This window comes from Falco rusticolus, chromosome 2, assembly GCF_015220075.1.
Source record: "Falco rusticolus isolate bFalRus1 chromosome 2, bFalRus1.pri, whole genome shotgun sequence".
NCBI lineage: Eukaryota > Metazoa > Chordata > Aves > Falconiformes > Falconidae > Falco > Falco rusticolus.
Genome location: NC_051188.1, coordinates 11,986,044 through 12,128,092, shown reverse-complemented (window position 1 = coordinate 12,128,092; position 142,049 = coordinate 11,986,044). Strand labels below are relative to the sequence as shown.

General features: G+C 44.0%; 6 protein-coding genes across 9 annotated transcripts; 2 read left to right on the top strand and 4 right to left on the bottom strand.

The window, feature by feature from the left end:
- Positions 1–38,455: 38,455 nt before the first annotated feature.
- Positions 38,456–42,910, bottom strand: FUT4 (fucosyltransferase 4). Its single transcript, XM_037377979.1, has one exon. The coding sequence runs from the start codon at positions 42,893–42,895 to the stop codon at positions 41,810–41,812; it is 1,086 nt and encodes a 361-aa protein (XP_037233876.1). The 5' UTR covers positions 42,896–42,910; the 3' UTR covers positions 38,456–41,809.
- Positions 42,911–52,191: 9,281 nt separating this feature from the next.
- Positions 52,192–58,376, bottom strand: C2H11orf97 (chromosome 2 C11orf97 homolog). The gene is made up of 4 exons (XM_037378452.1): positions 58,172–58,376; positions 57,376–57,480; positions 54,572–54,697; positions 52,192–52,668 (listed from the first exon to the last, which is right to left on the bottom strand). Exons 1-4 carry the CDS (start codon positions 58,221–58,223, stop codon positions 52,661–52,663), a joined length of 291 nt encoding a protein of 96 aa, XP_037234349.1. The 5' UTR covers positions 58,224–58,376; the 3' UTR covers positions 52,192–52,660.
- Positions 58,377–59,775: 1,399 nt separating this feature from the next.
- On the bottom strand, positions 59,776–63,731 carry ANKRD49 (ankyrin repeat domain 49). Of its 2 annotated transcripts, none has more exons than XM_037376568.1 (3): positions 63,709–63,731; positions 62,489–62,759; positions 59,776–61,714 (listed from the first exon to the last, which is right to left on the bottom strand). In XM_037376568.1, the coding sequence occupies exons 2-3, from the start codon at positions 62,744–62,746 to the stop codon at positions 61,256–61,258; spliced, it is 717 nt and encodes a 238-aa protein (XP_037232465.1). In that variant the 5' UTR covers positions 62,747–62,759; positions 63,709–63,731; the 3' UTR covers positions 59,776–61,255. The 2 variants fall into 2 exon arrangements, with proteins under 2 accessions (XP_037232465.1, XP_037232464.1); XM_037376567.1 differs by lacking the exon at positions 63,709–63,731 and adding an exon at positions 63,306–63,415.
- On the top strand, positions 63,513–87,400 carry MRE11 (MRE11 homolog, double strand break repair nuclease). Of its 3 annotated transcripts, none has more exons than XM_037376563.1 (20): positions 63,513–63,602; positions 64,016–64,106; positions 64,594–64,726; positions 66,991–67,151; positions 67,815–67,902; positions 68,820–68,961; positions 70,647–70,761; positions 71,828–72,013; positions 72,438–72,609; positions 73,511–73,591; positions 74,135–74,261; positions 76,109–76,212; positions 78,706–78,879; positions 80,034–80,096; positions 81,052–81,268; positions 82,168–82,251; positions 83,228–83,283; positions 83,757–83,824; positions 84,710–84,788; positions 85,906–87,400. In XM_037376563.1, exons 2-20 carry the CDS (start codon positions 64,087–64,089, stop codon positions 85,954–85,956), a joined length of 2,121 nt encoding a protein of 706 aa, XP_037232460.1. In that variant the 5' UTR covers positions 63,513–63,602; positions 64,016–64,086; the 3' UTR covers positions 85,957–87,400. The 3 variants fall into 3 exon arrangements, with proteins under 3 accessions (XP_037232460.1, XP_037232462.1, XP_037232461.1); XM_037376565.1 differs by having other exon boundaries at positions 63,537–63,602; positions 64,012–64,106; XM_037376564.1 differs by lacking the exon at positions 63,513–63,602 and adding an exon at positions 63,840–63,920.
- Positions 87,401–87,472: 72 nt separating this feature from the next.
- GPR83 (G protein-coupled receptor 83) lies at positions 87,473–94,101 on the top strand. The gene is made up of 4 exons (XM_037376566.1): positions 87,473–89,244; positions 90,000–90,125; positions 91,118–91,251; positions 92,061–94,101. Exons 1-4 carry the CDS (start codon positions 88,858–88,860, stop codon positions 92,683–92,685), a joined length of 1,272 nt encoding a protein of 423 aa, XP_037232463.1. The 5' UTR covers positions 87,473–88,857; the 3' UTR covers positions 92,686–94,101.
- A 17,807-nt stretch (positions 94,102–111,908) lies between these two features.
- Positions 111,909–139,867, bottom strand: PANX1 (pannexin 1). Its single transcript, XM_037378200.1, has 5 exons — positions 139,476–139,867; positions 129,336–129,475; positions 118,024–118,247; positions 116,320–116,990; positions 111,909–114,234 (listed from the first exon to the last, which is right to left on the bottom strand). The coding sequence occupies exons 1-5, from the start codon at positions 139,654–139,656 to the stop codon at positions 114,149–114,151; spliced, it is 1,302 nt and encodes a 433-aa protein (XP_037234097.1). The 5' UTR covers positions 139,657–139,867; the 3' UTR covers positions 111,909–114,148.
- Positions 139,868–142,049: the final 2,182 nt, after the last annotated feature.

The following is a 142,049-nucleotide window of genomic DNA, read 5'->3' as shown; positions in this document are numbered from 1 at the left end:
TTTCTTTCACCATGTGCTTGTGCGCTGTGTGCAGATGTGCAGATATATTTAAATATTTGTTTTTACAGGCTCTGTTTTGTTCCTGAAGGAGTGGTCCCAGGCAGCCCAGGCTCCAAAGCCATGTTTCCAGCCAGCCCTTACAAAGGCATTCAGTCTTCCCTGAACCCTAAGCAGGGAAAGAGCAGCTATTAGCTGTTAGACCTTCTCCTGCTACTACCAGCGATGCTTTTTACAGCCAGCAGCCCTGACACAGGCACACTAACAACAGGTTCGGACCACAGGCATGTTTAGGAGTTTTTCAGCAGCTGAAGGATTTCTGGGAAGACTTTGCAGTGCCTGCCAATGCCCCCCATGCCCCTGAGGACCTTCAGGCAGCTCTGTCAAGGGAAGGGCTTCCCTGTGGCCAGTTCCAGCTTGGACAGAGAATCCCATGCCATATCCCAAATGAACCCTGCTATTCACCGTAGAGAAAGTTGCATCTTGCTTAGCTCTCCCAAGGCCCCCGTGGACCCCTGGGGCATCAGAAAGGAGCTCCTGTGCAGGCAGCACTGCTTGTGCCTGCTGAACCTGCGCTGCAGGACGTGGAAGAGTATTTTGTGCACATAAGCGTGAAATTACTTTGATGCAGAGGCTGCAACAGGGGCAATGAATGGCCACAGTGTCACACGCATCGAGTGCCTCTGTTGTTAGCTCCATGTTCACCTTCCCTGTCTCCTGACTCATAGCTCAGATACCTATATGAGTTGTGTGGCAACCCTCTTGTTTATATTCTAAGAAAGTCTTTCTTCTCTGAGATGCCTTCAATTCTGATTTTGAATGTTACGAAATATCCAAATGCAGACTTCTTCCATGTATGATTTCAGAATATATTACCTGTTGCAATACCTATTTAATATAGTTTCTTGGCCATTAAGGTTATTACAACACTTCACTCTGAAATTGTATTGGCAGCAACGCAGAACTGCTGTGAGAAGCTGTGGAATCAGATTTATATGAATTACTTTAAGAGAAACTCTGCAGTTGTATTTTTCTCTTCCAGGAGGGACATGTATTATGCATTACCTTTAAAATCTAAGACTACAGTGGTGAAATTGGTCTATATGCAATGTCTTCTATTTTTAATGAACTGTGATCCTCCTAAAGCAATAAAAAAGTTAATATGGATTGCAATGCACCCTTTGCAACCTAACTAACAACCCTGTCAGCAAGTTCCATATTGGAATTTTGAGATATATATATATATATCTGTAATTTTAAAAATATGAGAATTTTTGTAAATTTATTAAAGCAAGGCAAGTTTTATTAGAAGAAGAAATGCTAAAAATAGTCATGCAGTTCTTCATTCGGTCCGGGTATATGGCCTGGTTTTGAACTGAATATTTTCTCAAAAGACTGAGTGATGGCAGATACCCTCTGAACAACCATACCCCCCTCAGCCTGGCTCTCTTTGCTGGGCCATATGCAGATGCTAAACATTTGCTCAGCATGATGTGAATCTTCCCTTGCCATTCAGAGTGCATGCAAGGAACTAAGGGGTGCATTTCTTCCAGACCACAGCTGTGACACTTTGGGTCTTGAAACAACAGAGAAGACAAAAGCACACAACCCCAGGTACTTAAATAAGTTATATTTCCTAAATGTAAGTGAATTTAAGCTTAGCTATATCTCACCTAAGGATGCACTCGTAGCAGCTAAGTCCTAGGATCCTGACCTGGCGCCAGGATCCCTATGCAGTCACTGCACAAGCTGAGCGCCACTGAAGGGGGATCAGTCCTTATAAGATCTGGTTTCCTTCCTGGAGCTGCATGGTCTTCTTCACTGTCTAACGGTGGAGCCTACAGCAACAACGCATCTCATATAGGTGTCTATCTGAGCTATGTGTCGGGAGATGGGGAGGCAAACGTGCAGCTAACAGCAGAGAGAGTCATTCTGCGTGTGTGACACCATGACTCTTCGCTGTGAATGCAGCCTCTGCATCTAAGCAATGTGTTAGGCATGAAAGGAGAAAGACATCCACTGATATAAAACTCGGCAGTGTCTCCTTACATCCAGTTTCCTTATAGAATTAAGAAACATTAAAACTTAAAGGTTTTGTGTATATATTTTCTGGGCAAAAAAACCCAAAACTCTCAGAGCAGGTAAGAGCTGAACCTGCTTGGGCTCCTAGAGTGTGAAAAGGAAAAGAAGAAATCTTCTGTATCTGTCCCTGTGCTGAATCCTGTGGTGACGTTTAGCAGCTGGGGAACCTCAGCAACCATGGCCATCCCTGGCTGATTTTACTATCAGGATAAAGAACGGAATGGGTGTATAAGGCATGTGAGATTATCCACTGTTACATGTGACATTTAAGACATCCTCATTGTTTAAGATGATGCCATACTCTCAGTTTATTAGAAATCACTTCTCCATGCTCAGCAGCAATGACGGGAGTTGTTTGTGGACTGAGAAGAAAATGTCTTCACATTTCTCAGCCATCATGGATGGCAGTGACATATAAAGCGGGTGGCCTGGGAGGCCTGATTCCTGGTTAGGGCTCTATTCCCCGGCTCCCACAACTTCCACATGAGTCATTTCTCATGACTCTGCTTATCCATCTGTGCTTCCTAATACTCATTCACACCTCAGCTGGCAGCACCCTGGCGACCGTTAGCTGACAATTATTGTGACAATAGCCAACACTAGATGGATGAAAATGTAAAGGCACTTTCCTAAATAAAAAAACTCCTGAAAAGATGGTGCCCAGCATTGCAGAGACCAGTATTAGTGTGAGGAATTACACTCAGTGTACCGCTGGTCCTCAGCACACGCTCTTAAAATCAAAACATTAGCATACTATTGCTCATCCTTCTCATAAAAATGCTGGGCAGTCAATTAGTTAATAATTAAACGTATTTAAACCTCTAGATGAAAACTGCTCTATAAAGTGGAGTACATCATGAGCGCTGGTTAAATATGCAAAGGACAAAGTGTGTACATTTTCTACTGTGAGCTCAGGTTAAGTTTGCATTATTTGAAATATAGGTTAAGCCTGTGACTGTCCATCAGTTGCCACACAGTAATGTTCATATGTGGCTTTCATCAAAACTGTTTCACATTTGGTGAATTACAGAGAGATGAGCAACGAAATGCTGCATTTTAGCCAGTCATTGTCTGTGATATCTGTCACTGACAGTGATAGAAAGTGAAGCACAGAAAGCTAGACCATCCATGCAACCAAGTCATGGGAACTAAGTGTTATTTAAGGCATTTCTTCATGGTGTATTTACAACGTTAGAGTAAGACTAAGTATTTTGCTGAATCTCTATCCAAGTGTCTAAATAGAGCATCAGAGACAAAGGTGAGGTTTTGTGCCAGGCTCCTGAGCACAGTTTTGTGTGCCTTCCCTTGTTTGCACCGGTCCAGGGGATGAGGTCAACACCAGCTGCTCAGGTTCAGCCATTTGACCACCTCAGCTTGCATCATGTGGGACAAGGAACTCACCCAAATGCATTCCTCTTTAAGGTAGATCACATGTGTCAAATAAATATATTTGATTTAAAGATGGCTCATAGTGGAGGACTGATCATGACCCATGGCAGTTTTTTTCCAAAAATAAAATATCTTATTAAAATGATTTATTAATGATTAATGATGACCTCTCTCCTGAATCCCTCTATCTTTGACTTCAGCTACTGAATTTTCCTGTGACTTTATCTGATACACTGGAAAGTGCATAATCAAATTTGTTCCTCAAATAAACAGCTACAGGGATCAAAGCTGACTTTCAATCTTCACTTCATTAAGCTAAGTAGATGAGCTTATTAAGAGTCTCACAACAAGGCAGTTTTCCCAATACTTCATTAAATCTGTGACTCAACCCCTAAACTGCCCCAGTGTGAAATGTTTACCAAAAGCATCACTGCTCAAGAATTACCACAACACTGCCAAGTGAGGAGGTACAGTAACTCATCTACTCCTATTTGATATTTTCCTGCCCACCTGCATTTCCCCTGGTAGCATTAGGTTTTTCCATAGTATGAGAGGAAAAATCAGTCTGGACAGGACCTCAGGAGGCCCAAGATCCAAGATCAGCCAAAACTTCTCAGAGCTTCACTCAATTGGGTCTTGAAAGCCTCCAAGGAGGGAGGCTGCAGAGCCTTGCTGGGTGCGTGGGTGGGTGTCCTCATGGGGAAGAAGCTTCTCCTTATGCCCATCCAAACCTCTTTCTTACATTTTAACTGGTACCCATTGCCTCTCATCCTCCTGCCCTGCACCACTGTGCAGAGCCTGGCTCCAATTTCCCTGTGCACTCCCCACAGGTACTGGGGCTGCCTGTGTGTCCCTCACAAAGGCACGTGCTTTTGGGCAGGAGCAAAGCCCCATGCCGTATAACCAGGTTCACCATATGAGTCACTACCTTTTGCTCCTCAGTGAGAATCTGGCCACTGCCGGAGGCATTTTGGGCTGCTCAGCATCTGTAGGCTGTCCTTCCTCTTCTTTTACCCATTTCCTGAAGCTTGGGTCAGCTGTGAGTTTTACCAGTAAGGATTTTGCTGTTTTCCAGTTCAGTGATGATCTGATTTGTCTGAGGCAGTTCAAGTAGAAATTAAACCTCAGACTCCCCTAATAAGGAAGGCAGACACGGTGATAATAGTGGCAGTGTTAGCAAAGCCTTACCTCATGATGCTGGAATTAGGGTGGGCCACCAACCTCATTATCCAGCCTTCTGCATCGATGGGGTCTTTACCAGCATCAATCATCAGCAGTGATGTGAACTGTGAAATAACATATTTAAATTTGGAGTGATTTAGTGATAACCTGGTTTTGAGCAGCTCCTAATGCATTATTACATTTTATACACTAGGTTTTTTATAATGCCTGATGCTACTTCCTGCACCTTGCACAATCCCTGTGCGCTGTTAGAGGCGCTGAAGAAAACAATTGGATTTATGGCTATAACTGAGGTGGGCATGTGGCCTGTACTGGAGTTGGTCCCTGACACCCCCATGCACAGAAGTCAAACCAGGCGGGCAGATTTCAAGAATGAGGCCAATAATGAATAATGGGTCACTTCAAATCAAATGGTGCGACCCAATTATACCAGTGTTTAGACTTCTACAGTGCTGAAAAACCTTTTTTTAATAACTAAGATGGGGAGAAAAACAGTAAAGATATCCAGATTTACCGTTGGTATGTCAATAACATAGAGACAAACTTTTCCTATTGCTAATACACTGATAAAATGTGCAATATTGTCTAAATAACTGTCTAATTGTCTAACAGCATCTGCTTATTTTTGAAGAGCAAGAAACATTTTAATGTATGGCAAATCCATCCTCAAATGACCAATTAGAAAAGGAGATATAATTAATTTCTGATCTGTTGATGAATGGAAAAAGCTAATCAGTTTTATAGGATTCTTCCATGTCAGCTGCTTCACGTGACCTGGCTGAAACATCCTACACACAGCCCCTTCTGGCTTCAGGCTCTGCAATGCCAAAGCGCCAGCAGGACACACGGTGACCCCAGGGGCCAGGCACCTTGCACTGGTTCTGGTGCTGCACCCAGGGTCAAGTCTACCTGTGAAAACCTCCTACATCACTTGGTAGATCACCATGCCTCTGGGACCTACGTGAAGAGTAGGCTAAAATATTTCCAGCACCCAATTTGCAGAGAAAGAGGTTATCTCTGGCTTGTCTTTCTGCTTGCGCAGGAGGACAGTGTCCCTGGCCAGGTAGTCCTGGTGGTAACACTCCCTGCTGTCTGCTCTGGGCCCTGGCACGTGCCTTTTCCTACCCTTTATGCTGATAGTCTCAGATGCCTCCAGTTTTTTTATTCAAGCAATGTTATAGTTGTATCTGCATATAAACTTCACAGCACCCACATTCCTTCCCAGGAGACATGGAGGCGGTGGTGCAGTGCTCCACTTCCATACATCTCCTCAGGCTGGAGGTTTTTCCATTATTTTTAAACACATACAGAGGTTTTTTTTTTCCCATGAGACAGGAAGAATTTATGAAGTCTGACTGACCTGGTTGTCCTGCAAACTTCTTTTTCATGCAAGATGACAGCTGGAAAATGAGATCCATATAATGGGGCTGAAGGTATCTACCTAAATGGACCATGATGAATAAACTGGTGACTCCACTTTATTCCACTTTATTTTAGCTCCAAGCAAAATCCTGCCAGGAACAAATGAGCTAAAGCACTGGAGGGTGAGACCCCTGTGATGGTCACGCTTCCAGGCAGGTAAGCAAATGCTGCATGCTTACTGTAGCCCTGTTCTGGGGAGGGGGAAATAAAGCAAATAAACTTCATTAGAAGAAGTGTAGCAGGACATGAATTTTTGAAATTTGTTACCAATAATCCAAGAATACCTCTATTCTGCATCAGTAATGAGATGAGATGCAAAGAGCTGTCTTCAGTTAATGGCTGGACTCGATGATCTTAAAGGTCTTTTCCAACCTAAACGACTCAATGATTCAATGTTTGCATGGTGTTCCTGTAGCTGCCACCCCTGCACCTACTGTGCTTCCACCTCACTCCCTCCACAATTTCCTCAAGTCTATCCTAAAAAATAATGACAGACCCTTGCACAAATATGCCTTATACAGCTTTCAATCAACTACTCCAAATACCAGTCGCAGCCATGCCATGGGAGCTAAGCCTCCAGTACAGGTTGCAGGGCAGAATGCAGCCCCCTCTCCCTTGCACTACCAGTATCCAAACTAAGTGCTTTAAGGTTTCGGATCTCTGAGCTGTAAACACTCACTTCCTTCTCCATCTCCTCTCCCTAAGGGCCAGAAGTCGGGCTGCATCTTCTTCAAATATAGTACCAACGGGTGCCTGAGTAAATAAAAGGCAGTAACCCTAGCTGCGCACCAGAATTTACGTGCTGCCGCCTTGCCTGTGCGAATGCCACCCGGCGCTCAGGCACTTGTAATCAGAACAAAAACACATGCAGTGAACACATCCAGCTGTGCACTGACTGTGCATATATCAGTTTGCTGCTCGTCTTCCAAGACGAGATGAGGACCAGTCACCAGTATGATATCACATCTATCCAACTTAAAGCTCATAAACCTTCCAGGTTTGGGGGGTGGGGTGTGTGTGTTAGTTGTTTGGGGTTTTTTAACCTGATTTTTAGGGGTAACTAGTCTTTAAAAGGAATTAATTCCTTCCACAATGAGTCTATAAAGGATGCTGCAATAATACTTGCATGCTGCAGTGTGCTCAGCAGCAGCTTCTTGAGGTGGCAGCAGTAACTTTGGCCACTCTGACCCTGGAAATTGAGGCTTTGCAGACATACACACCTTGTTCAAACATGGACCTGTTGGAGCAGGTTCAGAGGAGGGCCATGAAGATGATCAGGGGGCTGGAGCCACCTTTCCCATGAAGCCAGGCTGAGGGAGCTGGGGTTGTTCAGCCTGGAGAGGAGAAGGCTCCAGGGACACCTTATAGCAGCTGCCAGTACCTAAAGGGGGCCTACAGGAAAGGTGGGGAGGGGCTTCTTACAAGGGCATGTAGTGATAGGATGGGGAGTAATGTTTTAAGCAAGAGGGTAGATTTAGATTAGATATTACAAAGAAATTCTATACTGTGAGGGTGGTGAGACACTGGAACAGGTTGCCCAGAGAAGCTGTGGATGCCCTGGAAGTGTTCAAGGCCAGGCTGGATGGGGCTCTGAGCAACCTGATCTAGTTGAAGGTGTTCTTGCCCACAGCAGGGAGGTTGGCCTACATGATCTCTAAGGTCCCTTCCAACGCAAAAATTCTATGATTTGGTGGTCAAAACCAGCTAACAACCCCAAGTAAGCCCACCTCTAGCAGGAGCTGAACCTAGGAAACATGCTCAGTAACGAGCACCAGCAAAGCAGAGATACCAGCACAGCAGTTGTGGGTGCAGGACCTGCACAAGCTCCTGGCCAATGCTTGGTCTGTGCATGCGTCCCTGCAGCTGGGACAGCACCAAGATCTGCACCCAGCCCTGCCGTCTCGGCTCTCCTCTGATCATGGCTGTTACTTTTGAAGGAAACCTAGGTGTCATACAGCTGGGTGAAATCCACAGGGCAGTTCACAGAGCTGCTTGCAGTCACCTTGCAAAAGGAAGAAGGTGGCCACACAGCCAGTGCTGAGCTGCCCACCGGCATCATTGCCAAGGAGCACCCGATCTCCACACCCACCTCCCACCCAGTGAGAGCTAATGGCATGTTCAGAGAAGAGTGGGCAAGTGAATCACAGAGGAAAGACTCACATTACAGTTCCAGCTCAAAAGGCCAAGCTGCCAAACATGGTAATTCAATGTGTTTCAAGATAACACCAGTTATCTTCTTGCTGGGGGATACATGCAGATGGCCAGTGCAGTGTTCCCAGAGGACAGGGAGCTCATAGCTGGAACAAAATCAGCTCTCCAGCCTGTGTGCTCCCATCCTGATGAAGACATGGAAGCAGTGCCAGTGGCTGGCAGAGGCTGGCTTGGAGATGCAGCCAGGCCCACTACACTCCAGCAGCTCTCTACAGCTGAGCATTTCATTGGAGACCATCCCCAGTGCACATAAAGCCATGAACCCTGGGTTGAGAAGCTCAGAAGCAGAATGTCAGATTTTGTTTTCCTTTCTGGTTTAATTTCTTTTTCCCTTTTATTTGTTTTCCTATTTCTAAACATGCCAAAAAAGAGATAAGATGAACAGGACCATTTGGGTCTTACTCCTGCACAAGGCAGGTCTGGCCAAGCTCTGAGTGCCAGGGAATCAGGGCGTGAAGACACTGTCACCTGCAGATGCTGTCACCCTTGCTGTGTTTTTCAAAATGTGCACACAGGCCAGAGACCTCCCTGGCAGGCAACAGGGCTCAGATCACCCAGTTTTGAGCAGGGAAGAGCATTTAGCCATGCGGATGGGAGCTGTGCTGTGCAGCTTGCTCTCAGAGGCAAGGGGAACCCTGACCCTTTTTATCTAATAGCCCTGTTGCAGCCCAGCTGGCAGCCTGGAAGCCCAGGAGGAGAGGATGAGACCCAAAATAATCACAAAACCAAGCATTACTTATTTCATTATCAGAAGACATGGCAGACTGAGGATGTTGTCACTGCTTTACTGCCTAGTGATGCCACTCATTCACCCTCACGCATTTCCAAAACTAGCACAGCCTTTTCAAACCTCAGGGGAACTGCACAGCCAAGTCACCACGTTGCAGAGTGCGTGATGCACCATACCCCAGGGGTGACCAACTCATTCTCTACTCATAGGTGAGATGGTCTGCACCTTAAAATCTGTATTTAACTTTATCTTAAAATTTGTAATTCACCCCTGTTCTGCACAGGGAGTTTGAGAGCAGCACACAACACAGGACCAAAACTGCAAGTCAGGTCACCATAACCAAACCTGCTGTTGCCCATCCATTTAACAATGCTGCACTTGTGCATCGTGCAGCCAGACACCTGGAGTCACAGGGAATGCTGATTTGAGTGACAGTGTTTCACAGTTTACAGCTCAGACCAGCGAAGGACATGCACAGACAGTTGCTCTGGCTTGGCAGGCAGGCAGACAGTTATTAAGCTGCAGCACCTACCTCTGACTCGATGACATCTCTAGCCCAGCAGTAACTGCCCCAAGCAGCTTAAAACCTATCACAGCTCTGGGCTTGTGAAGTCAAATAGCTTAGCCATCCTGGGGAAGACACGTGAAAAGGAAGGAGTGCCCCACACCAGCTACCTGAGGCTGCTACTCATCTGTTATGAAAATGCAGTTTAATAGCTGTGGTAGGGAGGAAGCATCTTTGGAGAGAAGATCTAAAGGAAGACAAGACTGGTCCCTTTTTTTACTGATGTTGGCTGGGACTGCTGCTCAGTCAGTGGGAAGCACGCCAAAAGCAAACACAACACTGGAGAAAGAAGCAGGTTGAGGGAAGAAGCTACCTTCATTTGTCATTCAGAAATGTTGTGGTCTTTGTTTTTATTTTAAAACCATGTGGAAGGTCTTTACATGCTGCTGCATGAAATAGGCACACGAATGCAAGAACATTGAACCATTCTGTGATTCTGTGATCCTATAATAACCCTGACTCCATGACTGGAGTAAGAAGCAAGGAGCTGATGAGTACCCAGATTTGACAGAAATCATAGAATTACAGAATGGTTTGGGTTGGAAGGGTCCTTTAAAGGTCATCTAGTTCTACCCGCCCTGCCATGGTCACGGACACCAGATGTCGTGTTTATTAAGAGCTCAGGAACAATTTTCCTAAAGCCATGTAAGTAATGAATATTAAATGACAGAAGGAAAGCCCCTTCTTCCAAAGGAAAGCTCAAATACATGAGCAATATCCGGAAAAAAGAGCCATTTTGCATAGCAGGGTGGGAGTATGCCCTAGAGCAGGGTTGGGAAGCACGAACAGGGAGGGCTTTGGCAGTGCAGGGGGTGCTCTGATGGCACCAGCACAGTGGCTTCCCACCTCATTCGGGTCCACCACCTGCAGCTTGGGAACACAAGATTTCCTCAGATATAAACTTGATAGCCCGTGGTAGCTCACTGTGGCATCTGGGCGAGTATAGCTCTGGTATCTGTTACAAGGAATTTAGGTTCAAGCCTTTCTTTCGCATTATTAAGGCACACAGCTGACTCTTCCACATCAACAGCTTACAATGAGATTCCCCAATATGGATCAATCATTTCACATTAGAAAGTGCTGCACTCTTTAGGCACAATGCTGAGAGTGGAACACCTGCATGGAAAGGTCACCTGCTGCAGCCAAGGCAGTTCTTTCTATTCAGAAGAAGGTACAATGCAGATGCAAACTGTATAACGTTAAATAGCAATCCCCTATGGCCATTCAAAGACCATCTTTTTTCTTTATAACTGAGACAAAGGCATAGCTAGCCTTTCTCCAGTAGCAGGCTTTTCTCCCTGGGCTTTGAAAGCTCAGATAAAAGCCACAAAGAACAATTGACAGACAGGCCCAGACTGTGGAGATGCACAGAAATATGCAATTTATGGTGAAAGTTAGGTTTGTGAACTTACTCTTGCTCTTCTGTTAAGATTTCTCAGTTGGAAGATCTTGTCCACTCAAAGAAATTTGGCACACAAGCTGCAGGGCCAGATCTCCAATATAAACAAGCGTCTGATTCTGCAGAAGCATTTTATTTGATATAAAAGACAAGGCACACTAACAAAATTGAAAAGCAGCTATCAAATAAGCAAACTTCAGTTTTCAGAGAATCTGGTTTTATGCCACACTGTTACACGAGAAAAACAACCCAATACTAGCTGATTAGGTTGGGTGGCGTTTGCCAACACAATGTGACCCCTCCGAAGACAAGACATTCTTAGGATATTGTCTATTTTATCACCTAGTCCCTTGAGAGTGCAGAACAAGCAAGAGGTAACAAGAACCGTAGTGCTATAACACCATCTAGGGGACTCAGTCACATCCCAGCTCATGAGAGAGTCACGTGCAGCTGCAGCCCAGCGCTAGGTGAGAAGGACACGGCTGTTAAATAAAATAGCACTCTTCCAGCCCCAAACATCCACTTTCCCTGCCTTTTCCATATGACTGATGTCCCACACAGCTCTTAAACCCTCCTGTTTTTACCTGCACTACATCTTGCTCACCCTTTTTTTCAGTATTCATCTAATTTTACCATCTATTGTGCTATTCTAGTCTTCATTTTCCCTGCCTGTTGCCACTAATAAGTACCAATTATATATAAATCTAAGTATGTGCTATACAAAACCAAATACTTTAAGAGGGATTAGGCTAGTTAAACACAATTGAAACAAAAATTATTTTAAAAAGCCAGTAAACCCATGAATGCATAACAATTTCCTATATCAAGAAAAAGTAAAATCAAACCTGACTTTCAAAAATGAACATTCAGCTTCTGTTCACATCAAGATTAGCACTGAGGAGCACAGTGCATCTCCTTCTTTCTGTTCATCCCAGACTTTACTGTGTGCATTTGCAGCCAAAGTCCTCAGTTCATGTGATGCATGGGCACTCTGGGTCTCACAATGCCTGAAAAAGGTAGAATCATAGAATGGTTTGGGTTGGAAGGGACTTTTAAAGATGATCTAGTCCAAGCCCCCTACCATAAGCAAGGACATCTTCCACTAGACCAGGTTGCTCAAAGCCCCATCCAACCTGGCCTTGAACACTTCCAGCAATGGGGCATCCACAGCTTCTCCAGGCAACCTGTTCCAATGGCTCAACACCTTCATCACAAAAAATTCTTCCTTACATCCAGTCTAAATCAACCCTTTCCCTTTTTAATACTGCTGCCTTTTCTCCTGTGACTACAGGCCTTGGTAAAAAGTCTCTCTTCCATCTTTCTCATAAGTGCTGTTTAAACATTGAAAAGCTCGCCGGAGCCTTCTCTTCTCCAGGCTGAACAATCCCAACTCTCTCAGCCTTTCTTCCTAGGAGAGGTGCTCCAGCCTCTGACCATTTTCATGGACTCCTGTGGACAACTCCAACAGGTCCATGTCTTTCCTGTGCTGAGGACCCCGGAGCTGGACACAGTACTGCAGGTGGGGTCTCACCAGAGCAGAGGGGCAGAATAACCTCCCTCAACCTTCTGGCCACACTGCTTTTGATGCAGCCCAGGATATGGTTGGTTTTCTGGGCTGTGAGTGCACATCGTTGGTTTATGTCCAGCTTTTCATCCACCAGCACCCCCAAGTCCTTCTTCTCAGGGCTGCTCTCCATCCCTTCATCCCCCAGCCTGTATTGATACCGGGGGTTGCCCCAACCCAGGTGCCAGACTTCGCACTTGGCCTTGTTGAACCTCGTGAGTTTCATGTTTAAAAGTGTAATGGTTTGTATATAGACTACAGGTAACAGCTCATTTTCCTGCAAGGAGAGTTTAACAGTATCTTCTACTTTCTCAGTTCCTAAGATAGGAGCCTATACCTCACTAGCATAAACAATGACAACACCATGCTCATTGATATTGAAGAAGCTCTGTGGAAGAAGAAAATGTGACTGCCAAATCCTGACCGAATAAGACCATCAACCTGATGTGCACCAAGCCCTTACTGGAAAAGCATCAGGGAATCCTAAATCCTACACAGAGGCACATGCAGAGAGTCACACAGCAACCCTGTGGCCTGAAATATGGTATCATGCATATATAAATTAATGTGTGTTATTAGCATTTGAATGTTACCAGCAAAAAAAAGACACTTGAAACACATCATACAGGAAGCCATTTCAATTTAAACAACTATTTTGCATTCATGTAGAAATTTGCATTATTAGGCTACACAGCATCACTCTGGTCACGGACGGTCAGGCAGGGACTGGGGTTTCCTGCCCTACACCCGTGCCCTTGCACAACAATTTCTTAGGGGTCTGCAGGCTGAAGGCCATCCATTTTATAGATGTTATACTTGGAAGGAACCACCCTTTAGACCTCACGAATAACAAAAAGCATTCGTTTCATGCTCTGACTCCAATGCGTTTGCTTAGACTAAAGCACTTGCACCCTTGGGAGGGTTTTTGTCGTGTTATCTATATCCTGCTTCTTTTTCCAACATTTTTCATATGTTTGTAGGAACATGATCTTTTAGCATGGGGGAGGATAAGCCAGAGGAGATCCAAGTGCACACAGAATTGCCTGCTTTATGTCTGTCACAGCTTATGGAAGCAGGCGTGCTAGTTTTGGAAACTCAGTATGTGTAACCGTCCAAGTATATCTACAACTGGGGAGTGCCACCTTCTCTTTTACCATGAACACAAAGCCGGAGGAGCACCAGCACTGGTGCCTCATGAAGTTTTAGATAAAAATTACTCCTGCCTGTTAGAAAGAGGTGCAATATGATATTGCCATGTACCAGATGGGGATTCCCCCATTTCATTATCAACTACAATTTCTGAATGCTTGGCAGGCAGTTCTATAGGTGTTGGCAGGCAACTGCCAACAAGCAAGCTGAAGGTAGCAAAAAAGAAAAAAAATGTTTTTCTGTATTTAACACAGCTGCATTGGAGAGGATGCTGTACTACCTCAGAAAAAGATCTGGCAGTTGGCAACAGTTGCTTAATGATTCCTGTATTTAACTCCATAGACGATGACTCATTTCCAGGCACTCGGAGGGCTGTGAGCTGTCTTCTCTGTCAGCATGTGGCTGGTCCATGCTTTCCCTGTGTTTACAAACTTGTTAATGTGACAGAAGCAAAAGTTCAATTTGCTATCTCCTCAGCAAAGTTCATTATACAGACAAACAATTCATGTATGGCTTTATTCCTGGTGAAATAAGCAAATCTATCTTATTAGCCAGCTATATTTTATGCCCATGTGAGGAGTATCAGAGAACAGACAGGATTCTGATCTGTTTTATTAGTGTAAGTTAGAGGAAATTTTACTGAAAGGAAAGGATTATTTCCATACTACAATGACATGGGAAACATATTAATCTCCTTTTTCATGATAAACTGAGGGAAATCTTTTTTTCTGTTCTCTCAAAAATGTGATTAGAAACAAATTTCTGCAGCAAGAATAAATACATGTCTGTTCTTAAACTTATCCACAAGCATAAAAATGGGAAAAGTGACCTTAACTAATGTATGCTACCTGCACTTACCACACTGAGATCAATGGTTTAAAAATCAGTTATGATATATATTTAAATATTTGTCCATATTAGGACTAATGTCCTTTGAATCAAATGAAGCACAAATTTAGATTGTTCGTAGAATACGATATGTGGTAGTAACTACATATAGATAGCATACTTAGATACCTGTAACTATGTTCATTAGTAGAGGGTGAAATATAGTGATTAAAGAGTGTATTGGCACACTGAAACAGTTGGTGCTCAGTTTTTTTCCAAACATTGGGTCCAGTTACTTCTTACATCTAACAGAAATAAAAATCTTCATTATCATATCATCATAGAATCACGGAATAGTTTGGGTTGGAAGGGACCTTTGAAGGTCACCTAGTCCAACCCCCTGCAATGAGCAGGGGCATCTTCAACTAGATCAGGTTGCTCAAAGCCCCGTCCAGCCTGACCTTGAATGTTTCCAGGGATGGGGCATCTACCACCTCTCTGGGTAACCTGTGCCAGTATTTCACTACCTTCATGATAAAAATTACTTACTTTTATCTAGTCTGAAGATACACAGCCATGATCATTAAACATGTAAAAGGCAGAAGAAAATCTCTTTCCATATCCACAGGAAAAGGGGAAAACATCAATTGGCAGCAGGAGAAATTCAAGGCTTGTTTCAATTGTCAAGCGCTGTTTGAGATGCCCTGGAGTGTCAAATCTCTAATGGACAGATCAGCAGTAGCTGTCCATCAGATAGGGTGTCCCTAGAGCCCCCCATTGTGATATGGGATGTCACTAGTGTGGGAAGCTGATCCAAGCACTTCTGTGGGCCTCGGCTGCATTTAAGATGTGCTGAGACAATCCTGCCTGGTTCCCCTTGCTGAGCCAAATCTCCCATAAGGTCCTGTGTGAGACCAACAGCCACCCACAGCTGCCTGGGATGCTCCATGCAGTTTCCAGAAGTAAGGTGGGTTGAACGGAGTGCCTGCGTATGTCAGTGAAATCACTATAAGGTGGACAAGCATATGTCAAAACCAAGAAGGTCCTTCCAACATGACTCATAATACACATCTCAGCAGTAAAAATAAATAAATAAAAGAATAGCCATGCATTGTCTAATATGTTTCCATGTGTGTCAATCATTACAAATTTTGGTCATGCTTATAATACATTCAACATCGTTATCTCCAGAAACCAACATATAAGCAAAATTCAGATTTCCTGTTCTTACCCACAAAACAGCTGCACTACCAGTTTTCCCCTACATTTCTTTCCCTTCTGTTAGAGATACTACTGATGGGAACAAGAATTTCTATCAAGAATCTGGAATATCTAAACCACCATAACAAAATGCTGGGGTTTAGTATGGTGGGGGGCATTCAGTTTCCAGATAAAACTCATCAATAAAGCTGATTTGCAGCAAGAAAAAATGAGCAAAGTCTTTTGAAACTCGGAAGTTTCTTTAAAAATATCAAATCCCTGGATAACAAAAGCAAGAGGAGAAAAAAAGGAAACACAGAAATGGGCTTGTGCTAGAGAATTGCCATCAGGTCTGTGGGAGGAGAATTTCTCTCCAGTCTGCTAAATTAATTTCTTCAAAACATTCCCACAAATCACACAGCAGAAGAAGACCTACCAAAAGACATTGAAAATGGGAAAACCACTGGTCAGAATGATGGCAACACATGAAACACAAGGGATAGCTCATCTCAGGAAATGAGATGGGGCAGTTAAACAAAATTATCCTACAGAGAAATTACATCTAAGGATGTAAAAGCGATTAATTTGGAACTAAATTGAAAATTTCCTCTATTAAGTCACACAGTGCAAAACTTTTGCACAGTTTAGAGCAAAACAAAAATTACAAGTCAGTATCATTGATGAGTGGTTTTTATTCCACTTACTGAGCTACTCTGGCCATGCCCTGAGGGTGTGCGAGAAAGCAAAGCATCTCAGAAACCTCAGCAGGCCCACATGCAAACAGGAGGAGCAGTGGGCTGCTGGAAATGAGGAGCACGACCAGTGACTCTACACCAGAAACCCACCGATGCTGAGGGGAAAGAAGCCCTGCCTGGGGAGCAGGGGCTGGTTACCACTGAGAGTACAACACTCCACCACAGCTCAGAAGTCTTCTTCTGCTGTGGAGATTAGGCCACCCAAGTAAAGTGCCTGCAAGCCAACTGAAGACAGCCATGCACTGTAAAAATATCAATATGGTACAGAGGCACCGTTTTAAGGCATGTGGTAGAGCTCTGATTTATTATAGTCCTGTAGGGTTTATATTTTATATCCTGAGGTATGTTCAAGTGTGTAAAAACACAAGGTAGGCAGTCCTGAAAGTAAAGCTTATGGGCCTTATAACACAAACAGGACAAAAGTTAATTCCATTAAGCACATCCAAAATTTGCCTATTAGTTATGAAACACAGCCAGCTCTGGAGAGGAGAAAACCAGCTGGGAAAAACTGTCACATCATAAAATTTTGGCAGGACAGGAGGTGGTCCATAGGGGCATTTTGGCCAATAGCATCATGACACACTCAGGTTCAGAAAGCATAATTTTTAAGGCACTCACAAAGCAGATAAGCCGTAATTTTCTTGCAAAACATGTATGCAAAATTGCATGCCTATTTATCTACCTCAGCAGGGTTAAAGGTTTCTAGATTTTGTGGCAGAAAAAGGGCAGCACCACCAGATGCTTCAGCTTTTCCATGAAATTCCTCAAAGTTTTAAAGCCAAACAAGTAGCAGGCCCCTTGAATCCAATTTTAAGTCTATCATTATGTGGTATTGATACAACTGCAGAATCCTGAACAAACCTTAACTGTGGAGGCTTATGTCCACTTTCCCTGCAATTCCACTACAGAAGTCAGTTTTAAATGAAAAATCTTGTTTTAAGATATCATTGGTAGTAATATCTTAGCTCTTATTAATTTGTGATGAGAGTCTTCTCTGGTGAAATATAAGAAGTTAGAAGAAGCCTGTAGTGAAAACAAAAAAAATAATTTTCCACTATCAACATGTACCGCCTTATGGAAACTATGAAGATAGCAAAAGTAAGAGAAGAAATAGAAAAAATTAACTCTAAAACTACAAGTAAATATGGGAAATTGACACTGACCTAACCTTCAGGAGTCTTCTGAAGGGCTGTGGAAACAAGACTCACAATAAAAGACAACGGCACTGAAAGCAAAATCAGAGAGCTCTGCAAATCTCTGTCACAGGAGGCAGGTGCCTGTAAAATGCTTATTGTCACATTGTTAAAATAAAACAGTGAAATGGGGCTGAAGTGTTCCCTGCAGAACTCAAATTCCATCTGATACACATTGCAACCAGCAGCACATCGCTAGAGCAGGTCGAGGGAGGAACAAGGAAGAACATTGTTAGCTTGAGGGTGACAGAGCCCTGGCACAGGCTGCCCAGAGATGCTGTGGGGTCTCCTTCTCTGGAGACATTCAGAACCTGCCTGGACGTGATCCTGTGCAGCCTGCTCTGGGTGACCCTGCTTTAGCAGGGGTTGGACAGGATGATCTCCAGAAGCCCCTTCCAACCCTGACCGTTCTGTCATTCTGAGATTCTGTTACACTGCACTGATTTTTCATAGCTCCAAACATAACAGGCCTGCTACAACATAACAGCATCTTCTGAGTAAAAGTACTACTTTCCATTTCGACTTCATCCTACAGTGAATCTCTCACATAGCAGTGGATTATATCAGCCAAAACCCCTCACGAAGCGTAATGCCATAATCCCCTGAGTAGGGATTAGGGCAGGCACGGGGGGGCATCCCATCCAAATCCGTAACACTGAAAAGGCAGGAACAGAAAACAGCCAGATGTGCTTCCTTACAAGATCTCATTTCACCCTACAGTGATTTTTAGCAATATCTTCCTGCAGAGATCTAACCCAAAACATCCTTCAGATAACTGCTGACAGTAGCAATGGGCCCTGCATTTTCCTCCCGCACAATACCAGTATGAAAAAAAATCACAGTATTTCTAAAAATTACCAAACACTTTGAGCAGATTTAAAACCTATTACAAGAGACAAACAAACAGATGTCCATCATGCTGAGAGGAGAGCAAGCTGGAGGAAGGCATGAAAGAAAGCCAGAGGAAAAGTTCTAAATACATTAGAACACATTAGAAACAAGCGGAGGGCCAAGGATAATCTCCAGCCTTTATTGGATGTGGCAGGGAACATTGCCACAAAGGATGAGGAGAAGGCGGAGGTAACTAACGCCTTCTTTGCCTCAGTCTTTAATGGTAAGACCAGTTACCCTCAGAGTGCTCAGCCCCCTGAGCTGGAAGGCAGGGATGAGGAGCAGAATGATGTCCCCACAGTCCAGGAGGAAACCGTCAGTGACCTGCTGCTCCACATAAACAGGCACAAGTCTATGGGGCCGGATGGGATCCACCTGAGGGTACTGAGGGAGCTGGCGGAGGAGCTCACCAAGCCACTCACCATCATCTATCAACAGTCCTGGCTAACTGGGGAGGCGCCAGAAGACTGGAGGTCAGCCAATGTGACGCCCATCTACAGGAAGGAGGAACTGGGAAACTACAGGCCTGTCAGCCTGACCTCAGTGCTGGGGAAGGTTATGGAGCAGATGACCCTGAACACCATCACACGGCACATGCAGGACAACCGGGGGATCAGGCCCAGACAGCGTGGGTTTAGGAAAGGCAGGTCCTGCTTGACGAACCTGACCTCCTTCTACAACAAGATGACCTGCTTAGCTGATGAGGGAAAGGCTGTGGATGTTGTCTACCTGCACCTTCATAAAGCCTTTGACACCATCTCCCACATCATTCTCCTGGAGAAACTGGCTGCTCATGGCTTGGATGGGTGTGCTTTATGCTGGGCTAAAAGGTGGCTGGATGGCTGAGCCCGGAGTGGTGGTGAAGGGAGATACATCCAGATGGTGGCCGGTCACAAGTGGTGTTCCCAGGGCTCAGTACTGGGGCCAGTGCTCTTTCATGTCTTTATTGATGATGTGGACGAGGGGATCAAGTGCACCCTCAGTAACTTTGTAGATGACACCAAGCTGAGAGGGGAGTGTTGATCTGCTGGGGGGCAGGAAGGCTCTGCAGAGCGATCTGGACAGGCTGGACCCATGGGTTGAGGCTAGGTGTATGAAGTTCAACATGGCTCCACGCCAGGTCCTGCACTTGGGTCACAACAACCCTATACAGTGCTACAGGCCTGGGGAAGAGTAGCTGGAAAGCTGCCTGGTGGGAAAGGACCTGGGAGTGCTGGTCGACAGCCGGCTGGGCATGAGCCCCCAGTGTGCCCAGCTGGCCCAGAAGGCCAGCAGCGCCCTGGCTTGTATCAGAAACAGAGTGGCCAGCAGGACAAGGGCAGTGATCGTCCCCCTGTACTGGGCACTGGTGAGGCCGCACCTCGAATGCTGGGTTCAGTTCTGGGCCCCTCACTGCAAGAGGGACACTGAGGTGCTGGAGAGTGTCCAGAGACGGGCAACGGGGCTGGGGAAGGGGCTGGAGCACAAGTCTGATGGGGAGCGGCTGCAGGAACTGGGGGTGCTCAGCCTGGAGAGGAGGAGGCTGAGGGGAGGTTGTAGGCAGGTGGGTGTTGGTCTGTTCTCCCAAGTAACAAGTGACAGGACAAGAGGAAACAGTCTCAAGTTGTGGCAGGGGAGGTTTAGACTGGATATTAGGAAAAACGTCTTCACTGAAAGGGTTGTCAAGCACTGGAACAGGCTGCCCAGGGAAGTGGTAGAATCATGATCCCTGGAGGTATTTTAAAAATGCGTAGATGTGGTGCTTAGCAACGTGATGGGTGGTTTAGTGATGGACTTGGCAGTCCTGGGTTAACAGTTGGACTCGATGATCTTAAAGGTCTTTTCCAACCTAAATGATTCTATGATTCTAAGGGAACAGGAACAGCAGTGAGAGAGGGAGCGCAACGCTGTGCGTGCCAGCAGCAGTGGAAAGTAACTTTATGTCTTAAGCATGGCCTTCAGACCTCCTCTAAAGACCTCTTTCTCATCCCCTCTTCCCTGTGCTGGTGTCAAAGAAGGGGACAAGTGGCAGCAAGCATCTACTTTTAAGGAGCAAAGGGGTTGCTGATGGGCTAACAGCATCGGAGTGTCTGATGAATTTGGGAAGTGCTTGGTGTTTGCCAGGGAGAGGAGGATGAGCCACAGGGGACCACCTTGGTCCTGTGCATCCAAATAATCCCAATACCTTGTTCCTAATTCTGAGCAATGCTAGAAGACAGCCAAAATGACACACAGCTGTGCTTTTTAAAAAATTGTACTTAATTTTTTATTTAAAAAATACGAATAATATTTACTACATAAAATAGAAAGCCTTCTCTACTATTTTTTCAGCTAGATGTCACCCTGGTTTGACTTACTTATTCCTTGAATCAAAAAATTGCAAAAGCTTGACAGAGGCTTGTCTTGTCAGGAAGTGAAGCCAAGGAGTTCAAACATACAAAGAAAATTGGGTTGTCAAAAACCAGACAATTCAAAATACTTTTGGCAGAGGGAAACTCCTACACATGTTCTGAACACTCTCAAAGATAATGACTACCTAAGATCAGAGATGAGTACTTTGCACAAGCTTGCTTTTGTGTTTCCAAGTGCTGATTTAAAGCTTCAGCCTTATGAGCCACTCAGAGCAAAACTGGCCAGGTCCCCCCTTCCAGTGCTCAGCCACTGTCCAAATCACACCCCAGAAATGCAGGGAAATGCAATTAAAAAAGGCATCATTCTACCTATTTTATGATCTCTGACATCTGATACTGTCTCTCTGGTATTTATGTCTCAGTCCTGAACCTTACAGTGAGCCTTCCATCCCCCCTTTGGCATTGTGAACCTGATCTCTCCTGTGTGGAAAAAGTGCACAGAGAAAATGGAAATATGGAGAAAAGCCTAAAATTATTCATTCTTGATGGGTCTAGTGGGATCAACAAAGTTCAGATGCAGGTAGTATTGCAGTCTTCTGGTTTCCCTGGTTTTGCAAAACCCTCAATGTTTGTTATAGTTAATTGGTTTTCATTTGGCCAGCAGAGTACACAGCATCAGAATGTAAAATTAATCTTACTAAACTTGTCCCAATTAGCTTAATGACTAGTATGGCATTATAATCTATCAATTATTTTTTTCACAAATGTAAAAGATAAATTATTTTACAAAATATTGCAAAATAATTTACAATTTTTTTACAAAAGAATAAACAATAAGAAATTATTTTATAAAACAAAGATAAATTATTTTGCAAAAAGAATCCAGTCTTTTATTCTTGTACACATTGAAATTAATTTATTTACAGCATTCTGTGCCTAACGCTCATAAATACCAATACCTTTGGTCAGAAAATGTTATGTTACGCCAATCCTGTAATATGTTTTAATGACAGAATCATTATCTCTGCAATGATCATGTCAGAAAAAAAGCAGAGAACAAGACAGAGAACAAAAGAGATGGTTCCTGCCCTGCTGAGCTTATAATGCTGTTTACCACTAATGTGTTTAATCAGAGCAGGGTGGCTGATTGCATGCTCATATTTTGGAGTCAGGTTTGATGCTCCCCTGTGGTCAGCCCTGGTGGAAGCTACTCCCACAGCTGCAAAGCCCGAGCAGCTGAGTTCAGCACGTCTACGGCAATCTAGCGAGATCCTGTTTATCTGTCCGTGAAACAGCAAGTAACAGCCGGCCGTATCTGTGCTGTATGGTGCGTGCCCTTCTGCCAGCACTATCCCAGCATGTTTCACTTCATGTTTCCCCCATGCGAGCTCCTTCAGGATGCAGCCTTGCTGCAGGCTCGCCTGCCTCATGCACCCTCTGACCAGGTCCATCATGTCACAGAGGGATGCCGATGCTGCAAACACCTACTTCTGCAGTGGTCCCCAACTGCAAAGGGAGCCCAGAGGGATGGAAACAAGCCCTCCGAGCAACTTCAGCTCACTTTGGCACAGATGTCTAAAACAGGTCAGAAGAAGACAGTTTAAGAAATGCTGTCCCTTCTGCTGGTTGTAGGAAGGCTTGCCACTGGCAAGATGATGGGCAGGGAGAGCCCCAGTACCTCCGCACCACCCACTGCACACAAGAGCTGCCAGAGCACCTGACTCAGGAAACCATGACTCTGGAAATCTTTGGGTGGGTTACTTTACCACCTACAATTTTTTAATACTCTCCAGATCATATTTTATTATATAAAATAGATTAATTTCATGTCTAGTTTTGGCATAACAGATCTGATGCCTTCTGGTTTACCAACAGCTTTTTCTAACCAAGCCTAACTGTGAAACTAGATTAAGGAAGAGTAATAAAACAAAAATGGTTACAAAAGACACCTACATCTGAGATGGTCATTTTAGGCTCCTTTTATAGTCACTGGGCAGAAACAGGCCATGATTCATCTCATCCTAAAAATAACTGGCTAGAGAGGCACAGATGAATTATGCTAAAGGATGAGAAATATTCATTCTTCATATACATTTTTCTGCAACATAGACAAAACACGGGCTTTGTTGTGTATTTAGTACAGTAATGTCTTTCAAGAGCTACAAGAAAAGCAAGTCTCCCCCAAATTAATCCAGCTTTTTTTTTTTTTCAGTTAGAGGCATGTAGAGTGCACCTTTTCATAATGTCAGTGTCTAATACAAGAAAGTGAATTAGGATTTTCATTTTTTTGTATTAACACTGTCCTAATTCATGCTATTCTTGCTTTATCTGTCTGGACCTGGCTTCTACTGTAGCAGCAAGAAACAGGGGAGCAGGGCTGGCTCTACTGTCACCTTCTGCTAATATATGTGAGCATTGATTCCATCCTCCCATCCAAACTCTCACACTCTAGCTATAGATACAAGACACTAAAGAATGTGCAAGAACACCAAAGCTCAGCTTTACCTTGCTCCTCACTGAAAGCTTTAATACCCCAAAGCCAAGACAGTATAAAAGCAGTGACATGAAAGAGGCCACAAAACTGATGTTCGATACACAATACTTCACCTAAACCAGCAAGCTCAAAGAGGGGAAATCAATAAAGACAAGGAAAGAGGCTAAACCCTTTTCCCCTGCCTATCCTCAGCTATGTACAGACACTGATTACTGCTTGCAGGATGCCAAGCTGTGGCACTTCCCTTCTGCACTTGCAAATGCCTGCTGAACCTAATGCCCTCACCCAATCCCACCCACCTCTTGTACCCAAGACACCACAGGCTTCATTACGAGCAGCAATTTTTGCACACTGCTACCTGCAACCTGATGGCTCTCCCTCCACGGGGTCCTATAAATACACCTGTAGGCACACAAGATACACAAGAACGTGTAGCATCCTCGTACTGCACAAAACCCCAGGTCCCGTATTCCATACTAAGAGCGTGCAGGTTAGGGGACTAAGTTTGAGCTGTTTTCTGCTGAATCCGAAATGCCTGAAATCTGAGATCTCTGATCTTGGTAGTTACGGCAGGGGACATGCTCCCACAGCCACTCTGGCAGGTGCTAGTGGAGTAGGTTTTACAATCTGACATTGGAAGTCAGTTCCTCACCTCCTGAAAACAAAATGACTCAAATCTGCTAACAGCTACAGCCTGCTGCCGTGCTCATCTCTATTGTTGGACTTTTGAGGACTGAATAAGCTGAGCTCAGTAATGAAAGTCTGTTGTTAATATGACTTTTTTTCTTATTTGAGGTTTCAGAAAGTCTGGATGGCTTCTTGTTTGACACATGCAATCCTTATGTTGTTAACAGAGGTGAGACACAGGCAGCCCTTTGTTCTTTCTTTTTATAACTCTTAGTGCACAGGTAACACAAAGGGCTTCAAAATACAACATATCAGTTTGTCCTGGTTTCGGCTGGGATGGAGTTAATTTTATTCCTAGTAGCTGGTGCGGTGCTGTGGTTTGGATTTAGGATTAGAATAATGTTGATAACACACTGATGTTTCAGTTATTGCTGAGCAGTGCTTACACTAAGTCAAGGACTTTTCAGCTGCTCATGCTGCCCTGCCAGCATGAGCAGGCTTGGGTGCATTAGAAGCTGTGAGGGGACACAGCTGGGACAGCTGACCCCGAATGACCAAAGGGATATTCCATACCATATGGCATCATGCTGAACAATAAATCTGGGGGGAGTTAGGCGGGGGAGCGGTGGCTGATCACTGCTCAGGAATTGGCTGGGCATCGGTCAGCAGGTGGTAATTGCATTGTACAGCACTTGTTTTGTATATTCTTTTATCATTATCATTATTTTCCCTTCCTTCTCTCTCCTATTAAACTGTCTTTACCTCAGCCCACGAGTTTTACCTTTCTTCTGATTCCCTCCCCCATGCCACTGGTGGGGAGCGAGTGAACGGCTGTGTAGTGTTTAGCCACCTGCCGGGTTAAAGCATGACACAGCTATACTGTTAGAGAGCTAATAAGCAAGTAAAGTGCATTTATCGATACCCACAGAGGAAATGAGCCACGTTGTTTGGCTTTTAATAGGAACCATTCAGTTTTCAAGAGCAGGGACCCTCCGGCCATCCTTACTGGTGTGACAGTCAGAAGAAAAGCAATTCTGCTGCTGGTCCACAAACACGAAAAGTGTTTTCTAAACAAAGCAAGTCAGTACTTCTATCTACCCATGGACATACATCCTATTTAGAGTAAAACACTTAACGCAGTTAACTGCACATATGGTTGTCTCCATTTAGGAGCTTAGCACTTTAATTACATCAAAAATAGTGGAGGCTAGATGAAGATTTGGCAAAAGAAACCCAGCTGTCAAATCTTCTGATCTCAGTCTCTTTGGGCATGTTCTAAGGAGAACAGGTTATCAGTGAACAGTGATCTGGTTATTTGTTCCTTGTCTGACCCAAGGAAGGGCAGTGGAACAAAGGATTCAGTATTCAGGTGGGTCCTGGCCTTGGGTGAGAGCCACCTGGCAATGCCTCGGCACGGCGAGGGCTGAGAAGCCTACCTCATTTCTGGAAAGGAACCAGAAGCAAAAGTGACAACTATATCCATGTACCCACCTGACGGGACTCAGCTGCCACTTGTAATATAAGCACATAACAAAACAGAAGTATTACGACAGCCTGACCTGCTCCAGCAGAAAGAGGAGTGTTCGGCAGGCCTAGGCCTTTTTCCAGCCATGCCTTTTTCTATTCAGGCTTTGCCACAGTTATCTGTCCTTATCTTACATTAGAACTAGATCACAGTAACAAATGGTAACACATAGACAGGCTGGAAGACTGCTCTCAAATAAGGCCAACAGTATGAAAAACAAGCCAACTGAGATCTAGGATGGTCTCCAAACTTTTCCCAAGGTGACCCCATGGGTCCGAATTTCACTTCTGTAATTGAATTTCACCTGTACCTTTGACCCTTATGTTCTAGGAGACACTGACCAAGTCATGGATAAAATCCAAGATGTTGATTTTAACTCCAAACATTCATAATGGTCTTTGGGACCTGGTATGGGCTATCAAAGAGCCTGTGATTCTTCTTGTTTGATGCTGTCTTACTTAAAATTGGCAGCAGCTTTTGAGGTAGAAGGCCACCCTTCCTATAAAAGAAGAGCATTGTCAGCAGTGAATTTCATTAGCTAGTACATGTATTACTCTTCAGGGCACTTTTATCTCAAAGCTGGGCTGAGAATTATGGAAAGTTGTTCTTTACTTTCTAGGTCACATTTTTTCTGTTCACTTTAGCTCATTACTCTTGAAGTTTCACTCTGGATACCCATGCATGGGAGAAAAAATTAAATCTCTATTAAACTTTGAAGACAATAGGGAATCCCATCTTCAGAGATTAAGAAAATCACTTCATTTTACCCCATATATGTAGTAGCCTGGCCAAGGATGGGTGACAATGGCTGCCACTGGCACCAAGCAGCTCTCTGCATCACTGTTTGCTCCAAGAGGCAATGGCCTGCTGTTCTGATCCAGCACCTCCTCTTCCCCGTGGCCTCTGAGATCACACGCGCTTTGCTGTGTGCAGACAAACACATTCCCCATTGCCAGAGTGTGTCCTCAGGGTGCAAACGAAACATAGCAGATGATGGGTAGAGCATCAGGTCATTGAAAATCTTGATGTGGGCCTTGAAAATCAGAACACATGACCAACTGACACCTCTTCTTTATACAGGGTGTATCTAAGTGGTGAAGAATAGAAACCTGTCTTCTACTCCAGGGCTATGGGCTTCTCTGGCACTTTAAGCTTCTTTGCTTCATGAGTTTGATGGAAAATTCCCTAAAATTTTGCTAAGAACCTACACTGATATGTATTGCTCCTGTTAAGAATCAGCCTGAGGTATTGAAGAAAACCTGCCTTTTAAAGACAGGACAAAGCTTATTTTACAACCCAGAATCCCACAATATTGTATTTATGATGTTAAATACTTTGACTGCATTTTTCGTCTGATTCAAAGTTTACTTAAAACACATTGTCACATGTCCTTTATAGGACATTCCACTGGAAAATAGCAGAATGAGTGGGTTTACTATTTTTATTCTGCAGCACCTGTTTCTTAACACAGCCAAGGTTCTTGTAGACCCATCTGAAATGCTGTCCATGAGCTCCTGCTTGCTGCAAACAGGCACACAGGGCAGTATTATTTCTCGCAGACCCTGTTCTGTTTGTGCTATACCTTGTGCAATTGCAGAGATCAAAGAGATGCAAAGCACCTGGAGTATGTAAACATATTACTAAATTAACACAATGTAAACAGTGCACATGGAAGGAACAGTTTGACCTTGTTTCACTTTCTGCTGCTTTCAGAACAAACACCGCATCAGCACAGTCACTCTGGTTAGTATTGGAGCAGTCCTGTTGCTGAGTCCCCTGTGATCGTTTCTGTGGCCCTGTAGGCAAATACAGCACTTATATGTAGGGTGATACACCAAGAAAGTCTCTGGAGAAATTTCCCTTGTTCTTCGGTGAGACTTGGGTGAATAGACACCTTTAACTGAACCAGGTCAAGCTTATGGGGAAGCACTGGCACGAAGGAGATGCTCCCATCTCCATTGGGCCACAAGGTTCCTCTCAAAGGCAAAATGCAAGGGATGGGGGTGAAAGTGATAGCATGCCAGGGGAGAAGGGACAAGTCCTGCCAGAGCCTCAGCTTAGCAGAGATGCATGTGACTTATCCCAGCAGAAATCACAGATCCAGGCAGCTTTAATACAGCATTCTTTTATCTTCTTTTTTTTTTGACTGCCATGCACTCCATTAGTCTCCAGCATCAGCTCCTTCATACCACTGCGGTAGCTTTTTCTTTGTAGATCTCAAAGACTTTATTAATGGGGGGAAATATCTCACAGTCCCCCTAGGAAACAAGTTAATCTTAGGTCCATTTACAAACAGAGGAGTTCTTTGCAGCTTACTGAGATCAAAGTGAGGGGAAAATAAGAACAAGGAACAGTCTGAGCAGGTCCCGTCTTACTCCACTGTGGTGTTCCTGGGGGGAAGGAGCAGCTCTCCCAAACCCACCAGCACCCCACCACGATTAATTACTACCATCTCTGAGCTCAGGTAAGAACTGATCCTGAGGTACCTCTATCTCTTTCAAATACAGTTTTGTGTGAAGGACAGTGGTGAGCAGGACACGGATCTGCAGCGTAAAGCCAAGGGGAGACCCTCCCCACTGCAACTCATGCGCTGGGTCACTGGCTGAAGGAGGAGGTTAAGTGCCAGGGAGGTGTCTAACCTAGAAACTGGCACTGGACTCCAGGAAAGTCAGACAAGAATGACTTCCAATGAGTTAGAAATGTGTAAGACTTCAGAAAAAGATGAAAACTCCTGGACTACTCCTACAGGAGACTCTCCCTACAGCTAGCTGGCCTTCTACGTTGCTGCTTCTGCGCTTTTTGTGACTTGAACAAATATGCTGCCTTAATGCCTTAAAGGATGTTTAAAATCAATAGGGACTTGACTCGCATTCTACCTCAGTCTGGCTTGGGACAAGAATGTTTTCAAGGTTGCTGGCTAATGATGAGGCACTTCTCACACAGATCATGGTGAATCTGTATCCCAGAGCACCATGGCACTTGAACAAAAGCCTCAGTTCCCAGCACTTTCTCCAGCGCAACAAAAGGACAAAAAAAAGACTGCCTCATATAAATTGCAGAGACTAGTTTGAGAGCTGTTTTCATAAGACAAGAGCAGAAAAAAATGTCTAACTGGCACAGACAGAGAATCACGCCATGGATCCTGTGAGTTCCCAAGGAGCTTGTCATACCTAAGGAGGCAGCAAGCACATCCACCCTGTTGCACTGGGAAGGGCAGGAGACACAAATTAAGCTCTTTCCACTCCACTGAGCAGCTGGAATAAGTCCAAGGAACAAATGAAATAGTTTCAGGAAGGTGGTGTCCCCTTCTGCAGCAGCTGTGTGTAGAAAGCTGTCATGTTAAGAGTCTGAGGAGTGGCTAGGGGTGGGGGGACAAAGGATCCCCTTGCTTTCTAAGCTCCTTCTCAGAGAGGAGTCTAGGATCTAAGACTAGATCCAATCCTAGTCTTAGACTTGGTCAACGGTTTTAAATCTGAAGGATTGTATGTACAGCCGCTCATCAGTCAACGTTTGCCTGCCAGAGCCCAGCTGAAGGACTTCTACGGAAACAGTTTCGCAAAGTTGAAAAAAACCCAGAAAAATAGATTATTATTAAGGCGACAGATACAAAAAGTTCAGAACTGCTATTGATGAATACACTTACTGCAAAAATCAAGCTCGAGTTAAAAGAACAGGGCTTTTGTCAGTAATATCGTCCCAGGTAACATCCCACGTCGTTGGAGGCGCAAGTCTTACTAAGGAGGCATCCCTGCCTGGGGAGGGGAGAGGTCCAGGCGCATCAACCCTTCCTGCAGTTACAGTTCTCATCCTCAGGAAAAAAAACCAAAACCAACCTAAAATGCCAGAGTTTATACTTGTGGCGAGGTGGGACTAAGTCAATTATTGTGTGCCAATTGGCCCTTAGCAGGGTGTCAATTCAGGAAGGTCAGTTGGACCCAATGGTTCAGCGCGGAGTTGGGAGGATTCAGTGCAGACAGATTTATGGTTATAGATGTGCGGGGGTCTTCTGGCCTTCACTGAAGGGACAGCAGGCTGTAAGGCCCCAGCCGCACCCCGGGCATCACTCCGTTGGTTTGCTTGTTAGACTGCATCCGTTACCTGTCCCGTGAGATTGACGCGCTGCTCAAGTCACACTCCCGAACCGGCTTTGAGCTGAGGGCAGTCATTCATTGCCAGGTCAGGATGGGGTGGGGGGAGCACACTGCCACAATACCACATCCATGCACCCTCATGGCCTGAAGAAAATGAATTCCTACTATCAACAAGAAGCAACATAGCACAAGTTGCCTTTTGAGAAGACAATGAAATATCTAGAATATGGTCTTAAGAGTCAAGGTCAGGAAAGATGTCATGGCTGGTCACGGGACTTTGAAACCCCTCAGATACCTCTCCCATGTTTTATATCAGACTTTGTGGACGCTGAAGCAAAGATAAATTTCTGTAACATTTCACTAAAGCCATACACTCTTTTAGCTTAATGCTAATGCTGACTTTTCATCATATAAACCAAGTAAACTGAGATGTAATTGAACTTAGTTTCTTTTAGCAGCATGGAGAAGTACCGGTAAAATCAGATGATTGACAGCCCTGGAAAATAGGTACAGTAGACTGCCTTGCTGATGTTTCTTATCCGGCTGTGATAGAACCAGATGGATGAGATGCCACTGAAACAAATGCATACTTTTCCTTTGATCCAGCAGTGGCATGTCAGAAGATCAATATAGAAGGCTTTAATGTACTGTAAACACCATGAGAAAGAAGATGATTCAAGAAGGGACTATGTGGCCAGACCCCTCAGTGAGAACAAAGCTGTCATTTCCCTGCAGTGAGGTTTTGGGCCAGATTCAGGCTCCAGACAGCCAACCAGATACTTTTTGTTCTCTTATGGACCTGTCAGTCACCCAGGCCATATTCCTTCAGCATTTACATGCACGTAGGTATGTCTAGATTGCAAGCCCAAGGGAGGACTTCAGTCTTCCTAAGAACACCCTGGTGAATGCTGGTAGGGATACATGGAGACAGGACTTGGAGTGGGAGCTTCAATACAGATTCCTACAGATGTGCAAATCAGGTTTAATTTCAGTATCAGGTGAAGTGACCGAGTCCTTCCACATCCCAGTCTTAAAGGTATAGCAGTCTGCTTTGCCTGTGGGATCTTTGATGCTGAAGCATCTTGCAGCAAACTCACACATTTGTAAAATAATGATATATCCACGTTGCTCTTTCGTAACAAACCTCAAACTAATGCCTGTAGGTAAGCTGCAGGGAATCAATATATGCTTCCACATGACATAGTAAAGCTGTAAATAAATAAGCACTCATTAGGATCTCTTGTTTCACCTGAAAAGCAGCAAAAATGAGCTTGCAAGCACAAAACTTCATAACCTCCACATTGCCAGACCTGGTGGACCTGCCACCCAGCCTAAAAAAGTGATGACCAGTAACGGGTAATCACAGGGTAGTGATGAAATGTGTTGTCCACTTCTCAATTGTATTCTGTCAAGCAAGCCCTGCCTTAACATATGGGTGCTCATCCAGTCTGTCTTGAAGCTGAAAGGGTCAGATTTAAACTTCTAAGTGGAAGTGACCGTAGAATCACTTGAACACAAGACAGCAGGTTCCCAATCCCAAAGCTGCCTTTTATTTGTGTAACTTCAGATAAGCCATTTGACATTATCCTCTCCATTCTCAAGTTTTAATCTAAGAGTTATAAAGGGACAGTTTCATCTGAACTCATGAAATCTGTTCTATTTCTTTGCTCATTTGCACTTTTTTTTTTTTTTTTTTTTTTTTTTGTGGCAGCCTTAAAGCTGCTACACTGTGCCAGATATGCAAAAGTAGCAGAGCACGGTATGCCAGTGCAGTAACTGCACTCTCCCAGCATCATTTAAAACACTGATCCCAATCTAGACCAAGAGAGATGGACACGACATGCAAAAGTTTATCTGTTTTTAAAAGTCTTGCTCAGATTGCCAGCTTCCTAGGATACAGTGTGGTCTAGACTGATAATAAGCAGGAACTTCCACAAAAGTTGGTAACACTTGTTATCAAGTGTTATATACTCCAAAAATCACTTGTGAAATCCATGGGCTATGTGTAGGTTGACAGAACAATACAAGCTGCATGGGGCTGACCAATATCCCAGCAGCAAGATTTATTTATTGTTTTGGCAGCCTGCACATACTGCAACAGTTAACATCAGGAAAAAAAGAAAACTACTTTCTTTTTGTACAATGTTAATACTCTGCCTTTGCAAAAAAAACCCCTTAGGTTATTCATTAGCAAACAATCAGGAGATGTCCTAAATGGCAGAGTCTTTCTGAGGTATCCAATGCCTTGCAAACGGTTTATCTAGAGATAACTGCTAACTTGTGGGTTTAGCTTTTGGACTTGATTGAGGATGTAGGGCCAAGATACGATCTGCCACTGCACTCACTGCTTTTCTGTGCAGAGCCAATGTCCCCACAAGTAACTCTGCTCAAGTATTTAGACAAGCTACAAGATGCAGGGGTATAGGGATGCCTGGAAGAAGCAGGCATCTCACAGAGCTGAACCATACGGTCAGGTCTGTCTCTGCGTCCCCTAGGTAGTTGGGAGCATGGAATCTGAGCCATCAACGTTCCCACACAGAGCTCACTGCCTGCCCCGGGCCCTATGCATCTGCTAGATGAAGGTGGATGTCCCCAAGTGTGGGTTATAATAGTCCAGATCCCCTTGCAGTTATGCAGGATCAAGCAGGTGAACAAGTTAGGGGAAGAGGCACAAAATGAGGCAGTGCTCTGAGGCAGTCAAGGACCGAACCTAAATTTGTGGAGAAGCAGGTGTTCAGAAAAAAGAAATGGAGATTTTTCCATCCCCGTTCCTGCTACCATCATGAGGAGCGTTAACATGCAAATATGGAGAGTTTTTTCAATTTGCCATTTAGGGACACTTGCCTCCTAGAATGTCATCCGTTCTTTGGGTGTGATTAGCTTTGGTTAAGGCAAGGAGATGCATCATTCAGTTCTTTATCTCAGTTTCCTCCTCCTCCCAGCCACTTGGTAACTTCCCCGCCTGGTTATCCACAATACCCAAAGGCCATCAAAACAAAAAAATCACATATCTACCTGTCGTTTCATGATGCTGCTTTTCCGTTGAGTATCACAACCTGCCAGATCAGACTAAGCGGCCCAAGAGGCTGAGCTGGGGAGCCGTCCATTAAGAGGGAAATGAGAGCAAAAGAGGGAAGATGGCCCACAGCAGAAATGTAACATTTAAGTGCACATGGAGACACACCAATCACTAGAGCAACAGGAAGAGAGAGAACATTTAACATTGTAAAAAGTCTATCCAAATGCCTAAATAGCTGTCCCACAGCCAGCAGACCCTGTGGGTTAAAGAGTCCATAGCTCAGCCAGCTGCAGAGGTTAGACAGTTGTTGAGAGTTTATAGAGTTGTAAGACCCATTTGTTATACAAAAGGGTTAGTTAAAATCACTTCTGCCCTTGAGGCAATGTCAGAAAGAGGATTTTCCCCACAATACGTCACAAGTCAGTAACCAGCGTGAGAGAAGTGGTCTATGCCTCTGTACCTCACGCATCTACAAAATGGAGGAGCAAGATTCATTTTTCTTCTGAAACGCTGGAGATGAACCTTAACTTGTTGTTCAGTGCCCTGATGGTCCTTCTGATGATACTCAACTTAGCAGCTGAATGGGTCATATATCTTGCTTGTGTGGTCAGGGTAAAATTACTCCCAGATGTGAGATCCAAAAGGAAATCACCCCAACCTGGTCAGGTCACCAAGGCTGCTAGTCAGCCTTCCAGGCTCCTGCAAACTTTTCATCTAACACTTTTTTTTTTTTTTTTTACAGCCTTGATCCTTGCTTTCTTCTGCTCTCTTCTGGCTCCTGCACATGAGAAAAAGCTTATGGGGCTTTTCCAGCTTGTTTCTGCAGGTTTGAGGCATGGAAACATTCTGAGGCTTTAGCAAAGTCTGTGCCTGTCACCAAAATGGTCTCCTCTTGTGTTATTGTGAAGTTCCTTGCATTCCTCAAATTCTTTAGGCGATGGGGTTCAAAGTGCTTCAGAAACTTAAAAAAAATATATCTTTGGTGACATTTGTTTATCTTCTCCATCTCACACATGGAGTTAAGCCCAGGTCTGCTGCTCATTCAGTACTACCTGCAGTGATGGTGCCCTTGGGGGCTGCTCAAGAATGACCTAAGCCAGTGGTCCAGAAGGGACCAAAAATGCCCAAAGCTTCAGCTTCTGCCCATGTACTGTGTTGACAGAAACATGGACCAGAAACCTCCCATTGCTCTGTCCCACCTATCCCGGTGTTGCCACCCTGTAGAGAGCAGGCATGGGATATGTCCCTGAAGCACTGTACAACATTGCTGCAAGGGCTGGGCAGGATTTGTCAGCAACTTCAATGAAGTAAGAAGACAAGAGTTTTGGGGTGTGCATTGGACTGTGAACCACTCCCAACAAACCAGCGGTTAATGGTATCCCACTGCTGCTTCTCAGTGATCTGCAACACACCATGAAGCAGAGCCATAATAACACACATCTTCCTCACTCCTTGACTCTGAGCAGGAAGCCAGATTTCCTCTCCTCTGTATTGGGGGGTGCAAAAAAACCCACCCCAAACAAAAAGTTTACTAAGAACTCACCAGCTCCTGTGGATTATTCTTTACTTCAGTAACTTCCTAACTAGTAGAAACAGAAATGACTCAACTGTAATGATAAGTTACAATACCACTTCAGGCATAGAAGCTGAAAGGAAAAGTAAATACAAAAAACAAAGGCATGATATGTTCTATAAACCTAAAGTTATTTATTTAATGTGGCTTTCTGAAGACATAAGTAATTGGTACATAACATTCCAAAAATTAAATGAAGCACCTCGGGAGGTAAAGGTGGGCATGTTGGTTTCCATCGGTTGAGAACTTGCCCTTGTATTTCTAGTTATTCATAAACTCCAAAGCAGAAAGATACCTCCTACGGGAGAGGTTACCCAGCAAGGGTCTGCTAGAATCAATGAAGTTCCAGGAGGCATCTTTCCCTATAGGGTTAATATTGAAATAAACCAAAATAAACAAAAAAGAATGATGTTTTTGTATTAATTGGGGCTCTCCATGTGAACATTTCACTTGCCATCCCTGCCCCGGCTAACCTCTCTTTTTGTGGTTTTACTGATGTGAATTGCCTCCTTTCTTTTGCTGCTGATATGCAACCTGCATCTTCCTGCGCTGAGCATGGCCATTCTGGTCTGCCCCTTCTAGGAGGTTTTACAAGACATAATAGGTATTTGACTGAATTGAATATTCAGCAATGAGGACAAAAACAAAGGAAATGGCCATAATATGTAGGATTAAGTTACCTTAATAACTTGACAAGAACTCTGCAGAATGATAACTTTTTACGTTCTGGAAAAAGCGTTTTTAGTGATTAATTTCATTCATTACTAAACAGACACAGGCCGAATGAAACTCTGTTTCCAATGACAGCAGTGCCAAAACACCTACTGATGTTAAGTGGAGCCATAAGCACTTTACCTTCTGAGAAGCAGCTATAGTTGTAGTTGGGTTAGAGCCTTCTGCGATATTCTGAAGGCTCACATTCCATGGGGTAGTTGTTTCACTAGAGGCGACCTCAGCCTACAAGAGGGAAGAGGGCAGGAGCGGGGATGCATTTTCTCTCTATTCCTACAGTGATCCCAGACAAACCAGCAATTCTCCAGGTCTGAAAAAGGACTGAAACTAGCCTGTGCCTTCCCTTGCCTTCAGTCATCTTTGCTGCAAAGGTTTAAGAAGGTTTTATGTTGGGAAGCATGATTAGGAAAATCTGTCTCCCTCTTTCCCTTCATTAACCTGCTGCACACTCAGTCTCTCTGTTGAGCTTGCACACATGCTGGCTACAATAGATGTGTCCATCTTCACCCTCCTCCAGCAATAAGAGCATCATCTAGAATGAGGATGGGAAAGAGACAGAAGACTGCAGAAGAGACAAAGGAGCTGGTGGTAGCCTTGTTCTCTTCTTTTTGTCATGCAGTAGCAGAAGTAGAAACAAGCAGACAAAGCCCAGGGTGCACACAGCTGACTGCAGCTATGCATGCCTGGAGTATCTCTGGGCATCAAATGTGCTCCTGCAAAAGTGAGGATCAGTCCCAGAAGACGTAAGGTGATGTCTGCAGAAGACAGGACCCAGTGCTTCAGACCAGCCCTGTATTCACAAATAACTTGGCCACAACTACAGCAGAAGCTTCTAAAGCAAAAACCTCCTGGTTCTTAGCTCTCTGCTATAAATCCTTGAATAACTTTCTTCTCCCAGTTACATCAGTGAAATAAATTTGTTATTATTTTAAAGTACTTTTGTAAAATGGTAGAATACATTTAATATCTGTATTTAAGAATAAAATCTGGGTTTGACATAATGACAGTACAACAGAATAAAATGCCGCTCTCAATTATGAGGAAGAGTAATTCAGCATCATGCAGGCTCTAGCTTTTCTCTGAAGACTGAGTGCAGAAAACATTCCTCACTACAGTTCCTGTAACAGACAGGGCAGCAAACCTGTGTTTTTTCATTAGTGTGGCTGCTGGTGCTTTATCAGAGCCTGAACCCAGTACAAATTCTGCTCTGATTACCCTAACTAATTTTTTTCACAGCACAGACATACTGCATAAGTCTTCGTGTTCTGAGGTACTACAGCAGTGGGAATCTTCAAGGGTACCTGATAAAATAATCTTCACCAATAAATAGAAAACTCACAGCATAAAGTCTCAGCCTTAAAATCCAATGAGATGCTTCTCTCCAGGCTGGGGTCTCAGACAAAACAGCACCATAAAACATGCTTCTCTGTTTTGCCTTCAGCCTCTGCTGCTTGCTTGCATTTATCCCAGGGCTACTGCAAAACATGACCAAAATTCTCAGCAAAAATCTGTATATTAACTTTTCTCTTCTTAGCGTTGCTTCTCCAAAGTGAGCAGCAATTCTCTCCAAAGTAAGAAGCCATTAGAGCCACAGGTCTGTGCACATTTGAGGAGCAACACATGAATGACAGAGAAGGGGAAAGAAGCATTAAGCCAAGCGAAATGTAGGTTTGGGACTGGAAGGGAAATAAAAACAGTCAGAGCTCTGCCTTAATCTCAGCAGGCCATTCCTATTCAGAAACAGATGTAAGCACAAGCACAAGTACAACTCTGAACTTATGTTCTCTGTTTTTAATTGGAGTTAGAGTCAGCATTTCCAAGAAAATTGTCTTTGTTCACAGTCAAGAATTAAAAACGTATATCCATGCTTTCCTGCAATTGCAAGCCTTTTTTTTATTATTTTTTTAAATTTCAGTATAATTATTCCATTTAAAATCCAGATTTGCCTTTAGGACAATAATTTTGATTCATGTAGTCCTGTTGTGTATGCTTCAAATAAATCAAGCATCTTTAACACTGCACAGTTATTTGGCAGTGTTATGAATGTACCAGTTTTAACTGTCCGCAAATTTAAACCTGTGCAATTATAATGCCAAGGACCTAAAGTCACTGAAGGACTTTAGACAAGTATTTAATCCTTCAAAGAAAACTTTCCAATTAAAACGGGCTCATAGCTTCCTGAACACACTGAGCATCTTACCACTGGTGGTGTGAAATCCTTGCAGCTCTCAAAGCACTCCTGAAAAACAAGCTTTGTCTTATTCCTCTCAGATATTCTTTGGGGTGAGACTCTCAGGGACAGCCGCCACTGCGCTAAATTATCTCAAGATCATAAAGCAAGACATCTGCAGAACGTAGAGCAGACATAGATACTCTGGCTTCAAGGACTGTTTAAACTGACCATATAGAAGAAAACAGAGAATTATACAGATCATAATTGTTAAACTGAGTTGGTTACAAGCAACACCTGAGTTATTAAAATAGTGACTATTTTATTGATTAGAAATAGGCTTTTATACTTGGATCCTTATTTATCTTTAGCTACATACCAGTTAAATCCATGTTAAGTCGTTGTGTTCTCATCAATGCATTTTAGATTGAGTCAGCTACATGCTCCCTACAAAGGACTGTTTACACTCTTAAAACAAATACCATTTTATATGACTGTTGGATAGAGAGCTGTGCAAGTGAGTTTAATCAGATGTAACCCACTTCTTCAAAAGTCACCAAACAAGCTTGAACAAATGGTACCCAACATCTGGCAGAAAAGTATTTCCACCAGTTTCCTCAATCCAGAGTTCAACCACATCTGGAAAACCAGCAAACACACATTTCCCCTTTCAGGCACAAGTGAACAAGTAGTCAGTTTAAGCTCTACTTAAAAAAGTGAAATGTGATGGTGATAAAACATCAGTCTCCTGAGGCAGGGGAGGGGCGAGTAAGGACTGTAGCACTTACCCTGGCTGGGCAGAGAGTTTCAGAAATGCTAAAATTTCTCAATACTATGCACTAGGCAGTACTGAAGATGAGTAAAGTGAGAAGTAAGCGATCACCTGTGCTGCAATCGATGTTAACAAAAGCTTAAAGCTTTTTGAAAAAAGCTGCAGCTAAAAAGGTAACTGTAGCACTCTGCATCGAGCATCAAAATAACCACAATCTCAATTTCATTTTGAAATTTGAGGGGGAAGAAGAATCCAACCACATTCAAATTCTGTTGGTCAAGAGAAAGTTTGGTTTTGGTGTTGTTTGGAATGACATTTTTCCAGCAGACATCCAGCTTCAATAAATGCTCCTTTTGATACGGAAAATAACTCAGCACTGCCTCTCCTATAAAAATATTTTTCTCCTTGCACAACCAGGTTTCATTTCTAACCTCAGACAGTCTGACTACTTTGAGAACAATCAGCCACTTCTATTGATTAAACAAACATGAAAATAAATTAATTCTCTTTAAAAAACAGTTTTCTACAGCTTTCATAACATGGAAAACAAAATTAAAAAATAGGGTCATTTTGTGCTACTGCCTTTCTTTAATTTTATGGAGTGTCAATCTAAATAATTAATACATATACAAAGTTACTTCATTCTAGGAAGATCAAGAGACTTTACAGTATAAAATTCCCTGAGATACAATATGTAACTTAAAGGATCACATACTTCTCTATTCTGTTTACACCATAATCAAAAAGTAACGTTACTTCTTCTCCTTATAAAAACCAGAAGAAAATTATCTTCCTTTTTTTCCCTCCACCCCAATATTTTAAGGCATGGAATAAAACACTTTTTCAAAGCATATTCAGAAAGACTCTTCTACTTAAAATAGAAAATAACTTTGCTTAATTTTTACAGATGGATTATATATGTCACCCGCAACATTTTGTGGAGTCTGGTACCTGATCTACAAACCAATTTGCTCAAGCAAATGTTTTATTCATCATTAAACTTCAGCTCTACAAAGTGAATTACAAAAAACAGTTCTTAGCCTACACTAGCTATTAGCCAGTGGAGTGGATGAGCCAAGAAGCAAAGCAGATTTACAGAGGTGCTGTATTACCAACTTCAGCAGCTGTAGACCAAGACTGAATTCCTTCCAAATCTAAAGGGAAAAGCGTGCAACGCGCATGTAAGAATGCTGAAACTAGAAAAGGCTGCTTTTCTCCCAACACAAGTACTCTGCAATAATTATTGCAAGATTGCAGTTTTCATTATACAACTCTCGAAAATACTCAATATGTAACTTACAAATATAGCACAATGTGATCATCTTATTCAAACATGATGGTTTAATTATTGCATAGCTCTTCTCTGAATTTTACAGAACACTAGTTCATCAAAGATTTCAACTGCTTTTCTTAGAGAGGCTGAAAAAAAAAGTATCAGCTGCCATCCGTGGAAATTCCCGTGCTCCCGTAGCCTGATCTTCTGCCTGTGGCATCACTAATACACAGAACTGTGTGTCTGGAAACTTTCAGAAAATGCTAAAAAATTTAGAAGGACTGAAAAAAATGCACTAGTTTTAGCAAGAGTGATAAAAAGTAGTACAATCTTAAATATTATTCCATCACTTTTAAGATCAGAGGTTTGTATACATTTACACGAACTGCAATAAAAACTGACCAGAAAAAAAGGCTAATTCAAAGCGAGACAGATTCTATCATCCTGACACTTAGCTATTAATGCTATACTTAAATTAGATTTGTAAGATTATCAAAACCAATTTTAAGGGAGTAGTAGCCACTGGTAGCGAAACAAGATAGGCACACCAAGAAGAACATGCTTTTGCTTTAAACAATCACTTAAGACCAGTTCAAGTGAAAATGCACCATTAGGGACCAGCCCTACTACACTCCACATTGCATTGACTGCCTTCTCTCCTTTCCTAACAAAATTTCTACAGCAACTCTGGCACTAACAACAGAAAGGTTCCTGAAGTACTTTCAGCCATCCTTCCTTGCACAAAAACTGAAGTGAATAAACATAGGGGCCAGCAAGATCCGATCTGGTAAATCTGTGTGCATTATTAATGAACTTCTTTATTATTAGGTTTTTTTCCAACAACCCTTGGCTCTATGCTTACCTAATCATGGGGAACATAAAATTTAAAATAAATTACAGTAGGCTGCCAGCTCATAAATCTTAAAAGCAACTACCTGACAACCTGTACCGCTCAAGTCAAGTCTAATCCTCTTCTAATCTATATATGACTCACAAATGCCAATAAACTCACCTGTTCTGACGCCCACCTTTTATTTGTAACTGACTTTCCCTTTTCCCCACCTGTTCTGTGCCCATGATTTTACTTCAAGTGAAGCCTCTGGCTAACTCCATGGATTACCCAGCTCCTTAAATAGAAGCTGGATGAATCCCTTAATCATTTGTGCAGGACTCTTGTGGGTTATCATTTTTTGCCACCAAACCTTATAGTTGCAAAGGGCAGGGAGGGCTCAGCTTCCTGAGGCTGTGTAATCACGACTGAAGTTTCTTGATGGATTTCACCAAGCAAGATCACACATAAACAAAAAGTAACTGTACGCTGACTATTAGGAAGACTCTAGCAGAATGGCAGTCTGAAAGGGAATAACTACCATAAATGTTCCCGGTAAGCACTAAGAGAAGGAATTTTAATCTTAGGAACCTATTTAACGACTGAAAAACTGAGCCGGAAACCCCCCCTCAAAGTCAAGGAAAAAGAATAGTAATTTTTTGCCCTTTTGATACTCTCTCCTCACACACACGATCTGTATTTTACCAGCAGATCTTGTTCTTAGATCTTACTAGCCTTTTTGGAAGTCAGTGATTTGGGACTTCAGTTTAGCTAGCGGGGGGTGGGTAATTACTGGTTTACAAACATCAAAGTGGCATTCTGAGTAGTCTGTCACCCAGCAGAATTTTTAAAAATGTGTGCCATAAACCAAAACCATCACTAAACAACAGGACTGTCTCATGATACTAAAGAATTAAGTTAGCCTCTCTGTATACATGTTCAATATAGTAATAAAAACTCTGTAGTTGTGAGCCTTTCCCTGCTTTTTCCTATACGGCAGTAATTTTGCGAAGAAAAACAAGCAGATTCCTGTAAACATTTTCTAATTCCTGAATGAAGGAGGGTGGCAATGTTCTAACTTCTTTTCTACAATCTATCTTTTCCCATACTTAAAAGTTCTTCACTTTTATACAGGATAAATGTGCCTATGGTTTTGGTAGGCAGTGGAAGTAATACTCTGCATCATCTGAGCAGTTTGTTCCACTTGGATCCACTCCCCTCCATACACTTTTTCCTAAATGGAATTATTATTTGGCTCAAAGCAAAAAAGGTGGCTGCTGCAATTTCAAACATCGCTAAAAAGTGCTACTGTATCATTACATTCTTACGTTCAACATTTGCGGCTCAGAATTTGTCTGCAAAGAGTTTTCACATGCATAAAAATCACTGTTAAAAATATTCACTTTCGTCTTCAGAGTACGGAAAGCCAGGGCTGATGATGTATCCCCTGTAAGCAGAAGAAAGTTTCGTGGTCCAGGAAGCTGTCATAGCCAACAAAATTGGTTTCAGCTGTACAGCTGAAGAACTTGGCATCGGCTTTTTGTTGAGCTGTGCACAACTGAAACCTTTACGGATCTGTTCAACCTCTGGAAATTTATCTTTGCTCTCGAAGAATCATCTTGCCAGATGTTTCTTTGTACTCTCCTTATTTTGCACTTTAAGGAAAACCATTCTTTTGTAGGCTTTTCACAGCTTCTTCACCCATACCTGCGCGCCTCACGGGCTGACAACAGCCTGCTGCGTCCCACCTCGGCCACCCACCCCTGCCAGCCCCATCCTTCCCCACGCAGCCCAGCCCAGCCTCACTGCCAGGAGCATCAGCTTTCAAACCAGCCAGCCAGATTTTGTACAGTCTTGATTTGGTTCCCGGCTGCCCTCACGGCCTCGCAAACCTTGCAGAAGTGCTCGTCCCAGAATGAGGTGACGTGTACCTCGTACTTCTTCCTCCAGGCAAAATACCTCCTGTAGTTGGTTTTGTTTTTATCGAGGAATTTCAGGTAGGTGGCCAGCAGCTGGGGGCTGGGGAAGTCGTCGACATGGATGAAGGAGTCGGGGGGGATGAAGCGCTCGTAGTTGGCCCTGTGGGGCCCCAGGACGATGGGCACAGTGCTGGCAGCGAAGGCATTTCTCCAAAGCTTCTCAGTGATGTAGTCGGTGTGCTGGGAGTTCTCAAAGGCCAGGTAGAACTTGTAGGCCGAGACGGTCTCCACCACACCGCCCTCGGCCAGCGCCAGCCCCCACGCCCCGTACACGTCGATGGCCAGGTGCTCCTTCAGCTGGCGGTAGTAGCGCACCCGGGCGTGCTCCTCGTTCCAGTTGCTGATGACCCAGGCCACCAGCCGTGTCTTGCGGGGCAGCACGAAGGGGCGGGGCGCCGGCGGGGCGTACAGGTACCCGTAGGGCACAAAGATGTCCGAGTCCCGCCGGTAGGACATGGTCCAGTTGAAGAGGCCGGCCAGCCCCCGCAGGCCGGGCGAGTGCGAGGGCGACTCGAAGTTCATCCAGACCCAGAGCTGCCGCGGGGAGCGCGGCGGGGGCCCGCGGGGCAGCCCCTCGGCGCCGTGCAGCGCCAGGTCGCGGTGGTGGAACAGCACCGCCTGCGCCTCGCCCAGGCGGCTCCGATCGGCGCTCAGGCGGCAGCCCGTGATGTTGTAGCGCCGCCGGCAGTCGGCCGTGCGCCGCGGGCGGCCGAAGGGCTCCCACCACAGCAGCACGGTCACCTCGCCGCCCGGCCGGCCTCCCGCCGCCGCCGCCGGCTCCGGCAGGCGGGCGTAGAGGGCCAGGGCGGCGGCGGCGCCCAGCAGCCCGGCCGCCAGCGCCCACCGCCGCCCGCGCAGCCGCCGGCGCCACCGCCGGGGGCAGGCGGGCCGGCCGGCGGGGCAGCGGCGCGGGGCCGACTCCATCCGCGCCGCCCGCTGCCGCCGCTCTGCCCTTCGCGGCCGCCGTGGGGCAGCCGCGGGGCCGGGGTCGGCCAGCGCATGCTGCGGCCGGGGCTGCGGCAGCCGCCGCCGCCGCCGCCTCTCCGCCCCCGGCCCCGGCGGCGGGGAGGTGCCGCGGCCGCCGCCCCTCCCGGCCGTGCCGGCCCGCCCCGGGGCACCGCCCTGCCGCGCCCCCGCCGGCCCGCGGCCGCTTGGCCAGCGGGGAGAGCCGCCCTGAGGCTGCCGGCCGCGCCGCGGGGCCTCGTCCGTCCGTCCCCGGGTGGCTGCCGCCGCGGGGCGTTGAGGGGCCGCGGGCAGCGTATGGGCAATGGCAGCCCGGGGCTCGCCCAGGGGGCCGCCAGCAGGTCCGGGCAACGGCAGCCCGCGCTCCCCGGGCCGCTCGGTTGGTCGTCCCCGACTCGGAGCTGCAGAGGGAACCCGTGTGCCTGCACTGGGGAAGCCCCCCCCCCGGCTAGAGGGCAGACCCCAGGGAACAGAAGAAGGGTCGTGGGGATGGCTCGCATGGGGCAGCGGGGCACCCGCACCCTGCGGGCTGTGGCGGGCTGGCGCTCCTTCGGCTGGGCAGGGGAGGGAAAACGTAAAGAACGGCCCGTGGGTCGGGATGCGGATAGGGAGGGGTCGCTCAGCAATTGCCGTCACAGGCAAAATCGGCTCCGCCTGGGGAAATTAGTTTAATGTATTAACATTCAAATCACAGTAGGATAATGAGAAGTCAAAACCAAACCTTAAAACACCTTCCCCGCACTCCTCCCTTTTTCCCGAGCTCAATTCCACTTCACTCCCATATTGTCTCACTCCTCTCATCCCGAGCGGTGCAAAGGGGGCAGGAACGGGGCTGCGGTGAGCGCATCACCCGCTGTCTCTGCTGCTCCTTCCCCCTCGCCCTCTGCCCCTGCCCCGGTGCGGGGCCCTCCCACGGGAGACAGCCCTGCACGGGCTTCTGCAGCGCGGGGCCCTCCCGGGGCTGCGGCTCCTCACGGCCTGTCCCGGCGGGGCCCCCCGCGGGGCGCAGCCCCTCAGGCCCAGCCGGCTCCAGCCCCCCCGGGGGCACCGGCCCTGCCCGCAGCCCGGCCCCGGCCCGGGCTCCTCCCCGCGGGGCCACGGGCCCTGCCCGGAGCCGGCTCCAGCGCGGCCCCCGCGGGTCACAGCCCCCCGCGGGCACCCCCTGCCCCGGGCTGCGGGGGGGAGCTGCTCCCCCGCGGGCTCCGTGGGCTGAGGGGCACAGCCTGCCCCGCCGGGGGCTGCCCTGCCCTGCCCTGCCCTGCCCTTCCCCGCGGGCTGCCGGGGAGCCTCTGCTGCGGCGCCCGGAGCCCCCCCGGCCTCCTCCGGCCCGGCCCGGCCCGGCCCTGCCCCGGGGGGCTGCGGGGCTGCTGCTCGCCCCTCCCGGCCCCCCTCGCTGCCGCCGCTGTTCCCCCCCGCGGGGGTTTTTCCCCTTCTCAGCCCCTTCTCCCCGCGGCGCTGCCCCCGCGGCTGCGGGGCTCGGCCTCGGCCAGCGGCGGGCCCGGCCTGGAGCCGGGGGGCAGCGGCTCTGCCGGCCGGGGGGAGCTGCCCGCAGCCCCCCGCAGCAGCCGGCCCCCGGCACCGACACCCGGCCGCGCAGACCCCCTACATGTGCGCAGGTGGGCGCGTGAGGCAAGGGACCACCGGCGGAGGACAGCCCTGCCACGAAGGCCGATCCAGCCTCACATCTCCCTACCCTGGGAGGCGCGGGCTGCCCCGCTGCTTCCTCTGAGCCCTTCTCGCTTTTTTCTCCCCGCCCACACCTGGAACAGTCAGAGGGTTTAAACTCCAGCAAAAGGGTTTTCCCACAGCAGCTGAACTATGGTTTATGTGCTGTATTCTGTGGCCTTGCGGGGAAGTACTTTGGAAGATGCAGAGGGTTTTCTTTTAAAACAGTTGCAATTTAGACAATGAAGTTGAGAGAAGCTTTGAATAAAGCAAAAAAAAAAAAAAGTTACATCAGCCACAGTAGCTTTGAATTCCTGTCAAATTCAGTGTCAAGCACCTCTAAAAGGATCTACAATGTGGAAAACTAAAAGTAAAGAAATTAGAGGATTTTTTTTGTCCTTTTAAAACTTTCTTAGAAATACATACATTTACAATAAAATGTCACACCCATTTAAAAGCTACAGAACCCTGTGGTTGCCAGAAAATTACTTTTTCCAGCTCTGTGTGTGGAAAAGTGTATCAGATCAGCTCAAAACTTCCCCCCCCCCCCCCCCCCCGGCCCCCGTCATTTGCTTCAGTGAACTGAGAGATCATTGATTCACACAGTTCAGAGACTGTTTGTACAGAACTGGAGAGTTTCCAGCTCTGACCTACGCATTTTCATATCCAACAGCCATAAATCTAAGGTCCTCTCACATGGATCTACTGAAGGCAGCGGAGTTACACCAGGTCTAAGTTCTCACTGACCATTTGGATTGTAGCATAGCTTTCACATACCACATAGACCAAGGCCTTGTCTCTATATTAGGAAAAAGAAGTGGTTCAAGCCTGTTTACTCCGCAAAATGAAGAACAGTTGTGTGTGACGTTGGTGTTAGGTTAGGAGCTAGGTAGTGTGCATCTATAAAGTTATTAATTGCACATAAAAGTGCTTGCAGATTTCCATTGTCCATGTTGTAAGCACTCATGAAATATAAGAAACACCAACAGTTGTGGTCATAGCCAGTATCTTGCTTCCCCTGCTCCAACATACAGCCTTGGTTGGAAGGGGTCTCTGGGAGTCACTAATCCACCCTCCCACTCAGAAGAGCATCACTGCCAGCACTGGCCAAGGTGGTGGCTGGACTAGCACCAGGATGTTGAAAATGTTCAAGGAGAGAGACTCCACATCACCTCTGGCAGCCTGTTCCAGTGCTATGTCACCCTCTCGGAGAAGAATTTTTTCTAATGTCCAACCCTGAACCTCCCAACCTGGAATTTCTGGTGGTTGTCCCTTGTTACATCCAAAGAGAGTGGCTCCATCATTTTCATAACTTACCTTCAGGTAGTTGCTGGCTCCCATTAAATGATCCCATCGCCTCCTCTTCACATGACTAAACAAGACCACCTCCCTTAACCTCTCCCCTTGTGTGCTGTAGGATCTCTCATCATCTTGGTAGCCTTCTGCTGAACCATGTTCTCAACATTCTTTTTGAACTGGGAGGCTGGGAACTGGAGACAGTATTCCAGGTGCTCCTTCACCAATGAGGGGGAATAATTACTTTCCTGTTTGCTGGACGTGCTTCTCATGTGGCCCAGCAAGTGACTTCCTTTATTTTTGAGGTGAGCTCACACTCAGCTTGATGTTCACGTAGCCCCCAGCTCCTTTCCAGCCCGGGTGTTTATCAGCCAGCCAGTTCCCAGCCTGTACCAGTGCATGGCAGTTTTCTGCTCTGTGTGTAGAACTTGCTTTTTGTCCTTGCTGAACTTCCCAAGATTTCTGTTGGCTTGCTCCAGGGCCTCTCTGTGTTGAAGTTGTACAAGCCAAGATCTTAACCCTGCTTTCTAATTTAGTACTGTCTGCAAAATAATGATAGACAATAGTAGCAAAAAAACTTTTTAGGGCAATAAACATAGCACCTGTCTTGACAGATAACACTGATTTTAGTCACAAAATGAGAATCTGGGAAAATTCTTCTACCACAGCAGAAAACTGCCAACAAACATAGAAATACAATGCCAAGGGAGAGTGAAATCCTCTGAGGCCATGAGCTGTACCTAGAATCAATCCAGAGCTCATCCAATACAACAGACTACCTAAAATGAGCACAATCCCTAGCCTGCCTTAATTAAGCATTCAAAGGATTCACAGTGGTCTAAAAGCCCTTCTGTTAGTAATTTTGTTTACTTAGACATTTTTGCAAACAACGTAAGAGATTTGGGACCCATGAAAGTCAGTGGGAGAGCTCAATTGACTTCCTTGGAATTCTGATTCACTCAATATATTTGATCGTATCAGCTGCAATGGCAGTTCCTATTTTCCTTCGGGAACTTAAATTTCAGCATTGATATATGACTTTGGAGGAGCCCTTGTCTAGTCAAGTTTTCATTTCCATTGCTTGAAGATGTGGTGCTAAGCCATTCCAATTCCAAAGCCTAGCCAACTACATTGGTGATGCCAGGCCTGATCCTGCATATGGTAAACTCAACAAAAACGTTGGCTTTAATTCAGGGTTTATGAAATGTTTCAGAACAACTCAACATGGAAGCCTTTTCAAGGCAAGTAGTGACAAATCTGAAAATAAAATATAAATGTTTTCCTTGTGAAGATTAATAGCAAGAGTTGGCTAGTTACTTTTGGGTTTTTGCAGTCTCGCAGTGAAACTTCAGTGTGACATTCAGCTGCACTGCAGTGACATCCATTTTAAGACTTGTCACATGGGAACAAATCTGCTGAATTATTTAGCATGAAATCAAAACAAGGCTCTCTATATTCATCAACACACTATCAGCTAAAGCTCTATGCTGCATATTGAAGAAAACTATTACTGAAATCCACAGTAAGTTGTGATGGTATATACCATGATGGAAATGCAGTATTGTAATGTTTCCTATCTGTCATCTTACAGCAAATAAGGATTAGATCCATTCAAAATGAGAGGAAAGTAGCCTGAAATGTTTCTATGAATAATACTGCCACTGTAAGTTAATTTTCGTGTTATACCCGCCTCTGTGGAGACTAAATACGTGAGACTAAAACATTTACATGTTGTGTATAGTCCACTAGTTCAGAAATCTAAACAGAATTTATATCTAGAGCATGAGAAAGCCTGTTTTTAAGGTATATTTTAGATTTTTTGCAAATTAAAGATCCAAATGTCTTGCTGTTGCTATCTGTCTTCAAATCCCTTGCAATGTGGGAGATAGCACAGAAATACATTTTAGTTAGATATCATAGTCACTACTGAAAATAATTATAGCTGTGCCTTCTTTGAAGAATCTAGCAGCCTTCTAGAAATTTTGGTGTAGCAAGCTTACAAGTCAGCTGCAATGTGTTGCTGTACAGTGAGTCACCTCACTGTCAGTACCACAGTTAGAAGCCCAGTGTCCTCAGACCTGCATGCTGGTGAGGAATTTCTCCTTTTTAATGTCTCATTTCTCTTCTAGAAAAGAAAAACCAGCCTGGCAGTAACCCACATCAGCTCCAGTTTGCCTCATTTCCACTGTAAGACACATGGCATGACCATGATGAGCTACTCTGCACTAGTAGGGTTTTGTCAAGCATTTTTGTTCACTCTGACTTGGGAAAAACTCCACAAACGTCACGGGGAAGTACAACATGATGATGTTCGAGTAGCGTTACCAGATGCCTGCAGATCTTCCAGAGGGAACACACTTGGTTTTGTCTGCTTCAGTGGTAAACCAGCCCAGCAGATAGCTCCATGGACTGAGGACCACACAGACTTCTTGGAGCTGTATACACAAATTGGGGAACTGTGGTTTAACTGCTCTGTAGAAACCACACTAAGCTCTAATGTTGCTGATAGGAATTTAAAATAAAAAGCTAGCTGCTAGTAACGAAGCTGTTGCAAAACAGAAAAATATTTTGCTGCTTTGAAGGTTAAATGTTTGCCATTTCTAACAGCAGTAAACATTTTTACCTAGAGCTTCCCAGCTGAATTCCTCTTCTACTCTGACTCATTCTATTTTGTCACACTTGAGAAGTAGTTAAGCCTAGAAAAGTCTTTTAAGTTATTTGTCAACTTCTTGCAAACACAGTTTAAAAGCTACTGCAACACGTGGCTGTGTTTTCAGCCACAGCTATCGAGTCAGACATTCTGTCGACCAAGCAAACCTTGTGGAGTTTTTTATCCTAAGAAAACCTGATCATCTTCAAAGCATGGCAGCATGCTACCTGGTACCAAAATGACACTAAGAATGACTTTGAAATCTCTTCTTCGTAAGTAGTCCCCATGGTTTCAATGCAAGTTTTTGCCAATTAAGATCCTAAATCCTGTATGAAAAAGAGTGATAAAAGTTCTGTATAAATGGCACGCTGTATTTTAGTGTAATTTGATTACCTAGGGTTTCATATTCAGGATTATTATCTTTCTGCATGGAAGTTTAAAATTGTGAAATATGACTAGACATAAGCGATTCAGTTGAAAGGTGATGCCTGCCTCACTGGATGAACAGCTTCTGGACAGACAAGACCACATTATTGCACACACAGCAAATGTGATATTAAAATATTCTGCCTCGCTACAGTTCTGCTTGTGACTGTGAGCAGGGCTGGATTAAAACTATGTGACCTTGACACTTCCAGACCAAGGCACAGGCATGAACAAATGTGCTGTGGCACACTGTGGATGGAGGATCCCATCCCAGGACGCTCTTTGACCTTCCGTTGCAACATCTTTGTTGTTCACCAGGGTAGACCAGAGCCCAAATCAGAGCAGAGAACTTCCTACCAGAACCACATGATCCTCAGACACTTTGATGTGTGTGTGTACAGCAAGCCAGAATTTGGGTCTGTGGATATTTGTTAGCAGTTATCTTGACTTTCCATTTTCCTTGGGTTTTTTGAGCATTGGTCTCCCATCTTACGCAGCAGCAGTGGCAGGGGCAGTGCTGTGCAGTCAGCACCGATGCTCCCATTTTACCCAGTGAGCATTCCCCAGGCCAGAGGGCAAGGGTTTGTAATGGAGCTTTTCTTCAAGCATCTTTGAAGCTCAAGCAACAAGGTGACATTTCAGTCCAGGAGACAAGACTAGCTCTAGTTCGAAGTGAATCTCCTAAACCACATACAGTCTAGTTATGGGGCTCTCAATACTCATTGCTTTAAAAACTTGATCCCCTCCTATTGTGCCTCATTGCTTGATAATGTAGACGTGACCTTTGAAAGATGTCAGTGTTTGAACATTGCTATTAATACATGGAAGCAACGATAACATTTGTCTTTTAAAACAGTAGTGTTTAGTTTCAAAAAGAAATAATACCAAAAAAAACTAACGAGAAAAGGGTAGCTGGACAGTTAGTAAAAAAGTCACTGCAATAAGATGTGACCGCAGTTAATTTCAATTATCTGACACCCCATTTAATGAAACATATATTATAAATATAATAGCAATATTAATAACATTACTATAATATTATGCAATGTTATTATATTTTTTAAATTGCTTTGTTTTATTCAAATGAAAGATGAGACACATAAAAAGGTCATGAACATAAATATACTGGATTAGCTAAAAATTACCCAAGCCTCATAATTTAAATAAAACATTCAGTAGAAAAGATCTAAAAGACATTTCTCCATTGTACAAGGCTGCACAAAAAGGAAGAGAGAGCAAAGGAGCAAGAGATTCACAAATCTGCCTTTGTTGCAGCAAAACTGAGCTAATGCAGGAATCCAGGATAGACCCAGAAAGTCTTTTCATCTGGAAAATTTTAAAACAAGATCATGAAAAAAACACTACTAAGAATGAGAAAGCAGGGGGAGGGGAGTAGAATAAAAATGAAGCAAGGAGCAGTAGTGAGATGTAACAAGCTTAATCAAAGGCCTCTATCTGAAAGCCCAGTGATTCTCAAACAGTATTGTGTGGTTCATCATCAAATTTGCATCTAAAAAGGGAGAATAAGGTTTTCAAAAGCAGCTAGTCCTCTCGTGCCTCAGGTGCCATTTCCAGTGCCAATATTTTTTTTTCTTTTAGAAGTGAAAATGCTGAAAAGAGTTGGCTTGGAGCCAGCGAAGGGTGGGGTGTTCTTTTTCCCTTCTCACTGGTACAAAAAGAAAGCCAAACTTTTAGTGTCAGAGAAGGGTTCCTGACAACCTAAACCACAAGCATCCCATTTCATTCACAGATAACTGTAAAAACAGCAAAAGAAAACAAAGTCTAGCTTCACAAAGCCTTCACTGAGACTTCATTTTTAACAGCATTCAGTGTAGTTTAAACACTTTCCTAGGATCCGAGAGCCCCAGGAACTCCCATCTCCACCTCTTAGGATCACACCTTAGAAAAGATGTGAACTATCATCTGAGGTATAAATGGGAATAAGGAGATCTTAAATTATCCATCAGTCCCAGTTCATTGTTCTCACTGCACAATACAATTAATTCCCTCCTTTAAAAAGCCAGTAACATTTATCCCACAAACATGCTGCAGGGATGTCTGGAAAGAATTCTGGCAGTGAAAACTGCAGGGTAAGCACTAAGTATTATTAATCTGGAAAATAATGTCCTACAATTATTCTAGAAATACACCAAAGTCTGATCATTACGTTAGATTGTTAAACACGAAGACAGGAACTATCATGTCTGCTAACCTGGTCCACCACCTCCTCACCTGACTGCGGGTTGTCATCTCCCTCCCCTTCCACTCCTACTTATAGTTCTCCTCCCTGGGTTGGCCAGGCAAATGATCACTACTGTGTATTTCTTATGTTATCACAATGCTTAGGAAACAATCAGGGATCCTTCTACGTATGGTACAAACACAGTTTTTGTACCACCTGTTGAGGTGAATCTCATCTCTTCATAGCAGTTCTTAGTGCTCAAAGAGCGGACATCCCATAGTCACAAAAGCCAACTCCCCATTTTCAGCACCAGCTGAGCAAACAATAGTTACAGGATCCATGCCTTCCTCCAGCCCTACCCCCTCACCAGTAGGACTGAGGAGAAGCCACCTGGGCACCCGTGTCTTTGACTCACCTTACAGCAATGTAGTCATGCTTGATAGGCTCCATGCCTGCCCTGGCAGTATTGTTGGTGACCATGTGGAAAGAGGTGGAAAGAGCAGTAGGGAGTAAAAGTCCCAGTAAAAGGCCCAGACAAGACTCAGCACGCTCTCCATGTTGTCCCAGATCTCAGCCTCCCAACAAACCTTTCCAGACAGCACGTTGGGGAAGCAAATGGGAGCTTCCATCTCCCACAGCAGGGAGTCTCCAGCTATTCTCACTTTTCACTTCCCCCTGCATGGTTCAGGCTCAGCGAGCTCAGATGCTTTGCTGGAGAGAGCTTGCAGCCTCTCATCTGCTACCAGAGCACTGGAGCTGTGCTGCAGCTGCAAATGTCACTCCTGTCTCTGGTACCTCTTCCAACCACCAATGACCTTGGAAAGCTATCTTTTGTTCTGGTTATATACAGCACCTAGGAAAAAAATGTGGATCCTTCTAAGTGGTATGATAATACAAAACAAAGTAACGATCACTTGGTATTACCTCACTGTAATAATGGTTAAGGGTGAGAGTTAAATGACAGGTTCCGTTTCAGGTTCCATGCTGCCTCTGTGGTTCTTAGTAACTCTAACATATGTAGAGACATACAGAGAGAGGTTTATTTATGTTAAACTTTTATTAAATCAGGCTAGATATCAAACCACAAACTCCTGGCTTCTGAACTGCTCAGTTCAATGAAAGGACTCAGCCTAAGGCACTTAAAGGCATCTCTTCAATTACATTACAATCTTCTGCCAGAACTTAGAATCACTTTGCAACAAAGAAGCCTATGAAAATGTCAAGTTTCACAGTAGTACATTTTTGTCAGCAAGAACATTTTGTAATCTTTGGATTATGACATCTTCATCACTGGCTGAAATATGGATCAGAGTTGGCTACTACAACATCAGATTAAAAAGTGGCATGAGGATATGAATAAAACAACAAACGAAGAAATAGCTCCCTATCCAAACAGAACTTCCTTCAAAATTTTAGAATTACAGATCTGCTTTTCCAAAGGCAGCCAGTCATTTTTGTGTTTGATTTGACACATCACAACAGGCTCAGGTCTTCACAGCACTGAAGTTCAGCAATCTGTAGAAAAACAAGATCCGCTCTAAGGACGGATGAGATAGCACACAGTGAGCCCCCCAAATCACTAATCACTTCTAGGGGAAGACAGTAAAAGGGAGAAGCAAAATCAAATGCATTAACTTATGCATGGATTTTTTTCCCCTCTCTCTTCTATTTATTTCTTCTACATGTTTTCCCTTCATTTCTTACAGTTTCTATCTCTGCATTGCTGAACTGTGTTCTCCTCTCTCTCCTCTCTCCAGTTCCCTTCAGGAATTTCCAACCTTCTGTTCTGTATCTCTCTCCTTTCATTCTCCTTGTCTGTGCTGCTTCTTTTCCTTTTGCTGATGCCTTTCCTTCTGGCACTAAACACAGTAGGCTCATCTCCTCTCTAGAAAAACCTCTTCTTTTGGGCCCATTTCCACAGCCTGTACCTTCTCCATCTCCCAGTTGGTATATTACCACCTCATTTCCTCCCCAAGATCCTTACACCGAGGCAGGTGTGTGAATGGAAACTGTTTGGTGAGTAGAGAAGCTGAAGCCAGATTGCTCTCAGTTTTTCTCCTGTCTTGTATCTTTTCTGTCACCCCTTCTCTCATGATACCTGGCTGTTCCGTTGGAAAACAGGCAGTATATATAGCTAGTAAGGAGAGCACCACTTGTCTCTAGCAGCAGTCCCTGGGAATGAAGGTGTATCTAAATTCCCAAAGGAAAACCAATAGAGCCTATAAATTTTAGCACCTAAATAAATTTGAATAAACTGCTTTGTTTTACAGCTGTTCTTTCCTCACAGATCTTAATAGGAAATGGAGGAGATCAGGATCTTTGAATACTCCGTGTGCTTTCACTAGCAGCCTCAGGTATGTGAGTTTTAAAATAATATTTTAAAAAATTATTTTTTTAAATTTATGTAGCAAAACTCTGAGGCATTCTTTGGCTGTATTTTCTATGGTGTGGCTAAAATTTTCTTGGTTTAAGTACATAGTGACTGCAGTTAGTACTTGCACAGATTAGGCCTGCTCTATAACCAAAATATTCCTACAAGTAGTAACTCTAGAGTACAGGCAGCATGGCAGAAGGCTGTACTCATTAAATGCTACTTATACTAGCAATCACTTAATTGATACTGCTGTTGTAACTAAGATGCTGATATCTCTAAAGCTTACAAGATTAAGTTAGGAAGAAAGAGGCGCTAGTCATGCAGCTAGCTGTATTTTTAAACCAACAGCTCCTGAGAATGAGTTAAGGAGCTTCATTTAATAGCAAAATATGCCGAGTTCATATATCGCGCAACTACCAACCATCCTCTTCCAAAACTAATGGGCTCTGTTTCCTTAGGGTTGGAAGCTTTCACCTTCCACTACAAAGTTTATACATTTCACGGAAAGAAAGTGAGCACATTGAGAAGACTATGCTAAAAATCTACCAGCTCCTAAGGAACAGGTCTGCTCCACAAAAGCCATACTCCACAGAAGTGGACCACACTCCAAAAGCTGAAATGATACCTAGATATGTATCTTTTCAGGAGGTCTGTTGGAGGAGGCTTTTCCAAACATTTTAATTTGTTAAGGTTGGATGTTAAGAAAGGCCAGTAAGGTTCATTATGTACATGAAACCAACACTCACCACCTATCAGTAGGAAACAAGTGATTATTCCACACATTTACAAAAGGTTTCCGAAAATGAAATCAGGTGACCCAACACAGCAGTCCTAAACAGGTTTCTTATGCAAAGATTTCAAATCTGCTGGCTACTTACTAAAGGAAGAAGTAGGTTAACTCTGCAGAAAAATGCCCAGAAGCAATTACCGTAAGACCATATAGGTAATCTGCAATCCTACAAGATGTCTATGAATTATAAAATAATAATACCCTGTAACTTTAAAATGAGGTGTTTTAGTAAGTTTCTTATTATTGACTCTTACTTTTCATTCCTGCATGCCTTGAGTAGAACTGAGGCTGTAAAAGTAAACTGTTTCTGTTCTGTGACACTGGTTTCAGGCTTCCAATGGCAAAATTCTTTTTCACACTGCAAATCCCGTCCAGAGCCACTGTTTGTCAAAATAATATCATTACAACTGATTATTTCAACTTGTTCTAGAATTAATGCAACTTTTAAAAAGACAGTCCCTTTGGTCTATACAGTAATTAGAAGTAGTTAAGCAGAACACTATAATCTTCCTCCATAGTTAATGATATTGACATCTTCACAGAGCAATTCAGATTGCTGAGGGTATACGATGCTCTCTACTGTCTGTAGAACAGCTCAGGACTGCTGGGCTCCTAACTGAAGCAGGATGCAGCTGATTTATAACGTATAAGAAACAGCAGTAATACCATCAGCGCATCCAGCATAATTTACTCGTCATACTGAAATACCAAATGCCTTCATAAAAAGACAGTAGAACAACACCCCTGTGCCCACCCCACCCCCCAAAAAAACCCCAAACCAAAAACACACAACAAAAAACCCAAACAAAACCAATGCCAGCAAAACAAAACAGCTAATTTATTTGGTGGAAAGGTTATAATTTACTAACCATCAATATATGTAAAAGAAGAAACTTAGTAATAATCTGTGTAAATCAGTAACCATCCCATCTGACAACCGTCGTTTATCAGAGCCCAGGCCACTTGGGGAGTATCTCTAATTTTCCAGATGCATACAGATGAAAAAGGAACTGGGTACTTGCTGAATAATCTGTACACCAGCATCTGTTTGACCTTATTATACATAGCATTGTTATTCTATGCATATAACATTATGCCATACATACCATTTCAGACTGAAATGTTCCAGACAATTTTGATCCATTGGCAGATGGATACAGTGAAATCCAGTTGCGTTCAGCTCCTAGTAACTTTAGACTCATGAGCCAACTGAGCAGACCAAAGTTAACATCTGCAATTCAGCTACTAATCCAGAAGCCCTTTACAGTCAATGGGAAAAGAACAGGCACTTTTAGAGCATCACACATGCAATGATAGGTATCTAGGGCAAGTCAGAAGAACTGTCTTTTCAAAGTGCCTTTTTCTCTCCATTTACTATAAAGAGAGCCTACATAAGTCATTCATTTGCAGGTGTGCTGTAATTGCCTAAGGAGCTTAATCACACTAATGGAGTTGCAGGTTCAAATGGTCTTTACATCCAATAGGATACTGATTATATCACCTAACTTATGTACATTTTTGCCTGTGGATCTAGCTGTTTTAAATTACCGTTGAATGAGTTTAGACTTGGGTCTTAATCCTACATAAGAGAAACCAGACTTTTTCAAAATGTTCCAAATTTTGAAACAAAGGCAAAAATGCCCTTACTACATGTGTGGAGGATGTAATAATTAGGAGATATAGCGGTGGACTTATTCCAACAAAATGCAGCTTAATATCATCAAGGAATAGCTTTACTCTATGGAAGAGAATGTGGCATTAAAGAATGAGGACTGTGTATTGTGAAGCAAAAGCATCATGGATTTAGCAGCAACAGTTGACAAATAGTTCAAGGTCCTAGTGCTGGCAGCTCTAAAATTAGATGATTCTCTCTCTCTACAGGCTACCAGTGATACAAATACTGAAATTCCATGATCAGATTTGGTATTCACATTTTAAAAGAGGAGGCAAAACAACTGGTCAGAGTACATAAAGAGCCAAAATAAAATTTATGTATACCTTCCCTGGAAGAAAATCCTGGATACATATTACATATCCAAGAAAAGCAAGGAGCTGAACCATACAAACCCAAATTATTAATCAGGCTTTTTTTTTTTTTTTTTTTTTTTTTAAATACACTAACCACTAGAACAAACTAATGAGGGAAGCTGTGGAATAAACAGCTTTACTTAGTGGAATCTACAGAGAAGCGGCTAATAATATACAACGGCTTGGCTGATAAAGGCAATAAGACCATATAGACAACCAGATGACTGATCCTTAAACACTATAAACTTCTGAAAATTGATTTTCTACAATAAGATTAATATATCTTATGGCTGCAGGAGGTCACCAGCGTGATTTAAGTTTTGTCTTGCATAGGCTACGTGGCTTCAGGTCATTCCTGCACCAAGATGAGCCAGTATTTAAACTGTGTATTGCAAATGCTGAATCTAAGTGACCTTTATTAAATTGTTCCAGCATTAAGTTATCTTTCTGTTAAAAACTGCTAATTATTTCTTCTCTGATCTTACCTTGGTTTTACCTCTGGTTCTCAGAATAGAGTGAACACCTTGTTCCCTCTAAGACTTCCATGTCCTCATTTGCCTACTGTAACCAAGTCTTTCCATAACCTTTAAGCTGCCTAAACAGACTGATTTTCTAAGTGCTTTCACTATTTTCCTGTCTTTCATTTACATTTGTCATTCTTACCTCAACCCTTTCTTTTCAACGCCAACTTCAGTTTCAAACAGCAGAAGGGAACAAAGTATTCTAATAACTACAGCACTTCTTTCAGAGAAAAAGGTCGCAGAACCTCCCTACTGCTTGACATTTGTTACTGTTTTATTAAACTGACAGATCATACAGAATTATCCATGTTCTCTATGGTGCTGTAATTTTAGACTGAAAAAAAAAGTGAGAAAGACTATATGTAATTCTTCCATTTCTATATGTTCCCCAGGCTACTACAAAATGTGTTAGGCTGGTTTTTAAAGTAACAATTTGCCACAACTCTTCAAAACAATTTATATTTCATTTCCCTGGCAAACACTTCCCATTTGCTGCTAAGGAGGATTACCTGCAGCTGGATGTTTAGTATGGCATGCTTCTTTCCAGAAATAAAGATCTTCTTCAATTACTTCTTTAACTCTCCTAGGTGGCTCAACATACGCAATTTTTTCCCCTGTTAGTAAAGATAAATTACAAAAGAACCAGTTATTTCAAAATCCCCTGAACGTTAACGTTGCTTTGCCAAATCTAACATAATTTCACGCTGCTCTACTTCTGTCTTTAACACGCTTCAAGTCAAATAATTTATAAATGCACGGTACCATTCAGTCAGGCCCTGCTCCCCCGTATCGAGTGATTCCTCTTGACGACAGCATGGTGAGGGAGCGAGGGCATCAGCCAGGCCCAGCTCCCCGCTATGAGAGCGTGGGGAGGGAGCGAGGGCATGAGCCGGGCCCAGCTCCCCCCTATCTCACGACGGGAGCACGGTGAGGAGCCGAGGGGACGAGCTGGGCCGCCACACAAGAGCCAGAGCCACCCCTGGGCACCCGGGGTGCTGTGCCTCAGCGGGCCAACGACCCCTGGCAGGGCCGCGGCCACGCACGGAGGCCTCCGAGGAGGTGCCCTCGCTGAGGGTACTCTCCAAGGAGCTGAGGAGGCCCGAGGGGCCCCCGCGGCGGCGGGGCAGCCACCACCTGCCCGGGCACTGCCCGTGCTCCTGCCAGGGGAGACATGCGACCGCCGCGCAAAGCCCGATCCCCCGGGGGGACACGCCGGCGCGGGGAAGGGAGGACGCAGCGCGGGGGTGGGGGGGTACGGACAGTGAGGTGGGCCCCACCGCCGGGCCGGGGCACCGCCGCGCTCACAGGGCTGCCCGCCTCCGGCCGCCACCGGCTGCTCCTCTCTCGCCGCCCTCATGGCTGCCGCCGACGCCCGGGCAGGTAGGAGGCGGGCGGGTCGCTGCCAGGGGAGCGGGGGCGGGGCGGCTCTGCCCCGCTGGCGGCGGGAGGCAGCGCGGCGGCGGCCTGCGCCCAGGCCCCGAGCCGGACGGGGCCGCCCCGCCCCCTCGTACCGAGGCGGGCGGGCTGGGGCCGCCGCTCCCGGGCACAGCGGGGGGGCTTTACCCCTTCCACCCGGCAGGGTTAACGGCAGCGGCCTCCGAGGCGGGGGGCGGCCGGTCGCCATCCCCGGGGGACAGTGGGCCACGGCCACCTCACGCCCGCTTGGGTCACAGGGTGGGTGAGGGCTCCAGGTATCATCGGGAGCTCCTCGTTTCTGTCAGTGTCACTGCACTCAGAAACCGGCACAAACATCAAAAACGTTTTATACCCCTGTGGGGTGTCACTACTGGCCTGCCTGGAGAAAGGACGCCTCGTCGCCCCCCCCCGGAGGCGGCAGCAGACTAACAGAAATAAAGACAAAAGAGCCCGGTTTAACTGGATGGATCATGTAGATCTAATACTCAGAAGTACTAGCTTGGTTTTAATAACACTTTTCATAAAAGGAGGCATATTGAGGTGCTGTTCATAGGACTGAAGTGGACTTGACTCCCCTTGTTTTGCCACTGTTAAAAGTTTTGAGAAAGAACTGTGGCTGGCCAAAAAAAAAAAAAAAGCAGAGAATGCTGCCGACAGGTGCACAGGGAAGCTGTCCTGCTCCCCTGGCTGCAGGCTGTGCCCCGCAGTAGCTTCCTTTAAATCAAGACTTTGCATACGGTAGTGAGACTTTATACAATACAAACCAAGTTTAGTTACACAAATGCATGACGTAACCCACTTCTGTATTTTTTCTTGATGCACTTCAAGGTGTATTCATCTTCCACAGGTGTCCTGAAACCAAACTTTCGAAATAGTAAGCATTAAAAATCATCTTGTACCATTCATAGGTCAGAGGCAGTTCTCTGTTTTGTAACAGAAGTCCTGAACCGGACCTCTAAAAAGTGCCCTCTACAGTTGCTTGATCAGAGCACCAAACGTGGGCCAACATACCCCAAGCCTGCTGCTGCTGTTGCAAATATACTTCAGCTCTGTTGGTAGTGTCTGGAAGGAGCTTGGGATCACTAAGGTGTCTGCATGGGGCAACAAAGTGTTTTGTTACAGCCCTCGTATGGAGTTACAGTACTTCAGGTCTTACATTCAGTTGATTAACAGGGAGAAGCAAGTTTCTCCCCTCTGAATTACAGATGGCATGAAGCTCAAAACCATGCCGCATGCCATTACCATGGGAAACCTTTAGTATGCTAATTCCCACGCAATACAGATCATCTACTGGGCTGACAGCACTGCTGCAGTTCTACCAGTATCCTTCTAAACCACTATTGATGAAAAAATATCTACCTGCTCAGAGTAATTGTTTTGAGATGTACTGTAATGATACTTAAAACCCTCACCTGTTAGTTACTTGCATTTAGTAGTTGTTTTTGGCAAAAAATTTACACTTGAACTGAGGCAGTAGAAAGAAAAAAAAAAGACAGGAAGTACATATTTTACTGGACCTTTCACAAATAGCTGAATAATCCAGAGATGCTGATTCTCCAAAAGAAGTTGAAAGATTGAGATGCAGACTAGTACAGATGATGTGAACAGTAACACAGGTAAATTAAACTCTCACACCAATTCTAAAAATCATAGAATTTTCCACTTGCTAGCAGAAAGGCTGAACTGACAAGCAGAAGCAGCAAAATATGTCTCTTGTGAAAATTTATAGCATTAATTAACATTTTTCTGCTAAACTAAACCAAACAGTACTTGGTGCTAAGAGCTGCCTAGTGTGCTTCAGGTTAAGGGCCCCAAGTCTTCACTGCAAACCAGTGAGATTCTAGCTGGCATGATTGCAGAGAAGCTGCACTCAAGTGTGTGCTGAAGGCCTCAAAATCTTAAGAAACAAACCAACAAACCCACCCCCACCACCTTAAGTTTGGTTAAATGATGGCAGCCACATTCAGAAGTCCAGCTCAGATGTGAATGCCTGGGATTAGTAACACAGGCTATTGCAAATTAAAAAGGCATCAAATAAGCAAATAAAAGAATGGACTGGAAATTAAGGAATTTTGAGGGAAAATACCAGTAAAGTTTTTAAACTATGCTGAATATTTGAGCTGGAATGAGGGATTCTCTTTGGGGATTCAGAAGTGGAACACTGCCAAGTGCATCCTGCACTAAATTAGCTGTAACTACATCAGACACAACGTTATGTTGGCTGTTTATCCTCACACAGCTGAGGTTCATTTGTTCTAATGCCCTATCCATGACATTAAAACTTTACTCCTCAACTTAATTTACAAGCAAAAATTAAACAGGATCTTCACAGAAAGTAATTTGCTTGAAAGTACCAGAAAAAAACCTCACCAAAACTACTTTATCTTCCTATGAATAACACTTCTGATTTATGAACAAGCAATTGCATTAATAATTGAGCTTTCAGTTAAAAATATGACAACAAAAATACTTAGGGCTAAATATTTTATTTTATAATATTCCTTACATGAGAATCACTAAACATTTTGTGTATCACTCTAATAAGTTACATTCATTCTGAGCTTTCATGCAGCTTTAAAAAAGTTAAAATTTCTCAAAAAATAATTTTCAAGTGGGCTGTAATAAACTGCATAACCAAGCCAGAATTCTTTCACATCAAGTAAATATTCCAGTTTTCCCTCCTGCTTTGACAGTACAGGGCAATTACAAAGGCCCCTCGGAAGCTGCACTAACAAAATGGAAACTCACTGAAATTACTGACACTTTCTGAACACCTCGAATAACAGCAGTAACGCTTCTAAGTATGTGTGAGGCCACAGAGCAGAGTTGCAAGAAGTGACATTTTGCCTGAGGAGAATACTAAAGTATTATAAAAGAAAAACCTTGTTGCCAAGGGACAGACCACCACTGATAAGCATGCAGAACACAAACAGGAGGCAGCAAACCTCACATTCACAAGCTTAACCACAGCTTTTAAGGGGACACAGCATTTATGCAGTCTTCTACGATTTCAAAAAGATAGTGATATACGTCAGTCCTCCTAGCAATGTCAAGGGCAGTTTCATCCAAGTTGTTTTTCAGATCTGGTTTCACATAGCGATTCATCAGCAAGAGTTCAAGGGTTTCTCTACTGTTTTTGTTTCCTGCAGCAATATGCAATGGTGTCAGCAAACCATTTGTCTGCGCGTTGATGTCTGCACCCTGCTGAAGTAAGAACGCAGCCACTTTTGTGTTGTTCCACTTACAGGCGCTGTGCAGAGGTGTCCAGCCATCCACCGTCTGCGCATGAACGTCTGCCCCTTGGGCAACCAATTCATGTGCAACATCCAAGTGCCCACTGTAGGCAGCTCGATGCAGAGGAGTGTACTGATCTTCATCACGAGCATTCACTGGAGCCAGTTTTTCAGAAAGGAGCCTCCTCACTGTACTCAGCTATTTAAAGGAAACGGGCAATTCAAAATAAGACTCTACAAACAAGATGTATGGCTTTTACTGTTCTGAAATTTTGTGGGAAAGCAATTTCTGTCAGTCTCAAAAAGGCTTAAGTGCAACAAATAATTTTAAAACGAAACCATTTATTCTTACATTGGTGGGGGTTTTTTTGTTTTGTTTTTAAAGAGCTACAAAATGAACATTAGTTACAGTGCCTTTGGAGTACCTTTTTACCTTACACCTTCTCTCCATTCACTGTGAACACATAAATACCTCCACAGAACCGTAGGTGGAGCTTGTGTGTGTAAGAAAGGTAATTAATGAAAATAAATGTACACGAGGGTGTAATAAGCTAGGTAACAAGTATCTTGATCATCTCTCCCTCACACCAAAAAATAAAAAGCCCCCCCCAACAGGGAAACATTCACCCATTACCTGCACATCGAGCTTTTGAAAAAAAGATTTCAGACACACCCTCTCCACCCCAGTTAAAAGGCTTACTTGCCATGAAGGAGGAGCCTGGCATGCTTTTAGTTCATAGAAGTTTAAGAAGAGTGCTGTTACTGTAACTTTGAACTACAATTCAAAGCTTTTGTTCTGAAAGCTAATGGATCTAGAGATAGTTTTTTGGGGTGAACTGTTTTACATACAGTGGCTTGCAAAACCAGATCAAAATAGTGTGTAGGTAAATTTTTGTTTGTGGATGGAACTGTAGATATTTGCTCAAAATAACATTCTTGTCGTTGATACAAAGGAACAGAATAAATGCCTTACCCGATTATTTTCAGCTGCCCAGAGCAGCAATTTCTCTGGATTTTTTTCCATTTTTTTTTCTTGCATTTCGTACCATTCCTCACTTCTTTCCTGTTCATCATCGTCATCGTCAGACTGTCCTGACCAACAGCTCTGAGTTCCTACAGGAATCAAATGCCTGTGTGTCTCCAGCAGTTCAAGTTGGTTAAAATTCTCTGTAAAGTCCTCAAACTGCTCGCTGTCATCATCATCTTCATCGATTTGTTTGTCTTTACTCATTTTCAATCAGCATCTGTAAGCAGCAGACATACAACGATATCTGTAATAACTTTTACTGTTTCCTGTGCAACTAATTGTCCATAAAAACATCTGACGAATGACGCTGACGCCAGCAACACCACGAACAGCAAAACTCAGGAGCGAACTCCATGTTGCGCCACTAAATGAGGCTTCGCCAGCTCTGCCGGTATCCCCAGGTCACACGGTGTTAGCCCCATCCCCCGAAGCAGCACCGCCTTCAGACGGCGTTTCGTGGGGCGCACGGGGAGCACTGCGCCCCGTATAAACAAAAGATTAGGGAGAAACGACGGGACTCCAGAGCAGCGCCCCAGCCCCGCCACGCGCTGCCCGCCGCCCCCCTCTCCCCGAGCGCCCCGAGCGAGGGCCGGGCGGGCCAAGCCCGGTAGCACCGGCCCTGCTCCCCTCCGCGGCGGCTGCACCACCCCGCCAGGGCCTCAACGCCCGCCCCCGAGGCCGAGCCCCGCACCCCCCGCTGCCCCAGCGCTCGCCGCCCGCCCGGCCCGGCCCCACTGGGCCGCGCTCGCCCCGCGTACCGTACCTGCCGCCTCCGCCGCCGGGACGCGCCGGGGGGTGGGCCTCCCGCCGGGGCGGGGCCTCCCCAAGCACACCCCGCCCACCGCCCGCGGCGTTTTTCCGGCCCGCGCGCCGCTAGCGGACGTGACGCCAGCGGTTGCCGGGGCTGGCTGACCAACCACGGCGGCCCCGCGGGGGAGGCGGCGGGGGGGCGCCAGCGCGCGCGCTTTGAACGAGACGGCTCTCGCGAGAGCAGCGTATGGGCCGCGGCGGCGGGCCCGCCCCCTTCGGCGCCATGGAAACGGCCGCGCTAGGCCGCGGGGTGAGCGCTGCGCCGGGCCTCGGGCTCCCCGCTCGGCTTCTGCTTGGCCGCTCTGGCGGGGGAGCGGGCCGGCTGCCGCCGCCGTTACTATTCGCTGATGCTGAACCTCTTGAGGGTCGCGCTCGTCCCGGGGACCCGGTGCCGCTGTCCTCGCTCGCCCGCCTCCTGCCCCGCCGCGTTTTGCAGCCGTTCCCGTGAAATCCCTTTTCTTTTCGCGCTTCCGGGTGGCCTTGGCGGGGCGGGGGCGGGCGGGGCGGCCCCGCATCTGGTGCGGTAGGAGATGGTTAAACCAAGCGAGGGGCTTTCCCTATCCTGAGGGTAATTGCCGGTGAAAGGCTGGGTAACTGGCGGCTCAGCTCGCTGTGCCGTTCATTCTAATTCGGTTCTGTTCCTGTCTCTCTGGCTTTACTTAGTATCTACGAGGGTCGGAACCGACTTCCTGACCTGAGTCCAGAGCCTGTTTGTGAGGAGCCTTGGAACCAAGATGAGTACCATCAACTCCCAGTAAGCTGCTGCTGTCTACAGCTCTGTGTTCTTCTGTCATATCATATAACAAATCTTTTGTATGTTTGGAATGAGTTGAGAACAGCAAAGGTCATCATTTGGGTTTACCCTCAGGTCCTTACGATCATATGTACAAAGAGAAAAATCGAGTGTTTGCTTACCAAGATTTTTTTAAAGGCAGAAGACATACAAAGGATTCTTTAGGTTTTCGTTAAATATTTCAGAGAGGTGGTTGCAGCCTCTGCTAGAGTAGGCTGATTGGGAAAACCAAATCGTCAAACTGGTTGGTTTGGTGAAGGAAGGGCTATTTACAATAAAAGTAGTGAAATGCTTTGAGAATATTGACAGGAGTGATATTTTAGTAGAGTTTTATTAACAAATCTCCTGTGTGTTTAATGACTTCAGACAGAAAAGGTTACCTTAAGAAAGCTGGTGTTGAAATCCTTAAGTATATTTCCCTCAACACACATTTTCCTATTTTATTCAGGGATGACGAAGATACCTTTAAAATACTTATTGCTACTGATATTCATCTTGGCTATTTGGAGAAGGATCCAGTGCGTGGAAATGACACATTCGTAACTTTTAATGAAATTCTGGAGCATGCTCAGAAAAATGAAGTAAGTACTGCTTTTTGGAAAGTGAAGGAGTGAGACCATGCAAAGTACATTCCAACCTGCCAGAAGCTATAAAGCTTAGTCCTGGTTCAATCTTTAGTAATTTAATTTGATATTACTAAACTATTTATTCCAACAGTAATGTTTCTGTTTAGTAAAAGGAATGCCTATTCCTTTCTGAGAGCATTTTTCTTAAATTATGACACTGGTTGGACTAATGGTGTTTTTAGATTGCCTACACTAGTTCCAGTAGTATTTGGAGAAGATGTGTCCCTGCGGTAAGGGAAGGTGATTATGGAGAGCAAGGGTAATGATACAAAGTCTTTAGACAACTTGGAAAGTAGAAAAAAAAGTTAGGAGGTGTTGAGTTGCTGAGATGAGCAGCTCCGGTGCCGACAGGATTGACAGTGGAGTGCTCCAGTGTGGTGTGCAGTGGGATTCCCACGCCAGGGGAGCAGAGAGTGCTGCTAGGAGCCTGCAGCTCATGCAAGAGCAGCTAGTGTGACCTGTGCGGGTCCAGGCAGGCAGGACGCGTGGTACAGAGGATTCCCCATCCTCTCTCTGCCTGGCTGAGCACACAGGGGGCAATGCTGACAAGTCCCTGCCTGGCGCATCAGGCACGTCCCCTCTGTGGCCGCCCCACCTGCCCAGGTGCCCTTGCGTGATGGGCGTGAGGCTCTGCAGGTGGAACCGAACAATAACGGGGACGATGGTTCCTCTAACACAGCGGTGTCGGTGAGGTTAAGTCAGCCTACACCCTGCGTCAGAACTGCTTCATAAAGAACAAAAGACGGGTCCTTGTCAGCAGGCTCCATTCTGATGGGACCGGAAGGCCCAGTGCACAGACCGAACCCACTTCTTAGGGAAGGCTGCGGCCTCCCTGGGGCCCGGGTTAAAGATGTGAAGAGAAACCTTCCCACCCTGGTGCAGCCCTCAGATTAGTACCCATTGCTGATTTCTCAGGCAGGCAGCAATGAAGGTGCAACATGAAGTCTGAGGGCAGTTGGGAGGCTTCTGGGCCTTGGGATGACTGGTTAAGGGACCAGGACCACAAGCAGTGTTCTACTCTATCCTTTTCCAACCTAAATGATTCTAGGATTCTATAATATGATTCTATTCTATAAATCTGTTTTTAAGGATTGAAAGTTTCTTAGTGAAATTATTTGTAATTTTGATGAAGAGGGGTTTTTTTTGGTTTTTTTTTTCCCTAATGCTTTTTCAAAAGCTTAATATATACGGAAACTCAGCTAGTACATTCTTGTCGTGTTTTAACCTCAGCTGGAAACTTAAGTACCACAAAGCTGCTCATTCTACCCTGCCCCGCTCCCCCCTCAGCCCCACCCCAGAGGGATGGGGAGGAGAATTGGGGAAAAAAGTAAAACTCAAGGATTGAGTTATTTTAATTATTAATAAAATAATAATGACACTTGCAATGAAAGGGAGGGAGGAGACGAATAAAATCCAAAGGGAAGGAAAAAAAAGAAGTGATGTACAGTACAATTGCTTACGACCCGCTGACCAACGCCCAGCCAGTCCCTGAGCTGTGATCCAACTTCCCCCAGCTTATATACTCAGGATGGTGTTCTGTCGTATGGAATGCCTCTTTAGCTAGTTTGGGTCACCTGTCCTGGCTGCGTCTCCTCCCAATTTTCCCCCAGCCCTCTTGCTGCTAGGGTCTGAGAAGCTGAAAAGTCCTTGACTTAGTATAAACATCACCCAGCAACAACCAAAACCATCAGTGTGGTATCAACGTTATTCTCATACCAAATCCAAACCACAGCACTGCACCAGCTACTGGGAAGAAAATTAACTCTGTCCCATTTGAAACCAGGACACTTCTCAAAGTAATGTGGTGATAGCTACTGCTTTCTTCCCACTTGCCATCACAGCAATGAAAAGATAATGTATCTCTTCGTGCCTTTCAAAGAAAATGTTCAGGAGCCAATCTGGAGACCCTTATTAAAACACTTCACTGGAATTTTTGTTGGGGTTTTTTTTCAATTGTTTCTGTTATTTTTTCCTATAGCTCTTCAGAAATGGGTCTTTTTTGGTTTGATTTTGTTTTAATGAATAACTTTAGTTAATGTTTCTTTCATGAGGAAGTTAAATACTGTGTTGACAACTACCAGCTTGTTTTACCTAGCAGTCCAGATATGAGGAGATACATGGAACTCCTTAGAAGAAATAATTTAAACAATTTGTTTTGAAGTCTTTCAAGGTAATACAGAATGTTGTATTAATATAATGCAACTTTTTGTTATGTACAGGTGGACTTTGTTTTATTAGGTGGGGACCTTTTTCATGACAACAAACCTTCCAGAAAAACAGTACACTCTTGTTTGGAGTCACTAAGAAAATACTGCATGGGTGATCGTCCTGTTCAGTTTGAAATTTTGAGTGATCAGGCAGTTAATTTTCATTATAGCAAGTAAGTATGTTCCTATAAATTACGGTATAAGGTTTGGTTTGCACATTGAGTGAATGCATTGTGATTTTTGTGATTTCTATCCTCCATGACTGGAACCTTGAAGTTTAGGCCTGTTTGTGTGGTACAGTTTACAGGATGACTTCACTTGTCATCTTTTGTAATCTAAGTCTATAATGGAATGCACAGAATTTTTTAAGAAACTTCTGGATGTGTTGTGACAGTTGATACATTTATGTAATCTATAGTTTCTATCCTGCAAGTACAATGCAAATAAACCAATTTAATTGAATTGCTGTGGTAAAATTGGCAGAGTTCTTTGTGTGCAAACAAAGGTTGCACAGCTCAGTCTGCTCCTCTTGCACATACCTCACAACAAGTTGTGCAATTCTGTTTGGGCTTGCCCTAAAAAACAGGATCTTTTTACTAGCCTGTTCACAGTGGGAAGTGCTGTTCCAGTCCATGAATAAGAATCCTCTTACATTGTGTAGCTTAAGTTTATCCATAGCCACATAGTACTCATTTGTGCTGCTGTCATAATATATTTTTGATGACATTAATTTGAAGAGAATATTGAGAATTTTCCACAACTTTGCAGATTAACTTTTAACTTCTAAAAAATGTAATTAAAAAAAAAAATACTTTTTTTTTCCTCTTCTTGTTCAGGTTTCCATGGGTGAATTATCAGGATGGGAATCTCAACATTTCTATGCCAATTTTTAGTATTCATGGCAATCATGATGATCCCACAGGGGTAAATATGATCATAATTGTGTACTGGGCTGTTATATTACAAAAATAGTATTTTAGAAATAGAGATTTGTATAGAAATACCGTTCTTGAAGAACAGGCTAGTTTTAGTCAGTTGCTCCACTCTTCACGTAAATATTTTGTGTATCTTTAGGAATTCTATTAGTTAGTGACAGGTTAAGCATGACATTAAAAAAGAGGGAGGAAAGAAGTTAAGGGATCCATATGAACTATGTTTAAATTCTGAATTTATGTAGATTTCTCTCATTGAGAACAGAATCACTTTTCATACCAAGAAATGGCAGCCCTTCAGAAAACTTCTAATACAAATCCTATCTGTTGAGACTGAAAGCCTTTTTCTTAAAGAAGGGGAATTTTGATATTTGGACTTGTGCATATGCAATTGATATGAATCTTATATTTTCAAAGAATATAATCTAATAATGATGAAATGCTAGTTTAAAAATCAGCTACTAAAAGTAAGTTGGAAAATTACTTTTAGAAAGCAGCAAAGTGTGTGTGTTGAATTAAAAATGTTGCATTTTATCTCAAATAGCAGTGTATCATGGAGATGAGTGTTTTAACAACAGAAGTTTAACTTTGGACTCACTGTGAAGTAGTTAGCTTAACCAGATAATTTTCTATAGTAATTTAGACTTTGACTGTTTGGGTTTTTTTGTTTTGTTTTTGTTTTTCTGAATGATTTAATATTTAATTTCATGTTGTTCAAATGAAACAAAACTTGTAAGGAAAAGGGATTTTCTTCAATACCCATGAGTACTGAAAAACGAAACTAATCTGTGTGGTGGGGTTTTTCAACCACAGAAGTTACTTGTCCCTTTTGAGTCTGTTTCACTTATACTTTAAAGATTAAATGTTCATTTAAAATTTTTTATATTTGTTTCTTAATATTTTCTACAGGCAGATGCGCTATGTGCGTTGGATATTTTAAGCTGTGCAGGATTGTTGAATCACTTTGGACGTTCAACTTCTGTGGAGAAAATAGATATTAGTCCCATTTTATTGCGTAAGGGTAGAACAAAAATTGCTCTGTATGGCTTGGGTAAGTATTAGGCTGCCAGACTGTGGCTACACTGTTCATGTATTACTGAAGCTCAATAGGTCTAAATTAAGTTGGAACAAACAGAGCTGCAACAAACATGAAAGCCTAAGTAATGCTCAATCAAAGTGTATCATTCTGTCACAGTGTCAGGTTTCTCCTCCTGTTGTTGTCACTGGCTGACAGGAGTTTTTTTGTTTGCTTTTTTAAATTTTAAAATAAATCCTTCGGTAACTTCATTTCCATACTTCTGTTGGCCTTAAATGAACCCTGCTTAAGTCAGCCATAGATAGTGCCTGTGTATTGAATCAGGGCAATGACACTCTTAAATTCTCACTGTTGTGTATTAAGTTTACTTCCTCCTGTTCAGGTAAAACTTAAACATTGTGTGTTCACTTGACATTTTGGTTATATTTAAAAACAAACTGTCGGAGCAGAAAGCTAATGTCTGACATACCTGAAGTGGTTCATAAGTAACATCTGTCACAGGTAACCTCAGTTTCTTTAAAGAAGCTTACAAAGAGCTTCATAATTTAAAGGTATTCTATGGTAGGTTTTCAACTTCATTTTGTCGCTTTCTATTTTCTCCTCTACCCTCACTTCTTACTTAGAATGGTTATGTTTGACTGTTTTCATCTGGAGAAGTTAACTATTAAGATCTTAATTTTTCCCCCTTATTTTACGTCCAGTCATGAGTACTTAAACACTTATTTCCAAGCAACCTTTATAGCTATAAGTTAAGTCCTAGTTGGCTGTGATTTCATGTGTTTAATGAGATACTTTAAATGCTTACTAGATGTTCTAAGGGTTAGTAGTGAAGGTTCTAATGCCACAATACAAAAGTTTTCAAAAAGCATTTGAACTTTTAATACCCCAAATATTCATGGGAAATTCAACAACTTTCAAAAGTATGGGTGTTTCTTCATGAAAATGTTCATGTGGTGTTTCTTTGAGCTTGTGCCAGATTTATATACCCTCTTAACTTTGTCTGATTTAGAGAGCACTTGTTCTTATACAAAATATGTCAACTCCATATGGGGTTTTACTAAAATGCGTCGTGTACCCTGGATATGGATGGTTTGGGGTTTTTTTTGTCCTTGTTAAAAACATCAAGGAAATAATCATTGACAAACAGTTCAGAAGTACTGCAGGCTTTTTCGTGCTGTGTGGGAAAGCACAGACTTTGCAGAATTCATGGTTTATTTCTTGTTTTGTAGAGAACTTCAAAGTATTTTTAAGAACTCCATCTCTATTCAGTACGATCTGTTTTTAGATGCCACCCTACAACAAAATATACTTCTTACTCTGTCAACAAGAAACAAAACGCCTCTTCTAATATTTTTATTTCTGCCCTTAGGCAGTTATTTGGCACAGAAAACTGGCAAGGGTTCTTAAACCAGATGTAGTAGTTAATGAAACTGCTTTTAGCAGTTGTTTAAAGGTAGATTTAATGTTAAAATGTCTGATTTTCAGAAGTCTATGTAGTAAAATAGCCTATTTATACTTTGATTTGTTCAAATTCATAATCATGCCTCGGACTTCTTAGGTCATGAAAATGAAGATCTGATCTGGCCACAAAGTTGTATTCTTCATGATCTTTTTAATAGAGTTGCTAATAAAAATGCTATAAAATAAAAGAGTTGTTTACCACACAAAAATGATTAAATGTTTTGTTTTATCCATTCCAGGAGCGATTCCGGATGAGAGGTTGTATCGTATGTTTGTCAATAAACAAGTAACCATGCTGAGACCAAGGGAAGATGAAGATAGTTGGTTTAACTTGTTTGTGATCCATCAAAATAGGTGACAGTATTGAATGAATTTCAGTGATTTTTAAATCTGTTGTGTTACTTCATTAAACTGCCTTGAGAAGGGTAGGTGAGAAAGCCAGCTATGCTAGTTGGTGCTTCTTGTGAGTAGCTGGTCTCTTAAGATTTTCCCAAATGAAAGCATTGTTTTACAGCTCTTCTTGCAGAAGAATCATAAAGGAAAAGAGTGTAAATAAATGAGTTAGGGATGTTGGGAAACTGCTTCCTAAGCTTTTATAATTAGGGGCAGCGCAGGGTTTGTAGTATAATATGCCTATAGTTTAGTCTTGTGTGCTGCTTAGAGCTGAAAGCATTAAACTTCGTATTGTATTTTCTATCCTTGTTTGAACCATAATTTGACGAGTACCATATCTTCCCTTGCACTGTTATACTTTGCAGGTTCTCTTGAACAGAGGATAGGTAACATGTTCTTTCTGCCTACACACTTCTCCCAGCAGTGGTAGTAGGAACAGGCGGAATTCCTTTCTTACAATTTTTCCTGAATAAGAATGCAATCCTTATGTGCAAGTAATGGTGAGACAGAAGTAAACAAATACAGCTCAGATCATCCTGTGTACTGATCTCTATCTAGTAGGCTGATGGAGCTCACTCATCCTCCATCTCCTCTGCCTTCTGGAAGGGGATGGGAGGTGGTGTGTCCCATGTCTAATTCAGTGCTTTTTACCCCACCATTTAAAAAAACAACAACAAACAAACAAAAAAACCCCCACAAAAACCCAAAAAACAAACCCCAAAAAAGGCCATGAGGTGCTATGAAAGCACTTGTACAGAAAAACCCCTAAAGTCTTACAAGCCAAATACTAAGAAAAGGGAGATCCGTATAAAAGGATGGGAGCAGAAAAGAATGAGCTGTGTAAGCTGCCTTTTTGTTTAACCAAACAATTGTGTACGGAAGAAATGTGAGGAGTACCAGATATGAAATGTATATCAGATATTTTTTGCTGGAGTTTCTGTATCACTTTAAATCACACCTCCTTCACTCCCTCTTTGTCCACCCAGGACTGTACACATTCTAACTATTTTTCTCTTTTCTTTAACAGGAGCAAACATGGAGCTACCAACTACATTCCAGAGCAGTTTTTAGCTGACTTTATTGATCTTGTTGTGTGGGGTCATGAACATGAGTGCAAAATCGCTCCATCTCAAAATGAACAGCAACGTTTCTATGTTACTCAGCCAGGAAGTTCAGTGGTGACATCTCTGTCCCCTGGAGAAGCTGTGAAGAAGTATGTGATCTTCTCTTTTTCTTCTTGTTTATCCCTTGCCTTATGTCTCTCATGTGTTGTGTTGAGAAAGGAAAAATATTTCCTCTAAATATGAAAGGATTTGTGTTATAGCATGGGTTAGCTTCAGACGTAACAAATTAAGTAGATGGAATTAGTGCCTAAAATAACTTTCGCTTTATTTAGGATTAAACCTAACATTTGAAGCAAATGGAACATCTAAGAGGAGTTACACCCTTGTAAGTTGGAATACAAGGAACTGTGTACATGTGCTTGTGTATGGAACAAGCAAAATCTAAATACAATAGAACTGAAGTTCTGAGAACTTCCTATAGCTTTTAAACTTTTGCCCCGGAAAGTAAACATTAATCTAAAACAAATCTTTATGCTATAGCTCTCTTCTAGTAAGTTACCTTTCTCCTTCTAGACACATTGGTTTGCTGCATGTTAAAGGGAAAAAAATGAAAATGCAGAAGATTGCTCTAGAGACAGTGCGAACTTTCCACACAGAGGATATTGTTCTAGCTGATCATCCAGATCTTTTTAATCCCGACAATCCGAAAGTAACTCAGGCAATACAAGCATTCTGCATGGAAAAGGTAACTTGTAATGCTAACAGTATACGGATAACTGTATGGACAGGGAGTAGGATCTGTGACTGGTTTTAAGACTGGAAGATGAGAAATCTTGTGTCTTGCCCCATGTTATTTGAGATGAACTTAGTCAGTGTTTCCATAGGAAGCTAATTCCATGACATTCACTGCAGCCTTAGCTTCCAGATTCTTTGACTGGGATAACTTATTAAAGTACGCTGGAACTGCCTTTATGGGGCTCCGTATCATTGTTGTACAAAACCCCCTGCCTAAGAGTGGGTGTTGGTTGGGTGTGCACTTTGGAAACAGCACAAATACATGCACCTAAACCCTGAGAGCTGGGCTGTGTGCTGGCACAGGCTGCCCAGAGAGGCTGTGGGGCTTCCTTCTCTGGAGACATTCAAAACCTGCCTGGACGTGACTCTGAGCAACTGCTTTAGATGACCCTGCTTTAGCAGGGGGTTGGACTAGATGATCGCTAGAGGTCCCTTCCAACCCTGACCATTCTGTGATTCTGCGAAGTGGCAGAAGTAACTAGGCACGTTTATTAATTGCTCTTGATTCTTCAATCTGTGTAAGTTTCTTCCTGCTTTTCCCCGGAACTAGAAATTTAGCAAAGGATGATAGCTATAAAGTAAAATAGTATGAGAGATCAGTGACATAGATACTGCCAGACTGCCCTATAACTGAAAGATAAGCCTTTCATTGTGATTTTTTTCTCACTTGTTCTTGTGTTTTTTTTCTGGATACTGGTTTATATGTCTGTTCAGGAATGAGAGCACATTCTAGAAATACTTACTATTGTAGCTCTGCCCCCTGCAGCTGTATGTATTTTAAGTTATACCAGAAGGGTTCAGGCATCTATAAGAGAACAAAGTGGAACTGAATTTTGAATTCTGCTTCACAGGTTGAATTGATACTGGACAATGCAGAAAGAGAACGCTTGGGAAATCCACGCCAGCCAGAGAAGCCTCTCATAAGATTACGAGTGAGAAATGGTTTGGTTTGGATTGCTTTGTTTTGAAAGGTTACTGTGAGAAGTTTCAAGGCAAAGTTATGCTTTTTGTATAAACACATAATATATAAAATTTCTTACTGTGTACAGGCAAATATAAGTAATCTTTATACCTGATTCTGTTTACTTATAACCAGTATTCTACGGTAAAGGATAAGATTGGTCATAGGTGTACTTCACTTCTGGCCTGAGTAAGGGCATCAAAAGTGGCTATTTACAGTTTTTCTTGGGTCATATTATCCTGTGTTTGTTCCTAACCTAATTTATGGAGACTCTCCTGAAGACTAGTAAATAGAACAAGTTATGAATCTGGGCTGTTATTAGCTATTTTTTTTAATATTATTATGGGCTATTATTATTCATTAACTGTTCTGCATAGTATGGTAAAGCATTAATTTTAGGTTGACTTATATTTTACTTTAATTTTTCCCTTGAAGGGTAAGAAACTAATCCTGATTTGTGTGGCTTCTCTACTTCTGGGTGTTTCACATCTAAGTTTTTCCTTTCCTCTCTTAGGTTGATTATGCGGGTGGCTTTGAACCGTTCAGTGTCCATCGTTTTAGCCAGAAGTACATGGACAGGGTGGCTAACCCAAAAGACATCATACACTTTTTCAGGCGGCGTGAGCAAAAAGAGAAAAAAGGTAAATATAAAAGAAGGGATCATTGACTTGCTTTGGTTTTCATTATTCTTCCTTCATTTAGTTGCCCAGCACTTGCAAAGCCTTGGTGTCTGCCATCTTAATATGTTATAGAAGGAGTAAAGATGCATTTAATATATATATTGCACAGGTATTTCTGTTCTGTTTCTGGGTTTGTCTAAAATTCTCATGTTCAGCACAGCATCTTCTGACAGTTATTGATAAATAATTCCTTTTTCTTCAGCCTCAAACCTTATTAAGTTGCTTATGGTAATACATATAGCTCCATACCAGACTGAGTTACTTTATGATTCTATGATAAGTACCATGAAAGGCATTAAACACTTCACTCCTGAGGCTTCTCAGAGTGAGTTGGTTGGTTTGGGGCACTCTGCAGGAAAAGAGATGGGTGTTGTGCTTTTTCCTTTTGTTTTTTAACTTTTGTTGTAGTAGCATAGTAGCAATTAATTTGTTTATACCTAAAATAGTAATGGAGAGGGATGGGTTTGAAAGATGTTTGTATTCCAAAAAAAAAAAAAAAAAAAGGTCCGAGTGTACGACAGCATTTTGTTTGCCCTAATTAATCATGTGTATGAGGTGCTCTTGGCTTGTCTGTTCCAGGTATGTCTCTATTCAAGCAATTGTGGAAAACAAATAATAGCTGTTACTATTGTAGCATTTCTCACTGTGCCTAGAATTTTTAATAAATGTTTAATAGATGTTGCCCAAATACTGGATTTGTAATAGTCACTAATGAAGATACAGCTTGCACAAGAACATACTGTGCTAAAGAACTGTTAATCCTAGTGCTTTGTAAGTACTCAAATTCCATTGACAGTTTTTACGTACACTGTCAATTTTATAAAGTTCAAAACATCATGTTTCATTAATAAAACCTGCTTTTAGTGAGGCTTTTTTTAATTATGTTGTATTAATCTTGGTTTATTTTGCTCTGGTTTTTTTAACAGTTGTGTAATCTCATTAACATTTTGAGAATACCAGATCTGTCACCATGTTTCATCAAAGTGTTTTACTTTTTCCTAGTTAATGTGCATCTCAGCTTCAAGAAGAGGATGTAAAAACAATACTATGGTTCTTTGCATTGCTTTATTAGATGTCCCCTAATACAAGGGAGGTAGCTAATAAAGGAGAGTTGTCAGTACATGTGCACATAATGGTGTGGTTCAGTACAGGTGATGTAAAGACTTCATGAGTGCAGAAGTTACTGTTGTTTCCTTTGTCATAGCTGCTTGCATATAGCAAGGCTAACAAAACAACATCTGGATGTCTGGAAGCAGTCTGTAGTCCATTGATATTACTTTGCATGGTATGTGGTAACCTCAGGTGATTATCCCTTTCATCCCTCTGTCACTCCTATCTTGCTGCCCAAGAATGGGGGGGCAGCTTTAATGAGCTAAGAGCATTTTCTACTGTAAATAAATTGGTGTGCTTTGGAGGAAAATTTCTTCTCTAGTAACCATTACTTGCAAAAAAAAACCCCCAACCCTTATGCTTTGAGTCCTTTGATTTTCTTCCATTTGTGATCTTCTAGATTTCAATTATAATAACCTTCAGGACTTAGTGTTCAATTTATAATTCCAGTCATTTGGTAGTTAGAAGAACACTTTGTATCTGCTAGACGTGAAATTGTCTTGTACAATTATCACATCTATTATATTTACCTGTGTTTCCAGAGAACAGACTACAATTAGAACAAAAAACCTTTACATGTAAAAGGGTTCACAATTGTTAGGAAAAAAGGTTAACATAGGCATCTTATTACTGTCAGTGGGATGATAATTAAAAGCTGCAAATGTGGGTGACAGTGCCACCATGCTTTTCTGTTCTAGACAGTGATCTTAATTTTGGAAAACTGCTTGGCAGACCTGCTTCTGAGGAGATGACACTGAGGGTAGAAGACCTTGTAAAACAATATTTTCAGACAGCAGAGAAGGTATCTACCTTTTATGATTTTTATTAAATATTTTTTAGTGAAATATAGTTTTTTAATCTTTTTTTCTTCCTTAATGCAAGTAGTGTACCCTTAAAAGACTTTGACATTCATCAAGAAGTGAATCTATTTTCTACATAACTGTATGTGAATTCCTGTATGAAGTGTATGTCTTAGGTTAATAGGTAACTGTTGTATATATGTTATATAGGGTACCTGAACACATGCTGGTGTGAGAACATTATGGTGACCCTTCATGTGAACTTGTGGTGTCTGCCCTGTACTAAATGATGTGTCATGTTCTTACAGGAGCAGCATGCTGTGAGTGAGAAGCTACCTTAATACACTGTAGGGTCAGTGTGAGGCTGTACCATTTACAGTGACCAGCTGACTTGGAATAGCTTATTAACTTTGCAGTGTATTGGTGTCCTCAGACATAGTGCAATTCCACGTTATATTTAAAGCAGAGCGGGGAAAAGGAAGAGAGCCCCCCCAGTAGTTTGCCTTCTCTCTACCCTTCCATTAAACCTGATCTATTTCCCTTTCCCAAGACCAGGGCAGTAACTTCTCAGAGGTAAAAAATACTCATCAGCGAGTCAGATGCCTAAATGCATGAGCTTACATGATCAACCGTAACTTTCAGAAGCTGCTTCAGAACATGCCTTATAGAAGGTCATTAGAGCAAGGATTCCTGAGGTAAAGATCCCCCAGATTATATCATCTTGCCTAACTTTAGACACATTAGGTGTCAGTACTAGGATGGCATAAATCATGCCCTGGAAGGGCTGTTTGCCTTCTGAATATGATAAGGGAACCCAGGGTGACTAGTTCAGAAGTAGGTACTTGTCAAACATGTGCCAACCCTAAATCCCACGGGGAGCGGTAGCAGTGTCAAAGACAGGGCACTGTATTATTCTGTGAAGAATAAATTTTGCTTTTACTCTCTTTTCCTCCCTTATTCTACAGAACGTCCCTGTTACACCATCTTCCCACTTTGTATGCTCTTGTATAAACAGCTCAGTTACTGGTCCCTGCATTTGCGGCCTGTTCAGCAGCTCAACATCTGTAAAGACTGGAAAGAGTCTGTTGGTGTTCTGGGAAGGCTTGCAGTAGGGGGATAATATGTTAGTTAACAGTGGTAATGAAAGAAGGAGGGGAGGGGGAAAGCATATTGTGCCCCAAAAGGATGATAGGGGTCTTAAAATTGTGTTAAGGTAGCTTGTGGTTTAGGTTTTGCTAGACACCTGATCTTGTCTGATTAGGGAAACAAATGAGCCCTCAGACCCTGAGGTGGCACAGGGCCATAGTTGAATGTTTAAAAAAATTTAGACCAAAACCACCTAACAAGTACCAGACTTTGTTCAGTTCCGGTGTTGCTGGTAAGCTGAGGCCTGGGAATTAAAGTCACTGCCATTTATCTCTTTTAGCAAGCTTGCTTTTTTTTTTTTTTTTCTTTGGGAGAAAGCTTAATTGCTGAAAGTCAATGTGAATGTTCTGTGTCATTACAATCACTCGGTCTTTTGAGATCCTTACCTTACTTTTTTGTAAACTTCATATTTTATAATCGCTGTAAAATTTATTCCTCGGTGCAGCATTATTTCAGGAAAGGATTTATGTTTCTGATGCAACCCTCAAAACAGTTCCTAAAGGACACCTGGAAGGATCAAAAATAGTTGATAAGCTTATATAATGCTTATTACTAATCAATTGTCTGTGCTGTAATTTAGACAAAAGAGGCTGCTATTTAAACAATACTGCCCATGTGGGAGTTTCATTCTCAGAATGTCTCTTCTTACTGTATTGGGAAGGAGGGTAGAGAAGAGAGTGTCTGCGAAACACCACCAGTAGCATCTACTACTATTACTAATTAGTGTCTGTAGTAATACCTTAATGTAGAATATCTTGATGAATGTCATCTCACTTGGTGAACATATGAGAACTATTGGTATTTATAGAATTGCATTTCAATAGAGTAAGACTTCTGTTTAATAGCTCTTGATGCTTCATTGTAATAATTTGCCCTGCTATGTAACTGCCATTTTTTTAATGTTAGAATTTGACAGTGAAACTAATTTGGAATCCATAATAATTCAGAGCCTGTTTTTAATAGCGTTTTTATGTCTCTGCAAGTTGGTCTTAACTTTAGCTTGAATAAGAGAGGGGAACTAGGAAAGAATACAGTTTACCTTCTCTCAACAATACATTTTAGATATGGCTAGCATTATAGTTTCTTTACTGTCTATGAAGCTTTTTTCTTTGAGTCTTGAAAATACTTGGTTAGGTAGGTGTAACGTGCTAGTAGCCAGATGGTTGTAACTATATTATGATGGGTAACATGTTTGCTTATCACTGTGCTTTTATCTGATTGAAATCTTGAATGCATGTTACCGATTTTGGAACCAAGTTAATGTAATAGTTATCTGAAACCGGAGGAATATTACTCACTTTCTTTGATGACAAATGCTTCTTAACAAAATGTTTTCCCCAATTATGAAGAAAGGACAGCTTTCACTTCTAACTGAAAGAGGAATGGGAGAAGCAGTGCAGGAGTTTGTGGACAAAGACGAAAAAGATGCCATAGAAGAGTTGGTGAAATTTCAATTAGAAAAAACACAGAAGTTTCTTAAGGAGCGTTGTGCTGATGCAGAGGAATCAAAAATAGACGAAGAGGTAATACTGTGTTAATTCCTTAGGAGAGATCAAGACAGACAGTAATAAAAACAGTGCTCAAACCTGGTTTAATAGATTTGTGTGATGTGTGTAGCATGTGCAAACTCACTTCTAGTCATTTTCTGGAATTAATAAATATGGTGATGAAGTTTCAAATACATAATTTAAAAGCTTGTATTGACTCTCACATACAAGGTATGCTTGTACTGATTCTCACTTTATTTGCATTCACATGCGTAGAAAAGATGTCACTAATATATGTAGAACTACTGTGAGAAAGATGTAGATATAATCTCTTCTTAGCTCTTTCATACTGGCTTAGGGAAGAGTACAAGAACAGGACAAGCATAAAGGAAACTAATCCTTCAGGTGCTCTACAAGCTTCTAACTGCTTGCGGCTCAGGGTCTCCCAGAGACAAACCTGGATTATGTGTATCTAGTAAGCCTTAATAGACTTCTCTGACAACTTTTTGAGGTTCCACATGAGGCTAGGTATTTAGTTGTAATATTCAAGCATTGTGTGACAAGTTGTTCTTTAGCTTAACTGTGCCCTGCATAAAGAATAATCTGGTGGGGAGAGGAAGGTTGTGTCTACCTGCTTTCTTTCTGATTGCTTTCATTCACAAGGGTTTGGAAGAGACCGTAGACAATCAGTACCTGTAGGCTTTCTGTGCCGCTTTGGGTTTTTTTGTTTTGTTTGTATTTTGGACTACTATCTTTCCCTCTCACCCATCATATCTTTTTACATACTTGACAAGTTGAGCTTTCTTAGTTACACATGTATTGAACATTTGTCTCTTCCCAATACCATTGTTTTCTATCTTGCTTCTTCATCTGTACCCCTTGTTTTCCAGTTATTCATATTTCACTGTCCCTTATTGTCAAATTACATATACTCTCCTTCTCTTGAACACAGTATCTCCTGTTTTTCATCACGTCCCAAGCTTTTTTCTCCCCAGTGATGTAGCTCCAGTTATTAATAGAATGTGAGATTCTTAAACTGTAGGACAGCATGAAAAGACTCTAGACAAACTCTTCAGTTATTCTGTGCTCTTTTTTTGCCTCTCACATGAGCTTGACTTCTCACTTACTGTGTTTTGATTGTATGAAATGGACTATTATTTTGATGGGAACTTTTTTTTTTTTATAATCAGGTGCGAAAATTCAGGGAGAGCAGAAAAAAGAACACTGACGAAGAGGATGAGGAAGTTCATGAGGTAACTCCTTTGAATTTTGAAAATAGGCTGAAAAATGAAATGGTGACTTCTGCATATGAAGTCACTTAGCAGTACTTCAAACGGTCCTTGCCAAGAAGTGCCTGTCTGCCTAGGCAAGATAAGTAAGTCTTTTTTAAAATCTTCTTTGGTATAATATGTGCCTAGCTACTGTTTGATTTGGCTTTTGAGATCTCTTTTCTTGTGCAAATTTGTGGACCTGAGCATTCAGTTGTTCTTGCTTTGAACTGAGGTTAGACCAGGCAGGTGATCTTCAGGGATCTGTCAGCTTAAACTATTTGTGATCCCATCACCAGTGGACATGTGGATGGGCTGTATTGAGTGATACTACTGGAACAAATTGTTATTATCGGTAAATCTTTAGGTAATTCTGTTCTCATTGGTAGTCTTGGGTCTCCCAGAGATTCGTATCTAGGTTGCATATGTCTTCCCAAAGAGAATTGCCAACCACTGACAGCTTTGATGCTCCTTTGTCTTTGCAAGCTATGTGGGACTGGAATGAAATTTTGAGAAAAAGGACACCTGGGGTGAGATTCAGTTCTTCTGGTCTGAGATATCTTCACATGAACTAGGCACCCACTGTCATCAGTGAAGATGAAGTCAATGGAGCCCAGAGGGTGCTTCCTCCAAGCAGATGTACATATCTGACACAGGGTGACCTGAACTGTTCACCAAACTCCACTGACGGTGTATCATATTAACTAGCTCCATTCTGTTATCAGAGCTTAGCTAACTACTTTATATGTGCATGTCTTAAATTAAATAGACTAAAGGCTGTCCCTGCTTTTTGACAGACTTCCTTGCCTTCCATAACGCTGTGGATTTGGGTGTTCTAAGCCACAGGGGTTCAGAAGTATATATCACAAATAGGATTTAACAGTGGTACATTCCATCATTTAAGATTCTTTTTCCTGTAGCACTTACTGTTCCATTTCAGGCAATGACCAGGGCTAGAGCCCACAGGTCTGAGGATGCAGTCCTTGTCAGCGCCTCCAGTGATGAAGAACTCATGGATATGGGAGTGAAAGGCACCGGTGATTCAGATGATGGCCTTCCTGCAACACTGAGCCGAGGAAGGGGTCGGGCAAGAGGAAGGGCAAGAGGTGCAAGAGGACAAAATTTAACAGCAAGAGGTTCATCTCGAAGGGGAAGAGGTGAGAAAAACTTCACTTTCTTTGTACTGCAGTTCTTGAAAAGGCAGCTTGGTTCTGATGCTTCCATCAAGTGGAAATTTGTCACTTAAGGACTCTACTGGAAAAAAAGTTCTTCACAGGTATTTTTGGTATCATATTGCGTACAGTTGACTGCCTTATGAGGCTTAAGTTGTGACTTTTCCACAGGGTGATGAAAAGAAAAATACCTTGCTTCCCAGCTATGGAAACATAGCAGACTCTTTAACAGATGCATTGTTGGGAAGGTCTGTGCAATGGAGTGCAGGGATAAACCTTGGTTACTGCTAAAGGTAATGCATTTGATCAGTACAGAGAGGAGATGAAGATTGTCTCTCCTAATGCAATTTACCAGAGACTTCATTGTCTCTAGTGACGGAGAAAATGGGGAGTGTTTCCTAGCAAAATGAAGTAAATAGCTCTTTTTGGTTATGTGTGATTATGCACTTTACGGTGGTAGCAGTACTTCCATTATATATATATATATAAAAATTAAAAAAAACCGATGGGGTCTTGCAGTAATGTACTGCTTTGAGTTGTCTCCGTAATATGCCCAAAGGTCTAAGAGCAGGATGAGTTGAAACAAAGGCAGTCACCTTAGGACTGATTTGGTTAGTGCCTTTAAACTAGTTCAGTGAGCGTGTGCTCCAACACTTGTGGTGCCGTCAGAGCCCGGGGGAGTGTTAGGAGGCCGAGTCTGTGGAGCTTTGAACACTTGGCCCAGAGCAGTTCTTCTGCGTGTAAGGAGGGCTTTGATTCAAGGAAAAAAGTCAAGGAGTAAAGAGGAATGTAGGGTTTTGAGTGACTTCCCTCTCAGTAATAGTAGACTAAATGGTGAAAAAAACCCAAATGACTGATTTCCATATTGTTTATTATCCCTACAGGAAACACTAGCCAAGAGTCAGCTACTAGCAGCAGAACCTACAAGCCTGTAACTGCGCCTGCCAAAAATATGTCTATCCTGGATGGTAGGCCTTTGATCTGTCCATTACTCTAATCTGCTCTCTCAGATTGTAATGAAGGTGTTTATTTAATGAAGTGCCTTATTGCCTTTATTTCTATCAGTCCAATTCAGCTGTGAGAGATTCTTCTGGTTCTAATGAAATAGAATAGCTAACAGTGATGAGAGAAAGAAAAATGGAGAGGGGAGGAGAAAGAATAGGGATATCCTGCTGTCATGAGTTAAAATGAAATGTGTCAGGGGCTTCTGGCTAGAACTGAAAATAGGAAAGATCTTACTGTATGCAGTTCCTGAAGGAATGTGACTTAATGGCATCTGTTTTGTGCAGAACATTCCTCAGTGGATAAAAAGTTAAACTTCACTGATGTTCACAAGTTAGTAAGCTTTAATGAAAATCCATTTAATCTTGTATTGTAGCAAGTTTTAAGAATGCCAGTTTTTACTAGGGCAGAGAAATCTACCTGCAATTTAAGCTGCATGTGTGAGTAGCCCTTCCTTGCTACACAGGAAAAGCTCTGAGGAAATGGCGTAGGTGATAGTATTAAAGAAAAAAATACTGCTCGCAAGTCTATACTTGAATCCCACACAAACTACCTGAAGGTAGAGCGAGTTTTAAATTAATTAGTAAATTACCGAAATTTTAGGTTGGTCAGCAAATGACCTGAAATACTACAGAGAAATCAATTTTAGCAGTTATGTTCATGTCTAAACTGTTAGACATACAGGAATATCAATTATAGTAATATTTTTCTCTTCCTCCTAAGTAATCGGCCAGAGTGGGAAGCACTTGCTGCTGTGCAGAGGGTTAGATCCCTGGGTTGTCAGACTCTAGCAGAGGTTTTGGGTTGGGTTTGGGGGGGGTTGCTTGGTTGTTTTACAGAAGAAATGCATGCTAAACAGATTTTAAGTAAAAAGAATGATATAGTGTCATTCGCATTTTATTGTGTGAGCACTTTAAAATTTTTAAATTTCTTTTATTCTAGCCTTTAGGTCTTTGAAACCAGAGCCCTCCTTGAATTCATCTAAATCTTACTCTGAGGTAAGAAGCATCTTGCATGAGTGAAATTGCACTGCCTTTTGCTGCCATTTGATTTGAAAAATAAATATATTGTCAAAATGTTAGCCAAAACCAGCAGATGTTCCCAAGCTATGAGTTCCAGCAGTAAGATTCTGCATGTTAATATGTAGACCTTTTGTACCCTTTTTTGGTGTGATGTTTGTCTGAGAAAAACAAGGACCATGTTTTATTTGTGACCATAGTCTAAGATACAGAGTGTATATGCATGAGTATTTTGGGGGGTTCTGCAAGAGCAAAGATCTGAAGAGCAGAACTTGTGCTGTATTTGTATGTTGTACAATTCTAGCCTTGGAACCCTGTGAAGTGTATAAATAGGTAGGTATATACCTGGAAAAAAACCAAAGGCTCTGTGCTACAGTACTTTAGTATTATGTGCTACGTCTCTGTAAGAATAAATTCTGTGAAAAAGCTTTATAAATTATATACTTTTTCAGGATATTATAGATGATGACTCAGACCTAGAAGATATTTCTATTGTTCCTTCTTCCAAAGTAAATCAAAGGTCAGTATGTTTGCTTCATGAATGCTACCATTGCTGCCTTATTTCTGATTGGCAATTAGCAGAGTCCAGGGATCTGATCCACTACCTGAAAAAAACCAGATTTTAAAGAAAGTCGTAACGCTACTTAGGAATTTATATAATATTTTACCTGTTAATGTGGCTGATCTTTCTGTAACAATAAATCATGGGATCACAGAATGGTTTGGGTTGGAAGGGACCTAAAGATCATCTAGTTCCAGCCCCCTGCCACAGGCACAGACACCTTCCACCAGCCCAGGTTGCTCCCAGCCCCATCCAGCCTGGCCTTGAGCACTGCCAGGGATGGGGCAGCCACAACTTCTCTGGCAACCTGTGCCAGTGCCTCACCGCCCTCACAGTAAAGAATTTCTTCCTAATACCTAATCTAAATCTACCCTCTTTCAGCTTAAAACCATTACCCCTTTTCCTGTTGCTCTAGGGCCTGGTAAAAAGTCTGTCCCCATCTTTCTTACAAGGGTAAGATCCCCCCTTTAATGTCTTGAAAGGCCACTGAAAGGTCTCCCTGGAGCCTTCTTTTCTCCAGGCTGAACAACCCCAGCTCCCTCAGCCTGTCTTCACAGGACAAGTGCTCCAGCCCTCTGATTGTCTTCATGGACTTCTGTGGACTTGCTCCAACAGGTCCATGTCCTTCTTATATTGGTCTCCTGACTGAAATAAGCTAGGTCAGAGCTTTACAATTAATTTGTTAGTTTGAGCATTTGAATCGTTCTACTTACTGCTATTTCTGTTAATTCTTAATCCTGGATTGGTGGTCCAAATCTAAGTGAAAGAGCAAGTTATTGGAATGCCTGGTAATTGAGAACATGGTGATGCTTTTTCTTTTTTTTTTTCTTTCTATGTTTCAAGGTTGTCAAGTACACCTTCATTTAGTAAAAGAGGTTCACAAAGCCAAACAGCTAGAGGAGTTGATTTTGAGTCAGATGAGGTATTGTATATAGTGGTCTTTTTTTCTTTTCTATTGCTTACTGTTTTACAGCTATTTGAATAAAACATTTCAGAGTAAAATTGAATATTTTTTTTTTTCATTAACAGGGCTGGATTATTGCAACCAGCTTTAATTACAATATATACATAATAATAAAAAATCAGGCTAGAGGGGATCTCGGGAAAATATCCAGTCCTTTTTCCTTTCAGTTCCTAATCAGTTAATTATCATTCCTGAAATGTGTGGAACAGGTTATTTTGCCGGGGGAAGGAGGTAATCATAAGATCTTCTAGTGCTTTGCTATTTCCTTTTGTTTGTTGATGTATTTTATTCTTGTAAAAAGGGATAAGTTTGGTTTTTTACATTTAAAAATGGCTATTTTCCAGGACATTTTATTGTTGTTGCAAATTATGTAAATGCATTTAAAAAATCTAAAACACTATCTTCAAGTTCAGGATGTCTGTTCTTGCGCTGTATATTTGAACTGCTAGGAAATGGTTTCCTCCATAATTAAACAAGTAGAACTTTATTCACAGTATTTGACTGAATAAAATATACATTATACCGTCAAATACTGTGCAGTAAGTTTTCACAGACTAGCAGACTGTCATGTATGGTCAGGATCCTAGCCTTAACAATGTCAGACCACTTCAGAGAAGATGTTACATTCTTGTCCCTTCCCTCCACTATGCTATCTCTTCTTGTGGTACCTGAAATACAAACCTAAATGTTTTCTTGAACATGCAAAAGGAACAGTATTTTTGATTCATGCACATCTCGGTAAATTATGATGTGTGATATGTATACGGATATAACTTCATTGAGGTATGTGCTGCAGGTAATGATAATGTTTTCCTAGGTCACACTTGAAATACAGATTGTTCCTCATTTCAAGTAGCTGTTCTGAACATACTGACTTAAACTCAGTTTCTATTCTCTGCACATCTGTGATCTGGACTTTTAAATCAATGGATAATTTCTTTCATATCAAAACCAGCAAACCAGGGCTGTCAAAAAACATGACCAGGCTTTCTAGTTTAATCTAACGGTGGCTTTACTTTTAACGGCTCAGAAAGCATGCTAGTTCTAGTAACACACATCTGTTTACAAATTGCAGGAGGAATTTGATCCATTCAAAAGCACTGCAACATCAAAAAGAGTGAAGTAGTTTCTGGCTTGCTGTACAGGAGAGACCGTGGAAGTTTGTGAAGAAAATGCAAAGCAGTATGCAAGTCATACCCTATATATTTCTCTGTAAATGATGGCTTGCCTCCGATCTGCACCAAATTCAGTGCCACTGAAAAAAACCAAACCAAAAATATTTCACAGAGGTGAAATCTGGGTGTTGCATTGCTTGATACGTTAGACTAGAGTGTCTAATATTCTGAAGTACTGCCTGAAACTGCAAGTTCTTTCTAAAACTTTTAAACCCCTGTTTTCTTTCTGGGATGATAATGCAAATAAGTAATCTATTTTATAGAAAACTCCATCTCTTGGGATTGAATTTTGAAGAGGAGTAAATTTATGAGAGTATACAAGTATGGATATGGACACTGACTCGCTCAGCTTAACAGAACACGTACTTATTTGCAATTTTCTGTGGATACAGTTGAAAACTCTGAAGAGTAATAGCTTTACCCAAAAAATACAGTTTTCAGTATTGAAGCTGGAAAATGTTATAATGCTTTCAACTCTAGTAGAACTAAACCCACTATTGCACTGTTATTAAAGGTCATAGTATATGGGAATGAAGTCTGCTGTGTAATTAAAGAGGTGCCAAAGGGGACTGTCTTTTAACGTTGGAGACATCCTAGACAAAGATTTTAGAAATGTATATAGGATTAATAGGAATTGTATCAGTGGACGTTTCTACCTTTTTGTTGTGAGTTTAACCCAACAAAAAAAAAAAAAGTTAACCACATTTTTTTTCAGTTAGCTGTCCTATTCACAGCGGCTTTGTATGCAGTGTTAAACGGCAGCAGTTCTCAAATCGTCTTATATAGAAGATAAAGATGGCACACTTCATTTCAAGGGGAAAAATGTACGCTGGTGTGTGTAGAAAGACTGTACTATAAACAGATACTTCTAATTTTTATGTCTGTTAGTTGTATGGGGGTGGGGGAGTAAGATGGTCAGAAAATCATTATTTCTCAGAGATCACACTGGATATTTTTTTTAAAAGTCACTTCTCACTCACATAACTTCCAATCCACCTGCCCCAGGAAAACTCAAAAATTCAGCAAAGCCATGCTAGCAAAAGATGGTTCCCAGGGAAATAGCTGGGGCAGAGGGAAATGCACATTCTTGCTGTATAATTAAAAAGGAAAAAAAGGTGTTACTCCTTTTCTTGAATGCTTCCAAATTACACTAAAAAAATGAATCTGGGTGATTATTTTTTTTCAATTATTCTTACAACCTTTTTTTCACCATGCCTGTTTTCTAATTTAAGTTTGAGTGTGCCATTGCACGGATGTTTTTGATGACTTCTTTTCATTACTTGACTCCATGAGCTCTATAGCTTTATTCCATTTTCTAAATACTGTTCACTTTATAAATTACATCATTTCACAGATACCTTTTACAGAAACCAGATAAAGCATACCAAATCCTGATATTCCTGTGCAGCCGCTTCCTTTGCTGTCGGTGGGTGCTGGGGATGGTGGAGTAAGGGTGAAGTCAGCAGGAGCGTGTACCAAGCTGACAAATCCACTGCAGCCTGTTCTCTAGTAACAACCACAAGGTGACCTGTTTAGACAGTTCATACTGGGGTATGTTTAAATACAAACTAAACCAGAAGGGGTGATGTGAGGCAGAGAAGCGCACACAGACAGCATGGGAGAGGTGACAAGAAATAGATGCCAGCAGCATTTTGCAGAGGAGCGCTGTGGGCTGGCTACACCACCTGTCCTGCTACATTCCAACTCCTGAGCAGTGGTGAGGGGAAAGCAGCCTGAGTGGTTCACTGGGGGGAGTCACAACCGTCTTCTGGAAGTGTTATTTTCACCAGTAAGTGACCAGCTTATAAGCTCTTCAGATAATAGCCTTTTAATTGTACATAAGAGTCTTTAACCATCAAAACCCGCTCTGCCGCCCAAGCAAATCTCCCCAGCAGAGGGGCAGCACCTTACATGTACACTTGTGGAGGAGGGGCGCGTCTTTCTGTGCTGTGTATGTTTTGTGGCTCTGTCTCCTGATACTCATTTTAGATTTCCTACTGTTTTTTGGGTGAAGGCACAGGGAACCCATGCTGCTGTCTCGTCAATGCTTGGGTCCAGCGCATGCTGCCTGTTGCTTTGGATAGTGGACTCACTGGGGTGGGACATCCCTTCCTGTCCTCTGTCCTGTATAGTCACCTCTTTGTAACCACCTCTGTATTGCTACAAAAGCTAGAAAGCACAGTTTTGCATCGAACTTTTATTCCCTCAGCCAAGAGGAAATCCCTGCCAAGGGAAAGCCGAAGTATTTCTCTGAGGGGAAAAAAGGTCTTTGGAAAAATACTGTTAAGTACAGTAAGCTGGCTTGTTATTCACAGTTCATCTTTTACGCCCTAATGTCATGCTGTGAAATAGGCTGAAGCTTGCCTGCCAGATATTTAAAGCAGCTTAAAATTTGAATGGTGTCCTGGAAAAGAGCAGAGCTGCCACACATGCTGCTGGTTTATAAACGGCACAGAATTTGCTTAAGCTGGGCTGCTTGTAGCGAAAAAGGATGCTGATGACTGGAGAGATTGATTTGCCTTTCTCACAGATGTGCTTGTCTTGGAGTAGTGCCTGGGGGAGCGTGACTGTGTGGAAAAGCAGCACGTCAGAGCAGAAATAATGTCATGCAGCCCAATGACTGCAGAAGATCCCAGCCCGGAGCTCGCCTGGGGGTATAAAGCCGGCAGACAGAGCAAAAGTAGCAGCGAGCTGCGCAGGAGAGAAGCACAGGCTGTGGAGGACAGGAGCATCCACCCGCTCCTGCTGCTTGCATGCTGTGCTTGCAGCCCCTGGGCTGAGCGAGACGGCGTGAGCGCTGCTCTTGCCGATGAGTTATTTCCAAACTGGAGGAGCAGAGCGGTGCTTCGGAGATGTTGTCCTGTTTTGTGTGGCTCTTCCTCCCTGACGTGGTTAACGCCTTTGCAATGCTGGGAAAGCTGCCCCTCAACGGGAGCCTGGAGAAGACTTTTGTAATCCCGAACATCTCAGGTTTCTTTTCCTGGGATAATGACAGCCTGGCTGACTGGCAGAGCTTTGTGGGCAGGAGCCGGTACGGAGCGGAGTCCCAGAGCGTCACAGTGAAAGTCCTGCTCATCGCGGCGTACTCCTTCATCATTGTCTTCTCCCTCTTCGGCAATGTCCTGGTCTGTCACGTTGTCATCAAGACCAAACGCATGCACTCTGCCACTAGCTTGTTTATTGTGAACCTGGCTGTAGCCGATATCATGATCACGCTCCTCAACACGCCTTTTACGCTGGTAAGACTGGGGCACAGGTGCTGTAAAGGCATCAGTTACTTCAGTGACCTTTTCTTTTTTACGCCACTATAGGCAGTGCATGGATGTTCTGCAGATACCTGTCCAGTCCAAATCACAGAGATCTGAGTTATGGGAAACTCAATGTGTCTTTTTCTTCTCTAATCCCTGTCATCTAGTTGAAGATTTGAAATTATCCATTTGTTAAAAGTGGTCCTTTCAAGATAGTACTTGAATAATAATCACCTCACAGTGATTACTTAGTGCTTTGTAGTATCTGGTCTGGTTTTTTCCCTCCCCTCTCTGAGGTATTTCTAAGGTAGTACTATGAGCCTCTCGACAAAAAAATTAATGCTCACCATCGTTTGACAAGCTGTGTTGAAAAGCTGTAGTTTCCTTTGAAGTGAGATAAGATGTATAGGTCAGCCCTATCCTGTAAGGAGGTCTTAAAAGGGAAACGCAAATGATTTGACTCAATAGTTAGGCTGCAGAAGGACACGCTGTGGATGAAACGGAACAGAGCTTTGGTACCGTGCTGCGGAGCTGTCCTGGAGGGCATTGCTGGGCCACTCAGCAGCACTAATGTACCTCTTCAGGGTTCAGAAGCCAGAAAAAGAAACAATTATACAAAATACCTGCTATTTTAAACATACCTTTTACATAGCACAAGGAATTATGTGCCAGAGGTGTCTCAGATATCTATAAGCATGTGGAGATGGTGCGTGGGGTGCACAAAACTAATGGTGTTCTGGTTTTAGGCTCGTTTTGTGAACAGTACCTGGATCTTTGGGAAGGGGATGTGCCATGTCAGTAGGTTTGCACAGTACTGCTCCCTCCACGTCTCTGCCTTGACCCTCACAGCCATTGCCCTGGACAGGCACCAGGTGAGAGCTCTCTGAAGGACAGATGGAAAGCTTGGGAGGGTGTAATTAAAATGGGAAAGGATGATCCTGTGTCCTTTCCTTCTCAGCTCCCGGTTTAACGTATCCCGGTTTATGATGCCTTGCATCAAAGTGGGAGATGGGAGATGTCCATTGCCTTGTGACTGCTTCCAGCTGGGGAACAGGAGCTTTTCTGCGGTAGATAGTCCAGGAGCTCTCAAACAAGGAGAAAGTTCAAGATCCTGACTGGAATTCACGCGGGCAGCTCTCCTCTGGGGTGATTTGCCCAGCACCATGGATGTCGGGACATCCCGGTTAGCTTCTGCAGCTCTGTCTCCCTTTGCTCTGGGACGTCTCACCCCTTGTTACCCCAGACACTGCAGAGCTGGCTGTAGCACACTGGTGTTGGTCATTAGCAGAGCTGTGGCTTGCTGTTGATAATGGACTCAAAACTGCGGACAGTCAGGCACTATCAGTTTGGAGTCACCCAACAACCACACAAAACAGTTGACATTTTCTGCTAGAAAGCTTCTCATTTCCAGAAAATACACTGGCTGTCAGAAGCATCCCCAGGGAGATCTGGACAAATCACAAACCTGTGTTTCTTTGGGTCACCAATACTGAAGAGTCTGAGACTATTTTCTCCTCTCTTTTTTTTTTTTTTCTCCCCCCCTCCCCACCATTCTTCTGCTATTAAGTAAATTGAACCTGGAAATTAACATGTGTGAAAGACCCCCCAGTACCCAGTTTTCCCCACCTAGACACAAATACTGAAATGTGAGGGTAGGGCTGTCATCTTTACCTGTTTCCATGGAGCAAAAATTCAGGCTTTCATGTACAGTTTACAGTCAATGGGAGCTGGGTGAAGACTGTGCTGCTTGCATGCTAAATTTCCACATTAAGTAATAGATTTAAGGCTGAAAGACCACATGAAAAAATGATATAATTATTTCCTGAAATATCAATAAGCCTGAATATTTGTTTATTTTGCACAGGTTATAATGCACCCTCTGAAACCTCGCATATCTACTGCAAAAGGTGTTATCTACATCTCAGTAATCTGGATCATGGCAACTTGTTTTTCCCTACCACATGCTATCTACCAGAAACTCTTTACCTTTGAATACAGGTAAGTTTGTGCCTTGATTTCCTCCACAGCCTCCCTGGAGGCCAAACTCTCAGTGGTTGTACTTTGGCATCTTCTATTGAAAGCCCTGAGCTTATGTTGAGGTCAGCCAAATATGGATCTAGTCTATAAGTTTCATCAGATTCCTTTTGCAATGGCTGATATCCTGTCCTTGTTTCTACTTATAATTATTTTATCTTTATTCTGTCACACTAATCCCATGAAATAGGCTAAGGAGTTAGAGGGTCTGGCCTGGCCCCTCTAGACACTGGTGTTTTACACGATGTACCAATTTGACCTGTTTGGGCAGACCAGGAATGGGGAAAAAACCTAAAACCTAACAGGTTTTAATCTACTCTTTAGCCCTGGGAAAGTGAAAAAACCTGCCTCAGCTGCTTGTCCCATAATTGTTCCATAAAATGCTGTTATGAGCCTTGATATTTGGAAAGTGCTTTAATGAGGGAAGGATCTTTAATGTGTGCAGATACTGCGTTTGTGTTTGCCAAAGCACAGACAATAAAAACCTGCTTCTGTGCAGCTGGAAATTTTGTAACTGATGAAATTCATAAAATTATCATAAGGTCATGAATGCCTATGAGAAATTATCACCATATTGCTCATAGGCTGCTCACAGGCTGAAGTCCTTGGACAGCAGAGTTCTGCTTGACTGTGACACGTGCTTAAACGAGGTGTCTGCCTCCAGGCTTCATGGCTGGAGCCCTCATGCATCTGCCTCCTCGTTCCTGATGTATTTCTCCCGCAGTGGCCAGCCCCATGCTCTCTCACCTCCTGTCTGGTATCTTCACTTGCAGCGAGGAGGTTACCCGGTGCCTGTGCCTGCCGGATTTCCCCGAGCCTGCTGACCTCTTTTGGAAGTACCTCGACTTAACAACCTTCATTTTGCTCTATGTCCTGCCCCTTCTGATCATTTCTGCTGCCTACATGACGGTGGCCAAGAAACTCTGGCTGCGCAATGTCATCGGGGATGTCACCACTGAGCAGTACTTCGCCCTTCGCAAAAAGAATAAGAAGACCATAAAGATGCTGATGCTTGTTGTCATCCTCTTCGCAGTCTGCTGGTTCCCCTTGAATTGCTACGTTGTCCTTCTCTCCAGCCAGACCATCCACACCAATAATGCCCTGTACTTTGCCTTCCACTGGTTCGCAATGAGCAGCACCTGCTACAACCCCTTCATCTACTGCTGGCTCAATGACAGCTTCCGATCAGAACTGAAGGCTTTGCTCAACATGTGCAGAAAACCTCCCAGGCCCACAGAACAGCGGCTTCCCTCCACAGTCCTGTCCTACCAACTGGCTTGGCCAGAAAACACCAACTTCAGGAGGTTACAGGCCCCCCATGTCCTTCCACCAGCCTCCAACATCCAGTCAGGAAAGACAGACATCTCTGTGGTTAAGCCGATAGTAGCTGCAAGCTGAACAGTGGCCCTGTAAAATCTGTGCAACCACATGGGATAAAACCAAGCAGGAGGTTCTGCAGGAGGTAGTATGGAAGAGCGGCATGTTTGATGCAGGCTGATGATAGTGGCATGAAGTCCCTAAAGGGGAGAAAGCAAACTCCTCCCGGGAGGGAGGGAACTCTCTTTGTCAACTTGACTTTGGGCCAGCTTGCAGGGTGGGACTCTTTGCATGTATGTCGCTGTTATCTGCATGACTAAGCCTTTTCACCGCTGGGGCTGTGTGTGTGTTTTGCTGGTACTTAAAACGCTAAAGCAAGAATCTAATCACATCAGGCCTCCCTTCCCCTTTTCCATCTTTTTGTAGCAACACGGCAATGATCGAGATGTAGACCTTTAGGCTGCTGGCTTAGATCCAGTGCAACTGGTTAGGAAGCATCCTTTCTGAACTGGTGTCTGAAAAGTCCAGATCTGTTCAGAATGAATGAACCGATGTGTTTCACAAATCCTGGGGTTTTGTGGAAACAACCTCAGAGAAGTGGGAGGTAAGATGGACGTTGATAAATAGAAGAGTCCCTTACATTGCAGGCACTTTTTCTAGGTAGGGTAGAAGAAAAATGGATGCCTCTTCTTTGTGTAAGGAGACGGTGAACACCAACCTGTCCGCTTGGCATCTGCTGCCCGTGCTAAATCACACAGATTTTTTCTTTCCTAAGATAAAGTAATGAATATTCAGACAGGTTTTCTTCAAATAGAGAAATAAACCCCTAAGAGCTACTTTGGAGAATGTCGGACATACCACCCATAGTTGGAGAATGGGTAAATACACACGAGACTGAGTTTGGGCTAGGACCTTTCGATCAGAGCATCTTTGCATTATTGTCAAGTGGCAGCTAAAGGATCCCACACTCTAACATTTTAATTTGCCTTTGAACGTTGCTCTCTTATCCCATAAAGTGCCTGGGAACTTCTCAGATCAGGTGTTCGGGACATTTCATCCCAACTAAGATGCTAGCTCTCTACAATCAGTACATAAATGAATTGCTTTGAGAGAACAGATGATATCTCTGATAGCAAGTAATACAAACGGAACATTTCTCTGCAAGGTAGCCTCTAGTGATCGCACAATTCTGGTACATTTAAAGACAAGCGTGCCATCTCCTTCTCAGGGTGGGCAAGAAAATTCATGTGGCTGCAACTGTCTGGAGTAGTTTGCAGAACTTAATGTTCTTAGCAGAAGAAAAGCTGATTTTGAATAACAAAAAATAGGGGCATTCCAAAAGCTGTACCTTGTAATGCACAGGAAAGCAGCAATTCTCAATTAGCTTGAATGTCACACAAGGGTGCCCCATTCCACATTCAACTTGCAGCAGCCAGCAGTGAAGAGAGAAAGCTCTTCTTTTTATAAATGGCTATAAATGGCAGAGAAAAAAAAAAATAAAAAGAAACCCTGTTTTTCCCGATGTCCTGTAATACACTTACATTTCTGAAATCATTTTAAGCCTTGTGCAGCTTTTTCACACCGAGTATTTAAAGAGACTGAAATGCCTGCCACTCCTTGCAGCTAGGCTGTCACAAGGTGTTACCAGTCTCTCACTTTGAATCCAGCGCTGTTTTACGCCCCTTTATCAAGGCCCCATGGATCAGAGTATTCTGTATCACTGATATGCAGAATCAAACCTTTCCTGCTGCCTGTTCAGCCCCGTAAACCAGCTCCCTTTTCCTCCCTTAACATTTGCAATGTCAGCCCTGAAGTGGTCAGGCAGTCAGACTAGATGATCATCGCAGGTCCCTTCCAACTGAAATTCTACTATTTACCAGAAAATAAGCCTTTGGGAATGCTAAGTACCTACGAATCTATGAATTTCAAAGAGGAAAGTGGTGAAGGGGTATTTTTAAAACCATAGTAACCTGGACATACTCTGAACTGCTCTAAATCAGACCCATTTCCCATTTTGGTTGCACAAGACCTAACCTATGTGTTCACTATAAGAAGAATTCAATTAACATGCCATGAGAGAAGCAAGGACCTCGGCCCGTTTCTGCGCCACGAGAGAGAGGTCTGGTAGTGTTGGGAAACCCTCTTCGGGAGAGTTTGGGAAGTTAGCCCACCGCCTCCAAAGTCCACTCATTGGACATTATCTTTTCATTTTTCCCTTTGCCTCTTCCTTTCTTGTAATCACAAACTCCAATTTAATTTTGGGGTCCCTCATAACCCCTTGTAGTCATCTTATTTCTTTTTGACTATTAAAACATTTCTCCCAGATACTAAAGTATTTTCCAAGAGAGGGAAAGTGTATGTGTGCACATATGGGCAAGGGATAAAGCAACAAATTAGATACTACATTCGGTTCCCTCAGTCAAAATAAAAATGGTCTGTTTATGTGCAGTTTCTAGCAGCAAATGTTCACTCATTGGTAGCAAAGAGGAGAGAGAAGAGCGCTGAGGAGGAAGCTGAGAGGGGAGGGAGCGTGTGGTGGCAGCAGGGGGAAGAAGGGACTGAGAGGCAGGACACAAGGGCAGGGGTTGGTGTGAGGAACGGCGATACAGGGAGCCAACGCTCTCTTCTTCCCACCTTAATTTTGTCCCAAGTTTTGTAAATGCCGAACAAAACTATTCTGAAGGCTACGTCTTTGTAGTTTTGTATTCATTAATAAAAATCTTTCTTTACTTGGGTTTCTGGAATGGCTTTTCTTAGCTAGAAGCTAGCAATGAACGGAAGAGCATCCCTGTCTGGGGCAAAAGGAGAGTGAAAGCAGATCAAGAGACCCTTCCCAAAAGCATCGTTTCTTCACCCAGGGAAGCAAATGGTCAAGGCTACAGTTGAGTTTACCTATGGAATCACCTGGCTCAGGAATGGAAAATGTCTTCTTGTGTGTTTGGGTTTTTTTAGAGAGTCTGCCCCTAGGGAAATGCGATGTTTCAAATCTTCATATAGTATCCAACATTTTGCAGGATTTTTTTTCTCTGCTTGGTCACAAATGACTGGAGAGAAAAAGTTTGCCTGGAAATCTGCTTCTGAAGGTTAGATTGTGCTGGTAGCTTGACCTTCTGCTTTGATCCTTCACAGCATCTCCACATGCCTCTCATGGCTTCTGCCAGACCAACACTATGGTGGCTCTGTCCTGCCGGCATCCCCTGCCAGCTGCGGGGAGCCGAGTGAGCACGGGGCTGGGGGACTAAACTCAGAAAACTAAAGCAAGGCGTTTTCAAAGTATGATCCTGCTGCTGTCAGTCTTATCAAAGAGGGGAGGGAAAATTTTTCGTTTGCATTTTGAATTCATCCCTTTACGTTTTAATGCTTTATTTTCTTTTGTCACTTCTTTTATTCCTTTTTTCCAATGAATCGGTAGCTGAAAAGACTCAAGCACAAATACTTACTTCAATTGCCATTATTGTTTGTTGTCTGATAATGACTCTAGTTGAGTTAGATGTCCAGAGTTGCTTTCTTGCCCGTAAATCATTGCTTTTCAGTTTTGTCAGCATGGTGTCTTTGATTTGTAGTACTTACCATCATCAAACACAGGCAGGAGTTTACACTTTGCACATCCCACAGGGACAAGACTGATGAGACACCAAAGGACCTGAAATTTTGAGGGCAAAATGTCTCTCGGTATTCCCTACCAGAGCAGGACATGCTGCCGTGACTGCTCTTGCATCAGCTGTCATCCCATCATTCTGGGGACTCCTGGGAAGTCACTGTGACTGGTGTATGGACCTTAGTCCTACTGGCCTTGCTGGATATACTGGCAGCTCCATCTGAGGGAGCTTTTGGTGTGAGAGAGGTTGCGGGTTAACGGTCGATGGGAGCTGACGGACAGGCTGGCAGCAGAGGTGAGCCTCAGGCAATGGTCTCCTACCCAGTGCTTTAATACAGCTTTGACAAGCCAGAACCCTTTGGAATGAGCCATAATTTACATCAGAGGTCTTTTGTTTCCCCTTTCAATGAACACAGTGCAGTTGTTTCCCAGCACATACCTATGTTATAATGGATTCTGCAGTTAGATCCTTGTATCTAGCTTTGTCTGGGACCAGGGACTCGTCTGAACTCAGTAAGATGTTCTTTCTGAAGCTGAAGGTAACATCTTCAGATTCACCATTTTTGGGTGCAGTTGTCCTTCTTCAAAGAGAACCTTGCTGTAACTCCAGGAGGCAAAATCCTCCATTTCCCAATCAAATGCTCCAGGTGGCTCTGAGCAGGGCTCCTGCAGCTACAGCTCTGGGTCCTGCACCCCTGCACCAGGCGGAAAACCTCCCTCCTCCAGGCTCTGCCCAAGCCTGGAGCTGGGCACAGCAGGGCCATAAGAAGTGCTGAAGCTGTTTGACTCAATTACAGAGCACAGGAGGGATGGACCCAGTAAAAAGAAAAAAAGAGGCAAATTGGACAGTGAGCCTTTACAGCCTGTCCAGGAATGAACCAGTGGCCAGTGGCCAGCAGCAGTACAAATTTTAGAGAGAATAGGACAGAAGCTTGCAAGAGAAGGACATGGTTAATGCACTAGAAACGGTGCCCTTGAAAACTGTACATAATACACTGTGCTACAACGTACTTAATGTGGTACACAGCGGTTTCTGATGAGCATCTTTCCTAATTAGCTATTTTTCATTTTCTTCATATCTGATCTGGGATTCCGGAGAAACATTTTGCATTCACTGGTGCCTCTGAAATCAGTGGGGGTTGTGTTCTGAGCACACAAAGTGCAGTATGATCGGAATTTTTCCAAAACCATCAGGTCCTGGGTAATCTAAATTGGGTGCCCAGGCTTCACAGGTATTTTCTCATTCTACCCCAGCTCTGTTGCAGACCAGAGGGTTCTTTTAAAATGTGAATACAGCGATTGGTATGTAAACTGCATTCAGATGCCACCTTGGTGAGCATGAAGGGATGGTCTGAGTGATGATAAAATGAGATATGTGTACAGGGTGGATGTTATCTTCTTCCATTTTCTCTTTTGTGTGTGTTTGCTCGCTGTGGCTTTTTGTGACCTTTTGAATGTTGGTGTTATGCAGTGCTTTGAAACAGGTGATTTAGTAGCTAGCCGTAGAAAAACAGACCTGCAAGAACAAGCCTGGGGGGGTCTTTGGCGTGAGAAGGGACTGGCTGCTCCAGATCATGCTGTCGGGAGGCTTTTCTTTCCCCTCTGGGAATATAATGAATCAGAGCTAGCCATGAGGCATTATGGAAAGGGGAGGTCATTTTGACTTTCCGAATTTCCTAAGCAAGTCAGTTCTCCCTGGTCTCACCCTCATAGCCACATCCTTGGAAGCACCAAGTCCTGTGTGCGTCCGGGTGGCCTGGCCAGGCTGACTCAGTGTGACACGGAGCTCAGGGATGCTGGCTACTGACCCCTCGTTATGCCTGTTGGGTTCCTTGTTGTTGACAACGACGAACTGGATTTTGGACGGGTGTTTTGTACTCTTCAAGGGTTAATGGTTAGTTTTGTTATCTTTTCCCTCAAAATCTTGCCTGCTTCTGCTTCCATAAACTTCAGGCAAGGCCTGCTGGTTTTTCCCTTCCTTTCCAGTGTCTTTATAGACACAGACTGTCCCCCTGTTGGGGTGAAGGAAGAGCAGTGGTGCAGGGGACATGCTGTGACCTTGTGGCCATCCTCCTGTCATCGCACCACAGTCCTCTGCTCACAGCGTTACCGGAGCGTGGCTCTCTGGCCCTGGGGTAGTGTGTTCCCCCAAGCTCACTGGTTCGGCTGCTGTCAGCCATGTCCTTGGCTACCAGTGTAGGTCAGGCTTTTAAACCTGGCTCAGTTGTTCCCTCTGGAGCTTTCACGCAGGTGCCTGCGGAGCAGACTTGCAAACGCGGCGGAGTGGTGCCTACGGGGTAACGAAGAGTACGCGAGGCACTGAAATGCTGCTCGTTGCACGAGACCCACACAGCCTGAGCACAGGAGTTTTGTGGAAAAATTTCTTGCATTTAGAGAAGGCATCATCTGGCGTATGAATAAGGGAACTTGATTAAGTGCATGTAGGTAAAGTTAATGCTAGCATCTCCGAAATCTTGAGTGGCTGGCTTTGCAAGTTTCATGACTTAAAGGGTGCCATGTTTTTTGTATTCGAAAGTGAAATTATTTGTATTGACAATACTGTGTTCTTATTTTTCTATTTCCTTGAAAAATATCATAACAGACCTATGAAAATTAATTTACAAGTTCTAGGAATTTATGAATGTTAATTCTGTTTCTAACACCGTTCCTAGTGTTTCATTAATTTTCTCCATGTAGAATTATGCAGAGACTTTGAAAGGGAATGAAGATGGTGCCAGGCTGTATTTGGCAGCTGCTGTTATTCAGAGGTCTGTTCCCTGCAGCCCCTCGACCCCTTGCCCTCTGTCTTGCTGGAGGGGACAAAGGGGACAGTGACTCACCAGGACCTATGAACAATCTGGGAAGCCCTTAGGCTGGTGCAGCTGCTGGATTAGCCGTACGGTGCCCTTCTGCTGGGTTTTGCTGCACACACCACCAGCGCCTGGGGCCTTTGGCTTTCCTGGGCTGGAAAAATCCCAGTTTGTCTCCCTGAAGACAACCTCCCTGGAGTGTAGATACAGTTAGCTGTGAGACTATAGAGACACGATGAGATAATTGGAAAAAGATTTATTATTGAGAATAATACCTAATTTATTATTATGCTTTTCTGTGATTATTTGTATCTCTGTGACACTCTATTCTCTTTGTTACCCAGTGTCTATACCTTTTCTGGTGTACCCTGTGCCAGGGTCCAGGCGCGTTGCCTGCAGCTGCACCGTTTGGAAGGCAGGTGCAGGTCAGCCAGCGGGCTTGGCTGTGAGGCAGCCTTGGCAGAGCAGCAGCAGAGGTCACAGCATCTGTGACCCGTGGCAAACCATGGGTCACAGACCTGAAGTACGCTGGCCCAGGGAGCCTGCATAGCTGATAAACCTGGATGCACGAATAGAAAGGAGGGAAGTCCCAGCCCTGGTGTAGAACGACTGTTTGGTACAAGAGGTCAAACATGGTGTGGTGAAGCAGTGATGCAGCAGAAGCAGCCTCCTGGATGTCAGCTGGGCTGTGGCCGTGGTGATAGGGGTGCATGGGCACTTCTGATTTGGGTAGTTGCTTTAGCATGTGGCTCGATAGGTATGGATTTACTGGGTGCAGGTGTCTAGTTGTCCTCCTGTGGAGCTGCTGTGATAGAGCATTCTCCTCTGCAGAAACAGCTCCTACCACAGGCTGAACATCTGAGCTTCTTGTCAGGCAGCCTTCCTCCAAATCTTGGTCCAGTGAGGATGCAGCTGGTGCTGTGTTTTTTAACCAGCACTTTGCTTACAGATTCTTAGCAGCTGGGGAAAATCTCTCTTAAAAAAAGTGTTATAGTAGGCAAATAGCTAAAAAATGCAAAGGAGAGGAGTTAGTTGCCACCATTTCAAGACTGAGAAAGGCAGAGATATGATAAGTATGTGTTTGAATCAGAAAAGACAAACACAGATATTAAAAAGGACTCTCAGGGTATTTTAAACCTAAAGTTTAGGCTGAATAAAATGTTCGGTACAGTTATATTAAGTAATAACCACCCTTGCCACTTGAGAGCAGAGAAGTCTGGAATTCTCAAAAGCATGAAAACTGATCTAGAAACTCAAATGCCTCTAATTTTCAGCCACTTCAGCACGGAATGAAAAAAGTAGGTAATAATATGATGCTGACATGTATCTTCTCAGCATTCAGCTGATGCCACAAGAATTGGTATGGGTCCAATACTATTGAATATCTTTGTCAGTGACACAGACAGCGGGATCGAGTGCAGCCTCGGCAGGTTTGCAGATGACACCAGGCTGAGTGGTGCAGTTGATTCACTAAAGCAGGGGTCCTCAAACTTTTTAAACAGGGGGTCGGCACGCGGATGAAGTGGCAGGCAGCCATCTGCGGCTGCTTGGTTTCCCCCCCCAACCCCCAGCGGGGCGGGGAGGGGGGGTCTGTAAATACCGGGGGGCGGATTGAGGACCCTGGGGGGGCCGTATCTGGCCCGCGGGCCATATTTTGAGGACCCCTGCACTAAAGGATGAGGGGATGCTATCCAGATGGACCTTGACAGGCATATGGAGTGGGTTCATGTGAACCTCATGAGGTTCAACAAGGCCAAGTGCAAGGTCCTGCACCTGGGTTGCAGCAACCCCTGGTATCAATACAGGCTGGGGGGTGAAGGGATGGAGAGCAGCACTGCCGAGAAGAACTTAGGGGTACTGGTGGATGTAAAATTGGACATAAGCTGGCAACGTGTGCTTGCAGCCCAGAAAACCAGTTGTATCCTGGGCTATATAAAAAGAAGGGTGGGCAAAAAATCAAGGGAGGTGATTCTGCCCCCTCCACTCCACTCACCTGAGACCCCACGCGGAGTTCTGCCTTCAGCCCTGGCGCCCCCAGCACAAGAAAAACCTGTTGGAACCGGTCCAGAGGGGAGGGCACAAAAATGATCAGAGGTTGGAGCACCTCTCCTGTGAAGCCAGGCTGAGACAGTTGGGGGTGTTCAGCCTGGAGAAGAGACTCCAGGGACACCTTATTGTGGCCTTTCAATACTTAAAGGGGACTTTTAAGAAACACTTAATTACATATTACCAGGCCCTATAGCAAAAGGACAAAGAGAAATGGTTTTAAACTGAAAGAAGGTTGGTTTAGACTGGATTTAAGGAAGACAATTTTTTATGATGAGGGTGGTGAGACACTGGCACAGGTTGCCCAGAGCAGCTGTGGCTGCCCCATCCCTGGCAGTGCTCAAGGCCAGGCTGGATGGGGCTGGGAGCAACCTGGTCTAGTGGGAGGTGTCCCTGCCCATGGCAGGGGGCTTGGAACTAGGTGGTATTTAAAGATCCCTTCCAATGCAAACCATTCTATGATTCTATGATTCCACTACCTGCATGCATTTTTCCTGAAAAATGATGCCTGAAACAGAACATTTCAGGTACTCCCTGCCACATCTCAAGTGGAACAGGAGAGCCATCTCCCATGCTTACACTTGGCATTCCTCCTGTAGTAGTCCAGAGTGATGAAGGGGATTTGGACAGTGGAGTTGGGATTTGATTTGATTTGATTTGATTTCATTTTGGTTTGGTTTATTTTAATTATTTCTTTTATTGGGGTTTTTTATTTATCTGCATCACAGATAATGTGACTTACAGTGTCTTCCCAATTAAATCCTTGAATTCAAACCTTCCCCAGACTCTTCATTATAATATTTAACGTACACTAGCAGTAGTCTCTTGGGAAGCAGGCCAGCTCTGTTGTAGTCTCGAAGACTTTAGGGGCAGAGCATGAGCTGCCACTGCCATTAGACATTGTGGTGCTCAGCAGAAAAAATCCACAACTTTTTTAATTCCACTACATGTGGTTTTTTTGTGATAGAGAAATTTCTGTTGCAGCCAAAAAAGTTATTAAATGAGGGGTTTTTTTCTTCACCTACGCTTTTCTATGCCTGCAATAATTAGCAGTAAGCTGGCTCAGAGACTGTCTCATCCAAAGGAAAGCAGCAAATAGCTGAAGCATTTTGCCTGCATCCAACAGAGGGATATTTCATAAAGCACAGACAAAACTGACAGCGCATAGCACAGTCAGAGCCTCTTGCTGTAATACGTGAAAGGAAGCCAGCGCTCCTTGAAGCATGCTGAGATCATCACCCAAGGAAAAGATGATGGATTTCTCCTACACAGAAGAAATTAACATCAGCTTTAGTGGTGGGGTTTTTTCCGGTATTGTCTCTGAGTGCAGGGCAGCCTACCCCTTCTCCTGTCAGCATGGGATGAATATGTTCTCCTCTTGATTGATGGAGATGAGAAGAGGGCTGCTAAAAATACAGCAATTTCCTGGAGCTTCAGGAACGTTAATGCCATCTCTGCACTATCTTTACTTTCACTGTTCTTATGGGGAAAATGTCGAGAGGTTCCAAAGATTTCAGAAATCACAGTTTTCTGATAAGAATAAACCTCTTCCTAATTTCCTTAATGAATGTATTTAACTAGCCACAACTAGCTAATACAAATGTGATTTTCATCTCTGGAGCTCAAATCACTTAGCAAAGGTTGATGCCACTGTCTACATTTCAGTACCACAAAGAGTGAGCAGTTACTCACCCCTATCATTCAATTACTGAGATTCTTAAACATTTGCATATTGCATGTGAAACTTCAAGATGTTTTTTGATCTATTTTGGGTAGACCACAATTAAAATAGTCTGGCTATGTCCTTCACAGAAGTCATTAATGGACCACAGTGTGATACCCTAACATCTTTGTCAGCTACAGATGTCTGCTCTGTGGAAGAAGAAACTCCCCAGCTTGCTCCAAGGCGCAACCTACCTTTGTTGGGTGAAGCTGCTGAACTGGGAGCTCATGGTGAGCTCGGCAACAGCTGGATGAAGCTGTACAGCTCTTGGACATGAGTAGGTAAACCTACCCAGCACTGAGCCACGTGTGGACTAACTGGGTGAGTTTCAGCTCTGTTGTCTCTACTTGTGCGCTGCAAGCACAGGCATCACAGGCAGATATTCCCACTAAAATTAGATCTTCATGGACTTAAAAAGAAGTAGTGAATGGCTGCTGTAAAGTGTCAGGCAGTGGAAAAGTGTTTCAGCAGCTTCGGGCGTGTCTCAGCCCTCTAAATAGACCGGCCTAGAAGCCGTATGTGGACACAAAGAGTTTAGAATAGCAGTTTCCCAGGAGACTGAGAATAATTTATTATTCACGACTGCCGTGTTCATGAATCTCTTGAGTGCTGATGAGACGGTGTAGCCAGCTCTGCTGCTGATGCAGTCTGCCAGCCTTGTGTCAAGGCCACCGGGCTGTGACAGCCGGCACCCGCGGAGGCACCCACCTGGTGCGGCAGCTCCCAGAGGCTTGGCCAGGGAGCTCGCACCTCCCGCAGCCGCTGTGTCTGGTAAATCATCGCCGGGTAGCTTGCAATCCTCTTTCCTGGTCTTCCTTATACCACCAAAGGGGGACGAGAATGGGATTCTCCCCAGCTTTCCCCACCCTGCAGAGCAATGGCAGCCCCTGCTCCTTTCCAGGGTAATACGGTGGGCTGGAGAGTGGGTTTGGGCCGGCATTAGAGAAACAGAAACAGGGAAATGCTTTGGCCTATCCTTTCTTCTTCTGGGAATCGTGTTTCCCCCCAGCCTTCCCTCTGGTTTGCAGGCTTGAAGGGATTTCTGTGAGCTGCTGTGAATCACGGTGGGGTTAAACCTCTTGCCTCAAGCTCAAAGCCTTTTAACAACACTTAGGGAGGAGGCGGGGAGGATCCAGTCATCGCTGCAGCTGTCCTGACCACAAGAAAAATCGCCTTAGTCTACAAAACAAGTGCATGGAGGGTTCCACACCCTTCAGGCCAGTCTCTCAGCCACATCTTAGGTGTACCATTTCTCCGCAGGCTGTGTCTGGCAGGCAGGGCTTTTTAGGACGAGACAGGTGTGCCCATCCAACTAAAGAACCGAAGGTCTACAATCGATTCCAGGCTTTAAGGTGTCAACGCACTTGTTTCCACAGTGTGTAGGCCTAGCTGCAGCTATGTCATGGCACACAGTCCTTGCCTCTGAGCCCCGAGGGTCACAGGGATATGGGGATATTAAGATATAATTACATTTTTTAATGATTTTCAGTTGAAAGTGCTATAATGTCACGTTTGCCAGAGGCCACCAGAATAGTTTTTAATAATATGAAGCTAAGGACATGCATTGGATGTCTAAAAACGTGGCGTTAGAGTCTCTGAAGGTACACAACGTGATGGGATATGTTGGAGGGACGTGTAGGGTAGTGGGAACCAGACCGGTATGGTCTCATGCCTGCTGCCTTTTGGGAGCAGCTCTGGAAGCGGACTGTTCCCAGAGGCTTGACCATAAGTTGCCTTGGAGAGAGCCCAAGACAGGGCTCAGGAATGAGCTAACATTTGAACGATGAGGGCAGCAGGGACCAAAACCTTCAGCTGGGTCCCTGGCACTCCTGTTTGGCAGTGCAAGCACATTCCTACTGTCGAGCACCCAAGTACCCCTCGGGTCTGTTCCCACCCTGCAGCTCAGGCTCCAGGCACAGAGGGGCTGTTCTGACCTGTGCAGCATCACAAAATTCTCTCATCCCAGTTTAGCACCACTAAGAGGGAAAAAGCAAACAAATACCCCAATTATTTTGTTGCTGGTTGAGAGATTTCACTTCTGTTGCTTTGGTTATCTGAAATTTTTAAGTGTGCAAGAGCTAAAGCAATTAAAACCATAGTACAAACACAGCAAGCCCAGGCTGTTTCATCCCAGGACTGGGTACCTGTTCAAATGCCTTCAAAGGCACCTACCACTTTCCCTGGACTACGTGGGGAGTGAGGGTCCGACTTTAGAGGACTAATTCAGCGGGCAGCTGAGTTGGGCGGGAGCTTGTTCATTGGCAAGGGATTTTGTTTGCATGAAGGTATTTGGTTAATCTCAATGTTACAACGAGTTTGTAAACAGGTGAGGCGGCTCACATCAAAAAATCTGGAGACACAAAAGAGATGATGCAAATTTTACTACCAAAAAAATAAATCAAGTGTTACAATGTGAGCTGTATGTCACAGTCCTTCAGGGGAGGGTTGAAAACATGAAAATGTTTTGAAGCAAATTAATATGTGAATATTTAATGATATAAAGCCATAATAGATTTATTCTTTTCATTACAGTTTGTCACTTAACAAATAGACATTTTTCGTGTTTAATAGAGTAATTACTTTAAAAAGTATCCTAGTAATTTGGTATATTGTCCTGGTTTCAGCTGGAATAGAGTTAATTTTCTTCTTAGTAGTTAGAGTAGTGCTGTTTTGGCTGTGATGTGAGAACAATGTTGATATGACACTGATGGTTTCAGTTGTTGCTGGGTGATGTTTATACTAAATCAAGGACTTTTTGGTTCCTTGGGCCCTGCCAGCAGGAGGGCTGGGGGGGGCACGGGAAACTGGGACGGGACACAGCCAGGTCAGCTGACCCAAGCCAGCCAAAGAGGAATTCCATACCATATGACATCATGCTGAGTATATAAACTGGGGGAGGAAGAAGGAAGGGGGGGACATTTGGCATTACGGCGTTTGTCTTCCCGAGTAACCGTTACGTGTGACGGAGCCCGGCTGCCCTGGGGATGGCCGAACACCTGCCTGCCCAGGGAAGTGGGGAATGAATTCCTTGCTTTGCTTTGCTTGCGTGCGCGGCTTTTATTTTACCTTTTTTTCTCCACCTTTCCATTTTGTTATTATTGTTATTGTTATTATTGTTGTTCTTACCTCTTTATTCTGTTTAGATTATTAAATTGTTCTTACCTCAACCCTTGAGTTTTACATTCCTTTCCGATTCTTCTCCCCATCCCTCAGGGTGAGGGGGAGTGAGCGAGTGGCTGCGTGGTGTTTGGTTGCTGGCTGGGGTTAAACCACCACATATATTCAGTCAAATATTCCATTGCGAGGAAAAACGAGCCAAATTCCAATCCAATGCTTTGATAACTTCTCTCTCAGCCACCCAGTTGGCTTTGATGTGATTGCCTTAGAGTTGCAACAATGTCCAGAAAATCTCTGATTCTTTGAGCTATCTACTATCGTTTTCATTATTATGTTCCTCCAAGAAGCATGCTTTGTTTCCTAAGTTCTGCCTCACCTGCAAACTTGCTCAGTTCTTTCCCAAAAAGCATCTCCCTCTAGAGAAAATCCAAAAGGAATAACTAGCTTTTGAACAGCTGTACCACCAACAATTGCATTTCCAGATGTTATAGCCTTGGTACCTCATCGTTGTACTAGCTAAAACAAATAACTCTATGGGCTGCACACTTGTCAGACCAGATAATCTCCTGAGAGGTGACTGTCAGTCATTTCACAAGGTAACGATAAAACAATAAGGAAACCATTTGTGTGTGAGGATAACAATCCTCGTAACATTTCAAGAAATCCCTTAGGACGAAAACCACAATGCTGCAAATGTTCCTGGAGGAACCACAGACTGAGTTTCAGGTGTCACCACATTACATTATGCAGCATCCACCCTTAGAGCAGGACTTGTTTCTCAGCTTAAAAATCAAATATGTTTTAGGCAACTGTAGCCTGCTGAAATCTCATGCTCTGTTACAGTTCTCCATTACTTTAACACAAGGTGAGAAAAATGAACGTTTCTCTCATTCTGTTTCTCTGGAGTCAGTATTTCTTTGATACTGATGGAAAGTCAGTGTTGTGTAACATTATGGAATTGTAGAATTGCTTAGGTTGGAAAAGACCTTTATTATTATTAATAAAGGTATTTATTATTATTATTGTTATTGTTGTTGTTATTGTTATTATTATTATCACTGCTAAGTCCACCACTAAACCATGTCCCTAAGCACTGTGTCTTTTAAACATCTCCAGGAATGATGGCTCAACTACTTCCCTGGGCAGTCTGGTCCAGTGCTTGACAACCCTTTCAGTGAAGGAAGATTTTAAAAGAACAGTAATATTACAAAGTGAAACTACAATTTCACTCTTTAGTTTGCTTCCCATTGCATTCATGAATGATACAGCTTTCGGTTACAGGATTACATGCCAGGTTTTCATGATGCTCTGCCTTATCTGATTTACAGAACAGTGTTCAAAAGCAGTTATTTAATATTTTCTTTCTCCTCTCTATCAACTATGGGTAGGTATCCTTTTCAAACCCTGCTCTACAGGGAATTGATTTCTTCAGAGCACTTTAGAGTGCTTTGTTGTGGCACTCAGTTACATTGAGGAAACCTTTGCTTGTTCTGACACTTAACATTTTTTTAGAATGTCCCCATTTCATGAAGTGGTGTTATCACCCCTTTTTTATAAAACGGGGACAGAGAGAAACAGAGAAGAGCAAATGCATCTTGTACTCATGATGCCTGGAACTGAGATTATGAGAGCAACATCGTTCAAAATCATGTATAGAAACAAAGGAAAATTCTTTTGTGTGTCATTTCATTGATGCCTGGATATATTCTCAGAAAGGCTGGAAATGTAATAACTTCTTCTAATCCATCTATCTGACAGCAATGGTAGGATGCTGTCCTTCATGCATAGTTAACAAACAGGGCAAAAATGGGAAGTTTTGCCTAGGGATTTGAATGTTTGCTAACAGCAGAGAAATGATGAGACTTAGGACTCCCCCAGCACTTGGGAGGGGTCACACCTTTTCCATCTTCTTCTTCTGGAGGTGTTGTCTTCTCCCAGATTTTGGCTTCTCATTCCAAGCCAGTACTCCATTCCTTCAACTCTTGCAGTCATTTTGCCCTAATGCAGCAAAGGCTGCTTTTTGCCCCATAGAATTTCTTTGTCTGCTTCCCTGACCTTCCTGTGCACAAGAAAAGTATAATTTTTTTAAAGGCTTAAAAACACAGCCCTTGTACAGAGCCCATTGCTAAGTCTATATCAAATTTCATCTTCAAAGTAATGGGGAGAACAATTTGAGCTTTTTGAATAGAAATGTGCTGGAATATCTCTCAGGCATCCTCCTTTATTGTTCTCCAAATGGTTGTCATTTCCCTGCAGAGGCTGCTTCTATCGTCAGCTTAATAATATTAATCTCAAGGGGCAGGAGAATGATCTGGCTGTCCTTTGAATTTAAAAAGCCCTGGTTTGGGGCAGGGTTTTTTGCAAAATACGAAAGGTCTTCAAAGGTTTCTTTCTAGTGTTAAGAGCTGAGAGTGGCTCCCAGATCCTGCTCTTAACTCTTCCCCATGGAGCTTTCTCCTTAAAGAAAAAGTGCTGCATCCTGCACAGTCCTTGCACAAGTGCAGAATGTGCCTAAGACTTCTGCTGCGACAGGGACAGGCAGGCTCAAAGTTCCTGCAGTGAACAAGTCCTGCTTGAATGGTACTCAAGGCCCATGCAGGGGGAAGGCATTCTAGTTGCTCCTAAATGATGGACAATTGCATTACATTCCTTTTTTTTTTTTTTTACCTACCTGTAAACTGGCAGTGCCTCCCTTGCTGCACTGAATGTCCCAGCTGGCCTCTCCTCTAGACAGGGCTTGTTGGTTGAACCTTCTTGGAAAAGAATACCACAGAACTGCAAATGGGGCAAATTAACTGGCAATTTAACGTCTGCTGAAGTGCTTACCCTCACCAAAGGGTCAAAGTGGTGACAGTTAAAAGTACAGATACAGGGAGTATCTGTAACTGGCAGGTCTCTCAGGAGAGATGGGACTTGTCTCACTGTTACCTCACACACGGAGATGAAGAGCTAAAGTCAAGCAATCACTGACGGCTAGTTCCACCTGACCTGCTGCCTCAGGCTTTCTCCTGCTTACTGTTTTCTTTCATGGCTCTTTTTACGTTGTAGTGGAAGAACTGAGACGAGCTTCTAGTGACATTCTGCTGTGTCTGGCCCACTGTCACTTCAAATACATCATTTGTGAGCTGCAAGGTCTCACATGAAGCCCCCAGAGGAAATCTCTAAGTAGGTCTTCATGACCTTCAGCAAACTTGCTACCAGCAATGGTCCAGCAACTCCACCTCCTGCTTTGCTGTTACACTCTCTGAGAACCAGGAGAAGGCACTCCTCCCTGCCCCCCGAGGTGCTCAGTGCTGAATCAGAGGGCTGTGAGCTCAGGGTTGCCTCATCATTTGCCGCACTGAACTGTCTTGGGAACACAGAGACAATGCCTGAAGCCTGGGAGGCCACTGTGGTCTGGAAGGACATCAGTGGCCGCCGACCACTCAGCCTCCTGCAACAAGCCTTGGCAGAGGAGAAGGTGTAGTAAGGAGGAAGAGGAGGAGGAAAGAAACAGCTCAGCATTTCAATGAAGGTATTTCAGGACATTTCGTACCTTATCCTTGAATTAAAAACTGACCTGTGATTAAACCCTAAGGAGCACAGTGCTGTAGCTTGGGACGACTACATTGGTTGCTAACGCCAGATAGCCTCCCTGACATATACTTTTGACATTATCTTTCCCCCCATCTTTTGATGCCGTTCTGAAGACACAAATATCTTGTTCAGAGTGTGGGAGTGATGCTCCTTCCCTCGAATGAGGGAAGCCGGGTTTTGCAGCACTTTGCTGTCTGATCTGTGAAGAGGAAGAGGTGAGAACTGCTGATGTTGTGGGCCTTTGGCAGCAGCTCTGAGATGTCAGAGCTCATCGGTCCTTCTACACAGCAACGGCATGTGAGGAGACGTGCTTCAGCAGGAAGCAGTTTGTCTAAGAAAGTAGCTAAAGGTGGAGGAAAACTGTTGCTGCTGCTACGGGAGTATCAGACCCCTCTGGGTTGGTAGACAGTGTGCCTGGATTCCAGCTTTTCATCCCTCTCGTGAGCCCGTGAGCCCAGGCAGGGTCTGGGAAATTCGTGCTGAAGTGCAGCTCAATGCCAGGCTGTGAAAGCAGGGAGCTGTTCTCTCTCCCCTAAAGAATGACCTTTCCTCCAGAGGAAGAAGGGAAATCTCTCTCCAGGAACTTGTCTCTACAGGATGCTGTGTATGAACAAGGAACTTCAGTCTGAGCAAAAGTTGTCCCTTTCTTCTCTGCAACTCGGACCACTGTGGCTATGGCCGTTGTGATGGACCTCCTCCAAAAGCAATGAAGTGTTTGACCAGCACTTCTGGGTCTCAGGTCAACATGAGGAGGTCCAACACACTTCCCAAATGACCAATATGAGGTGCTCCTCTGGATACCCTGTAGCTATATGGGTCTCTGTGTCAGCAGGTATCAGACCTGGGGGAGCTCCTGGAAAAGCTGTTGACCTCAAGACACCTAGATGTGTGCATACAGGTGAGGGGAAGTCTAAGGCTTTCTGTGGTATTTGGGCAGCAGGATAGAAAAGCATGGAGGCCTAAGACAGTGAGACTTCCACCCACTCCCTCTGGTTTTCTGGGTGAGTAAGCTCTCTTCCAACATGGAATTCCTGGTACCAATATGGCAACCCTGGCAAAAATTCTGGACGAGCTGAAGGAGTTCAATGGATCCACTCTGAAAAATATAATTGAGATTTTCTTTGATGATGTGAGTGAGCAATATGACCTAACTCCTGTTTCAATGATGTTTGTAAAGTTCATCTGAAAAATGTGTTATAAGCAGGTGCAGATGAGGATATTTTGGGTTCAGAGATGATACTTCTTCTATGGAAAAGACCAAAGAGAATATGGGAAGACTGGGGGTGATCTCCTCTGATCCTCAGTCTCAGACAGGTATTCATCTTTGGATGCCAGCTGGAAAGTGCTGAAGAAAGCCAGGACACTAAGGAAGGAGTCATCTCACTGCACTGTAGGTTACTGCATCTGCACTGCTGCCTCCTGTATTTTTTCATAGCCAGTGGAGATGAAGAGAAGAAACCTCATTGGTTTGGTATTTATTACATTCCTGAGCTCCTCCAAGCACACTGTGGGTTTTGCTTTCTAGAAAAGTGAGGATTCACTTTCTAAAGCCTGTAGCGGTACCCTCAGGCCACTTCTGGTGCTCTGGCTGTTTTTTTATCCTGCCCAAGCTTCAGAACGGGGCTTGATTGAGAAAATTCTGAGAAAGAACTCTGGAGGGAAGGAAAATCCTTGCTCTTTTTATTATAAAACACTTGAGAGGTGTTTGAATACTGCAGTGAGCAATGGGAGTCCTGTTCTGTACTGTCTAAAACCTGCTCCTTTGCCCAGCCCAGGGGTGTGGGGACACAGAGCTGTCCTCTGCAGGGAAACAGCCCCAGCCATGCTGGAGGAAAGACTTACTGGAATGACCATCGTTTCTCAGATGCTCCTCCTGAGCCATATGGAGAGCATGGTATGAGCCTGAGGGGACAGATGTAGGACCTGGGAAAGGCTCAGAGAGGCACTGCACCTGTGAGTGAGCCAGCAATAGGGTACAAACTCTGGAGGTAGGCACTTTCACCACCCAAGTCTCAATTCAGCATGTTACTTGTCAATACTTGCCATGTACTACAAGGGCTGGTTTTATGAACTGGCAAGTCCTGCTGTGTATCAATCCTCATAAAAGGGCAGGGTCAGGATGGGCAGTACAAGATTTTCCTAGTTCTTGTAACCAATAGAAATGAAATTAAACTTTTAGGAACACTTTGAAGTGGAAGATGGGGGGGTCTCGGTTCTTTTGCAACGCTCTTCCAGAGCTTCCATGTTACTCTGGCAATTTTCTGAGAATAAAAATTAAAAGAACACTATTATAACTACTGCCCAAAAAGTTTGACAGGTTTTAGCATCAGACCACATGTATTGCACTACAGGCTTTTAGATGGTGACCTGCGACTGTTCCTGGAACCTTCAGTCACTTATGCTACTGTAGTTCATAAAATTGATTTTGTTTAAATAACTAAGAAGAATTGATACATATTTTATTGAGCACATTAGATGACAATGAGAGATTCACTGCAGCAAGTCATATTTTTAAATACGAAAGGGGAATTAGTAAAAAGTTAGGTTCATAGCCAACAGGAAACACGAATATGTTGCTTTCAGGAGCTTCAAGTTTTCAAGACAGAACTCTACTTAAATCAAACAGCTCAAACACATCCACATCACAAAACCTTAGTATTGCACTATAGCTCCTTGTTCAAAACACACAATGCACAAAGTGCATCTGCATTAACCACGTATAAAGAACCATCAGCAACGCATCAGCACAGACAGAGCAATGTAGGAAAGGTCAGAGGGGCTGTAGGTTTGCTGGGAGAAATACGGCAGCACTGGACCACCAGTATCCAACACAAGCTGTTTCTGACTGGTAATGCAACAGCCATTAGGACTGCAGCTGTGCTACTGTCCTACGCTGAGGTAGCATAATACTATGGCTTTTAAAACTTTCTTTGAAATAAGGTTTTTCTTAGCTGAAAGCCATGTAATAACTGAAGAGTTCTTGTAATACTAGCCCAAGGTATAGCATGGCAGCACTTTGGGAGCCACTTGTTTAACAACAGCTGCCAAATTCAAGTAAGCGCACTACCTCTCTGAATGCAGCACATAAACAGTTCTGTGCAGAGATGGTAACACCAATTACTTCTTTTCCCCCTCATCCTCAGCCACATGGAGAAGGCTAACAGTTGAGAACACAACAGCATGTTGTTCTGTTTTTCCATGAGCCAGAAAATGGAAGTCCTACCTAGCTATAAAAGAGGTCCTACTTTGTCTATAAAGACAACTTGGAAGAGGTGACAGGCAAAACATTTCAATTACATGGACAGTACAGAAAAACAAGTGAGCATGTAACATTTGTGAAAGAGACACGCTGCTATTGTGGTGCTAACCCCCCCACCCCCCCCCACCTCACCTTGTATCTAAAATTCAAGACAAAGGACATTTTAATGTTCATTGAAGGTAGAGGTCCTGGGTAGGGGGAATCACATCAAAGCTGAATGCTACTTTGCCAAAACAGTCGAATAACAAACCAGGACAGTTTTCCAATTTAAAAATGCTCCCCCTTCTTTTGTCTGTTCAGCATCTTACCTTGAATTAAAATTAAGTCACAGTGTGTGTGTGTAGAACAAACCTTCCTTGTATTTACATCTACCTCACTTCGGCTATCTGGTGCTTAGCTCTGCTGAGGCACTCAGGTGCTACTGTAATACAAATAAGACTGTCTTCTCAAGTGGAATTTGGAAAACAGCACAACTAATATTGTGATTGATACTACAAACACATTGAAACAAATTCCACATACAAACATTACAAAACAACTTGTACAAACCATTACAAAATTCACTGATTTTCAATCCAAACTCCAAGGTGGGTTTGTTAGTCACTAAACCAAAATAACTGAGAAATAGAAATTAAACTAACATTTAACTTACATATCATTACATTTTGTAGAAAAAAAACCCTGTTAAGACATTATTAATTTATGAATGCATAGAAAAATCTAAATCCCTAACATTTATAGTACCCCCTTACAGTAAGCCTGTTTGTAGTTTCGTTTCTATCAGTGCCAAGTAATTAATCTCAGACATCAATGCTGAGATGGCTAACCAAGACATCTCAGGCTGAACAGAGCAATCTCTGTTTTTCCTGTGAAGACACAGTCAATATCAGTGGCCAGCCACCACCTGGTACAGATTAACCAGACTCATAAAAAACCAACCAACCAAACAAAAAACCCCAAAAAACCAAAAAACCCCCACCTTTTCCAGGGCCTCACTTAAACCCCAGAACTGAGAGGACCACTCTCAGCAGAGCAACACTTCAGAATGCAACGTGGCCATCTCTTCTTGTTACCTACAGGGTTGTGTTTCCCATCCCTGTACCGCAGAGCACTAGCTCTTTGCTGCTGGCAGCTTCAATTGCATTCAATGTATGTCACTTTATACTCATGGTAGAAATCTTTTGTTCTTGTTGTTCCTTGTGTGTGTTTTTGTTTTAATAAATAATGAAAGTCTACCACACGCTTTTTCAGGTACATGATTGCTGATTATTATACACAGGTAGTCTGTAAACCGGTTTGGCCTCTGAGGAATTAAGACAGTTGCATTCAGAGCAGCACCTTGTGTTGAGCGCAGCAAAGGTGGAGGAGAAGCACTCCTGCAGTACCAAGCTCCTGCCTGCTGCGGTGGGGACGCATCAGCATGAAGAATCTGTAAGTCTCTGGCGAAGTTTTTTATCTTCTCTCAGACTCACGCTGCCACCTGCATCATGGTCTGTCAAAACTAAAGAGAAAGTAAACCTTTAGAAGTGAAAGGGCCATCAAACCACTTGACACGTTCTGGTCTGAAGAGGAACTGCCACCAAGCCAGTGCTGCCAGGCTGGCTGTCCTGCACTGGGCTGGAGCTGCCGAGCAGCCTCCAGCTGTCCCCGCGCAGCCTGGATGTGGCACCCAGCGGCAGGATGCCCCGCAGCCTCTCCTGCCCTTGTGGTCCAGAATCAGCACCTACCACTGGTCTGTTAACACCGTCACTAATTAAAACATACTGATGCCACAAGTGACGGAAGACAAGGCAATGAGCCACAAGCAGGCGAAGCTTTGCTGGTGGGTGGTGAGGTCTGCAGCGGCACCCCGGCAGAAGGAGTGGGCTGCACCAGCCGGAGCTGGGCACAAAATGCAGCTTCTTTCTGCAACGCATTTTAACGAGAGCTTCAAGCATGAGTTTGTCCTGCTCCGGAGGATGACAAGTCTTTGAAGTGGTTTTGTGAGAAGAAAACAGTCTCATAAGTTCTGCTTTCAGATGAAAATGAGTCAGATTTTCTATTAGCTTTCTCAGCTTCTGGAGCAGAGACCTCCAACTTAGGCTTTTAAATTCTCCTATCAAAACCCACCCACCTGTCATTTCAAAACCGGACACATTTAAAAGGAAAGTTATTTTCTGTCAGTATTACTCCAAACTGCTGTACTAGAGCTGGCTGCCAGAACTGCTTCTTCAAATTTGAAAATAATTCTACTTGTTTGTTCTGAGTTCCCCTTTTACATAAATTGGCTTCTCATCCAAACCTCAGCCTACCAGGACTACCTGACCGAAGCACAGAGGAACAGTTACCCTCTGTGTGCTGCTGCTTCTTTTTTATTAAGCACAGGGCATGGCCTTCTGAAGAGAAAGTAAGTGTTTTTTCCTGCCTTTGAAACAGTTGTTTAACTTGCCCTCAGCATTGTGCTCCCCTACCCAGGTCAGCTGCTTAACGTTTTGCAGCATCTTCACTTCCATGAGTGAAGGACTTTGTGAAGTGATAGCCCACAGAATCTGGTCTACTTCATTCAGGGGATGCAGCCACTTGCGTCCTGCTGCTTCTGTGGGGATGGCTACAACAGTGGCCACGCTCACATCAAATAGGAAGAAAGCTCTTCCATCCCTTTATGCCCCTCCCTGGATACTTGGCCTATCTTCTCTAATTCTGCACTTGAAGAGGGAATTGGAATCACATTTAAGATATGCCACATTTTTTAGCACAGGATCTAAGATTATATATATCTCTCATGTAACAGCGATTGCTCAGAGCTGTCTGAGCAGAGATGTCTAGGAACTGGTGGGAATATTCAGAGAACAGCTGTACCAATCCCGATCGACTCAGACCATTCTGGCAAAAATCACTTTACAGTCAATCTTCCTTTCCATGTAAGAAGGAACAGGAGCATGTTTGCTGGCTGCAGCCCTACTTCCCTTCTTTTGCCATTTTCTGTTCCTCCAACAGCAGCATTTCTGACCATCAGACTTATTTCTACATTCATCTAAGACTACTGCCAAAGCCTGAATGAAAAGCTTAAAGCAAAAGCAGCAGTTACTATTCTTTTGAGCTAATCTCTGAAAATCAAATGTCCTGAAACCACCAGCTTTCTCACTGGAGCTTCTTCAAGCACAACCTACTGTAGACCAGTCTAGTGCTCTTCTACCATGCAGGTGGGTTTGAGGAGTTCACGTTCAGACAGCTGAAGCCTCTTGCTGCTCTAGCAGAGAGGTCAGCAAGGACCATCAACTTAACAGGCACTTCAGCGTCTAGCCTGTGCCGCTGACTTGCAGCACCACAATCTTCTGGCACATACATGAAGTTATAGCAGTTATACTGCAGACAACAGAGCAAGGTCCAAGCAGGTCTGTTTGCTTGTAGAATATATGAAAATGTTTTGGTATACACATGGATGGAATACACATCTAGATGAAACCTGCTTTCTTTTGTATGAATGGATTTCTGGTTTAATGGATTTCTTATTCATTTCTCTATACAGGCAGGTTTGGGTGTAGCGTTTTTTGTGGTGGTTTTTTTTCTTTGATTTTTCTTTTAAAGAAAGAGCAGGTCACCTTACCTTGTAGCTCTGTTGCATTTCTTTCCAGCTCTTCTGCAGTTGTTTCTTCAGGCTTCTCCAACACAGCTGTTCCTGGCTTCCCATCTATGGTATCTGTCTTAATAGTACCAAGGTTTACCAAAAGTTGCATGACATCAAACTTTTCAGAAACTGCAATGTTCTCCAGCACTTTGAGGCATTTAAATGATTTAAGTTCACTCACATTTTCCTCAAGAAAGAGGAGGTAAAGGCTTAAGTCATCAAAACACTTTGACTTCAGTTTCAGAACATCGAAAGTTGGCAGGATTTCATACACTTTGAGAATACTCAGATTCCACCTCCATGGAACAAACATTGCATACACTACCAGTGGCATCACTAGTAGATAGACTATCAGGTTAATATAGCTGAGTACCTTGAAGACACCAACAGCAATAAGCTTGCATTGAACCACTTCTGGAACAGTTGTGTCATTTTTTAAGATCCCGGTTTTGATAGTGCAGAGAAACTCATCACTCAAAGAGGAGAGGCTAATGTAGTAGCTCAGGTAGAGGCATGCAATGAAAATAATTACTAGCGTGAGTACACGGCAGATAATGTATTTAATTATTAAGCATTTGGAATTCTTCTTTGTCTTCAGGTACTGCTCCACAATTGGGTATTTAAAGTGGCTTTCAGATATTTCCCACAAACTGAAAGAGAGAGAAAAAAACCCAACAAATCACATAGATCAGATGCTGCAGCATTCACCTACCCCAAATTTCAAAGAAATCAGTACTCTAAAATAGACACGAGATTGGAATCCCTCTTATTAGGGTAAATCAAGGGTAGTTTTATTGAAGTCAACAGAAAAACAACAGAACAGCAGATAAAGGAAGAATATTGACACTAATACAGAAAAGCCACTGAAGAGACAAAAGACCTGAAACTCTGGAAAATGGAAAAAAAGTATAGCTCTCACAGTGAAAAAATATTTTTGTTCTTTTCCAATATGAAGCAGGTATAGTAAGCAAATCCATGAGGAAAAGCAGACTTCCCAAGCACTTGTTCAACAATAGCACACTGGAAGCTTCTTACTTGTCAGGCCCTAACTCCACATTTTAAAGAACTGACCTAAGTCCCCATTGCATTGCTTGCAATCACTGCCTCACATGCAAAGAGAAACAGGTTCCCTGACCTAGGATGAAGCAGAAACTGGATCTGGTTAGAACCATGCACCAATCTGATCAGAGAGGGGAGTTTTGCTTTTTTGGGGTTTGGTGTTTGAGGAGGTTTTTTTATTGTTTTGTTGGTTTTTTTTCTTTAAACAGAAGCTTTGCATACCTAGATCTGAAACGACAGGAGATGACAAGTAACAGACTTTGCTCACAGCGTGCAAGTGACTGTCAAGAACATTGAGAACTGAGGACTGCAGCCATCCCCATTTTCTTATGCTGTGGTGGGTAAAACTAATTCACACCTACTACAACTGAAGAAATCATGACAGCTTAGGTACTTAGTGATCTGAAGAGCTCATCATGAGTTTTCTTTGAAAAAAGAAAGTTATAAGTTCCAGCTCCAAGTGCCCACAATAATGATTTCAGGTATCTTCTTTATTTTCAACCAAATTTAAAAAGACCAGGTCACCATTCAAACCTTTGCAATGAATTTCTAAGACAGTGCAGGTTTCACATCTCTTAAGAACTTAAGGAAAAGACCAAAGAAAGCCAAGCCCAAACATCTTACCTCTGTGTCAAGTTCTCATTAACAGCTGGAACCAAGTCGGTAGGGTCCCTGGGGTCCCCACCGCGAATGCTATTAGCAGCTTTGATTGCCCTGTTATAGGCTTTGTCAAGTTCTTCCATAATAAATTTCAGGTCTGAAGAAAGGTGAGGTGCTGCGGTGAAGCGCCAGAACAAACATGGTAGATACAGCAGGATAGCAACGAGCAGAAGGATGTATGGAAAGAACTGAAGGGAGAAAAAAAAAATCTGATTAGGCTCCACCTTTATATAAAATAAGTCAGCCATCACCCCTAAAAGTCTATTAAATTCCTTATAATTTTATTTAAATGCTTTTAGTAAAACCCACTTCTGTGGTTATCGGGATATGCAGGGAAGCAAAATATCTTTTCAGACGGCTCCAGTGACCTTGCTGCTGCTTAGAGCTTTGCTAAAAATAAAAAAAAAAAAAAAGGGGTGGGGGTGGGGAGCGGCAGAATAAAGTTACCATGATCCTGATAATATTTTCATTGCATATTCAGAACTGCACTGTTGGAATTGAAATCGAGAGAGGCAGCATTAACCTGGGAAACAACAAATTGCAAAGGCAACCAAAGCAGCTATCAGAGAGGCTGGAAGAAGAGGATAGTGTCACATAACTCTCCCTCCCAGATGTGTCACTACTGTTAATAGCAACTAAAATGCTCCAACCACCAGCAAAATCTCTCCTGCTCTCCATTAGCTGTCAGGAGGTTAATGAATAGACCCTTTATAGTGCTGCATCTGTCTGCAAACACACAAAATCTGTTCAGAGTGCATGACATACAGTAACTGTGAAAGATGTAAGTGTGGCTGTAAAAATTAAGGGTATTTAAATATTTTTAGATAACTCCTAAATGGAAACCAACACAAGGCATCAGATTGGTCTGATGCTAAAGCAGCGCTAAGAAGTCAGCCCCTACACAGTCCCTATTGCTTAGGGAAAGGGCTGAAGCAGTTATAAAGTACAACAGCTTGAAGTCTTTCTGTCCTCCTAGTCACCAACAAGTAGAGCTTCTTCGCCATGAGATTTAATTTCTAATTCCCTCCAGCTGCTGGAAAGATGGTATTTTCTACCTACTGTGACATTATATTCAAGGTGTACATTCAGAGATAATATTACCTTTACAGAGACATGATGTAAGACCTAGTTAGGCAAGCAGTTAACAACATGTACTGCAGATTTGGATAATCTTTAATTCATTACATTCCACTTTTGCTAGTAATCACACTTAAATCAAACCAATCCCTAAGGAGTTTTAAATTAGCTGTGGTGAACAAATCTGAAACAGATTTAAGGCATCTTAAGTGTTACAGCCACGCACACATGCACATTCATTGAAAAAGCCAACAGAGAATTTGAGAGGAAACTTGAACTGAAGTTATTAATCAGCGCAAGTGGAACAGCTCGACTTAGATTTGTAGATTTAACAAGATTAGAATTTGGAACTAATACTAATATGTCAACTTATGTCTGCATTAATCAAGAGAGAGTAAAGTTTTGTCCGCACAAAAGAAAAAAATTGATGTTATTGAGTATTTTACCTGGAAAAGCTACTTCTAATATCACCTACCATTAAAGCAAAAGCCTATGTTTTTATTAATACTATGAATGCATACAATATATTAGCACATAAATAAAAAATGACTTCTTAAAATAACTGCATCAGCAACTGGAGACCATAATACAAACCATCATTCTGGATGCGCACGTTCTCTACACAGCAGTAAGGCTGGAGATTTGTAACAAACAGGAAGACAAAGCCACGAAAAGCACTAAATAGCCACAGAAAACTGAGGATACTGTACCAAAGGTCAGATTTTCCTTGCACCCTTCTTATGAATTCATAATGTCACTCTTTCTGCTCAATAGCTACGTAACTGAACTTGGCCCAAATTGCTACTTCAGTCTTGAGAAGGAAAACTTCAGGAGAGGCTTACCCTTAAAACTGAAATGGAAACCCTGCAGGGATGGGCTAACCCAGTGCCAAGATTGTTTCAAAACCCTAGTGAAGTTAGCAAAGCAGAGTTGACTGTAATTATACTGTACATCCCACTGGAGGTAGCTCTTCCTCAGAAGTATGGAACAAGCATCAACCCTTTACTGCTTATCATAGCTGTGGTCTGTCCCCTCTCCGCCGCAGGGGCTTGCCCTCACAGGATGGAGGGACCTAGGGGATTCCTTCTGACATCCTGGAATTGCTATAGACTGCTAATCTGCCCAGTACTCACACGGAATCCATACTATTTTCTGCACCGCTAAACCACACTCACTGAATGGATTGCCTACAGTCACCATCAGGAATTTCGTCCGTCCAGAGCTCTGACCTATGCCAGCAGCCAAGACAGCCCTTGGGTGTGGGTGCTGCTCTTCAATCATGTCCTTACTGGCGGTCGCCTCTCAGCAATACTTTCTGCACCCGTGGCAGGACCCCTCTCCTATCCCCAGCAGCCCCTATAACTGCACAGAGCTCCGCCCTCACTACTGCCTCCCTCCCCTCTTTTTACAAAGCAGATAACCTCAGGTCACCTGCTTTTTTCCAGGTTTGTCCTTTCTGATTCATTTGTAAAGTTCTGCCATGTCCGGCATGCTTTTGTAGACATCTCACCAACTCAAAGGCAACAGCTCAAGAATCTGCCCTTCATATTTATCGCTGTGGACGATGCCACCAGGTGTCACAGGTCTAAGTCCTGGATGCCTTTGGTCTAGCCAAAGCTTTATGGTTTCATGTCCAGGCTCTTTCAGGCCTCTGGATTCTGTATTATGTAGAAACAGAAATGATCCATCTACGAACACAGCTTAACCTTATCTAAGCTCCTCTAAGCTACTGCAACACCTTTTCCATAGGCCTTGGCAAATGCCAGCTTGTCCAAGATTGCTGCAAAGCTTGTTTGACTTCACTTACTCCTGTGTCACATACCTCTTAGCACCCTTCCATTGGTGCCAGGTGGCGAAAGAAACAACAAAGAAATGTCTGATTTAGTAAGGAGTGTCCAAAGCTTCTTACATTGGTTTATACCACTTGGCTTTACTACTTGCACACGGGAAATTTTACAGGCATCAGATGATTTATGAATTCCCTTTCTGATGTTCAAACTGGAAAAGCCACCAGCAGTATTTGATTAATCCTTGAGATCTCTTTACCCCGAGGCCTACAAGACATGTGGCAAGAGGCAAGATTAGTTGACACACTGAAGTCACAGCCCCAAACCTTCACTGTCCCAGTCCCCACCTCTTCCTTTATACCTAGAAAAAGACTCTGTGGGCACGTTCTGCACTTGTGTAGTACATTGGTATCAGCCCTGTTGCTCTGCCCCAGACCTGCTCCAATCCCCACCACCTCCTCTGCCTCATTACAGACTCCTGTCTTACAAAAAACAGCTTCTGCCATCTTCCCTTGTACCTCCTCCTCTCCCAACTCCTTCACCACTGCCACTTCACCTAGAAGCATCACACCACTGGGACAAAGGCACATCTGTCATGTGTTTACTGGGCTTCCCCACACCAGGCTCTCATCACTCGCAAAGCTGTAGCTTATGGCAGCATGACAAAACACTATGCAGCTCTTTTCTGAATGATCTCGGAACCAGAGCAGCAGCGTGACCATCAGTCCAGCTCTTTTTGTTTGGAGACAAAAGCCTGTATTTGTCAGCCCTTCCACAGCACTTAATGAACGACTCCATCCTTCTCGGATTCTGGCTTTTTTAAAAATGAAAGATATGCTTGTTCTATTTGTTAACAGTAGGCTTACATAATAGCTAATTGTTTTGAACCATTAAATTTAAGGCCTTGAACCAACAAGCAGAAGTGAAAATGCAAAGTCATCTGGCACAAATCCTAGGTTTCAGAGCAACAGACTCGGATTACCCGGCTCATCTGACCACATTTAACAGTCACACATAATGACTTCCCATTTTAAGAAGAGGACTCCATGGCATTCGTAAGCAGATGTTCACGTGCCATACGCTTTTCTTTTATGGTTTATGTATTTACTTCTAAGGCACCGAACACACAAAGAGGAAATGCTACTTCAGTCGTGGATAGTTTGTAGCATTTATGTTAAATGGGAAGTGTCACCAACCTCAAGAACTGTACGGTCAAAGATACACCAAAGAAAGATACTGGCCTAAAAGTAAAACTCAGGTTTTCCTTTGCTGTCTAGTTATCAAGTTCCTTTTCAACAACAAGTTCACAATGCTGGATGTCAGATGGTATGGGACTGCATAACTGAAGAAAAGTCCTCTGAAAGCGGTTACATTGGAATGGACAGAATACCTTATGGTTCAAAATGCTCCTTTCTGAACCTTGTTAGTGAAAATGTGTGGAGGGCTACAACATTGTGCTTCAACCTGGATGCCCTGAGTCTTCATTTCCACCCAGCTGCAAGGAGGAAAGGACAGGCAAAAGTCCATCGAGTTTGGCACTCAAAAACAGAGTAGCAGAGCTTCAGCTAGGCTAATCCAAGTTGCTGGAAGGTACTAGCTATAGGTACTGTGCAATTAATACTCAGCATGAGACAGACAAAACAAGTAGTGCATGCACCAGGGACTCAAACTAGAGTCCCCTTTAAGTTTTCTGCTAATTATCGGTGAGTTCCTGAAAGCTAAAGATGATGGAATCAGGTTCACCTGCCCTGCTTGTCCCTTAGTCTGATGGCACGCTGGGTGGGACAGCAAGCTCCCGAGGAAGCAGAGCACTAGGAAGCCAAGAAGACAACTGTCCCTTGTTCTGTACTGCTGCAGTTCATTTCCCTTGACAGACCTGTGAGCTCTGTATACATTACAGGCTATGTACCCTTACTCCTCCTGAAAGCTGAGAGTACATCACACCTGAGCAGGATGCATCTGACAGTTCAGCACCAGAGACCGCCAAAGCCCATGTTAACTGGTACTGATGTGGCACTGATGTGGCCATGCCTGAGTAGGAATCTGTGCAGAGAAAGATTCCTCCCTCCAGGCTAAAGACGTGTGTGCTCAGCATCACTACTCCGCAACAAGTAACCCAAATTGGAACTGCAAAACTAGTCTCTCTCTCTCTCATGGCCATACTCTGAGAGTAACACATCCCACAGGGCAGTCAAAGACAAAAAGAGCACCAGATCTGACACTGGCTTTTGGTAGCCTGTGGCACAACACTCCACCAAGCCCTGCAACAGGCAACACATGATCTTTCATGCATGGGTAAAGACAAAGTGTTTGAGTAATCTGGTTTGCACATAGGACACTGGAATCCCCCAAACTATCTTTTAAAGATGCATTAGCATCACACTCTCCTGAAGATGAAAGGAAAAACCAGACTAAAACACAAAATAGTCTATTATATAGACTATTTTATTCAATGCAGATATTTATAGACTATTCAACAGACTTTATATAGTCTACTCTACAGACTACTGGGACCTTGACAGGCTGGAGAGGTCAGCTCATGTGAACCTCATGAAGTACAACAATGCCAAGTGCAAGGTCTTGCATGTGGGTTGGGGCAACCCCAAGCACAAATACAGGTTGGGCAGAGAATGGGTTGAGAGCAGCCTTGACGAGACAAACTCGGTGGGGCTGATAGGCAAGAAGCTCAGCGTGACCCGACAATGTGTGCTTGCAGCCCAGAAAGCCAACTGCATCCTGAGCTGCATCAAAAGAAGCATGGCCAGGAGATTGAGAGAGGTGATTCTCCCCCTCTACTCCGCTCTTGTGAGACCCCATTTGCAGCGCTGCGTTCAGCTCTGGAAGCCCCAGTGTAAGAAGGACATGGACCTCTTGGAGCAAGTCCACAGGAGGAGCCCACGAAGATGATCAGAGGGCTGGAGCACCTCTCCTATGAAGCCAGGCTGAGGGAGCTGGGGTTATTCAACCTGGAGAAAAGAAGATGCTGGAAACACCTTATAGCAGCCTGCCAGTACCTAAAGGGGGCCTACAGGAAAGCTGGAGAGGGACTTCTTACAAGGGCATGTAGTGATAGGATGGGGAGTAATGTTTTAAGCAAGAGGGTAGATTTAGATTAGATATTAGGAAGAAATTCTGTACTGTGAGTATGATGAGGTAGGCACAGGTTGCCCAGAGGTGTTGTGGATGCCCTGGAAGTGTTCAACACCAAGTTGAATGGAGTTTTTAGCAACCTGGTTAGTGGAAGTTGTCTCTGCCCATGGCAGGGGGGTTGGAACTAAATGATCTTTAAGTCCTTTCCCACCCACACCATTCTATGATATAACATCTCCAGCTTCAACTGTGCTAAGATACAGTAAACACACAGCAAATAATTTAAAAGGGCATTTAAAAAACTTCTTCATCAGTTCAAATATGCTTTTATCATCCGAAGAAAATACAGCCACCAAGCGTGGTGTGACCCAAAAGGCATTTTCAAGGACGTCATCTACAGAAAACTTGCCAAGGTCTGGATAGATATCTGGCAGAAGATGAGAACCACTTTAGTGGCACTTAGAAAGCAACAGTTTTCTAATTCTACTGCATCTTCTCTCCTTTTTCCCCCCCGGTCAAACATTACTAAAGCATTACTAAAGCATTCTGACTTCTACTATACCCAACAGTGATCAAAAAGTAACTTTAACTACAATAGCACAAAGCTGTTAAACTGCACAGGTCTGGATTACAGCCTCAAGAAAATTCATTGGCATAAGTACTCAACAAAGAAGAAGCACTGAAGTGTCTTCACTCACTTGAGATGAAAATTTTTCTCATTAAAATGTAAGATCATGGTAACGCACCTGCTTCTTCAGTTCCAAATTTCTATTTACCACCAGGAAGAGCCTAAGCAAAGGCACCAGCCCCCAGACAGGCTAATGACAGCGATGGCATGTTTCCAGAAACAAAGGTATTAAGCTCCCTCTGGATATGACGCTATCCCTGCTTGAGTAGATGGGAGATGTTCCATTGGTGTTCAGGGCTGAAACTTGAGCTACAAATGACTCATCATTCTGGTTGAGAAACTATCCTGCCTGCAGACCTGCAAGTGAATCTCAAACCATACATGACCTTTTTTACCTGACCTGTGACTTAATTCCTGTTTCGATACAGCTTAAAAACTGTATTTCTCTGGTTTCAGTTGTTAAGATGAAGGTGACTGAAGTAACTCTAACACTATGCTCTCAAACAATGGTTTACAAATCCATCTGCATCCAGGTTTCCTTGCTCTGAAAGCGCTTAATCCCTCTGGGCGGGGCTTTATAGGTGAAACACGAGGGGAGTCCTCAGTCAGCTAAGAAGTTATACAAACAGGGGATAAAGAGAACCAGGTTACAATCACGACTGTAATCATATTAACAAAATAATAAAGAACCTTGGGATTATTTTGTGTATTTACAGACAAGCAATTCAAAGAACAACCCACAGGTCCACAGTAAATCTTACTTCTGCTACAAAAAGGGAGTATTTTCAATGAGATAAGCTTCACTCTGTGCATACAAAGACTTCAGACCCGCTCTTTGTATGCAATGCTTTGAGCGGGTCCCACGGCACTTGTCCTGCACTTTTACAAAGACCTGAGCCAGACAACTGAACTCTCCTGGCTGTGCCACGTGTGAAAACCTCTTCTTTCTGCTGTCAGTCAGATGAACTGTTTGCCTGCGTTTCACAGTGGTATGAACCCCCTTCCTCTGAGGAACCATCTACTCCCTTTACCTCTGCTTTGCTTACCTTTGTCTTCCTCCTTGATTCTTCCCAATTAATAATAGACTAGAAAATAATTTTTAAAATCCCCAGAAGCTTCTTGATCATAGGCACCTCCATGCCAGCAATCTAGATTTCAGGGCTATAGAGATGTCATCACTCAATGTCCAACTGCCCCTCAGCTTGCTTGCTATCATGTCTGGTGGGTATCAACAGCCAGTAAAGGTGATACTCACTGTTCTCCTGCATGTGTCCGTATATGTTTTTCTGTGCGCTACAGATTAAAAAAGCTTCACAGTGTAATTGCCTTCTCCACCAGTCTGCAAGGAATGCCCTCTCACACTGGCCAAAAGCTTGTTTCTATTCCAGTTTAGGATCAAGCTAAGTTTTATCAAAATAAGTTGTCAGGTGGAACACTCGTCTTCAGAGCCAGAAAGCAAATAGAGGGAGCAAATACATGACTCTTCCACCGCAGATCACCACTGTCTGTCTCTCTTTACCACTCATCTTTAGAAACCGGTATCTCCATTCTGACACTTCAGACATATTCCCTCAAGAAATCTTTTGAGGAAATTAAACCTGAATGGAAAACCCCAGAAGAAAAGAGACAACAGAAGAGTGAAGCCCAACCAGACTAAGTTTCATCAAGGACAAACCCGAAGATGAGTCTTGTCAGAGGACTCAACCGTAGAATAATTTTGTCAGCTTTTTCACTGATGAAGAGAGGAAATCTTAGCGTTAATCTAAGAATATATGCAGGACATACCATAGTCTCTTCTTTCCATTTATCTATCTGCAGACAGTTTGTTTCTTGAATTGTGAGTACAGAACTCATTTTGCTTTTGGCTAAGGGTTATCCAGTGTGAAGAGCTATTCCAGGATCACTGGAAATTTCAGAACTCCTGTTCTCCAAGCAAAGAGGTCCTGGGCACCCTCTAGAAATGCACGGAACTCTAGAGTCAGGGAGCCCAGAAAGTTGCACTATGCTCCTCCACTCCAAAACAAGTTTCCAAACTGATAAATCCAAGTGTTGGGAGAGATCTCCTGGAGCAGAAACTACAGCAGGTAAAGGTGCCCAAGCTGTGGTGACTGCCCAAAATTGAAACGTATATTTTACTGAATGAAAAACTAAAAACTCCAACTCAAACTTGTACTCAGCTTTTCTGTAATGCAACCTGGTTTTGATAATCCTTCAGAGCAACTAGATGCCTAGAACAAAAGCAGGGCAAGCTGCTGCAGGTTGGCTTCTTCACCAAAGAGCTACACTGTCCTGCTCCCTCTGTACACCACACCAAGCACTGTCCTAGGATGCAAACCTTTGACAGCACTTCTGACAGAGCACAAAGAGTGTGCCATAAGGAAATCCACCTGTTTCAATCAGGAACTGGGCCCTACAACCTCATCCCTCCCAAACTGTAATATAATGCCTCCTTCAGCATTTTTTACAGTCTTACAGCATGCCAATACAGTGAGATGCTAAGTGAGCCAGGGTATTAGAAAGAAACTGAGATGCTTTGCAAATAAAAGCACTGCTGCCCAGAAAGCAGAAAAAAAGTTTTAAGTGTTGTCTTAAGAAAAACTAGGCCTAATGATCCCTGCTACCCCTCTGTGTGCATCCCTGCCCTTGCACTGTGGAGCCAAGGCTCTTCCCACCTGGGCTTAGGAAGGCCCTCTTTTCTCATTAACATCACTGTGCTCCCACAAAGGTTCCACTCTGCCTGTTTTAAAAACGGTTATCTAACCAAAATCTGCAGAGCAATGCACCTGTACGTACCTCACAGCACAAGGTCAGGGGGGACAACCCAAACCCTGTTTTCCTGCTGAAGTGACCAGCCCCCACGACAAGCCAGCCAGCAGTGCAGCCAGCAGCTGCTGGCCCTGGATGCAAACAACAGCCAAACATTTCAGACACCACAGCAGAAACCAAAGGTCAGTGTTAATAGCTGTAACGCTCCTACTCCCCTGGAAACTTGTAAAGTGTGGAAGTTGATGAACAAATGGTAGAAGGATATTAACACTGGCCTCCAAACAGCTTCTCCTGCTCCCAGTGCCCAGCTCAGAAGGGTAGGTGGCTAAGCATGGATTGAGGAGGTTAAGGCACCCAGCCTCTGTTACCGCATCCGATTCAGCTTTTCAGGTGTACTGCTTGCACCCAGTCTGCAGGGTTATTTACAAGGAAATGTCACATACCCTTAATTTATCATGGAGGAACTGTGGGAAGAAGGGCCCTGCACCAATTCCTGAGACAGCACTATTCAGCAAGTTAACATGGGTTGCATCATAAATGTATGACTACTTAAGCTATTAGTTAACAGCTGGAAAATAGGAGACTTGCAGCGATCAGCAGGTGACTAAGGCATAAAATTCAACATAAAGAAATAGGGTAACAAGAACTCATTCCTTCAAGAGAAAGGGGCAACAACGTATCCAGGCTTGCAGGTGGAGTTTCCACCCATGCAAGGTGCCTGCATTGCAAGACGTCCCAGCAGCTTCAGCTGGCCTCTGTAGAAGGCCTGGCTGAAGTGGAACAGCAAGTGAGCAAGGAAGAGTTTTTGCTAGAAACCAACAAGTCTGGCTTTAATATTCATGAAACGCAAGACTGTCAGGTCAAGATTATGAGTGGAGCTAGCTGGAGAAGGCAGTAGTAAACCCTTACAGCTAGGGATTTGAGTCAGCAAACAAATCAGAGACAGCCCTGAATAGTCTTTCAGAGGAGATACCACCAGCTGACTGGATAATAAAAGCTGAGGTACAGGATACACCAGCAAAACCCAGAAATACGGGTGCTGCAGGTCCCTGACCTGAGCTCCCTCTAACACCAGGTTCTCCGCTCCCAGGTGCAAGGGAGGTTATTTGCTGGGGCAAGTAATAAAGGGGCTGGGGAGGGCAGCACACAGCACCCCAAATCTGCAGAGTCCTCACAGCATTTCTTACTTTGGCATCAGTACTGCCCGAGCAGGGCGATGCTGCCTCGTGAGCTCAGTCAGCTCCAGGCATTGGTACGGCATTTACTCAGTTTGTAACTCCTTGCAAAACCTGGTTAACTGCTTTAAGCCAGCTCAAGTATCTTAGTATCTACTGCAGTTTTTACCCCTAAAATAAGTCTCTTACTGTGCATTCAGTATGACACTGCTTTACCTGGAGCAGTGAAAGCATGGTTTGCAAGGGAACAGCCCTGAGGAAGCACAGAAGAGCACACTGAAGACAGAGGTTAAACTTGTTGGTACAAGGGATGTATTTAATCTCTCCCAAAATGCCTATCTTCCCTGAGTTCCTCTCCATGCACAATTGGCCAAGTGTAACAGAATAAAAATACAAAATGTTTTTACTACTCTGTTTTCCCAAGCTTTTGACACAAGCATTAGGGCAGTTGTTGTATCCTGTATCCTGGTTTTTAAATAGTTTCTGGCTAAAGCCAGGTAAAGCACTCGGCTCTGGGGCCACACAGCAACATTAACATTACTCTTGTGTCAGATAACTGGTGACCCTTTAGTTAAAAACAGAAAATACCTTTTCTAGTACTACCTTCTTTGGAAGTAAGGGAAAGAAAACATTCTAAAAATAAAGTCAAGTCAAAGCCAAGGACTACAGCACAGAAGAGAAGCAAGGAAAGTGAGGCAAAGACAGGTTTCCAAGTGGGGACAACTTTTCCAGGAGAAGGAGATCTGTACATACTTTATGCAGCCACAGGGGAATGTTTTCTAAGTTGTTCTGGGATGGTTGCCTCTGTTGCACAGCTGCCCAGCAGTAGGAGTCCACGTAAGCAGCTTGTCGCCAGGTGAAGGAGCTGGGTGCAAAACAGCTTATCTGAGCACCTGGGAAAACAAAGCTAAAGTCATCACATCCTCAGAAGATTAAAAAAAATAATAATAGATCAAGTTTAGGAAGAAAAGCTCACACTCAAGATTTCATGGTATCCAAAGCTATTAGGTTAAGTGATGGAATGAAACACAGCGGCCCTGTAGGGAGGAAAGTCACTGAGTTCCCACTGCACTCAAAGGGTTAAACTCCCACAGGGACTCTCAGATGTCTCCTAAGGGTTGAGACAGCATATTAGAAGCACCTGCCTTTCAGGCTGATTTTCTCAAGTTTTAGGGGGAAACGTGCCCTCCAAGAACTACCTCACTTGCGTTCAACACAGGTTGGCCAGAGGGGAACCAGCAGATATGACGTGTGACCAGGAAAGGCTGCTTTCCCGAGGAAATGGCTACCATCACCTACCATCATGCCGCTGCATTTCCCAAACACACAGCCTACAGCTTACACGCTTACTGAAGCAAGACCTCAAACACCATTCCTGCTGCCCGGCAGTCCTTGCAGTGATGCAAGGGCAAGTTTGGTTCAGGGTGCTGCCACTTCTTCTGCCTCTGAGACTGCACATGACTTTTGAAGGGTTTAAGTTATACATGTGAAAACAGGGATTTCCACTTGCAACTTCTGGCAGAGCAATAGTGGCCCCCAGACACCTCCAAAGGGCACAAGGTCCCTCCTCACCAGTGCAGTGACACGCTGTGCCCAAGAACAGGTGTACCACCATCATCCCCACACATTCCCAGTACCTCTCCAGCTGCTTGGGCGCTTCAAATTAAGATCAGGGCACTAACTGACAGAAGAGCAGCTATCTAGCCAGCCTCACCCTTAGGGTCAAATTCTGCTCTGACCAGATACAGTCACCAACTAAGTCTTCCCACAGCGTATCTCAACAAGGAAGAGTGGTTATTGGAAATGGAGTATCAGCGGTTCCTTGGATAAAGCTAGTAAAACAGGATGAGGGGTTCTGATTTTGCTTCTGAAGCTTTGATAGTGAAAGCAAAAAAATCCACATATTTTCAGCACTTTCATAAATGTTGAGAGAGGATGGCTGTTTCACCAAATGATTACACAAAGTGGAGATGGCTCTTCCATGAACACCCCTCTTCCAAAAGCAACTCCCAGTGCTTCCTCCAACATACCACCAGTATCAAAAGACAAACAGGGGGAAATATTGCTAGCTTTATTTTCTTAATATATTCATCAGTAAGTGCTAATGGCATTGCTGTGTGCTTTATGGGAATATATACTTCATATAAGATTGTATCATTCATTGTGCCTTTTTGCTAGTTTAGCCTTTAGAGAATAAGAACTTCTTTTGTAACAGCAGCCTTGTAACTTGCACAGCCTTTTTACAACGTAGTGTAGTCAAGAAGCATTATGAATAAAAGCCTTTCCTTATGAATCACAATTATTTCTATGGCTGTAGTATCATAAGGACATGGTTTGACGTGTCACAAGCCTCCCTTCATGGAAAACAAGTTACTGTTTATCAGATCGGAGCTCATGTGGTTTAGCAAAGTTGGCACCAGACAAACCCTTGCACTGTCCCAAAGCTTGGGGAGTTTCTGCTTTGCGATTTCCGTTAGCTGTAGAAGCTCAAGAAATAATACGCTGCAGGGGAAAAAGAAAAAAAAAGGAAAAGAAAAAAAAAGGAAAAGAAAAAAGCAGGCAATTGGAGCATCTATTCTCCACTGGATAGGGACCATTTATGCTCTGCTCTCATCACTTAACGAACCTCCTGCTGCTGACTGTGCCTGGCGTGAAGCAGCAAACAAGAGACCCTTTCAAAGGGTGTGCAATTGCAATGTTCAGAAAGATGCTTTGTCTTATTCACGTCTGCCTGAAGAGACACATTCCATGTGTTCATTCTTGTCAATGGGTGGGAAAACACTGAAAGTGATGGAGTGTTTAAATCGGTGAGGAAAAAGGCAGCCAGCCTCCTTCTCCAAAATTAGTGATGAAAAATGCAGCCAATCTCCTTCTCCAAAGAGTTACGTGCACAACTTCATACCAGAACACCTACAGTGATGCCAGGGCTGCAGCAGAGCAGTGACCCTCACTCTTCTAGTCCCCATGGTTTCAGCAGGGATGAAGGAAACCTTTAGCAACTTGACTTGGGAGCAAGTTGCTGAGCAGGTAAACCTTGACATCAAGCAGAAGCTGGGGACACCCTGGTTATTGCACTGGTTTTTAATTAACTTCCTGCAGTCTTGATTCTAAACACTTGTTACTGCAAATTACAACTTTGCGCTGACAGCAGTATTGTTAAGACTTAAACAGGATGTTTTTGTGGATCATCTACACAGAACACAGACTATTAAATGCCTCTGAAAATGGTCACAATTTTCCATCATTTTTTCCTTCCTTCTCCTCTCCAAAGGAGTAATAGCAATAAATCTATACAGATAATTAACTTTATGGTGGGTTGTTCTGGAGGAAGGGAAGACCTGTGGTTTTTATTAGAGGAGAAATCACCCAAAGGGCCAAACACCTTCCACAGATGCACTTTGCACACAAGCATGCACTGGGCTGGTTTATGAAAGGCCGATAGTCGTCTGCTGTCAAAGGAACAGCCTCCTGGGTTGGTGACAGGAAGCCATCCCCCATCCTTCGCTTTCATAAGAAGGGAAAGAAGAAAAGCAGCAGCCAAGCCCATAACAACAACAGGGAGATAAAACACACAGCAAGAAGGATGAGGAATAATAAATGACTGCATTTGTTAAGCAGTTGCCACAACAGTCTTTGCCTGAGTTATCATTACACTTGGCAACGCACTTACTTTGTAATCATTCCCTGGTACTAAAATCAACTTTGAAAGGGAGCGATGGGGGTTTCACTTACACTTTTGCAAACAAATGAGGATATAAAAATGCCACTTACTGTGGTTGCCCTAAGAAGAGACCACCCAAAAGAGCTGCAGAAACTTAAGGCAGCAACAGGTGTGCAGCCGTGCATGATAAAACGTGGCTTTTACAAGTATGCTGAGATTATCAGATGGAGCAGCTCGCTGGCAGCAGGAATTACTTGCAGGCATGCAAGTGCTGAGCGCAGAGTACAAGCCTGAATCACTGCAGCCAGCGAGCAGCAAGGCCGAGCTGTCACCCCACCCAGCTGCAGCATGTCTTCATGTGTGCTCTGCCAACAAGCCCCCAGCGATTTCCTCCGTGTCTGTACCAGGAAAACCCTTCTCTTTTTGCAACTGGCTCCTCTTCAGCTCCTACAAAGCACTGTAAAAACCAGCACGGGGCAGCCTACAGGTGGAGGTCCTGTGCCCTGGTAATACCTTTTCATCCATTTTGCCTAAGTCTTGCAAGCTCATTTGGGAAGGATGTCTCATCAGGTGCCTGAAAGAAGATGTTCCAAACCCAGCTGCAACTTCTCAGAGTTGAGATGCTAGCAGTGGGCTTACTCCAGCTCCTTTTGTCCAAATGGAGGTGGAAATTTTGCTGTTGATGCTAAATGAGCAAGATGCAAAGCACTTCTGTGATTCCCACCTTACTGGCCCTGCAGATGCTTCCCAAAAAAAGAAACTTACCTACAAAAAGAAGCTCTCAGAATTCCTAAGGAAAATCTCAGATCTGAAGGAGCCTCCATTGTTCAGTATCCAACTGCTTTTCTGGGGTGCAAGGCAGGACGAGCAAAGGGCTGAGCACCCTCTGGCTGCATCCCTCACCAGAGTGCAAAGCCAGCAAGCTGGACTGGTTTCCTCCTGAGTGGCTCATCAACCCTCGTCTGACTTAAACATCTAATTAAGAAACTACAACTAATAGAGCGTACTTCCAAGAATCAATGTTAATCATATGCTGAACTATTTTTCCTAAACCAGGATCAGGTAGGTGGTTGTGGTTGACAGGATTAAACCTTCAGTAAGCAATTATTTGGTTTCTAATACACTGCAATCACTGGAAAAAGATTTACATAAGCTTGGATGAAAACCTAGCCATTCATTACTACTATAATTTTCCACATGGCAAAATGGACTAGCCACAATACCCAAACACCTGATTTATCTAGAAAGAATTATGCACTTTAGCAGCCACTAAGGAAAAACCCACAAACAAGAAAATCAAGGCACAAGTATGCAATGTACAGACTGCCAGGCACCATCCAACACACATCCTTCACCCTAACATCAAAAAAGATTTTAAAATATGAAAAAAGATGTCCCAATGCAGGCCAAAGAAGAAGCAACTGTATGTGTGGGTGTACACGCATACATTAAGAGTGCACCAGCAGGAATAATTTTATTAGATTTATAGATGCTTCTCACAGACCGAAGTGGCAGGTTGGGTGAAACAGAATAGACACTATGTTTAAGAAGGAAGTATGGAGAGACACAAATGGGTGCCCTGGAGAGAAGCAGCTGTTCCCTGAGGTTTACTTTGGAAATGAAATAGTAGCAGAACGTAAAGCTCAGGTGATGCAGTGTTTGAGTGGGTCAGAGGAGCCAGCAAGGATCTTTCATTCCATGGAGCTGCCTGTTATCCCTCAGAGCAGTCTCAAAATCATGTAGTGGGAAAAGAGCTGGGTGTTTATCAAGCATTGTCTTTGGAGCAACAGGTTTTTTGATTTATAGGAAAAAAACCTTGTGAATGAAATTCCCATCAGGGAGATTTCAAAAAAACAAAAACCAGAAAAGCTTCTCTTTCAAAAAGTTTCCCTTCATCTGAAGGAGAAGCATCTCAAAACAGTGGCGCTGACCATCTGGCTCCACTGCCAACATTGGTGGCACCCCAAATCTCAGGCAACACCAGAGGGCCATGATGCTTTTAAAATTAATTCTGGCACCGAAAGCAGCTCACCATCATTTCTGGAGGAAATGTAAACCTGGCTCTGTAGAAGTTAAACAGAAAAAAAATATCTCCTCCCCAACAGCTGAAGATGTTCACCCAAAGACAATTTACTCTATATTAAAGTAAATGCCTTTACAAGTTTGTCCTGGCTCCCCAGGCAGGCCTGCTCCTGATGATTGTAGCTTCTGCTCTTTACTGAGTGCTCCTCATATGCCAAAAAGCAGCACAGTGTATGCTGCTGTTCTCGGGGGTCTGCACCTCCAATGAAAGATGCTCTGGAGCTCACAGTCTGTCTGGCTGCTCCAGACTGATGCCACTCACACATTCGTTGACTCAGTCCTGTCATTAATGCCTTGGGTTTCAGAGCATCCTGCAGAACTAAATGCAAGGTGTGCAAATGCCAACTATTAGCACACAGCCTGCTTCAGCAGCACTTGGAGATGTTTTTCAGGCTCTCTGCCAGCAGCTGCCATAGTAATAGTCTTTGGCCTAGTTACACCCAACTTAACATTAGCCCCCAGCTCCAACGGAAGTCACAAGATTATTTCCCAAAAGCCTCCCCAGCAACTTGTGAATGTGAAGGGAGAGGAACATCAGCAGGGAGGGCCAGAGAGGGGGCAGAGGGAGAGGAAAGGAGCCTAATTCAAGAGTTAAGCCTATTTTTTTTCTATATATTTGTTGTGATATAGTCTCACAATAGTGCTGTTTTCTCTTTTTTATCCATTAGATTCTCATGACTTGTTTAAGAAACGTGATTAACATGTACAGAGGGACACAGGCTCAGCCGGGCATGCAATAAGGGATGCTGCAGATGGTGGGCACTGCTGCCCCCATGGCATCCACAGGAGCTGTTGGGATGTGGCACCCAGCTAACACCCTTCTTCCTGTGTTTTCTGCTGGCCAAAGCACCTCAAATCCCACAGGCAGCCAACTGCGGGGATGGCAGCTAAAGCAAACAAACTGGGGAAAAAAAACTTTCCAGAAATTAGGTGGAAATTGAGCAGGGCAAGCAAGGATTGTCACCACTGGGAAAGCCCAGAGTGGTCAATGGGGACATAAACCCTGCGGTGTGTAGAGCACAGCACAAGGCTCTGCTTTGCCATGTTTGCACACCCTCCAGCATAAGATGCATCAGAGAGCATCAGTAGGAAATGAGACTTCGTTAGCGCAGCAAATGTTCATTTTGATGGATTCATACAGATGCTGTGGGTTGGTCCATAGCCAGGCACTTCCCAACCCAGCATTCTGCCACAACTGATAGGCCAGTAGCGCTAGCCAGGCCTTCATGCTTATTATACCCAAGCTTCTTAGGTGTCTTTACTCAACACATGATGGTTTCTGTGTCCTGGGAAGGTTTCCAGAGTGTTTTCTTATATTCTAAAACAAACAGAGATGCTAAGCCAAGAGGATTAATTAATACCAGCAACGTATGAGCCATGCACAACCAACACCCAAACTGAACATGCAGTAAGGAGTGCTGGTGGCCACCATGAGATTCCCTTCTTCTCCCCTTCCCAGCTCTCTCCCTCCCTGTCTCCCTTCCCAGCCATCACCACTGAAGCGAAGCCGCAGTGAACGCAGCCAGCCCACGCTGCCCGCTGCACAGCAGTGCCCCAAAGCTGCTGTATACAGAAGGTCCAACGACATCATTTGGTGACAAGCAGCCACTGGGCTTCAGCATGTACGAGAAATTCCCAATTGCCTTCATAAGGGAAAAGACACAAATAGTTGATATCAAATGGACAACTCTCACATCTGCTTTTCTTTTGGCTGCAACCCAAGCCAGCCACTGATATTTTCCCCAGAACTCGGAAACAAGCCTCTGCCAAAATTAAGCAGCTTGTTTTGATTTCCTTTCTGCTCAACTGGCTGTACCCACTTAGGGCTGCAGTATCCTGCTACAAGCAGTGCCTTGGTAATAAATATATTTATTTCAGCTACATTGTTTACAGTAAGAAAGCGTATCTCATAATATACACACACATAGAGTTTAAAAAATGGAATCTCAATCCTGGCTCAAAGCTATTCTTATTAAATACATGGTCACAGAAAAAATGACACAGATAAAATCCTCATAATTTGTGGCGCATACATTGCTGAGGGTGCCCTTATCTTCCCTCCCCCCCCCCCCCCCCCTTATAAGAGGAATGGGTGATTTAGCTATATTTTTATGGGGTTTATTACCATACTACCTGATCACCTATAGTGTATTTACCCTAAGAACTGCCAAATAACATAAGGAAATGGTATTGGGCCATAAGAAGTATAAGCATACACAACATAATCCTCACAATCATATCGTTATTTCCATTTTCAAGATCCCAGTATAAAAATACATAAAATTGTATAAAACAAGGTCTAGCTGCAAAGAGGTGCAGGATTTCAAGCAGCAAAGTCTCCCAGGACTGGTTAAGAACAGCTCAATCACAGCTAAGCACAACCAGAACCAGCTTAAAATCATCACAGACCTGCAGCTTGATCATGGGTTTCTAAAATATAACCAAGAATAAACTTAGAACAGTTCTCCTCCTGCCCCTGAAGGATGCTGAAGTGCAGTGCAGGCACTGCCTCCAGGAGTTTTGGTAGTGCTCACTGACTGAGCTGGGTGGCAGCTGGGTTTTCCATGCCTCTGGCAAAGAAATCCTCTGCGATACTCACCTGGAATCTCATTTGTTCCCTGAAACATCTATCAAAACGAGAAGTTACCCAGCAGCTTCAGAAAACCTCTGCAGCCTTCATAAATATTTTAAGTATTTTGCAGAAGTAACAGCAACCACATGTAGGAGGAAAATTGCAGTTACCTGACACTGCACTGCAACGATACAGGAAAGCAGAGCGGGAAGGGAAGGTGACAGCTTGATGTGCCAAGAGAATTTTAGGTGGGAAGAATGCAATTATCCCAACAGAAATAGGAGCAGAGCATTCATTTTTGGAAAGGATGTTTAATTTTTGTACCCAGAGGCAGAGGTATTTTCATGCACTCACACACCACTTTCACAATCCCTTCTGATTCTGAGTTGCCTTCCTTCAGACCTAAAATGCACCCTACCATTTTCTCTCAGTTTAGCACTCCTGAGCTTTTTCAAAGCACAATTACATCAGGAAGCATTTGAAACCAATCCTTGCTTTCTACGTTATCGCTGGCTGAACACTAGTGCTTGCAGAAGCAGGCATATCCAGTCCCCCAGAGCCTCTCTCTCCCCAAAAAAGTCTCAAAGGAAGCATCTCCCGTAGGCAGCCAGCCTGCTGAGCCGCAAGGACCATGCGGGAAAGAAGCAACAGCTGTAAGAGCAGCGCAGCTGATACAGTATCACTTTCTGTATGGAAACCATGTGGTGCAGTTTCACTTATGCTGGGGGCGTGACCTATTCCTCATACTTACTTTTGTATTTATTTTTCAGAGGTGCTCAGCTTTAAACCCCATGCTTTCTGCTAACAGGTTCTCAGGATTATAAGCAAAATAAAGCACATGCAAGACATAGCGTGCATTTTAATATTTCCTTTATGAATCTACTGCAGTCACAGTTTTAATCTGAATTAGTTTAATATTGAAATATGTTATATATAGCGTGTACTGAGGCCCAAATGTTTGATTAGCGAAGATGAGAACTTAAGTCTTCCAAAAGAAAGGCAGACTTTACCAAACTCTGCAATTCAACTGCATGTTGGAGGTGTACATAAGGAAGGAAAAGGAAAGAAATACTTCTGTAGAACTCATGAAAGAGACCTTGACATGCAGGCACTGTTTCAAACTGGATCCAATGGTCTTAGAGAAGCAGAAGGTAGAAGAATTAAGGGGCCCATACACGAGCTAGTATATGGAAATGCAAGCCCTCCTTTTCGTTGCTTTAAGATGAAATGTGCACCTATCAGTAGCAGATCTAAACCTAAAAGCAGCCGGTTAGACTACAGAAGTAACTGTTGTATCCATCCCATCTCTGATTGACCAGAGCTGCTACGGGGCTCAGATCTGGCCTTGGTATTCCCGGCCTGGTTGTCCTTAGCTCCACTCCACAGTTATTGCAGGCCACAGCACTTTGGGTTGAAACCGCATCTATTGCAATAGGTATGTAGCTAGATGTAAATAGTGTTTACATCTGGGGCATCTTATCTCTTAAGCAGCCCAGTATCTGATTAATGCTATTCATGAGGGATTTGAACAGATTCACCACCAATGCACAGTCTCATTCCATCTTCCACTCTCTCGGCATTCACTTGACTCAAACCTATAGATGATGTACCTCAGGTATACAATGCTGAACGGCAACAAACAGGTACACGCAGTAAATCAAAGTATTTCTGAGAGGGCAGAAGACCTATGATTCACCCCTGTCTCAAAATGGCCAGTACTGCTTATTCACCTTTAAAATCTTTATTCATATAGTGCTATTTAAACGCAGAGCAATTCTTACAAGCAAATAGCTTTTATAAGCGACCCCCCAAGTTACAAGTCCTTGTCATTTGGATTTAACAGTCTCCTCCCCATTTCAGACTCTGAAAAGCTCTGGCTAGGAGGCTGCCAGACAAGCACTTCTGGAACTTGGAGGGGGGGGGGGGGGGGGGGGGGGGGGGGGGGAAACAGATGGCAAAGTAACAAAGAACCTCGGCCTTTCTCCCGTAAGGCACAGCTTCACAGCAGAAGCTGAACTGAGCAGCCGGCAGAGCGCAGCAGAGTCGGGGGAAGCCCCCCGCCCCCCCGTCCTCGTCCCCGGAGCCGGTGGCGCAGCCCCAGCCCCAGGCGCGCCACCCGCGGCCCAGCGCAGCGCTCCGGGACCCCCTCCCTTGGCAGCTCCCCCCAGCAGTGGCAGCTCCCCCCGACAGCTGCCGAGGGCAGCGGGACCCCCCGCGGGGGGCTGCCGCCCAGCAGCTGTGAGAGGATGCCAGAACGCGGAATCCCCAAGGAGGAGGGCATGGGGAAGAGCGGGAAAGGCCGCCGCCCGGGATGCCCGGCGTACCTGGGTAAGGCTGCGGGGAGGCACCGCCCGCTGCTAGGGATGCTCGCCACGGGAGCTGCCTCCCCCCGCCCCCCCCCGCGGCCCAGGGGTGCCTTCTGCCCGGCTCCCTGCTCCTCCGCTGCCGGCTGAGCCCCGCGGAGCGCCGCCACCCCGCCCCCGCCGCGGCCGCGGCCCCGGCCCCGGGGCTCGGCACCGCCCGCCGCCCCGCCGAGCCCTTTGTCGGCCGCGGGGGGCCCGTCGGGGAGGCCGGTTACCGATGGAAACCTCCTGGGCGAAGGCGAGGGAGATGAGGAGCAGCGGCAGCCCCACGGCGATGCAGGTGACGATCTTGTCCAGCGCCAGCTCCAGCCGCAGCCCCTTGTAGCGCGTCTCGGGCGGCTCCTTCAGCAAGAAGTCGGAGAAGACGTACTCGGTGGCGATGTGCGCGATGGCCATGGCGGGCCCGGCTCGGCACGGCACGGCACAGCCGTGCACGGCCCTGCACACCTCGGCCCCGCCCGGCGCGGCTCGGCAGCGCCCCCGCAGCCCGGCCCGGCCCGGCCCCGCGCGGCTCCGCCCGGCGGGCGGGGGGGGGGCTCAGCCCGGCGCGGCCCGACCCCCCCCCCGCCTGGGGCCGAGGGGCGGCCGTGGGGCCGTGGGAGCACGCAGGAGCGCCGAGGCCAGCCGTCCACCCAGAGCCGCCAAGGCCACCGCCGAACCGTGTCCCTAAGCACCGCATCGAGGTTGTCTTAAACGCTTCCAGGGCTGGTGCTTCCGCCACCTCCCTGGCAGCCCGTTCCAATCCTTCACCACCCTCTCAGAGCGGACATTTTTCCTCATCTCCCATCCAACCTCCCCTGGCACAGCTTGAGGCCTTTTCCTCTTGTCCTGTAACTTGTTACCTGGGCGAAGAGACCGACCCCACCTGCCTACAGCCTCCTGTCAGGCAGCTGTAGAGAGCGATAAGGTCCCCCCTCAGCCCCCTCCTCTCCAGGCTGAGCACCCCCAGTTCCCGCAGCCGCTCCCCATCAGACTTGTGCTCCAGACCCTTCCCCAGCCCCGTTGCCCATCTCTGGACACGCTCCAGCACCTCAGTGTCCCTCTTGCAGTGAGGGGCCCAGAACTGAACCCAGCATTCGAGGTGTGGCCTCACCAGTGCCCAGTACAGGGGGACGATCCCTTCCCTTGTCCTGCTGGCCACTCTGTTTCTGGTACAAGCCAGGATGTTATTTGCCTTCTTGGCCACCTGGGCAAAAAATATGGAATGTTTCACCAATTTGTATGCCATCCTTGCACAGGTGGGGTCATGCAACCCCTGCTCAGAGCAGGGGGCTCTGAGCCGTGCCAGGCACCTTCAGGTGTCCCCCAGGAATGGAGGCTCGTATTGCAGCTTGCACCCATCGCCTCTGGTCCTCTTATGGGGCACCGCTGAGACGAGGCTGGCTCCATCTGCACTATGTTGTTTGCACACACTCTTAGGATCCCCCTGAGCTACCTCTTCTCCAGGCTGAGCAGTCCCAGCTCTCAGCACATACGTCCCCACCCTGTCAGACAGACACCCCAAGCCCTTAATCTATCTAGCGCCATGTGCAGTGGCATTTTCCCCACCCAAAGTGTTTGGTCACCACTGCCATATCCCAAATCACTTTTTGTGGGAGTCAGTGGGGTGCCTTCATCTTTAGTAACCCTTAATTCATTTGCACCCTTATATTCTTCCAGTTGCTTCCTGAACATCTGTAAGCCTGGAGCATCCTCAGCCCCCTCAGACCAGGAGTTACACAGGTGCCTGTCCACCCCCTAAAGAGCCAACTCCTGTGCTGTGCTTTGCATGTAGCACTCCCCTAGCTCATACTACTTCTGCCAAAAGGGACAAATCACTCCCTTCTCCACCCAACTCTCTTTTTATAAAACCACTGTCCTACCTGCTTTCAGTTGTTCTTTCTGTTTTTCCAAGCTGAAATCATTCTTCATATGGAAACTGTTCTACAACACCGATTCCCTTTCTTGTGCTTTCTGTGCTGTTCTGCTGCTGCTGCGTCCTCTCCTGCATGGCACCAGGGGATGTGACTCATGCCACATTCGAGATGCAGGTGCCCCAGACATTTACGTAATGGTATGAAGCTTTTCTGTTTGCTCTGTTCTTAATTCCTACTGATTCCTAATATTCTGTTGCCTTTCTGCCCACTAAAAAGCACTGGAGATAATGTTGTCGTTAAAATATTACAAATAAGATCCCACTTCCAAGATGCTTAGACAGTATGAAGCACATACATCTAGGATTGCTTTTTTCCACAAGTACTACTGTAAAAGTATCAGTACTAAATTTTCTCTTTTATTTTTCACCAGTTTTTCATGATACACGTACTTACGATTGTCACTCAACTTGGTCACCCTTTTTCACACCACTTACAGAAAACAGTGAAGAGCAGGGGTCCTTGCAGCACACCATGAGTGACTTTCAACATGAAACCTGGCTACTTTTTCCTATCTTTTAACCAGCTATTTAACCACCGTGGGCCCTTCCTCTCATCCCATGGTGATTTCATTTCCCTAAGAAGCTTTAACTAAGGACTTTCTCAAATGTCTTATGGAAATGTAAGCAGGCTCTGTTCATCCAGACCTCTAATCTATACATTGAGTCCTTCAAAAACCTTGCTGAAGCACAATTTTCTTTAAGAAGAAAATAAAAAAAAAAATCTGTTTTGTTCCTTTGGCCACTTTTCTGGGTTTTTTTAGAACAGTTTCAGCCAGCTTGCGTTGTGTGGGTATCAGAGCTGCTTATTCCTCCAGAAAGTTTTTAAAGGTTGTTTTTGCATTTGTCCCCTTCCAAGCTTTTGTCACTTGTACAG

What these genes read in the sequence shown, in the direction of transcription:
- FUT4 (XM_037377979.1), bottom strand. Translation starts at nt 42,895, where the DNA reads ATGGAGTCGGCCCCGCGCCGCTGCCCCGCCGGCCGGCCCGCCTGCCCC.
- C2H11orf97 (XM_037378452.1), bottom strand. Translation starts at nt 58,223, where the DNA reads ATGAGGGCGGCGAGAGAGGAGCAGCCGGTGGCGGCCGGAGGCGGGCAG. An exon ending in GGCCGGAGGCGGGCAGCCCT is followed by an intron (nt 57,481 to 58,171) that starts GTGAGCGCGGCG and finishes CTTTACTAACAG; the next exon opens with GGGAAAAAATTGCGTATGTT. An exon ending in TACTAAACATCCAGCTGCAG is followed by an intron (nt 54,698 to 57,375) that starts GTAATCCTCCTT and finishes TTTGACAAACAG; the next exon opens with TGGCTCTGGACGGGATTTGC.
- ANKRD49 (XM_037376568.1), bottom strand. Translation starts at nt 62,746, where the DNA reads ATGAGTAAAGACAAACAAATCGATGAAGATGATGATGACAGCGAGCAG. An exon ending in GGGCAGCTGAAAATAATCGG is followed by an intron (nt 61,715 to 62,488) that starts GTAAGGCATTTA and finishes TCCTTTAAATAG; the next exon opens with CTGAGTACAGTGAGGAGGCT.
- MRE11 (XM_037376563.1), top strand. Translation starts at nt 64,087, where the DNA reads ATGAGTACCATCAACTCCCA. An exon ending in TTTGTGATCCATCAAAATAG is followed by an intron (nt 70,762 to 71,827) that starts GTGACAGTATTG and finishes TTTCTTTAACAG; the next exon opens with GAGCAAACATGGAGCTACCA. An exon ending in TTGATTTTGAGTCAGATGAG is followed by an intron (nt 84,789 to 85,905) that starts GTATTGTATATA and finishes TACAAATTGCAG; the next exon opens with GAGGAATTTGATCCATTCAA.
- GPR83 (XM_037376566.1), top strand. Translation starts at nt 88,858, where the DNA reads ATGTTGTCCTGTTTTGTGTGGCTCTTCCTCCCTGACGTGGTTAACGCC. An exon ending in TTGCCCTGGACAGGCACCAG is followed by an intron (nt 90,126 to 91,117) that starts GTGAGAGCTCTC and finishes TATTTTGCACAG; the next exon opens with GTTATAATGCACCCTCTGAA. An exon ending in CTCTTTACCTTTGAATACAG is followed by an intron (nt 91,252 to 92,060) that starts GTAAGTTTGTGC and finishes CTTCACTTGCAG; the next exon opens with CGAGGAGGTTACCCGGTGCC.
- PANX1 (XM_037378200.1), bottom strand. Translation starts at nt 139,656, where the DNA reads ATGGCCATCGCGCACATCGCCACCGAGTACGTCTTCTCCGACTTCTTG. An exon ending in CGCCCAGGAGGTTTCCATCG is followed by an intron (nt 129,476 to 139,475) that starts GTAACCGGCCTC and finishes TTGTTTTCCCAG; the next exon opens with GTGCTCAGATAAGCTGTTTT. An exon ending in AAATGCAACAGAGCTACAAG is followed by an intron (nt 114,235 to 116,319) that starts GTAAGGTGACCT and finishes CTTTCTCTTTAG; the next exon opens with TTTTGACAGACCATGATGCA.